Source organism: Anomalospiza imberbis, chromosome 1 (genome assembly GCF_031753505.1).
Source record: "Anomalospiza imberbis isolate Cuckoo-Finch-1a 21T00152 chromosome 1, ASM3175350v1, whole genome shotgun sequence".
Lineage (NCBI taxonomy): Eukaryota > Metazoa > Chordata > Aves > Passeriformes > Viduidae > Anomalospiza > Anomalospiza imberbis.
Window position 1 is genome coordinate 66,602,092 of NC_089681.1, and position 144,179 is coordinate 66,746,270.

General features: G+C 39.2%; 1 protein-coding gene and 1 long non-coding RNA gene across 4 annotated transcripts in view; both read left to right on the forward strand.

The window, feature by feature from the left end:
- Positions 1 to 14,711: 14,711 nt before the first annotated feature.
- Positions 14,712 to 101,608, forward strand: GALNT1 (polypeptide N-acetylgalactosaminyltransferase 1). Of its 3 annotated transcripts, none has more exons than XM_068195631.1 (13): positions 14,712 to 14,854; positions 39,997 to 40,166; positions 57,257 to 57,485; positions 64,858 to 65,032; positions 78,273 to 78,439; positions 84,176 to 84,383; positions 85,907 to 86,077; positions 87,537 to 87,654; positions 88,615 to 88,795; positions 95,757 to 95,896; positions 96,889 to 96,987; positions 97,776 to 97,910; positions 100,249 to 101,608. In XM_068195631.1, the coding sequence occupies exons 3-13, from the start codon at positions 57,347 to 57,349 to the stop codon at positions 100,393 to 100,395; spliced, it is 1,680 nt and encodes a 559-aa protein (XP_068051732.1). In that variant the 5' UTR covers positions 14,712 to 14,854; positions 39,997 to 40,166; positions 57,257 to 57,346; the 3' UTR covers positions 100,396 to 101,608. The 3 variants fall into 3 exon arrangements, with proteins under 3 accessions (XP_068051732.1, XP_068051713.1, XP_068051723.1); XM_068195612.1 differs by having other exon boundaries at positions 14,715 to 14,854; positions 39,992 to 40,166; XM_068195622.1 differs by lacking the exon at positions 14,712 to 14,854 and having other exon boundaries at positions 39,816 to 40,166.
- A 35,231-nt stretch (positions 101,609 to 136,839) lies between these two features.
- LOC137479473 (uncharacterized) overlaps positions 136,840 to 144,179 on the forward strand; it is an 8,091-nt gene continuing 751 nt past the window's right edge. Inside the window, exon 1 of the long non-coding RNA XR_011002280.1 lies at positions 136,840 to 137,196. This is a non-coding gene — a long non-coding RNA (uncharacterized lncRNA). The remainder of the gene's footprint in view (positions 137,197 to 144,179) is intronic.

Genomic DNA, 144,179 nt, shown 5'->3' on the forward strand with positions numbered 1-144,179 from the left:
ATTGAAAATTTATGGTATTTTCTTTATGTTTCTTAGAGAAAAGTGTCTACTTCAATTAATTTTTTTCCCCTTTCCACTCTTGCCTTAATTTTTGAATGAGCTATTCGTTTATTTTATTTTTTTAATGTTGGTGTTAGCTAATGCCAATAAGCCACTTCTTTTTACTAACTTAAGAAGACTGGCTTTTGATTAAATGAGAGCAATATAGGATGTGATTTTACTGATGAAGCAATGATGACTTTGTAGGCAGGTAGGCAGTTTTAAATCTCCTGATTAAAAAGATACAAGTTCATTGTATTTCAGGAAAGTTTGCATAAATCTCAAATTTGTGTTCAAACAAGCAAGATACCCAACCTGGTAAGAGCTTAGTATGAATACCAGAAACTAGTTTGAACAGCCTGGCAAGATGTAAGGTTTTTCCTGCAGATCATAGTCCCTTGTAGTTTTAAGGTTTAAATTCTTACATTTTGCCAGAATGTTAACCTGCCTAGTCCCAAAGCAGTGGTCAATATCCACTTTCCCACTTTCATAAGATTCTGATTGTTTAAAATTGTACATGAAGTTAAAAAGAGGGATTTTTTTTCTACATCTGAAACAATACATAGAAGAAATAAACTTGGTTGGTGGGGTTTGGGTTTTGTGTTGTTTGAAGTTTTCTTCCTTTATTGGTGATCATGAAATATCTACTGCTTTAAAATATGTAACTCCTGCATCAGAAGGGACACCATAGCCTTGTCTGTGTGATTTCTGTTTGGGTGGAGCAAGGCCTGGTCTGATTCCTCTTGGAAGCAGAGGAAAACTCTCCATTGACCATAGCAGGAGCTAGAATTCCTGCAGAAAGAGGAGTTACTTCATGTAGTTAATGAGATGATATTTCTGTAAAACTGGAAGTAGGAACTCTGAGAATGAAGTTGCAACCTGTATGAAAGACTTTGTTTCTAACTGCCCCCCTTGCTTTCTTAGCTTACGAATTCTTAATACGCTGTATGCCATACAGCAGTGATAGACTGGAGTTTTATAAATAAATAAATATAAATATAGAGAGACTTCAATATTATGTGACATCACATACCCAGACACAATTATATATTTAAAAAAAGATAAAACATCTATATATACAAATATGTGGAGGTATGAGTGAGTGCGAATAAGAAGACAACAGAGGGATCTCCTATTATCATTAAAGCTTTGCTATAGAGTACAGTAAGTGAGTGCATGCCTCCTGTTATGCATAATTATTCTCCAGTCTCAAGGGGAAATTTTGTATCTTATGTCTGCAATATGAAACTGATCTCACAAATACTCAGCCCAGAAGTGTTCATTTAATCTTGGAAGTAATCCCACTGAATTTAATGAGCCCTTAGATGGTAAATTCTTTGGGGCTCTTACTTTTCTTTCTGCCTTATTCAATGGCAGGAACAATCTCCATTAGCTTTTACATTAGCTTCTACTGTTACTTCACAGCAAAATGCTTTTAGGTTTTGGCTTAAAAATGTTAATTGAAACACATAGGCACAAAAACTCTGAGGCAAAACACAACAATTAAATTAGAATTATTCCAAAATCACATTTAAGGAATTTGAGTTGGCTTTCTGAAATTTCAAAAGCTGTGTTTTTGAGTGCTGCTCCAGGACTCATCTCATTTTGCCTTCTCTGTGGCTTTTAAGAGAAGAAGGATTGTAGACCTTAGATGGTAAGATTCCAACCTACTGATAAATGTTGATAGTCAAGGTAACTTTGGCTTCTCTTCAGCTGGGTGTAAGTGTAGAAGGTCCCAGCTTTTGTTAACTCTGATGCTAGCAGCCAAAGATATCTGCTTTTACCCATCAGAGTCCTTTGAAGTCCATTCCAGCTAACAACATTCTTCCAAGTGACTGCACCAGCCCTGGATGAGCCTTCTTCTCTTCATGCTTCCCAAATCACATACATAAAATAAGTTTTCTGCAGGCTGGGTTGGCTCAGTAGAATTGCTGTGGTCTGACAAAATATTTATTAATAAGCTGTATGTAAAGCACAAACTCATTCTGGATAATTGACACCTCATTTTTTTTTCTTCCCAGATGGTTTCAATCTTTGCTTTCAGAGCAGGGGGTAATTTAACTTTGCCAGCAGAGAATTTCCAAAACTTTGCAAGTTTATAAACTTTGTAAGCTTTTTCATGCAGTTAGAGCAGCATTTCTATTCTAGCAGTGTAAAACTATGTCCCACACTGACCAGAGCTCAGTTATGAGACTGCAGTGCATGAAAATATTCCTTTAGGACCATGCTTTGAAAGAATTAATGGGAAGTTGTGCATGGTTTCTTAGGTATTTTTATCTTGAGGGTTACTCTGCTAGCATCTGTTCTCTTCTGAGAAAAAGGAGTGGAGTAGGAAATGGGAGGAAGACGGAGCAGTAATAAATACAAATATAGGCTATAAAGCCATTATGTTATGAGAAAATTAGGTGAGCTTATTTGGTTTGTGTATTGGTTTTTACTTTAAATCTGTATTTGAAAGGCACATTATTTACTGCATTGATTTTCATGTTAAAAAATGGTATTCTGGCTCAGCAGTACTGTCAAGAAGTACAATATGTCCCACCTCATTAAGTACTATATTTTTTTCCTCTCCATCTGTCTACAACAGCAGGAAAACTTGTTTTCAAATAGAAAAATAATCAGTTATGTCCATTTCCATTCTTTACCTCTGTATCTGTGTATGTCCAAAAATTTGTTTGAATTTGAATAGGGAAATGTCTCTAGCACAACAATCCTAATAAAGGCACTATTCAGAAGATAAGGGCATGTTGTTTGGTAGCAAGGTCGTCAACTATGAGAGCACAAAGAAAAAAAAAATAGAGTCACAGATTGGTTTGGGTTCGAAGGGACCTTAAAGATCAGCTAGTTCCAGCCCCTGTGCCGTGGGCAGAGACACCTTCCACTAGAGCAGGTTGCTTTTACTGGATACATGAGGGAAGGCAAATCTGCCCATTTAATAAAAATAAAAACTCTGGTTGACTGAAAGCATAGGGGAAAGAAATTTAGAAAGGGAGGTATTTCCTGGTCTGTTTGAATATGTGACCAGGAGTTTATCACTGTTTGGATATTAGAAGCAGCACAGCGCTTGTGACTAAAAATCCTGTTTTACGTGGAAGCAAATAACTGTGCCATATACAGGAGAATGCCCTGGAGGTTTTTTGAATCATTACAGACAGTACTGTTCAGATTAAGAGCCTGATCCACCATAACAAAAGGGTAATACTTGCCACTTGGTTAGCTGATAGACAACAGCAAGCTGCAGGGCTGGCTTTACTAAGAGAGAAATAGCTCCAAAAAGCCATGAAGAAAAGGCAATAGCAAAAATATCAAAACACTGCCTATGTTTTCAGGTAATTGCTTTCATCACCATTCAGCTTTTGGGAATTCCAGTGTTCTTCAGGTTAAAGTGATTTTCCTCATGGGACTCTTATCTGTGCCATCTCCTTATTCTTTGCAGCAGCCACTCAGAGGTCCTGCAAGAAATCAATTTTAAGCCTGTATTGTCTTTCTGAAGAATACTTCCAAAGACTGAATGAGGGGCTCTGATTAAACCTTTTGCTTTCAGAGGCCTCAGATCACCCTGATAATGTTCAGCTAGTTGGAGTAGTGATACTGAATGAACAAAACTGTTAACTTCAAAAGGTCACTCCTTTGCAAAATCAGGGAGAGTAGCCATGGGCAGAAGTTGGCTGCAGATGAGGCTGAAGTCCTACATCAGAGGTTGGGTAGAAAATAGTATTTTGCATCTGAGGCAATACCAGAGGATGTGTAACTGTGTGAAAGAGTATTGTTTGCAAGAAAAAAAGTCATTTTTAAGAAGTAAATAAATACAGGTTTAGAAAATGGCAAATAGGCTAGAATAATTCATTCTCTCAATCCTAAAATATTTACATCCTTTGTTATGTTGTAAACACAAAAGGTAAGAGACCCCAGTGAGTTAACAAAAGAAATAAGCATGCAAATCTATTTCAGACAAGAGACAGCAGTTACAAATTTGCCACTGGGTGATGTTTAACAATCTGAGAGTAATGAAAGGAATTTTCAGGAAGAATAATTTACGTGTTCTGGGCTATGCATGTGCTGAGGATGATGTCATACCCTGAAAGAATAACTATGCAGACCATAAATAGTCTTTCAGCTAGAGATTTAACGCTTACATTTCAAGATGGGAGTGTGTTTTGGAAGAAAATGCTTTTCTCTTTGTCCCAATAAGGATACTTAAAATCATAAAATAAGTTTTATTGTTAAAACTCTGCTACACAGTGATACATTGTAACGAAAAGTGACATGCATATAATAAAATAGAAGCATGACTTAATAATGGAGCCGAGGAATGGGAGGCAGGGTGAGACCTTGAATCCTTTTGGCACTATGTCATTGACTTGCTTTGCAGCCTGAGGCAAGAGCCCATTTTGCCTCCCAAAAAGCAGGGAGGGAGGTCACAGGGTTGCACCCTGCATTACAGGGTCACGTGCAGTGTACTTAGGATTCAGTGTGGTGTCTTCTGGCCTTGGTGCAAGTGTAGCTGTCTGTCTAAAAGGAATGAGACTGAGGCAGTTGTATCTGCAAAGGCTGTGAGAGCCTCAGGTTAAAAGCATGGGAGATGTGCATGTTCACTCACCTAGCGCCTGCACTGACCAGTGCCAATGCTTCAATATTTAATAAAACTCAGATCTTGTGTGCACTCAGATGAGTAGGAAAAAGCTAGACTTTGTTTAGATGCAAAGATGCAACTTTAAAACCGTACTTTAGAAATTCTAAAATTGTGCTTACTCCTGGCTCTGATAGTTAGCCCCAGAATTAGTACAAGACAATTGGAATGCAGTTAATAACCCTGAGCAGGTACTATTTTACCTTCCATGGCCACAGCTGATGCTGCATCATTCTGTTGACTGCATCAGACTGACAATTCACACAAAGGCTGTTGGATTTTGAAACGGTTCAAAAAGGTCATATTCCTGCACTGTCTTTGACTTTCTTCCATTGTCTCTTTTCCATAGCAAGCTTCACTATCCCACTGGGACTTGTGATATTTGGGCATTGTATTAAGCACTTTGTCTAAGCTCTCTGGAAATACCTACTTACTAAGCTGTACTCACACACATCTGCTACTTGCTTATTATACTGGAAAGCTCATAGACTTTTCCCTCTTGCATTATGGGAAGCTCTCTCAGAAATGGCACTCTGGAGAGTTAAACCTTTTTCTGGAAAAGACTGGAGGAAAAGAAAGCTATGAAAATAGATTCATATAGAATTAAATACATTAATGCTGCTCTGTTGGTTCTAGACTATATGCTCAATTTTTTCCTCACCATTTCCTAAAAGTATAGCTCATTGCTTGCACAGTTTGTTGTAACATGTTTGATACATTTGAGGAAAGGATCTTTCTTACTGTCTCCCTCTAGGATTTCTGATATATAATTTTAATGTACGAGATATGTAATTATTTCATATATAACTTCTGAAAATAATGTGGTTTATTTTTAAGTTAGCATAATATTTACCTGGGGGGGAATATAGGAGAGGTTTCTGTGGCCGTATGGTGTAATAGGGATGAAAACATAGTCTTTCTCTTGGATCCACAAGTTTATTCTCCAGGTAGAACTGTTTGCATCATGTAAAGGATGAGTTAAAAATGCAGGCAAGCCACCAGGTTTGCCTGCCTTCCTTTCTTCCACAAGGGAAGAAGCACATCAGGCAAACCTCCCTTATTTTGTCTGTGCCAAGCACTGCTGTTTTGGCTGTAGCAGCTGCTGTAGCTCTAAGGCTGAAACAGCAGCTGCCAAGTACTGCCTTGAGGTGTTGGATTTTTTCTTTTTCTCTAATCCCTCCATCCTGGGTTTGTGCTCAGCCACAGTGCACTCTGTTCCTGTACAGGATTTAAGAATTGGGCAGTAAGCATTAAAATAGCTCCAGGTGGAGGGATTTTCATCCACCTTGTCTAAAATCAGTGCAAGCCTGGAAGGGAGGCAGTGAATGTACTAAGATCAAAGATCATTGCTACACAGCAAGACAGAAAGAAACATGTTAGAATGCCCTTATCACTTAAATGTATCCTGAGCCAAATATTTTATACTTGTATATACCTTGATATTGTGGGTTAGGAGGATTTAATAATAAGAATGGAGCAGTAAAAAATTAGACATATTCCTAATTCTTGAAAATCGATAACAAGGAAATCTGAGTGATGAGCTATTTCTCAGTTATACAGAAAAACATCTTTATACTTTGGATAAATTATTTGACCCACATTGATATCACCCACTGTTTCCAGAAATCAAACCCCTAGGGAAGGTATGTGAATTCCCATGGTCTGGGAATTATCATAATGGAGAAACTGAATTAAGTCATGGTGGTGATATTTGCCTTTTGCTTTTGCCAGCAGCTTCCTTGTCTACAAAGCTCACCTGCAGCAGTTGCATATTGTTAGTGCATTTCAATTAGGCATGTACTTCAGGAGAGACCTAACTAAGGATCGTCTTCAGGGTTATTGCCTCTGCAGACTCCTACAAGTTGTAGAAAACAAGTGAACAGCAAATCACCTTTGTGTTGAAAAGAGGAAGGAAACCCAAGTTCAGCTGGAAGCTGGGGAGGTGCCACCACTTGTTTGTAGTGGCCTTAATCTTTTCCAGGGTACTCATTTTGAGAGATGTCAGAGATGATACAAAGGTAGACACACCTTTGGTCTGTCCCAAACCATCCATTTGTGCAGATGTTGCTCACTTGCAATGCCATTTAGGTAAATGGTAAATGTAATGAAATGATTGAATTGCTGTGGGTATTAATCATTTTTAAAACCCAGTTGAGACATCAAACTGGAATCTAGATTAGGGGTGGAGTACTTTACTGAAAATAACATGTTAGAATGCTACTCAATGTACACTTTAGGAATACCAGACTAATGGAAAACTTAAATACATCTTAAGTGCTTATTCTACCTGAAAAGTGAGTGGTAGGTGTAGTAAGCACATTTCTCTCTCTCTCAGGATTTTTATAAAGGTGTACAGAGAGAAGTGAAAGAGAAAACAATTTCTATTTCTGATCTTTGTTTTTCTCTTGTGGAATGTGTTTGGAGATTGTTTACCTAGAGCAAATGCTTGGTTGGATCACGGTGGATTGTTTGGGCCTGATGGCCAATCGGATCCACCTGTGTCTGGACTCTGGAGAACAGGGTCACGAGTTGTGAGTTGGTTAGATATGATAGAGAGAGTAGCATGTAGTTTTTAGTATCCTCTTTTATATAGTATATTAATGTATCATAGCATAATTATAATAAAGAATTCATTCAGCCTTCTGAACTAAGTCAGACGTCATCATTCTTCCCTTTGGGTTCGCCAACATCTACAACAGGTAAGTAGTGTATTTTTATCACATCAGTCCAGTTCCTTTATCTGCCAGTAATTTCTTTTGATGCTTGTAACAACAACAACAAAAAGTTCCTGCTTTCTTCTGCTGTTTGTGCTTAACAAGCCATATATATAACAAATAGTGTTTTTCTAACACAACTGTTTATTAAGTTCCAATCACTGCCTTCGCTAGAAATCTGCTGAAGGCAAATGGACTATTCAGTTGTCACCAAAGGCATAGTTTAATGATGCAGTGTATCTCTACACTGATGAATTCAGCCTTTTTATTCTGCTTAATCTATGATGTGTGAAGCAGACGGTAACTTCGCCTTGCAGACCTGTCTGTGGGAAGCCCATTTCCTCTCCTTTGCTCTTCTGTATGTGATAAACAGAGCCTGTTTATTAAAGGAGCCATCAAGGTACAAAGTTGAAGCCTCGGGTGCCGCTTTTACAGTCCCTTTTCGAAGGTACCTTGTCCCTCAAGCAATTGGTTTCCAAGTGGCCTCAAGCATTCCCTACAAAATTGCCTTGTTTCACTTTTGGCAAAAAAAATTGTACTGCTGACCTGCTGTATGAACAGCAATGGTAAATAGTGAAGGATAGATGGAAGCATTTGGGTGAGAAATCTGTGACAGGCTTTTATGTGAAAACATTTAGTATCTGCTCTCACTTTAATCGCTTATTATTTATAAGTCAGTGACAAAAACATCCTGCTGAAGTAGGAACACTGGGATCCCATCTGCAGGGAGAGCTGGTGGTGTTAGACAGACCTTACTATCCTCCGGATGAGACAGTGTATCAGGCAAACTTATTAGTTGCTAGTTTTACTGTTTTTTAAGGCTGCTCCTGAAAAGCTTTAGCCAGGCTTATGAACTTCCAAATGGCTGCATAAAATTATATCTTGTCTTTGTTTATCCATAACATAAAGTTATTGTGGTAAAAAATAAAATAGAGACTTCATCTTTTAGAAGTTTACTATACCTTTATGTTGCCCTCAGGCTGCCTTTATTTTTCTTGGGAGAAAGCACATTCATATTTCTTCTAGAATGGGACCGCTTTTTATAGGCTGGAGCTGTTTGTGATAAATCTTCAGTCCTTTTGGTCGCATGTGTACTTTAATGAAATCTAATAGGTTTTTGGGGTTTTTTTTTTGTCTTATGAACATCCACATTTTGTAGCAGTGGATCAACTGTCTTGTAATATATTGAAACATTGCTGTGACAGAAATGTCCTAGAAAAACAGGACTCACCTTTTTTTCCTGTTACAGAACTTAAAAATATGTATCAAAACAACTTATCACATATGGAATAACAACAGGCTGTGTAAGAGTGATGAATATATTCCAGGTTTAATACAGATGGAAATGAAAGCACTTTCATACCTGCCAAGACCTTTTAATAATGTTTTGAAAACTGGTATTTACATTCTTTGAATTGTTTGTATCTAGAAGCAACCTCCTACTTTGGCAAACTTGCTTTGAATCCTCTTGGACTTCTGACAACCAAACTGATATGCTCTGATGTTATCTTACCTGAAAGCTCATTTTCATCACAGAATGGGTTTTCTGGAAGGGATCACAGTAAGTCATCTGGTTTAACCTCCCTGCTTAAGCAGGGTCATTCTAGAGCACACGACATGGGATTGTGTCCAGATAGTTCTTGAATATCTCCAGAAAGGAAGACTCCACAACCTCTATGGGCAACTTGTTCAATAAGAGAGTTTAAAAAAATGATTTAAGGACTGGGATGTGAGAAACTATCCTCCAGTGAGGAACTAACAGTCTGAAGATGTTATCCTCTGGTGGTTTCCTCCAGTAGGCCCAATAGGAAACATATAGTATCAGTCAAGATGAGTTTTAGGAATATTGAAAAAAATTGCAATGCTCTTTTATCAAAACCTTTCCTTAATGATTCATGGTCTCCTGCAACTCCTGACCCTTCTGTGGTACAATATTGTCACATAGATGTCAGGAACGCCGTGTGGCTGCTATCCAGCTTGCACACGATGCCAAATGATTTAATAATTATTAGGCTGTCAATCCCACATGATATCTTTAGGGCTAGGCTTACTCAGTCCAGTTTTGCAGGTCCAGTCTCACTGTTTTTCTCTCCTTAATTTTCTCCTCACTTGCAGGACAGTATCCTAATTCCAGTCCAATATAGGGGAAGGAATTCTGTGAAGGAGACCTGTTCTCTCTCTAGTCCTTCCCAGCAAAGCAGACAAGGGCTGTGCACTCATGGGCTCAGGGAGCATTCATGGGAAGAAAGAGTGCTGGGACCTTTGTACTCCTCACCTTGGAAGGTGAGACAATGTTCTTACCTGTGGCCACAGCTCTGTTCAGAGAGCAGCGGGCACAACTTTCCTAGGCATTGTGCTGGGAAAAACTGTGAGAAGATCAGATAAAAGAATGATAAACAATTCTTATTTTCACTTGCTGCACCTGTTGCTGTGCACATGTGGAATGTGTTATGGAGATTTGTTTACCAGAGGGTGATTTCTTAGTTGGCCACTGGTGATGGTGTTTGGATTCAATTGACCAATCTGGTAAAAGCTGTATCGGACTGTCGGCAAGGGCGATGGGTTTCTTAGGTAGTATAGTATAGTATAGTATAGTATAGTATAGTATAGTATAGTATAGTATAATAAAGTGATTGATCAGGCTTCTGGAATCATGGAGTCAATGCTAATTATTACCCAGCAGGTACCCATGCTATGATACTTACCCTCCTTCTGTGTGTCAGCACAGATCCCAGCTGCTTCCTCCTTCCATCCTTAAAAGTTGAGTGAGATCAGATCTGGTTGGGAGGTAGGACTGGGTTCATGAAAGACAAGTTTTTGTAGTGCTCTTTCTTTCTTTTTGCCATTTGCCCCAAAGGATGTTTTAATTGATATCAAGAAAAGTCCACTCAGTACAGCCACAGTTCTTTTGGAGCAAATCAATGATCTGAGAGAGGAGTACAGAGATTACCTCCTTCTGTTGTTTGGTTTTGAGCAAAGGAGATTTACCCACCTTTATTCACTGCTTGTCATGGGAACAAATGGAGGCATAAATCACTTTGTTCTTGCTCAGGCTCAAGGAAAAAAAAAAGAAAAAAAAGAGGTTACATTTAGAAGACAGAAACCTGTGATTCTAGAATATAAGCTGTGTATGACTGCCTCTCAGATGGTGCTCCATTTCAGGAAAAGTGGTGAAATGACATCTGTTGGCAAATTGCCTTTTTTGGGTTATTGAAAGCAGCAAGTTGAAAAACAGAAAAGATGAGGATGTGTGGGATCCCAACTGACCATAAGAAATCAGATTGCACTCTTTAAAAGAAAACTGATTACCAGACATATTAAACTTTAATCTTATTTGCAGTTAGTAGCCCCAAAGAGAATGCTTTGTTGGAGACCTTCCAAGAAAAGCTATTTCAGACAGCTTGTAAAGCAAAGACGATGCAATAGAAATAATGCAAATAAAGTTCAACTTTTGCTATAATAAAGTTAGTTTATGACACCCTTTGTAACAACCTCAACAATAAATGCCAATGTCCTCATTGGTAATTAGCTCTGGTGAGACAAACGCTTCCCCAGATTTGATGGGAAGACAGTATTTACATATTTCTTCCTTTTGACAAAGCAGACTGTATCTGGCACATAAGTTTTATTTCTAAGGTTTCTAAGCACCATCTAAATACTGAATGAGTGCAAAATGACCTCCACTAAGGTACTGCCTGTTTACATTCAGTTCAAATGGGATGCTGCCTCAGATGCAGCAAACTGCCAAACCCTGGCACTGTAACCTCCTTCAGCTAGGGAGTATTTTAATCCCAGTTCTGTGAGGATTCTTTGGCAAGGCTACTCCTGGCTCTTGTCCTCAGGACACTAAGTCATGCTGCTGATGTGAATTATAGTTACATGTGCCTTGCCTGTGGGGTCTGGTCACTGATGCTTCCCTTTACCTTGTAGATAGCCAGAACATCAGCTCCTCGTCTGGCAGCTTTGGCATTTGTCATGGTCAGTTCTCCCCCCTGCAGCTGTAGGTGGGCTGCAGACACAGGATGGAGACCTGTGCAGGGAACTGTGCGCCTTAGTGCCTGATGTAGTACAAATTACACGGGGCGGGGAGGGCCTCCTCTCCTCTACTGTTTTCCTTAGACCTGGTATTTTGTGGGGTTCTGGACACATCAGAGGAGTGGCGCAGTTTGGGTAAACATGTAACCAAAGTAAGAAAAAATACTCGAAGTTTTTTCTTGCTTCCTTCCAGGCAATTCTGCAGTATGTATGTTAGAGGAGTTTGAGAGTCTCATGAAATCATTTATTATAATTCCAAACTATCACAAAGATTTTTTAAAAAGTATTTATTCATTCTCATGACTTAAAGATGTACATGTTGTAAAAGATCCCTCCAATAGTAATTTTACAAAGTTGACTTAGTAGTGCTCCACAATCCATAAACCTGAATGTCAGTATAATTCTCTAAATACAACTGCCATAAACATAGCCCTTAAGTTATAGATTACATTTTTGAATGTTCACTTACTCCAAAATCACATCTTTTTATTTACAGAGTTTAGTGAATTAATGCCTCTTCTTAAAGTGTCCCTGGCTGTATCTAGACATCTCACATTGACTTTTTCTTTTCATGAAATTAATAGCATTTTTGCTAAGTGACTTTTCTGGACTTGGCTGCAATGCAATAGAATAAATAATTGAGGTGTCATAAAGACATTCCACCAGAGGAACTTGAGATACATCCTATGGCATCATCAATCATAACAGAACAAGTGTAAATCTGCTTGCATACAATAGATCATAAAAAATAGTGTAAATTTTAAACACTTTTTTAAAAATAGGAAAACCTGACACTTCTTGTATTATCTGTCTATGTATAAGCACACACATATTTAGTGCCTAGCTTATAAATGCTAAATGAAGGTAGCTGCTCAGCCCTGTGTGTGTTACCTCTCACAGGGAAGCTACCTGTCAGCGCACACACTCCCTGGTGGATGTATCAGCTGAGCAATACAGCAAAGCTCAAACATTTAAGTTGTTTAAGCAACACAAGGAATCCCATTCAGCTCATGGAAGGTGAACATATGTGAGAGCCCTGGACTGGGCAAAGAATGCCTCCTTGTCCTACTGTTTATGCATTGCCTACCTTGGTATTTTCACAGGAATGTTTACTCTGTTACTTGACTACACCTTCAGGCATTTTCCAAAATGTTTTTTTTTTATTCAAACTGTTTCAGTCAATACTAGTCAAATCCTCTTTTAGTCGAATTGTCAGTGCACCCTGGCCTTCTCAGGAATCCATCCTGCACTTTTGACTCTTCCCTAGTGAGGGGAGAAAAGGCAGATGGACTTCAAATGCAACCACCGTGCTGCTGCCTGCACTCTACTGCCTAAAGAGACTGGGCCTGAAATAGCTTCAAAATATATGGAGAAACAGAGTCCTGTATGCTACCTCCCAAACGAAATGCTCATCCTCAATAGATCTGTGTGGGTACATGAGGATTCTGAACTCACTGGTTTTGTCTTAAGAAAAAGCAACCCAAAAGAATGGAAAACCTGAGTGCCTTTAAAGAGGTCTAAGTTGCTTTGGAGGGCAACAAGAGCTAGTAGCACAATAAAAATTAACTCTTAGGGTTAAATAAAATGAAAATACCACAACTTCAAGTGTGTTGTGGATAAAGAGCTAGAACCAGTCAGTGACTGAACTGAAAGGTCTTTAAAGAGAGAAATAAATGGAAGCACCAGCAATATCCCCCTAAAAATGATGAGGCATCAGTATGACGCATTCAGCATTCACCTAACTTTGTCCGCACACTTTTTTTTCCTTTCCCTGTTTAAGTTCTATTTCGAATATAGGGTTTCCGCCAAGAAATGATGAGCACAGCATGGATTATTGGATTGTGTAAACAAATACTTCTTTAAAGTTATATATCATTTTAGAGACTTAAGAGTCACTCATCAAGGAAACCCAACGTTTTCTTCGCTGAAACTTTGTGAGTTAGACTTTCTAAAGGGGACATACAAACTTTGATCTATAAACTTTAAAAAGCTGAATTTAAGATTAAGGAGAACATAAAACACTTCACCTAATTCAGGTGTCAGAATATATTTTGTTGTGTGTGTGTGTGAAGTAATTTTCTAAGTGTGTGGAATAATCTTAGAACACAAACGTGGTCCTAGGGCACATATGTAACATTTTAAAACTTCCTTGCCCAGGGGCCGCTGCTAAGAAGAGGCTTGTTGCAGCCTAATGATCCATTGCAACATTTGTTTCAGCTATTCGTCCCAGCATCGCTGCTGGGGCACCACGTTGAGGGCGCACAAACTATGCCAAAGCCGTGGCCCGGCAAGGAGCTGGGAGCTGCTGCTGACCCCCATCACAAGGCATAGGAAAGACGAGCCGGTGCCACGCGGCTCCCGCTGGTCCTCGCCGGCCAGACCTACTTTAAAAGCACACGGTAAGCGCGGGTGCAGCAGGGATGACACAGGGGAACACCCCACCGCTCCCCGGCTACAAAGCCTGCACGCCACGGAGAGCAGCCACCGGCTGGCAGCCACGCACCCGCAGCCCGCAGGGCCGCGCTCGAAGCGCCGCACGGCCCCCTCTGCCAGGGACGCCCGGGTCGATACGTGTTGCACTAGAACCCGCCACAGCCGGCAGCCGCCCTCGCCCGGGGCAGGCGGGAACCGAGGACACCGGCGTCCACCGGCATTGTTGCACCGGGCTGGGCGGCGGTTCCCGCCCGCGCAGGGGACCCGCACGCCCGCCACAGTGACCCCCGCCCCGGGTACCGACATCCCCGCCACGGCGACCCCCGCACATCCGGGGCAGCGGCGGGGCGGAGCGGGGCCGCGCGGGGCGGTCGCCGCCCCTTCCCTGATCCCGCCTCTCCGCGCCGCCGCCGCCGCTGCCGCCGGCGATGGAGACGCGGCGCTGAGCGGGGCTCAGGCGGCAGCGGTGGTGCGCGGGAGAGCGGGCGGGGGCGCCGCCGCCGGCGGCAGCAGCGGGAGCGGCGGAGCGTGGGGCATGCGGAGCGGGCGCCGCCGGGGGGCTGCAGCTGCGGGCTCCGAGGCGCCAAGGGAGGCGGCGGCTCCTCCGCGGGGCTCCGTGTGACCGCGCTGCTGCGCCCGGAGCGCGGCTCCCGGCAGCCGCAGGAAGAGGGGGGCCGAGGCGGCGGCGGTGCAGTGCTGCTTCCCCGGCCGCGGAGCGAGGCGGCGAGCGGAGGCGCCGGCTCTCCGGGGCCGTAGCGGCGGCCGCCGGCAGCCCGGCAGCGCAGCGGCAGCGGCGGCCGCGCCTCAACTTGGTGCGAGGCAGCGGCCGCCGCGACGAGCGGGCGGAGCGCGGCTCGTCCCCGTCCCCGCCGCCGCCCGGAGGATTTACCCTGCGGGACTCTTCTATTCGGGCGCCCGGTGACCGGGGCGGCAGCGGCGGGGCTGGCGGCGCCCCTCGCCTCGCCCCGACGTCTGCCCGGCAGCGACGGAGAGGAGGGCCGAGGTGAGTGTGGGCTCCGGGCGCCTCGGGTTCCGCTTCCCCCCACCCCACTCCCGCCCGCGCTGGGGCTCGGGGGAAGGGAAGCTCCAAGTTCAGGCGGCGCCGGGCTTCTTCCCTCTCCGGCCGCCTGCGGGAGAGCCGCCGCCTCGGCCGGCCGCCGCTTCCTCCGAGCGGGGTGACCCCGCCGCGGTGCCCGCTCGGAGGCAGCCGGCGCGGGGGACGGGCACACACAGCCTGCGGCTGCCTTCCGGCGGCTCTGCGAGCTGCTCTTGCCGCGGAGAGGGTCGTGGGGCTGGGAACGTCCTGTTGCTGCTTCCAGGGGTCGGGAGCTGCTGTGTGCCAGCAGCCTCCGGCAGCGTGGCTGTTTGTGCGTGTGTATGTGAAGGAGGGGAGTACCAGGGCACCATCGTCGGCTCTACCTCTTCACCGCTGTCACATCAAGTTCGTTCAGTTGATGTGTATTATGTAACATGTGACTAATATTTTAGAGTTTCTCTTATCTGCTGGGCTCCGGATCAGCCTTATTTTATTGCATTTTAATTCCTAACGCTGAAGAGGGTCGGGGAAGAGCCATTCTAATTGGTTGCCTAATGGAACTTGGTTTTCATGTGACTTTGGCCGCGTTAACAGAGGGCTACTACCTCCTTCCACTTTTCCTGGGAAAGCAGAAGTGCGTGTCTTCTGCCCCCTCTACCTCCGCCCCCCCCTTTATATCGTTAGCCATGGGCAAGTTTCTTCAGGTCCCTCTTGTTTTTAGTAGATTCTGGAACCTGCCACTTCGTGAACTTGGAGCGTGAGATACTGAAATAGAAACTGATTTTTGTGCAGCAGCTGCTAATAGAAATAACTTTTATGGGGATGAACGGGAGTGAAACAGCCTCCTCGGTTTATATAAATGATGTTGGCACTACATGAACTGTAAACGAACATAGCCAACAGCTGTGCAAACCAAAACTATGTAACTAACCATGTATTATTATATATTCCCGCTCTCAACTTCATTCCTTTGCAAAGACATTGAAGATCATGCTACCCTGAACACTTGGGACACCACAGAACTCGTTTTTCTTGTAAATACAAAGAATTACTTATCTTGAAGATAGCACTTTGCTTTCTAGTGTCAGCTTCATCATTTTCTGTGACTTGGAATTGTGTCTGTGTCCTCCTGTGATGCTGGCCTTTTTTAAAGTGGTATTGCTAGCACTTTGAATTTGTTTGCTGCATTTTCTCAGGCTTACTTGTGAAACAAGAATGTAAACCTGAGACAATTACTGTCAGTAGGGAAATTGTGGCAGCATGGTCATCCACAGAAAAATGATGCAAACCTTACCTGGCAAGGACACCACACACGAGTCACCCTTGAGATCAAGGTGAGAAGGACAGCACAGGAACTATTACTGGATGATGTCTGTCTGCTCAGAATTGTTAGCTGCATGAATGGATGTACCTTATCCCTCATGTACCTTGAGGAATAGGGCAATTCACAGACGCTAATGAAAGTTGTGAAAATGCTTTGAAAACGTCATGTGACAGTCGTTTCTTAGCCTAGTGGTGAGGTGGTACTTTTTCACTTTTATACAAAGATTTGTTCCTCCCCACTCATCATCTCAAAGTGAATTTGTTCAAATGAGTTCAGGAATAAGCTGAATAGAAAAAAAAATTGAGGTAATTTAGAATAAATTTTAATACCAAATTGCTACTTTAGGAAAATATCCTGCTGTCCTTTCATTGTTGCATATATGTTGATAACTCATATGTTAGCTGTAAACTTTAAAAATATTTTTCTTTATTCTTTCACAAAAGGAGTGTAATCTTTGTCTTTGGTCTGAGAACAAAAAGTAGCTCCGGGAACACTCATCTAAAAACAAAGTACTTCCAAATACAAATTCTTTGAATGCAATTTGCATAGTTTTGTTCAAGAGACAAGAGATTCTTGACAGATTTTACATTTTATATTTCTAGTGGTTTTTTTTTTGTTTGTTTGTTTTTTTTTTTTTTGGTTTTTTTTTTTTTTTTTTTTTTCATTTTAGGGCATATGGTGTCAGACTGTCCACATAGCACAAAAGTTTGAATCACAGGATCAAAATGGTATGGTCTTTGGCTCTGCAGTTTTCCTCAGCCTGTGTCTTTAGATATCTTCTCATGGAAGTGCAGGGACTATCTCTAGATTCAAGCTGAGCTGTCATTGCTTATAAAGAAGAGAAATAGCCTACAAATTCAAATAAAATTATTTTTTGTGTGTAAGGTGCATTAAAATATCTTTTAGTAGTTGTAGTGGTGCTGTTTAAAATGGTACTGTTTTGTGGTTAACCAATCACTTAATTAAGAGTTTTGGAGTACTTTTATCTGTATTAATTGTAACCAAAATCTGAAAGTATGTGGTGCTGTCCTTCAGGCCAAGTTATAGTGCATCATTTGCATTCCATTGTTGCGCTTTGATTTTTAAAGTTTGTTTGGAAGGAGGTGGTTTTAGTTTTGTCCCCCAACTCTGAAGGATCGACATGCTAATTTTAGTATTGAAATTGTGACACTGGAGTTTATCTGGAGTTCATCTGGATGAATAACTCATGACAGATGCAAAAATTGTTAAAGAAGACAAATGTTGAATATTCCTGTCGTGCCATATGTCTTGCACCAATACTTACTAGAGGTAGGCTTGGATCATTACATGGGATGTTCTTCATCCCAGTCAATTTTTTCTGTCGTCCTTTGAATATTGACACATTCTTTATTATAAATATGCACTAGACATAAGTGAATATTCAATTATGCATTGCATCAAAAAATAGTATCTCTGGACTGTGTACTTCCTGCTTTCACTGAGCAGCATCTTAATTTTTGAGGTGTAAATTTTTTCCCTTCTGTTTACATTTAGTCTTCTCATAACTGTGTTTTTTCATGCTTTGCCTTGTGTACCTTTCTGTTGGATTTCTAATTCTCTACCCAGTCTAATGCTGCAGCAACCTTTTTCAGGTCATCATTAAGAATGAAGCACTAGTTTTATATAAAGGCAGTTTTGCTAGTGTTTGCCACTGCTGCTTTTGAATCTTGATACTTTTAATTATCAGCAGCAATGTTCTCATATTGAGCAGAGATCTTCCCTGAGTTCCACAGGGATGCTTGTAATCCTCTTGTTTGTACTAGGCGTACTTAATTTAGAAGGTTGCTGACCATACTAGTAATTATTTAACTTTCAGTGACACTTCTTCTGCATTTATTAACATTGACTTTTATCTGCCAGTGTATTACCTGTACATCATGGTTGATTAGCTTCCAGTTGGTTACATTTTTAGACTTATATACTTGACTAACCTATGTAACTATTACATTTTCTACTTTCTTTTTCAGCTCATTAATTAGTGCCTTTAAATGTTGCTAACTTTATGGATCCTTGAAGCATCCTGCTGTTAACCTTTTGCCATATTGAAGTTTGATTAGATATTCCTAGTTCAAACTTGCTGTTTCTTAGCTAGGAATAAAACACTTAAAGGAAAATATAACTGAAATATTGAAAATATACCTGCAGTGTTGAAATCATGGCTTTTACTCAACTGTTAGCACCAGGTCTATTCTTGACAGAAGTACTCTAAATTTAGCATCCCCAAATAAAATGTTTTAACTGCATGCTTGTCATAAAAGCACTTTGACACCATCTTCCACTAATTCTGGCAAAGCATTTTTCCCCTTTACAGTCTTTCTAGAGAGCTTAATCCATTATGTGAAATCAGCCCATCGTAAAAATCAATGGAATTGATATACTTTTAGCTAATGTATTAAAGAGCTGGCTAACTGCTCTATTATTCACTTTTTGATTACTTAAATACAGTTTTGCAGTGTGAAATATGAAGGTTCTTTAGGGGCATTTACTTTCGGCTAAATTGGAAGCTTGTGACTTTGAGCACTGCATAAATTATCTCATACACATGCTGTTGTAGGAATTCTCAACTCATGGAGGCATTCTTACCATTGGGTTCACATAAAGGTCTTTTTATAACCCACAAAAGAGAATTAGCTTGAATTCTAAAGCCCTTCACTATGCATGTTACTGAGTGCTGGTTTGTAGTCCCTTGCAGGAAAAGCGATTTTGATTCCTCCTGTCTTTGGCCAATGGAACTGAACAGTCAGCATGGAAAAGGTGTGTTTAGCTCATAACCTCAGTTGTCACTGAAAGCAAATGTGCTTGGAGACTTGGTTAGTTGAGAAAAGGTACCCTTGGCAAGTTAGTCTTCCTAAACTGGCTTTTGATACCATTTGCCAACCTTGTTTTTGTGATCCAGAGCTTTATTTTCAATTATTAAAAAACTCTGCCACAACGTGTTTTTGTTTTGTTGTTATTTTTTTTCTTTCTCGTCTCTTTAAGCGGTGAACTGTGGTATGGAAACTGACTATGAATAGACTTCAAAACAGTTTTTTTTTTTTTTTGTTTTTCCCAAAGTATTTCATTTTGGCATTGGAGAGGTCAGTTTCATTTTTTTTGGAATTAAAAAGTTATCCTCGAGAGTAAGAGCTTTCTAATGGTGCCTTTTCATTGGAATCCGTGTTTAATGACCACAGCAACTCTCATTGATAGTTTCAGATCTATTGTCAGACTACCATTTAAGAGAAATATACAGGTAGAAATTTGAGCACTGCTTGTATTGTGTGGCTGTTCTGTGTAATCGGAGGGTCCTCAAGACATTTGTGTTGTTCTCCTGTGAGGAGGTCCTGCTAGAGAAGAACAATGTAAAGCAGCAGCAGTTTGCTCTGTGGACGTTCAGACTCTGGGACTGGCTCATGTAAAGCTGCTGTGAAATTCGTTCTTAGTTAAGGAGGGAAATGTTTTCATAGTTTTTTTTTTTTTTCTCTTGTGCCATGCTGTTATCAACTTTTAGAAACTTTGATCTTTTAGAAAACTTATCCAAAAGATAATCCAGTTCAGTACTATGCTGTCTAGCTGAAAGAACGTTAGCATCCTTTGGAGGCAGAATGTGTGAACTGCTCTTTTGTTCCTTAATTCTCATCTTGCTTTATAAGACTTTGTCCTGTAAATTGCAAGCCAGTGTTATATTGTAAATTTTTTGGAAAATTTTACTCTGTTTTTGCTAGTACTAATATTGGTTAAATATGTGAACTGCTCTTTTGTTCCTTAATTCTCATCTTGCTTTATAAGACTTTGTCCTGTAAATTGCAAGCCAGTGTTATATTGTAAATTTTTTGGAAAATTTTACTCTGTTTTTGCTAGTACTAATATTGGTTAAATATTGGTAGAGTATCTAGGAATTATATTTTTTTAATGGGATTTCTTACTGTAGATGAACTCTTAGTATTTTTTGTACAAATATTTCTTTGTAATGGGATGCAGTACTATTTTCATGTTGAGTTTCACTATATCTTCCTGTAACAGGATTCTTGATGTGTAAATGAAGTCATACAACAAAATTTGTCATCCTGGTTATGTGGAACAATTGAGTCAGAATGATATTCAACATCTAAGTTGCTTGTGAAAACTTGTTACAGGCAAGCAGGAGGGTATGTCATGTTCCTTGACTTTTTATTTTTACAGTGCATTAGAATAGACTCCAGAATTTTAGCTGGTGCTTCCTATCAGCCACAGGAATGATGAAAATAACAGAGCGCATACATATATCTCAATAAGTAGTTTGAGAGGAGGCAGGAATACTGGTCTGATTTAACAGGCACCACATGACAAAGGCCAACAGAACCTGAAGAACTTGAATCCCAATCTGTTTACTTTTCCATAGCCACAGGTCATTGTTATCTTTTCTCTTTTTCATGCATTTTAAACCTGCACTGAGTATGCTAGCAGCGCTTTAGTACAAATTGTGAATGATAACCAGAATTATGCTGACAATTAAAGGGAAAGTGATAATGCCAGGACTCTTCCAGGGAGAAGGAAACTAATTTTGGGGTTGGTATTTTGAGTTTGCTTTTTTTTAAGGGGTTTTTTTTTTGTTTCGGGGTTTTTTATTTGTTTTTCAGATGTCTGTGAGGAACAAACCAGGGAAAGATGGGAATACTGGTAACAGGTTGGAATCAATTTTCAGTATATATAGAAAGACTTGAAAATTCTTATTACATACCTGAATGGTGAAGCTGACTGAAAAACAGAATGAAAAATTGATCAAATGACCATGTACATCTATAAAGACAAAGAGGTATTTAGTACTGGTCTGAATTACAGGATACACTGAGTTGGAAGGGACCCAAAAGATCTTCGAGTCCCACTCCTGTCCCTCCACAGGACCATCCCCAAGAGTCACACCATGTGCCTGAGAGCATTGTCCAAACACTTCTAGAACCTTGGGCTGGTTGACCACTCCTCTGGGGAGCCCAGGCACTTCCAGTGCCTGACCACTGTGTGAAGAACCTTTTCCTCCTGTCCAACCCAGACCTCCCCAGACAGAGCTGCAGTCCACTCCATCAGGTCCTGTCACTGTCACCAGGAGAAGAGATTAATGCCTGCCCCTCCTCTTCCCCTCATGAGGAATTTGTAACCCTGATGAGGTCTCTCCTCAGTCTCCTCCAGGTTGAACAGACCGAGTGACTTCAGCTGCTTCTTATTCAGCTTCCCTCACAGCCTTCACCATCTTTGCTCCTTTGGACATTCTCTAATAGTTCTATGTCTTTCTTGTATTGCAGTGCCCAAAACTGAACACAGTGTTCGAGGTGAGGCTGTCCAAGAGCAGGACAATCCCCTTCCTTGACCAGATGTCTCCACAACCGTGTTCAAAAATGAGTTTAACTACCATGGCCAGGGTGAGCAAGGACTAAGATGAAACATAAAGCTGCCTCTCACCCCAGCCTAAAGTGGGTAGCAAGTAGATGTAATTTCATGAGACCAGTTCTTAACTTTGCTAGGCATTACTTTTTTTAAAAGCAGAGTAAACAAACCCCATGTACAATAGGTTTCCAAATCTTCTGATGGCCCAAATGCTTATTAGCTGTGGACAAAAAATTAAGATTGATCAGAGTTGTCTTTTCACTCAGTGACATTCATCAGTTTGATTACCACTATGAATAATTTAGCATTAAGAACAGCCCAGGCTCTTATGTGCATATCCTGTTCATTATGTTTCGTCGTTAAATACATTCAATTGAGAACATACACTGATGGAGCACTTTTAAAGTATCTTTAAGGACTCATTTAGGTTAAAATTAAACTAATGGATTTATTTAATTTTCAGTTCATTACATACTCAGGGTAATTTGGATTGATACACTTTTCAAACACAGAAGCTGAAACCTAATTTTAGGTGCAAAACCCAGCTTTAACTAGTGTTTCCAGACAATACTTCTGTTAGGAATTATTTCCGTTTCTCCTGATTGGAATATTAATTTGGATGTCCAGTTTGTGAGTTTGCCATAAAGAAATTAAGTATGCTTTTTCACAGAACTTGTTATTTTTTTAGATGACTTTGTGGTTTTAAAGGCTACTGTCTGTTGTGTCATGTGAATGAATCTGCTATCTTTATCTTTGAAAAACGGTTGAAGATGGCACACCAGAGCAGTCCCAAAGAGATACTTGAATAACAGCTCTACTTAGAATAGCAAAGAAAACCCCCACCCCTGCGAGCAGTGTGTGACTTTGTTCACCCCTTTTCCAATATACTCTTGCAATTTTTTCTTCAGGGCTTGCTGATGAGAAGTTTTAGAAAGCTGGAAACTTAAATTAGTAATAATTTAGTAAACTTGTGTTCTTTTCAAATTCTGAAGATAGTGTGGATGTATACACATCATACAACAAATATTAAGTTTCCTATGGTGCAGTAGAGGTGCTATGCTTTAAATACATTTATTTGAAATACATATTTCAAGAAAAAAGAAAGTCATCCCTTAAGGCCCTCTGTCTGCAAAGAATAGTTATAAAGTTGAAGAACTTTTTCAGGCTGATGTTTCTAAATATTTAATTTTGAGATTTATTTTTGTGAACTGAAAGTCTCAGAAATGGCATGAAAAAGATGAAGTTGTTCAATAACTTTAGGGAGTTGGAAAGCACAGTACCTTCTCCATGAGCCCTAATGCAGATCAAAAATACACTCTTTGTACCTTCTTAGAGTATTTGAAAGGCCTTTAAATTCTTACTGGGACTTGTTCCTTGCTCTAGTGCTGTGTGTGTATATGCAGGGTTACAGATAGGAAAGTCCAGTAAGTTAGATATACATTTGCTTCAGACTTAGCTTTAATCTAATTATCTGTCCTCTTAGAAGAACAGCCTGGCAACCTTTTGGAAATGTGGTCTGAGATAGCTGTGAGAAAACAACTCCAAGCTGCTCAGTGGTCCCTTTCCTGCAACTTCTGCTATGGTTTGATTGCACACTGAAGTGAACAGGGAGAACAATGTGACATGAAGGATGCTCAGGAATGTCAAGTTCCCTGCTAAAACAGAACAGAGTGGGGCAGCTGCTGCTATGTTAGATGGCATACTCATCAAAAATGTTTTAGTTGGTTGTTTTTTGGGTTTTTTACAGCATCAAATTGGTTTTATGTATGGTATCACAGGTTTTATAGACACTGAAATAAAATTATTTAAAGTTGTATAGATCAACATCATCCTTAAAGACAGCTTAGGCTACACAGAGTTCCAGAACTAAATGGCTGATAATCTAGCCTTCAAAGCAACTGAGGTTATGAGGGCTTAAAATTATTCTTAGTATAGCTTTAGAAAAAATCAGTGTTCATTATAAGTTTTTGCGTGCTCTAAAATTTGTATTTCATGTTTCGCTGGGAATAGATTCATTGAACTGCTGGGAGCTGCATTAATATTTTATCAAGTCTAAAGTTGTGTGTTGATATTTAAAATACTACTTGTATTTTAACTTTGTTGTACAAAATGTTAAAGAAGAGAAAAGCATTGGTACCATGACTGTCCAATGACACTAACGGACTCCTGCAGAAAATATTAAGCAATCCATCAACTCTTGCAAAAGTGCAGTTGGAAGTTACTTAAATGTGGTACATCAGAGCATCTGAAGAAAATCTTAACTTGGATATTTGAAAGATGTGTTATGTGGTACAGCACAAATTCAAATGCTGTTTCATAATATTATTCACATTATTCCGCTATGCTGTCATGTCATCAAATGAAAAAGAGTGTTTAGAAACCATGAAGAATTCGAGGAGTCTAGTGAGCAACCAGAGCTGGTTAAAACATTTTAAAGCAATTAATACATTATGTATGCAGATTCAGCACAAAACTTTTTTTTCTCTAGCAAATGATACTTGCCAGATTCTGTATCTAATTTTGTGCTGCAGTTCTAAATCATAAAATCTTTATACCTGCAGTAGTTAATTAAAAAAAAATTACGGAAACCAATGCCCACAGGAAACAAAGTAATCTTGTGTATTGAATTTATTAAATCTTTAAAAAAAGAAACCCTATAAAAATGATTAAACCAACCCCCTTGTTACTAGACATTATTTATTTTCTATCCTTTCCTCCTCATCTTTCTTTCTTTTAGTTGCTTTTGGATCTTGCAGAGCTGTCAAATCGCATCTTTTATTCTGTCTTTCCATGTCCAGGAAAACTAATCACTCTTCTGCAAGCAGTTAGTGCTTGAAATCTGCTGTGTGCAAGAAACCAATTGACCCAATCTCAGCTGGGATCTGATTCATGAAAGTACAACAATATGTAATTTTCTTGCTTTGGATCATATCAAAGCTTTCTTATGCAGTTTTAGACTATTATGAGTATTCATTCTTCCCCCGCTAATTGTGCTTTCCCAAACACAGTAGGAGCTTCTAAGAGCTTGAAACAATGGTTTCTCTATATTTTGTGAGTATTATGTATATTTAAGAGGCATCTAAGAACTCCTTTTTTAACCACGCTTTCCTCTGTATGGAAAACTTCGTAAAACATCTTGCCTTCTGCCAGGAAAACAATGCCTTTTATTTTTTTTTATTTTTTTTTTAATAGCATACCTCATGTTATTTGCAGTAGAGTTGAATAGCAGTGAGTTGTGGTCACTAGTTTGCAGTGATCTGCTAGTTTGGATGATGAGCATTTTTAATCAAAGAATCAACAATGTAATTATTTTTAAGGTGAATAGACTTTCTTTATGACCACTTGTGTGCAGAAGAGTTAAATACCATACACATCAGGCACTTATTTCCAAATCAAATGTTTGACCTTGCAATCTTCATAGCTGAATTGTCAACTCTGCGGCTGTAAAAATATTTGAGACCAACTTTCTTACGACCAAACCATCTTTTACTGCAGAGGCAAATGAAATTATGATTCACTACCGCTTCCATCGGCAGGGATGAGCTGTGTGGTATATTTCTATGGAGCAAACCTAAGAGGAATTTCTCATTATTCTAAGAGACTGTTTGCTTCTTTATCTGTCACTTGTAAAATGCTGGCTAATTGTTAGTTTAAAACAACTTATATCAATTATTGTTGTAGCACACCACCTTAGGTTTCCATGATTTGTGATTTCTCTATTTCTTCCATTTGTCTGGGTATGTGATGAGTGGTTGTGTGAATCATTAATTTTATTCAGAAGAATGTGGTAATGATTCAAGAATGAGAGTGGAGAAATGTATCCAAAGGAAGTCAAAATGATAGAGTAATTTGGGGGTTTTGATACATGGTTTCACATTTCTTAGAGATCTGGCTGTCTGAAAGTGAAGCTCAGTGTTTTCCAGAAAATCATCACTTTTAGTGTAACTCAAGTATTTAAATTAAAAAAAAAAAGGAAATTACCTCAAAGTCAGCTAACTGAAAATGTTCGTTTTACTGTACTGGTGCTTGGAGAGTATCCAGAAAAGATGTAAGATCTTTTATTTTCCTTCGTATGTGAGTTATTGACATAATTGAATTTACTAAAGATATTTCAATGTAGTTTGAATAGCTTAATGAGTTTCGTTATGTTTTAACAATTTATTAAACTGTTACATAAAAGGTAAAACTAGGATATGTCAGGGTAGAGAGACAAGGCTTTAAGAGCAAAAGGAAGACTGGTGTATTTGAAGTAGATTGAAGTCTAGTTATGGTCAGGCTTATTGAAGAGGAAATAATCACAATGGCCCAACTGGCAAACATTATGTTTAAAATTTCCATTTCCAAGTCTTAGGTTTTAAGGAAAGGAGTTTAGCTCTTTTGGTGGTGGCTGGAACTGGCGAAGTTTAGCCAGTCTTACGCATACTTGTTGAAGAATTATCTTCCTTTTCCAGAAGGCATTTGCTTCAGATGGATGGGTAAAAAGCCAAAAAAAATTTGTAAAAGCTTGAATGTTTATGGAGGAACATAAATGAAAAGCCTCCAAGCTTATGAAGTCAACTGTGTGTAGACTAGGGAAATTTTAAAGCACTTCCCTGTTAAAACTCTGTATATGTCTGAAAATCTTTCTGTCCACTGTAAATGAAGGTTTATGGAGGAAATACTGTTTTCTGTTCAGCTTCAAAAAGAAAGCTTAAGATGTATAAACATTTTTTTTTCTTTAAATTGCTCTTTCAAGAGAGAGGAAGGTTAAGGATGAAACTTTTATACACAAAAAGTGAATACACAAAACTTGAAAACTTTTGTTTTTGCCTGCAATATGGATGGATCAAATGTCCAGACTTAAGTGATGGGAGGGGCACTTCCCTGGGTGTACCACCACTGGCTGGGATTCTGTTCCCTGCCCACAGTGTGTCTGCCTGTTTTCTGATCATGTGTCAAGTGTGGTGACATTGACATGTCATAGTCCTTTTTGTAACAAGCTAATAGTGTTTTTACTTCAAGATTGCCCCAGTCAGGCAACAAAAATCATTTTGGCAGGAGAGGTAGAGTTGCCTTTTCAAGACAGTTTGATCTCCTGCTCTGTTCACCCTCAGCCCTCCCTCATTCTTACCCTCTGCCCCCGTCACCCTCCTGCTCTAATTTGTAGATGGTTATTAGTAATACCTGATGGGTAAAAATCCCCAAAATATTAAATTAACACAATTTTGGAGGAAATTGAAAAAAGGCAACTCAACAGTCACCTGTTAACTAGCCTGCCAGTTCAGCAGCGGGTTTTGCTTTTGACTGGCCAGATGGGATACCTGAACCTTGGAACAAACCCTAGCATCTGATACCCACTGACAGTTTGGTAATTAAGAGGCATAGGGAAGATGTCTTGGTATTGTGAGGGGAATGGACATTTTGCAGGTGGAGGAATAAAGGAGAGCTTGAGGCAGCAGCAGCTAGATGCTGAGGTTAGTGTTTTCTGTGGGAGAAAAAACCCAAAAGTTCTGCTTTCCACAAGGCAGGATAAATTGTTTTAACAAGATCTGTTTGCAGATACACTACAATTTATTTCTAAGCATCAACATTCTGCCAGTTTTTTTTTTTTTTTTTTTTTTTTTTCCAGTATGCTGGGGCTGGTACTGCAGCTGGTCCTTTTAAATTATAAAAAAAGTATCCAGCTGCTGCTACAGGGCAGTTTATTAGAAGAGCATAGTGGTAAAATTAAACTGCTCTACTTATATTAATGAATGGCCGATCATATTTCTTCTCCCTGAAACAAAATTTCCACAGTTTGCCTAGGAACTGTTTGGTCTGAATTTATGGAAAGAGTTATTTTTGTATCTTTTATTCTTAATGGGAATAGTTGAAAGCTGCTGGTAGAATAGACAATTAGCTGATAAAGTGACTATTTTGTAAGTATGACATCTCCTGTTCCTGTTAGAACACCAAAGAGGAGCACAGGAGAGAAGACTATAGATTAGATGAGAAGATTAATGTATTCTTCATACATATAAAGCATGTAAGCTGATGTAATTAAGGAGAGTGATAACCTAGGTTATTTGCTTTCTGAATTGCATGAGGAAAAGGAAGGAAAGAATCTTACTTTACTGTCTTTTTGCTAATATTTCCTGCACTAAAATTAAACTGGGTACCTTACTCTTATTGGGAAAACTGAGATTACTTTCTTAACTGTGACAGCTACTTGCACAGAAGAGTGGTATGAGAGCATTAATAAGACAACTTTCTGAAGTTCAAAAATTTAATAAAGGAACTTTCAAATTCAATTGTTGAATGTTTAGTTATGACATTGTTTCTTTGGTGGACATGTTTTCTACGCTGTAGTGTCATAGCAACTATTAGGAAAGACTTCTTATATTGCAAATAATATAAAAAATATTCTTGATTTTTCTGAATGAATGCTAGGAGCTGATATGATGTTAAAGACTTGACTGATACTAAAGTGAAATTTTAGTGTAAGAATAAACATTTTTAACATTGCTGTCATCTATACTTTCATTGCAGTTTTTACATGTTATCTGCTTTTTGTACATGTAATATATAATAACAACTTCCTTGGCACAAACCAGTGTAATCATGGAAGGAGTTGGTTACTTCAAGCCTTGAAATAACTAAATCCTAAGGAAAAGCATAGGTTGTCTTAAGGTGTATTGTAACTATTTTTTGGTCTCTTGGTAATGGTATCTGAATTATACATTTATCTTGGCCTTTCTAACAGGGATTACTCTGCACGTTAACAAAAGAATTCCAAATTGCATGTAATATAAAACATCCTGCTGCACTCAAATTTCCTGCCATTCTGGTGATGTTCATGGGTCACTGACATACTTTTCAAAGCATTATAAGTAAATCACTGGGTCACAATATTGAAAAACTCTACTGGAATTATTTCAGTAAGTACATACCTTGTAAATGGTTAAAGGCTAGGCTTCTGCTTAAAAAAAAAAACCAAACCAAAAAAAACCAACCAAAAAACCCTAAAAAAATCTGATAATGAGACATTGCTTTGTGGAGAACTATCACAGAAGTAGATTGTCTCAAAGAGCAAATATTTGAGATTGAGGAGAATTGGGATTGGACAGCATAAGTGATGCTACCAAGCATCTTTTAGCAGATAAAAGTAGTTTGCATTGTGTCAGAATTAGAGGCTTTGGCAGGTGTTCATCAGAAGCTCAAAATAAAGGCAGATAGGTACTGGACAACATAAAACCTGTAGGAAAAGGAAACAGAAAAGTTGGCAAGGGAGAATAAAACGTGTTGCTCTAAAAGATAACAAAATATTTCAATGGCTAAATAATATTTCACTATTTCTTCTGTCAATTAGTGACATTACAGAGGTATAGCAAGGTAATTAGTAAAAGAGATGGCAAATCCAGAACTGTGAAGGGAATGTGGAAGTGTTGACTGGGGACAATTTACCTATTGACAGGTAAAAGTTCTGACTAGCATGGTTTGCCTGTCCAGGCAATTTCACCTAGGAAAAAATCAGTTTGACCTTCTTCTTTCCTGCCCCTCTGGACTCTGACAAGGGCCAAATTTACTCTTGACATAGGATTTAGTTTCCAGGAAAATACCTGTGGGGTCTTTGCAAGATCTGGGGTGGGTTTATATGTCCCAGTAAAATATAGGATAGTCACATTCTCTGCTTTCATTTACAGCATGGAGCACACCTATATAGTCCTGGGGTGTGTTGGAATAATTGTTGGGAGGTGGGAAAGACAGTATATGTATTTGGGTAAGACATGATGTCTCTTGAGCAAAAAGTTACATGGTATTTCAAACCTTGGATCATATATAAGAAGTTAGATGTACATGTTCTTTAAATACTTGTAATTTTCTTTAGCATTCATGTGCTGAAGATAACATTGAACTATAAGTCTTTTACAAAATTTTTGCCATATTCATTCTTGATGAATTAGCAGAATGTCATTATGGTTTGGAAATTCAAATTTAATTTTCCATTCTGTATGTAATTTTCCCATTAATATGGAAGACTGATAAGGCTTTTGCTGAAATGATCGAATTTAAGTCATCATATTTTTATTTAGAGTTTATTTAGAACTTGCTTTCTGGAAGTGTGCAACACTTTTTGCTACAAATCTAAAAGCAATGCTGACAAATCACTGGTATGAGCATTCTTGGTCTCTAGAACACTTCAGCTTGCAAAGCAAATACCCATTCTCAGCATTTACTGTTCTTTTGAAGCTGATGAAACCCTTGAACTACTACTTATAAGTTGATTCTTAATTTTACATCAAAGCATTTTGAAGCTAAATGTTCGTCTATCATCATGGAAACCGAGCTCAGTTATTTTGACAAATGGATCTGCTGTTTTGGTGGGAGCCTCACGGGGAGGAATTTGCAAGCCTGAGGTTTTCAGTTGCAGAGAAAGGTTTTAGAACTGCTGTTTTAGCTGGCACTGCTTTCTCTAGTTTAGTTACTAGTGATGAGTTGAATTGGAGTCTTTAACTAGCATAGTAGATTTCCTAACCTATACAAAAAAGTTAGTTGATACTTTCCACCTGAGCCAATGTTGAGGAGTCATTTGCAAAGCATATAACTTTGTCAAACAGTTGAGCTGAGAGCTGAATGAGTTGGGAGGCTTTGTTTTAGTCTGTCATGAGGTTGGCAGAAGTATTGAGAGTTCCCTGCTTGCTTTGCTGCATGACAAGTTAAACATTTTGGGATAATTGGTTTAAGACAGTATAGTGCTTCCAAAATTTTTTCCCATGTGTCCAAAGGAATTCAGTGTTGACTGAGCAAAAGTAGTACAAAAATTTTTTTATTGCTTTTCATTTAATTGTATTTTTAAATGGTACCTTCTTTCATTTTGATGCATGCTGAAATGTCCTATAGCATAGCAGACCCACTCATAAAATAAAAAGTTCTGATTTTATTCTTCTGTAAGTCATAGTTCTCAATATCCTGACTCTCCTTCAGCATAGTGGGAGCCTAGCCTGCTTATTGCACTATTTTATCTTAAGTAATTTTGGCTTTAGGGGCTGATTAGAAACTTCAACATTCTGCTTGTTTTCATATTGCTGTCTAGATTTTGATGTACACTAGGATGAGCCTCTGTGTAGAAGATGGCTGTTTCATCTCTTTCTGGAATATTCAAGCAAGAGTTATTCTTCAACCCTGAATCAATCAGGTGTTAAGGGAAACAACTCATGTCTTTCCAGTTATTGAAAATGCTAAATGGTCAAATTCATATCTGAATAACTGGTGGAGATTTCCAGTAATGAAAGTTTCTCATTCCCTGAAGCATTCTGCCAAATATCAGATTAATAATCCTTTCCTCATGATGCTATTATGTAATTAACAATGCTTGTGGTCCAGCTGCTAAGGAGCTGGTAAAATTGAGGAGTAAAGCTGATAAAGAGTGACTGAAAAACACTACAGAATTGGACAAAATCGAAGATATAATTACCACATAATAGGCACGTTTTGAGATTTAATGTAAGAACAGTGGCAACTCTCAAAATTTAAAAATTATTTTGTTAGCTTCATGTGTTTGCTCCTGCTGCTGAAGTAAAGTCTTTTCCTGGACATTATTTCCCTTCCTTAGGCAAGTATTGTGAAATAGATTGCAAACATTTCTCTATTGCAGTTTATTTCTGTGCTGAATTAGCTCTGAATCTGTGACTGTGTTATTGTCAGAATGTGGGGATAGAGCAAATGCTTAGGGACTAGGGGTGTTTTATGCAGTCCTTGAGCTGCAGTGCTGATTTTCAGCATTCTTGACTTTTTTTTCCACTTATTTTAAGCATGATGTATATGTAAACTGCATACCTTGCTTCTTGCATACTGAAGTATCTTTTGGGTTTGTGCTTATAAAAAGAAAGATGCTGCAAGCAGCTAACTGACTCAGCAATTAGTAAATCAAATGAAATGGGATATTTCTAGGAAGAAACCTGAAGGTTTGCAGCATGATTTGGGAAACTGTGGGCTGGATTGCTGCATTGCCAAAGGCTGCATTAAAACAGCAGAGCTTTTTTTAGAAAAGCTAATTCATTGGGTTATTGTCGCAGTTTCCTCATCCTTGTTTTGACAGTGTTAATGGCTCTCAGAATTCTGTTTCAACTACCTGAAAGTAGTTACTGACTACAAAAAAGGGACAAGAAAAAAATCGGCATCTGTATTACTAACTGAATCCATTGTTTTGGAAACTTGATAGCATAATGTTTCCTGTGTTCCTCCCTGGTAAACAAAACTTCCTGAATTAGGGACCTTTATCTCACCTGAAGCCAGAAAAAGTTTGCCTTCTTTATTTTCTTTAGAAGAATGGAATATTTTGTGGCTGCTGTTGTTTAAAGTGATCTTGCTGCTCTTGCAAGTGAGAAATGATAGTCATTTGTCAGCTCAGCCAAAATTCAGATACTGTTGCAAGCGGCAGAGCTTTGCCTGGAGGCAGATGCATATATCCGAAACTAGAATTTCTGTGGGAGGGTTAGTATTTGTGCATGAAGACATATGCTCAGCCAAGCAGTGTGTTGGTTTGAGTATGTTTTCTCCTGTTGACACTGACAGACAGTCTTACTGAAAAGCTTTAAATCTGGCAGAAGGCAGAAAAACATTCCCTCTTCACTATTTATTTCCCTCACCACAAAATTTTGTTTTTAAATAGAATATTAATATTTTCAAAGGACTGAGTCCCTAGGCCAGATTTTCTAGGTTCCCTAGAGAAGGTTGTCTCTATTACTTCTGTGCCCTAGGGTAATTTTTTCTAAAGGTTTACTTTTGTGTGCTGTAAACTTATCTGTTCCCTGAGTTGAAGTCCTCCTAATAAGCAATGCGTTATTTTGAACTTTGGAGTTATGATATGCTTGTTCACCTCTTAAACAGCTGTCTCTACGATTTCCATTACTTACTGGGGGCTAATATTGTAATGTGTGATGACATAAGACTTAGTAAAAGCTTGTGGACATGAATACAATGTTCTCATTTTCCTCTTTGATTAACAACTGCTAATTACACAGTGCAAGAAATTACTTCCTGTTAGATTTGTGAGGGGTTTTTTATAGTTTCATTTGGTTCCTCAGTTGGTAAATATATAAACAGCCTTTTTAGCTTTGTATACAGCCACAAATGATTTAATTTAGAACTCCAATATTTATATTTCTTTTGCAATGAAGATATAGAGCTAAATCGACAGTGGTCTGTCTCATGCCAGGCTACTGCAAGAATTGATTTCTCAGTGTCCAAAGAGACATAATTAGATGTGTGGAGCAGTGGTTTTACTTTGGGGATTTTCTACCACTTAGCACTTTATTTATTATCTTTGTGAGAAAATATTAATATCATTGATGCCCTTTGTAAATGTTGAGAAGCATTGTGTAAATGTGACATTTGCTTTTGCAAATTTACTGGTTGATTTATTTCAAGTACTGCCTCTTGTGAATGGCAAATCTTAGGATTTTGCTTAGTTAACTCCCCCTCCCACTTTTCTCACTCTAAGTAATGTGCTATCATTCCTGCTATAATACTCTGTGTGTGTGAACTCAAAAAAATCTAAGCCTTTGATCAGAAGTAGAGCAATTCAGTTCTCTTTCTCTACATATAACATAGAGTTGCTGTAACTTTATTATCCTGCAGTTGTTAACACTTGAAAACTGATTTCTTGGCCCATGGAAGGCAGAGGTTGTGGTCTTTTAAGCACCATTAAGACTGTATATTTGAATGTCTGTAATTTTGGATCCCTCTGATCATCTCTGAGGTAATGGGAAATATTTGTAGTTATTTCTATTTGTAGTTCCATTAGTAATTATCAATGGAAATTAATAAAATTACTCATATACATTTTTTTCCCCTAAACCCAGTTCTTCCGTGCCATCCACACCTGTAAGTTTTACTACCGTCTGGGTGTTTGCATCAGATCAGAGGTAACAGAATATTCATTTGAATATTAAACCTAGAATAAAGCAGGCAGCTCTCCTAGAGCCCTCTGCCTGCTGTTGAAAAAAACACTGATCATAGGGCATGCAATTTTACAGAATGTAAAATTTATGAGGGCAGCTGTCATTGATTTTAATGTAGTTATGTATTTAGCTATTTTGCATTCATTATTCAATAGGATGTTTTTACTCAGTAGGTCTAGAAACATTTAGTCTTTTCTCGTGAGTTAGGGAAGACTAGAAAATGCTAAAGCCCCATGTTTCTCCGCTGAAGGGGCCCTCGTTAATATAATGGACACTTTTTCTAGCAAAGAGCAGTATTCTGAAAATGGAAACTGAGCTACATTTATGAGAACTAAGTGAAGCAATTCACACTGTGTCCATGGCTATGCACACACATATGTGTAGCTGGGGTTACTGCTGCTTTGTACCCTGGAGGGGCTGGTGGTCCTGCCTGGTTGCTGCTGCCTGGTCTGAGGCTGCTGCCATACTCGTGTTTTTTGAGGAAGATGACTTGATCAGTTAGAGTGAGTGATAACCATCTGATGTCTCCTGAGCTTGTGACTTGTGGTAAAGAGTTGCGTGTGAGGTCCAAAGTCAGTGCCCTTTACACAGGAAATGTGTTGGCTGCAGTGTCAGGGATGTGCATCTGCTGCTGGTCCCACCTGAGCTCTTCCCAGCAAGGGGTGAGAAGATGAGACTGCAGTTGAAATTGTATAGGAAAGTGGAATTTCTGGAGCGAAGTACAGCTCAGTCTTTGTTTTCATACCCTATTGCAGTGGAAACATTACTGGAAAACTACACTACCCACTCTTTATAAACAGACAATGCAAACAAAAAACTTTTGTTGACACAAACATTTATTATATTTTTGGCTTCTGTATTCCTTCATAGTGAATGTTTTGTCAGTTGAAGGAGCTGAGAGGTGTCTAATGCATTTTTCACTGTGGCTCACATCCTCCATACACACCAGTGCTGGTTGCTTTGCATACTTGTGAAACAATGAGGGTAGTGTTTCCTGGTGGCTGAAGAGAAGGTGCAGAGGGTGTCTGCCAGCTCGCAGCAGTCAACACACAACTCTTTGTTGATAGTCCCACTGGAGGCAAACATGTCTGGATTGATGCTCTGTGCTCCTACTTAAAGGTGATGTAAGTTAATGCTAGCAAAATAAACTGGTTTTGCTGATTGCCTTACTAATGTTTTTGAATCATCATAGTTAAGAAAGATTTCTATCATCTTTACAAACCTGCAGCTCTTCTCATGATTTTTGAATAAATTGGGGTTTTGTCTTTCTGGAGAGCAGTTGTCAGGTTATGAAAGATAGCTTTTCTCTCTCTCTTTTTTTTTTTTTTTTTTTTTTGGAGGGGGGGGGTGAGTTGAACAATTCTGTGTAGGTAGTTTAAATTATGAAAAAGCTATTTCCTACAGTCCAAAGGGATTTAGTAATGATGCTGAACGTGACAAGTAGACATTTCACTGGTGAGAACAGTAGTCTGTCTCGTATCTTTGGGTTTTTTTTCTGGTTCTTTCCAGCAGAGTAGTACTCTCAAGCAACATGAAAATGGGCTTTTCAGTAGTCTTGATTTGAGGGTACAAGCTGGGGTGCATTTTACAGTGGTCTTCTAAAGATCATACTGACTTCAAAATACCTCTGTGGGTCCAATCACTCTTGGTGCTGCTTTGAGTCCCTGTCTCCAGGGGCAGCAGGAGGCCTGTGAGAAGAAGGAACCGCTGCTGCATTATTTGCATGGCTGTGTGTGCCAGAATCATTGCTTGGTTGGTGAACAACCTGTTAGTGAAGGCCAAGAAAAGCAATGACATGCATTTTAGATGTCAGTCTGATCAAAGCAACTGTTACCTTGACAGCTTTTTCCTAAGTTTTGGTGAGATAATGTGATAGCAGTGTGTACTTAAGAGCTGTTAAACATAATACCTGTCTTTATAGTTTTGCTGCTTCTTTTATAAATGATGCCTATGATTTTCTTTTTTTTTTTTTGAGACAAAGTGCATGCAGGAAAAAAAATCTTTGGATTGTCTCCCTTAAGAAAGATTTGCTCAAATGATTTTTTTCTCCCTTGCTGTCTTTCTGTTTAAGATAAAGCCATGGAGACATATGGAACAAAACTGTGGTTGTTTTGTTGTACACTCTGGGTTTTTTATGTATTTTTGGTTACTTCAGGAATAACAGGAAGACAATGTGGTTTTCTCAGTGTTACAAATTTGTTTTCTTCAGAGTTTAATGGCACCCTAATAATTTAATGCTTTTCTGTTCAGTCTCTTGCACTGTTTTTTCTGAACTTGTGCAGGGTCATACCACTGTAATGTGTCAGTAGAAAAAAAGTTGATGCAATGGAGTTGGCTCCATATTTTATGACACGGGCATGATTTTGTATGTGTGGGGAGGTTTTTCACTTAATACAAAAGAAATTGCACAGATGAGAAAGGTGGCTAAAAAATCATACAGTCAGTCCATGTTATATTTTGGAAGAGGTGAAAGTGCTAAGTGGAGTGTGACAAGTAGGGATAGCTTTTTCATTGGGCATAGATAGCTCTGCATGATTGTTGCTGTTTTAAACATTAAATGTATCAGAAGAAAGTTTTCTGTATAATAGGAATGCAAATATTGAGACAATTCAGTTTAGCCACTTGCTTGAATGTGAGACAGTTATATTTTGCACTCTACAAACATTGTAGCTGTGAATCTGGTCAGCATTTTAGATTGACTGGCTAAAATTTGTTTAGGTTTAAATAAGTTTCAAATAAACCTTTCTTCATTTTTAAGTGATGTCCTGGTTTTGGCTGTGATAGAACTAATTTTCTTCTTAGTAGCTGGTACAGAGTTGTGTTTTGGAATCAGTATGAGAATTATATTGATAACACACTGATGTTTTAGTTGTTGCTAAGTAGCACTTACTCCAAGGCAAGGAATTTTTAGTGCCTCATGCTCTTGACGGTGAGGGGGTGTGCAAAAAGCTGGGAGGGAGCATGGCCGGTTCAGCTGACCCAAACTGGCCAAAGGGATATTCCATACCACAGAACATCATGCCCTGTGTATAAGCAGGAGGTGGGGGGGATGGGGAATTGGCCTGGGATACAAATACAGGTAGGGTGGGGATTGGTTTTGTTAGTGGATGAGAAGCTCAACATGACCTAGCAATGTGCGCTCACAGCCCATCAGAAGGATGAGCATGCCCCGGGCTGCATCCAAAGCAGCGTGGGCAGCAGGGCAAGGGGGTGGGGGATTCTGTCCCTCTGCTCTGCTCTGGTGACACCCCTCCTGCAGTGCAGTGTCCAGCTCTAGGCCTCCAGCAAAGAAACCATGTGCACCTGCTGGAGCGAGTCTAGAAGAGGAACACCAAGATGATCAGAGGCCTGGAGCATGTCTCCTGTGCAGACAGGCTGAGAGATTTGGGGCTGTTCTGCCTGGAGAAGAGAGGGCTCCAGGGAGACCTTAGACCTTCTGGTACCTAAAGGGAGCTAAAAGAGAGCTGAGGAGGGATTTTTTACAAGGACAGATATAGGACAATGGGTAATGGCTTTAAACCGAAAGAGGGCAGATACAGATTAGATATAAAAAGAACTTTATTATGGGGGTGGTGAGGTATGAGAACAGGTTGCCCAGAGATGTTATGGATGCCCAGTCCCTGGAAGTATTCAAGGCCAGATTGTTGGAGCTTCAGCGACCTTTTCTGGTGGAAAATGGTAGGGGGTTGGAACTGGATGGTCTTTAAGGTTCCTTCCAACCCAAACCATTCTATGTTTCTGTGATGATTAGAAATGCATAATCAAGGCAATGTAATATCCTCTCTAACAGGAAGCTTGTGGACTGGAGAAAGCCACATGTGATACTGTTACAGAGCAAACTAAGGAAATACGACCTAAATAAAAAAAGCTATTTTAGGATGTGTGTAAACTCATTAGGTTAACAGTAGCCAGAGGTTTTTCAGTAGTTCTCTTTCAGCAAGGAAAGCATATTGTATGGGATTTTGTAAAATTGCTTCAGTTAACTCTTCTTGTTCATACTGGCTAATTGGCATATGGTTATGAAATCTAAAGACATATTTGGGAATAAATGCAGTTATACAAAGGTTGGATGGTAATTCAGAAAAATCTTAAATGTTGGAAAGGTGGTCTGGGAGAATAGGATTTGATTTAGAAGAATAAGTTGAATGCTTTATATTTAGATCAAAATAAAATATGGAGAACATCTATTAAGTTTCTCCTGCCACCCCATTCCTCACCATGGATTATAAAATAAGAGCTGACACTGCAGTATTGTTGACAAAGAAGAGGTGTGCGTATGTATTGGCATGACTAATTGGTGGTATAACCTGGAGGATGTGGAGGTGAATCTTTTGCTTTGTTCTGTATTGTGAAATTCAAGTACTCTATCTGTTTTGGCCATTGCACTTCAAGAAAGATGTAGGCACACTTAGTTTGCCTCAGGAGCGTAATGACTGATGATTTAGAAAAGGTGCTATGTGCAGAAGGAATGATCGAATTAGCATTTTTGTAACCCAAAGAAAAGATCAAGGGAAATAGTTAGCTTTTAAGTGTGTGGAAGCTCACTACAAATAAGTGAACATCTGCCCTTGATAGCTGTGCCTTGCTTACTAAAGGTAACATGGGCCATTCCCTGTGTGTCCTCCTCTCACTGTTTGGCTTTTGGTTTTCTGTTTTATAAGGACTATTTCTAGTCAGTGTCTGGACAGTACTGAACAAAGGGCCTGAATCTTAGGGTCCTTTGAAAAAATATATAAATTAGCAAAATCACTACAGTAAAGATCTTCATCTAACCAGACAGATGTAGAAAGAGATACTTTAGTTTAAACTTTAGAGCAGATAGAAGAAAATTTGCTCCCAGACTTGCTAGCCACCTGGCCAGTAACAGACCTGTTTCCCCATGGGCAAAAATGATCGTGTTCTCCACCCACCTCTGTAAGGCACCTGAGTTTCAGTGAAGAAAGTGCTAGATGAAAGGCTAATTTAACATAACCAACACTCATATTTGTGTGTGTGTGTGTGTATTGCATGTTACAGTGCAGTGTGTGGAGCCTAGTCAGATATATAATGGAAATCTGTTTAACCTCTTGAAGGCAACAGCTAATTGGCTTTGCTAAAGAAGGTTGGGTCTCTTCAGAATGATGTCATGAGCTCCTATATTAACATGTTCAGAAAAGAAACAATATGATTTATGTTAGGTTTCCTGCTGAATATGTCTCGGATCATATTTTTCTGGTCCTTTGAAACTTCCCTATTTTCTATAGATTTGATAAAAATTGGTATCATTTCAAGGAGATCTTTAGCAAGTTCTATTAATAATCAGACTTTAAGCCAAGGCATTTTCCCCTTCTACTTTGGTATGCAAAAAACAGGGAAACTGCCAAGTATTACACTAATTTTATCTGCTTCACTATTGGGGTAATAATTAATAATTAGGTGGCTGACAAACACCTTTTCTATCACTGCCAATCTTAGCCTTCCTTACCATATGCTTTCTCCATACTGTTGTGTTACGACTGTACCAGCAACTTTTTTTTTTTCTCCTTTTTACAAAGTTTTTTACCTGGACAGATACCTAGAGGTAACAGTTTAAACAGGCTAAGCAAGAAATTTGACTAGCTTAGTAGGTTCAGATATAATATGGCAAGTGCAAGATACAAGCTTGAGTAATATATGGTAAATATTACCTAAGTGTAGGCAAATTTCAATTACATTAAAAATTGAACAAATCTCTCTTGAATGTTAAGACACATTCTTCAGTGTTCAGCTGTTTAGAATTTCCTTCAGACATTGCTGTGTTAACTGGGCAGAGGCAGAGATTTGAAGGAATTCATTCAGTATTGCTACAGTTTTAATGGATAAGACTTGGAAAGGCTCAGGCATCATTTTTCAGGTGTCACTTTTTTTTTTCTAGAAGTGAAAAAATGTTGCTTCTTAAGCGTCAAGTCTGTGCTACTGTAATAACACCTTTTTTTCCAAAAGCTGTCATTATAAATGCTAATGTTTGACTTGTGGGCGAGAGATGAAAGAATGTAAAAACCCCTACATCTATAAACTAGAATATGTATAGGAAGATTTAGTCCAAAAGAGTGATCATCTGGGGAGCTGCTCATGTGAATGTGTGCTGTTTTTTGAGGAGGCTGTTTTCTTGCCTTACTGAGAACAATTCATAGTTTGTTGTGCTAAGTATTCATGATTGGATAGAGAACGACATATATAGAACTCAAAAATAGATAACAGCTTATTTGGGAGGACAGGCAGTCCTCCCACTTAAATCATATCATCTGGAAGGCTAAAAAATGTTGATGACTTGTTCCACCTCTCCACTCTTCCCTGCATATGTTGTTTTCCTTACAAGCACAGTTCACTGCCTCTTTTTAGAAACAGTCTTTGACTCCTTCTCCCTTGCATGGGATTTTAGATTTTTGAAATCTCAAATGGGAAACTTTCCTCCCCTTGCACCTCAAGCTCTGCCAGAACTGAGCTAGGAACTTATCTGAATTTCTGTTTTTCCTCTAGGACAGCCTTAAGACCTTTCTGGTGGAATACCTCTTTTGCTTCCACGTTCATGTTGGAATGGCCTAGTCCAGTCTGCTGCTGTATGGTTCCTGCCACAGGTGCTCTGCAGCAATGTGTCAGGATTTTGCCACCAGTGCTTTTGGACCATCCAGATGTATGTAAACCTGCAGAGGAGGTGAGTACAAAATGTGTTCCAGGAATTTTTGATGCTTTGGTCAGGTCTGTCTGCTTTGGGTGTGTTTCAGAGCAAATGCCCGCATGTGTGCTTTGTCAGTGGATTGCACTGGGTTTGTGTGGCAAGGATTTGGTAGTGACTGTCTTAGAGGCATCTTCTCTGAGAAGCTACTAGAAGCTTCCCCTGTGTCCAATGGAACGAATGCCAGCCATCTCCCAGAGAGACCTGCCACTGGCCAAGGCTGAGCCCATCACTTACAGTGGTAGAGTCTCTGGGGTACTGTTTAGGAAACCCATGCTAGACCAGTGTGTTCCTGAAGGACTGCACCGTATGGAAGGGAGCCATGCTGGAGCAGTTCATGAAGAACTGCAGCTCATGGGAAGGACTCAGGTTGGAGGAGTTTGTCAAGGGCTTCCTCCTGTGGGAGCATGGGAGAAGTATGAGTAATCCTCCCTCTGTGGAGGAAGAAGAGGCAGAGCCAGGATGTGATGAACTGACTTTAACCCTCATTCCCTGTTCCCTTGTGCTGTTAGGGGGAGGAGAAGGTTGAGAAAACTAGGAGAGAAGTTGAGCCTGGGAAGATGGGAGGGGCACGAGGAAAGTTTTTTTAAAGATTTGGTTTTATTTCTCATCCTACTCTGATTTGATTGGTAATAAACTGAACTGGTTTCCTCATCTTGAGTCTGTTTTGCCTATGATAGTGAGAGATTTCTCCCTGCCTTTACCTTGACTCACAAACCCTTTGTTATATTTTCTTTCCCTTGTCCAGCTGAGGAGGGATGGGACAGTGACTTTGGTGGACACCTGGAATCCAGCCAGGGTCAATAGTCTGCATGCATATTTCCATATTTTACTGTTCCTTCAGCATCCTGTTGGACCAGTTCAGTTGTTTGCAGCTATTAAACAAGTTTCCATAAGAATCCCATTAGATATTAGTGCAGACCTAATTAAACTGTTACTGTGGTTCTCTCTGAGTATTGGGAAGCATAGTGTCCAAGTGAATAAATGACATCATTATTCGTTTTCCTAAATTCACCTTTACCCTCTCAGTAGATCTTGAAAAGAGTTACTTAGTTCAGTGAACTGGAATTCAGATCAACTTTCCATCCAGATGACCTAAGAAAGCCTGAGTTTTATTTTCTGTGTTTCTGCAACAAACACAGTACCCTTAAAGCATCCCTGTCAGACAAAGGATGATGTATTAAACTAGCACTGTGTAGTCATTGGCTGTGCAGTGAGGTGTTTAACAACTGAGTATTCGTGAAGCCTCCTCTCTGTGTGCGTCTCCTATCCTTTTTTTAAGCTTGATTGAAGCAAGATGGAGAACCAAAGTTTAATGGGATGGACAGGCAAAGATGCGGTATGACAGGTGCATTTCCTTTGGCAGAAAAGTGCAGTTGTATTTAGTGTGTTAAATGGTGTCCTGCACTTGGAATCATTGGTATTGACATTTTTTGCTAATTTTTCATCCTGATTTTTTTTTTCTTTCCTGTAACCTATTAGCAGTTTTCATGGATTAGTTTTCACAGACTGAGTTCTGGAGAACTCTTTGGGTCCAATTCTGAAGTTCAGGTTCAGCGTGGTAAAATGAGAAAAGTGTGTTTCATGTTTGAGTGGATCCTTTTCTAGTCAACTTCAAAAGATCTAACATGTAATCTTAAATTCAGTCCTTCAAAGGTATAACTGGAACAAGTATCAGTTTAGAGGAGAGGAAAAAGTATATTCAAAACTACTACCTAATACTCTTTAGTAGTAGAGGCTGATAAGAAAAAAAAAATCTAGGGTAAAAAAAAAGAATTTCTTTTTCTTTTGGGTTTACTTCTTTTGGCCACTCAAGTGGTATCTTCACTGATTTTTTTTTTTTTTTTTTTTTTTTTTTTTCATGGTAGCCCAATCACCTCTTCTGTGGTTGCTGACTAATGTTGAGTTTAATGAGATCACAGACTTGAAGAGAAATAACTTCTTTTGGGGAGAATACCTGATTGGTCTGAGTCTGCACTGGGAGACTGATGTGGCTGAATAAACACATTTGTTCTTGGTTATTTTTCAGTTGTGTCAGTTCTCTGATTAAGTTTCTTCATTGCTGTGTAGATTTTTGCTGTCAGAGTAGAAGGCTGGCATGTTGGAGCAGCAGCTACTTACACAGTAATAGTGTGCTGATAAATCTTTAACCATGGCCTGGCTTCTAAGGCATGTCTACTCTCTCTCTCGTTGTAAAGATTCTAGAGCTTTCAGAGAAGGTGAAAATCTTCCAGAAAAGGCATTGAAGAGTAATTTTAAATGTCTGGGAGAACAGAATTGTAGAAGATGTTTTAAAAAATATCTGATCTCTGATTTAATTAAATTTCAGCAGTGATTTTATTTCTCAAATTCCATGATTTTCAGTTAATATATACTTGAATTTCCAAAACAGTTCCATCACATTCCTTTCTTTAATATTGTCTGACAGATTGACCTTTTTTATGGTGACCTGTTTGTCTCTTGGCTTCTAGTCGGGAATTAATTTTGAATTGTAAAACAGCTCAAGTTGCTGCAAGCTTCATACCTTCAAAAATAATTTGATGTCAAATTAAATACACTAGCTGTTTTTTCATGAAGTGCCTGATAGTTTCTGGGGGGGTGGGGGGGAAACAAAGTAATAAGCACCAAAGTATTTGAAGAAATTTAAGTACTTCACTGAAGTCTGATGTATACCTGCCTTCCTGAATGTTCTGCTGATTGTTTTCCCTATGCAACTGTGCAGAAAATTGTTATCATCATACTTATAGGTAACCGGGGAAACAAGTGAACTCTTCCACAAAATAATCTTCCTGCCTCAAATTGCATATCCCACTCTTCAGATTTCTTTGGACTGCTGTACAGCACAACAAATAAAAAAAAAAAAAGTTTTATTTACTTTTTTACCTTACTTATGCATTTTCTATATCGTGATATGGCTGTTTTATTTAAATTTGTCAAACTAGGATGAAAATTTACAAGTTAGGCCAGATGAAAAACATGTTTTGGAATCACTAAGAATATAGTCTTGAAATTTAATGTCTGAGAGAATCTGCCAATTTTTTTCCTAAGAAATATTTAAGAAACAAAAAGAAATATTAAAGAAATAAAATGCAGCAATGTTTGAAAAGTATTTATTACAGAATAATGAAAACGCAGCATTTTCTTTTGAAAATGACCTTGTTTAAATAATTTTACATGGCCTAAGTGAAAACTATTTTTTATGTTTTATTGATTTTTGCTTTTCTAGCATTTTCTCCCATAAATGAATGCAAAGCATGATCAATTTGTTCTTTTTTTTTTAAGTGCAGATTTTTGAGGCCATTAATAAAATAGGACTTTTATTTCTGTGGAACTCAATTTATCTTTGCCGTAGTGCTGCTTTTGACCAAATGTAAACTTGAATGTAAAGTTATATTTATTTTTCAATGAAGTTGAAAGCTGGGAAGAAGTATGTGCATGATCAATTAAAATCTCTCTGATTTGGCCCATATTTATCCACTTTTACAGTTACAGATACATATTTATTGGATGGGTGGATACTGTGTGCCCCAGACTTTTTGAATCATATGGGCTGCTTTATATTTCTTAGATAGGTGAGTTCTTCTGTCATTTTCTCCTCCTCTTCTTTTACAGTGTTGAGTCCAGCAGTAGCAGATAATTTCCCATCCCGTCTCTACATCACCCGTTATCTTAATTTTTGTTGGTATGGTAGCAAACTAGGAGATGCAGGTGTTAGAGCAATGGGGTGGGGAGGGCGTCTGCATGCAGGGACCTGACTTGGTCATAGCTGCTCTGTGTCAGACTTGGGGATAATTAGCTTGCTTGAACAGCAAAGGGAAAAAGGCACTGAAAAGGAAAGGGAAAGTAGAACTCTGTGGTGAGAATGTCTCAGTGTGAAACCAGTCTTTGCTCAAAATGGGCAGTACTGATACCTCTGTGAATTCTCTTGTGATGTCAGGTGTAGCAGCCTGGACTGCCACAAGTAAAGTCCAGGGTAAAGAAGCAGAAAGGGCCTTTGCATGGTATCCTCAGATGTTTAATTCGGCCATGCGGTGAGCTGTTCAGAGTTCCCCCAGCACACACGTCTCAGCTCTAACTACCCCGTCCGGAGGGGTCAGCGGGTGAACCTGGTCTTGGGACAGTACAAAGATGAGGGCAAATCTGGGAATGGGGAGGAAGTGGCTCAGGGACATAGGAACAGACATAGGAACAGGGAAAGGAGCAAATGGGGTCTAACAGCTTTTTGAGGAAAGCTTCTTGTGTCTCCCTAAACCAGGGAAATGCACCCCAGAGTCTCTATAGTCAGGCATCACAGGTCAGCATATAAACCTCTGTGGCTAACCTGAAATCTGAATTCTAGAGTTTAGGCTCAGTTCCTGTGGAGATACCAGTGCCAGTGCTTAAGACCAAGATTCCACATGGACAAAGATCCAGGACTCTAGTCATGAAGAAAAGCCATTGCAATATCAGTCTGCTTGAAAACTATTCTAAAAACTTCTCCCTATCAGTTTCTTCTTGCCTTGTCCAGTCTTGAAAATGTTCTCAAGTTCTAAAGGATTTCTAGAACTCTGCATTTATTATTCTGAATTTTTTGGTTTTTATCTGATCTTTTCTTCTTGTTCACCTCTTCAATGTAGAACCCAAAATATGGATCTTGCCTACTTTAGAAATAAACTTTACATGGAAAAATTGATGAGTCTCATGGTTGAAGAAAATCTCATGTTTGTTCTTTTTGTACCATGTGTACATTTGCATGGATTAACAGTTGAAACAAAGAACTTAAAGTGTGGTATTTCTCAAATTTGTGTTGTCAGTGATCTCTGGAAAGACAGAATTAAGAAAAACTCCATCTAAAACAAGTGAGTCTAAGGGAGAAAGGGAAGGATGGATGTGAAGAATCTTCTCTTCAGTGCAATACTGTGTGTGTTAATTAAGAACAAAACAGTTGTTAGCAGCAGAAGTTACCTGCTGAGCACACAGCTTTGTGTTGTGAGAACAGGCTTATCTGGGATTGTATGCTTAAAAGCTACATTGCCTTTCTCTATAAATACAGCCTTATTGCTCTCTAGGTAGACTTTTTTTTCTTTGCCTATGGATATAAAGCAAAGTAAGCACAAGTTTTTGGGAGAAACATTGAAAAAATTTCTGAAAATTTGACAATGCTAGCTTTTTTTTTTCTCCATATATGATCAGTCTTTTCTTTCTAGAGAAAGAGAAACATGCACATGTTCTGATTTTCTTTGGGTTTTTTTTGCTTGTTTTTTTTTTTTTTTTGTTGCTAGACTTTTGTGGATAGAAATCTGATGTCTTCTCTGTATTTCAAAAAGTGTTTAGCCCTGCAAAACTGCTGACTTATTTTGGTTAGAATTTGGGTGTTTTCCTAGACATGAGGAGGTGTGGTACTTTTCAATTTTTATTTTAAACTATCTGCAGTGGCAGTTTTAAAGGAATGGGAAGTAAAACTTGTTAGCTTATTTGAAATTTTTGCCATTCTTCATTCTACTTGAAATATCATTGTTCATTTTACTTGTGGTGGTGGAACCTACTGTGTGTTAAGTGATTGTCACCTGTATGCTTTCAAATTATATATCCTAATTCATCAAGTCTTCATGATTAATCACACGTGTTATCCTTTCAGCAGTTTTTAACTTGATATCTGCCTATATTTGATTTTTCAGCAAGTTCTGCTGTTACTCTAGGCAGAATTCAGCCAGCTTCTCTATGATAAACGCTCTATAGCCCCAGCTTGCACGACAATTTTTCTTTACCTCTGCTTTTTTCAAAGGTTTTCTTCTAAAACACTATTTTGAATATTTTTCACATATGCTGAAGGCAGAGAAAAAGTGTTCTTCAAAGTTATTTGGTACTTTTTCAATTTCCTCGGCTGGATTTTTAATCTACAGTAGAAAGTTTTCAGGATTAGAGGTTTCTGCACTTACAAAAGGATGATTGAATCTATTGACTGCAATTTACTCAATGTTTCCAGAAGTCTCCTCTATAGTATTTTTTTCTCTAATTAGCTTATTCTGCTTTTCTTTAAATCAAGTTCTTGCCCATTAGTGATTCATCCTTAATGATGGCTATTTTCCTATGTAATTTTCTGCCATCTTTAAACATGTTTGAAGAATTAATGAACAATTTTATTCCACTCTAGCTTGTGGCTTTGATACATACCTAAAAAATAATCAGAAGCTTTGTGGAGATTTGATATTTTTCAACATTTAAGACTTAGCTGGAAAGATTTAATAATTTATTAAAACATACAAGGAAGGTGTTACAGATGTCTTGTATAAGATTTATTAATTTGATTGTTCAGAGCCTGCACAAGTTTTTGTCTATGAAAAATATGTAGCTGGTTTTGTGATGGTGAATTTGCCTGACCTTCAAGCAGTGAAAGATTTCTCCTTGAAGTTTTTAATTCTTTCATGTTGTCACCTGAGTTTCTAGTTTTCTTCTCTTCTAACTTAATAGCAGAATAGAGAGTAAATTTGAAATCCTTTTTTCTGTGTTCGTCGCTCTTTTCAATAAGAATTTGCTTATTTCCTCAAAATACTTCAGAAGCAAATGGTGCCTGACATTTTTGAATGTTGACATGTGCAGACTGAAGAAAGTATAATCTGCAGAAAATTCTATTATTTGACACGTTTGTTTGAAGAGCGACCTATTCATAAGGATACTATCCATTTTAGTTCTGTCTCAGCTGGTAAATTGTGAGTTTGCTGTTGGACATTTTAATGTAGAACTTTTAAAACATTTTGGAAGTCAATTTGATTTTCTGAACCATGCAGAAACATTGTAAAGGAAGACGGAAAATATGAGCATTGAGAATATGAAACAGCTTACTGTGGTTTTACTTCCACATAGTCTAATCTAGTGCTTATGATTTCTTAAAGAAGCTTGCTCACAATACTAAATTTAATTTTTTTCAGAAAGAATTTTAACTTTAAAAAAAGTCCTATCAGGTAGCCTATTCTACTTACGGCTCAACTGGCACTTGCCAAGTTATTTAAAATAATTTTTGGAAATGTATGAATTCTTGATTATTAGAAATCCTTGACTGCTTGCATGCTTTGTTTCTTAGGGAACCTATGCCTTGTAAGGCCAGGTGATGCTACTTTTGGCTAGAAGCCTTCACACCATGTTACAACCTGTCACAAGACTGAGAGCCTAAAACATGTGGAGGTGTTTACAGCTTTTCCTTGCAGACACCTAATATTGTACTAATAGCCTAATCTCTGCTGCTGTGACACTACTCCACTGCAATATAAATTTTGGGTAGTTCAGCTTTTAATTTCTTAAAAGACCATTTAGATCCCATAGGGAGCCTAAAATTACTTCATATTAAGCTGTTTCTTCTGAGTAATGGTAAACTTGCACAGTCTGTACCTTACATGACAGATTGTTTTTCTTGAGGAAATGGAGATCCTCACCTAGAACACCTGTGTTGTTGTGACCTCAATTTTTCTCTAAAAGTCCTGTAGTGTTGGGGTTGAAAGACCAGCTAACATAGCTCTTCAGGGAGTTATTAAAAACTGGAGTCAATTTATATGATGCTGACTGGCAGGAGTGTTGCTGTGCTGAAAAAGCTGAGTGCTGGGTCACCATCTGTGAATCTTCCAAAAAGAAAAACTATTCCAGTGGTTCTAGTCCACTTCAGCCTTCTAGGCTGCTGTGAAGGGTAGCAGAAGGCTCAAATAGGACTTACTGATGCATCTTCAGCCATTAATTATTGCATGTCAAGGGTTTATGAGCTTAGTGTTTAAATCATCTCTTGCTGCTGTTAAAAACAAAAGCTTTTCACTCCTGAATTGCTCATTGTCTTTGTGCTGCCTCTGATACTCAGTGATGAAAATACTGCCTGTTATTCTCAAGCTGGCTGTTTCTCCTAGTCAAGCACCCTCAGTAGCCCTCCCAGAGTGTGCATGCAGAGTAGCTGTGGCTTGGAAGATAAATGCTTGTTCTCTGTCAGCATCTGAGGTGTCAGTAACCCAATTTAAGACTGCAGTTGTTTCAGGAAAAAAAAATAACTGTCCTTCGGCTTATAAATCTGCTTTCCAAAAAGGATTGCCTATTCTGCACCTGTCACGAGAGGCAGTTCTGCTGTTCAATCTAAGAGGGAAAAGATTTGAATAGTAGTGATTTGAATTACCTGCCAGGACTGTAACAGCCAATAACTTAATGCCCCCTTCAAACACCTACTTCTCTTTGCTTCAGCATGTTATCTATCTGTGTATTCATTTTCTTATGTGTTGCAGTTAACCTGGGCTAATGATGTTCTCCAAATATTTGAAGCAGTTCTGTAAAAGGATGTATAGTTGCTTTTTGGTTATTGGATTGGCAATATTAAGTAATGTATTTTGATTTCTCACTGGACAAAATAGAAGTATGTTTTAAATTTTAGAGCAGTTGAGAAAATGGGAATGTGTGAAGAATCCCTGAATGAGATGTCTGGTTTTAGATAATTTTTATGCAACCTGTAGAACAACAGAGAAATGAAGTTGTTGCCTCAGACATTTGAAATCTACTTCAAAGTCACAGAAGACATCTAGTGAATCTCAGCTGGGTATATGACAGCAGTAGTCTTTGTACTTTTATTGTGCTCTTAATTTCCAAGTTTTAGCTATCCTCTTGAGCTCTTGCAATATTTACAGTGATATTCTAATAGGGAATATTTAATCACCCTCCTGGATCAATTTATTCCTTTTCTTGCATAGCAAAAATTGCTGTGAAAAAGAGAATGTAAATTCAGAATCTGTGCATTGAATTGGTTTGAACTTTTATTATTTGATTAAAATATTGTTCTTCTGGTCCTTTGAAACCTTGCCCACTGCAGTTTCTTCCTGCAAGCAAGAAAGGACTTTCTTGAAGTCAATCTAAAGAGGTCTGACTAACTGGGAAAGAGTGTAATTTAAGTGATTTCGAAGGTTTTTATTTGAGCAGTTGTGTAAATAATTTTTTTTCCATTCTCAAAAATGCTGTATTGCGTGAATTTGGTGTTTTTTCTAACTCATTTGAGAAACCATTAAACACTGATTTGCAAAATAATAAACTGTTTTCAGAAGTTCAATGACTATAGTTTTTTCTGAAAACTATAGCTACCAAAATAGCATTGTATTTTCAATTAACTTTCTTGCATTAACTGAAAGATCTTGTTTTAAAAGCCAAACTTTTTAAAAGCCATTTTTTTCAATTCAGAAATGTTATTTCCTTACTATGTAGAAGTATTTAGAGCTAATCTTAAAAGTTTAGAGGTTAAGTAAAGACTATTTGGGTAAGAAGGTCCCTTCCAACCTGAAGTATTCTACGATTCTGTGATTCTGGATAGGGAAAATCAGAAGTTCAAGTACACAGTCACATAGTTCCATACAGTTGTAAGCAGTTTGACAAAGTTGTAGTTGGAGTGCATAACTGTTGTTCCATTTTTGGTATTGCTTTTCTATGTGATGAGAGATTTTAACTTTACAAGAGCTTCTACTTTTGTGAGTATAATGCATTCTGTTAATTTGTAGGAAAGGAGGTATGAACCAATAGATTCTGTCTTTGTGCATGAAGTTCATGCTTGTTTTTCAGCTGTAGTCAGCCACTTCTATGTTTGTTATTCTGCCTTTATTTCAAGGCCTACCATTTTTAGAAAAATAATTGATATTTTTTTCAAATGGCCAATTTAAAAATTGACTTATTAATTTTAAAATTGCTTCTGATGAATTAAAAGTGTAGTCTTCCTACTCAGAGCGAGAAGAATAGAAATTTATTGTACTGACCTACATTTCTCAGATTTTTCTGAAGTGCAGGTTTGCTTTTAATGAATTGTTTTCATACTGTTCAGACTAGTATGATCTGATTTCTCTCATCACCTCCTCAGAACTTACTTGCTGAATTGTACTGAACAGATGAATAATAAAACCTTTCAAAATCCATGAAATGAGCATAGCCCCATGATATATTCTTCTCTTATATTAACTTCCGAGAAGAAAACTACTGGCATCCTAAAACTCTTTAGTATTATTTTTGCCTGTTGAAATTTACTGGATGCATTTGTGTTACTGTGAAAAAGATGAAGAATAATCTATTTTCCACAGGTGATGGGCTAACCTAATTTAAATGGCTTTTTATCACTTGCTTTCACAGCATTGAAAGGTGGTGCTTTGTTTATCCTCAAACCAACCTGATGTTCTAATGGTTATGAGCTCTCTGTAAACAAGCACTAGAACCAATTCAGAGCATGGGCTAGTAAAAAAGAAAAAAGAACAAGACAAAACACATCAGCCTAGAAGCAAAAGTAGTTCTGGAACCTGACTGTAGTGTTGGCATCACTTCTGTTTTCAAATATGGATGTAATCAATGGGATTGGTCTCACTAATAGTTCAGAGGTACAGAGTTGTAGACAATGCTCACAACAATTTTTTAGAAATTTGCTCAAAAATCCATACACATCCCTAGTATGTTACCTTACAGTATGCCAGTTCTTCTCCCCCATTACTAAGTGGACTGAGAAGCTGAAAATTCAGTTTTGTGTAAGCCATCAATCTTTCCTTAGATGCTGTTCAGTTAATCATTTTCCATTTGGTTTAAATTGATATTAATAGCTTAAACATAACAAATGTTGTGTCAGAATTTTCATGAGCCCTTATTTTGTGCCAGCTTTTCTTTGTTCATATCTGAATTTCTGGAAAACAAACTTTACATCAGCTTTGTCTGGTTACGTGCTGCAACCAGTGTAGAATCCTGATTTAGCTGAATGACAGCAATGAAGTCCTTTGTCAAGTCTGCTACAAAGTCGTATTGAAGACTGATCACTGGTATAAACAGAGATAAAGTTGATCCAAAGATAAAAATTACTGAGTATTTGTGTGCTATACTGAAAAAGAGTAAGTTTTCTTTCCCATGCCAACTGTGTTTGTAAAAGAGGTTGTTCAGTGAAACAATGCTCTTTATATGAGCAGTAATTTTAAAGATGACCTTTTCCTGTAGTGTCAAATGTATCATGGATTTTGTCATGGGGAAGAAAAATTCACTTGACCTTCAGAAATAAGAAGACTTGAATGTACCCATTTTTCCTCTTTTCACTTTATTCTTGATAAAGTACAACCTTTGTTCCTACCTTTTCGATGGTGTTTTTAATACTCCTCTTTCTTCCATAGTATAAGGGTTTTGTACTCCAGAATCCAGTATTTTGAAGGGATGAAAAATACTTAGTTTTGCAAAAATCTTCAGTTCTATTACATTACTCTTTAGATAAATGCAATTATTAAGCCTATGCATTTGGGTGTGGCAAGCACATTTCTCTCTTTCTCAGGATTTTTCATAGAGGAGCACAGAGAGAAAGAAAGAGAAAACAATTTCTATTTCTGCTCCTTGCTTTTCCCATGTGGAATGTGCTTGGAGAATTGTTTACCTGGGGTGATTGCTCGATTGGATTCTGGTGAGGATTGTTTGAGCCTGATGGCCAACCCGATCCACCTGTGTCTGGACTCTTGCGAACAGGGTCACAAGTTGTGAGATATGGTAGTTGAACAAGTAGGTTTGTAGTTTTAGTATCTTCCTTTATATAGTATATTAATGTATTATAGCATAGTTATAATAAAGAAATCATTCAGCCTTCTGAACTGGAGTTGGACATCATCATTTCTTCCCACTGGGTTCACCTGCATTTTACAATATTTGGGGATTATTTCTGTGTTTTCTAGGCTGGTTTGTAGATGCAGTTGACTTTCTTTGCCATAAGAACACACTGCTGATTCATTTTGAATTTGCTTTCGGGCTCCAAATGTTTCTTCCTGCAGAGCAGCTTCCTAGCATGATAGTACCCAGCCTATATAGATAATACTCGTAGAATCATAAAATGGTTTGGGTTGGAAGGAACTTCAAAGGTCATATTCTAGTTCCAAGCCCCTGGTAAAGGCAAGGATGCCACTAGCTAGATCAAGTTGGCCTCATCCAACTTGGCCTTTAAGAACAGGGATTTGTACTTTTTAGTTACTGAATATTTGAGGTTTTAACCTGCCTGTTTTTCTAGCCTTTGAATGTCCCTTGAATTGGCCACCCAGATCCATTCCTGCGTGTTGTTTCAGGGTATTGTCTGCATGCTCCAGCCCAGTTGGGTGTCACCAGCAACCTTGCTGAGCATGCTTTCAGTCCTATACCTCAGCTTCTCAGTAAAGACGCTAACAAGTGTCAGCTCCAGTTTTGGCCTCAGAGAGCTGTCACCAGTGGTTGTCTGTCAGCTGAACTTTGTATGGCTGGTCAGAACCCATAAAGCATTGTGGTCCAGCTAGCAGTCCACCCCCCACCCCCCCATAGCTCACTTCTTTAGATTAAATCTCACTAAGTTCTGAAAAAGTACTCTGGAAGACTGTCACAGTCCCCATTAAAGTTAACACAAACACCATTCACTGCTCTTCCCTTGTTCACCAAACCAATGCTCTCCTTGAAGTGAGTTGCCAAATTGTTCAAGTATGGTATGGCTTTGGTGTATTTGTACTGCCTGTTCCCCTTTTGGTTTTTGTGTCGTGATGGTCTGGTTGGGATTGTGTTTGCTTTATTTTGTTGTTTGTTTTTTCGTTTGGGGTTTTATGTGCTTGTATGTAAGATTTCTTACATAATCTTTGCAAGGACTGAAGTGAGACTGACTTAGCAGATGGTTCTCCAGATTCTTCCTTCCTACTTGATCATAACTTTTTTCCTGATCTTGAGGATTGTGAAACTCTGGATCACCATTTCATAACTTTCACAGATGATAAAGAATGGCCCTGCAGTAAGATCAGCCTGTTCTTTCAGCACCCTCTGATGCCACCTTTCTGATGCCATGGAGTTGCATATGTCCAAGTGGTTTAAGAGATCCCTGACCCAGTCTGTGTCCTGCATGTGAAGTTTCACTCTTGCAGCCTCTCCCTCTAGGCTCCAATAACAAAGGAGCTGAAAAAGGCATTGAATAGCTTAGCCTTTGACATGCTGAGCACTGGATCTGCATTATTCTCAGCCTTATTTTTTTTCCCCCTATCCTTAAAGTGCTGTTCTTGTTGCTGCTTTTGCTTTGTTCCAGCTTGTTCTCCTGGATTATCTGAGAACCTCCTGTCATGCTCAGGAAATGTAACTCAGCCATATTCATCAGTCTTTCAACAGCATCCCAGGCAGTATAATTGTTGTGGAATGGCACATCTGCCAGCTTTCCTTCTGTTCCCACAGTTTCCTGGTTTTGTCTCTCTCAGCCTCCATTTTGGGAGTTTCCATCCACTTATCCTTTGAGTGCAATGCTTAGCTGTCTCTTCTTTTTTTGCATCATGGGACACAGACTCGTGGCACTTCAGTGTCTCTGTGGAGGTGCATCCACCTGCTGTTCATCCTTGCTCACTTTGCTCCACAGCCTGTTCCACTGAAGAAGCAGCACTCGGGTAGAGCGTTCCTCCGGTGGTTGAGGCCACCACCACCTCTCCAGCAGCAGAGGGAGGAACCAAATATACAACCCAAGCGCTGGATGGCAGAGCCCTCTTCCCAGAGCTTTGGGTCAAGGCTCTACTATGCTAAGAACAGTTGCCTCATCAGAGTTTCTGGGCCCCTCTGCTTCATTGCTCTGCTGGGGAATCAGACAGGGGAAGTGCTGTCATAAAAGCAGTGGTAAAAATGCAGCGTAATTCATGAGATGATAGACTGCCCAAGGGAATGAGAGCCTTCATCTAAAGGTACAGGGAAGGGCCTTATTGATGGAAAACTGTGTGTTGAGCTTTCGCATTGCTGTCTTTTCATCACGTCCCTAAACCCTCAAAGGGTTCACAAAGTGTCTTTTTGACATTTCACTGAACTGACAAAGGAATTTTCTTTTGTTAAAGGCAGATATACCACCAGGCTATGCATTCTAAAGCACTTTATATAGTTGATAGTTTTATGGATGGGAAGTCTAGATTGTGGTTCTCCTGGTGTCTTGCTAATTTGAGGACTCCAAAGCACTGTGCTCCTGTGTGTTTTACACTGTTTTACAGCCTAATGTCTCACAAGTCTGAACTTCAAGAAGTGTGAAATTAAACAAATTGGTAGAGTTTTGTTTCAAAGCATGTATTTTATTAGCATTTGTGTTCTTTAAGTACAAGCAGGGTGGTGGTGTGACTTGATTCTTTGCCAAATCATTTCTATGGTGTCTGAGTTTGGAACAGAAGAAACTTATTATAGGAAGAGTTTAAGGGCAGTCATGCACTATGTCAGACAAATTTTGTCTGTATACAGTATTTGTTTCTGCCAGCGGTTGATATGCATATCTAGGGCAGAGAATAGGGGAAACTGGAATGATACTTCCTCGCGGTACTTTCCTGGATTGCAGTGACTTGAAGTTCACAGTCAGGGACTGCCTGATGTAGGGGTGAGGACTTGGTATTTAATAGCTGATAGCACTTGCAGTGCTGGCAGGGGATGGTGGCAGGCAGCTCCCCTGGATGACTACACATTGTAGGGAATACATTCCTTTTCTGGATTTTTACCTCTTGTGCTAAATTCACTTGATTTCTGCCAATATAAGAAAAAGAGTAACAGGCAACAGTCCATCTCTATTTGCCCTCTCCTTACAGCTTTTGATTTTATAGACCTGCCACTTGATTTAGGTTACATCTTTTCCAGCCAGAAAAAATGCTACTTTCGTCTTACAATAAAGCTGCTCTTTGTTGTATTCATCCTTCTGCACTTCTCACTTGTTCCTTTTAATCCTTCTATATCCTTTTTGAAATTATAAGACTGGATGTTCACACAGCACTCAAGATGAGAGAACAAATACTGTGTAGAGGCGTAGTGAGGGTTTGGTTTCTGCTTTCTAGATAGTGGTCTGTAACAAATTTATTTTTCTTTCACTGCTGCTGATGGTTTTACAGAATTTCCTAGTACAGCTCCCAGGATCCAGAGTTCAGGTCTATCCTCCTATCTATTAAAAAAAATAGACTGGAAAATCCAACCAAAAAACCTCCAACCAAACAACCCCTGGGATTTTTTCATAATGTATGTCACTTAATGATTCATTGTGGTAATTTCCTCTGTTACTTTATCATCAGGTTGTTAGTTACAGATATTTCTGCAGTTCCTAGTTTTGTACAGTCATCCGTGTACACCAAAACTATATAGATGCAAGCTGAGATCCCAAACAAAATTAAGTCTTGTTATTTGATGTACACCTATGCAGGAAGCAGAGGGTTGTACACCTTTCTAGCTTTGTACAAGTGGAAGGCCACAGGCTCCTGTGTTGCTGTGCCATCCAAAGAAGAAATAAGCTGTATTTAGAAATGGGATGTCATGGTATTTTCCCTTAAGGGGGGGTGGGGGGGGGGAGGCAGAGGTCAAATTATGGCAATGAAATACTAAAGGAAGTGCAGTCTTAACGATGCAGGCTTTTAATGAGGTTTTTGCATAGTCACAACTGATGTACTTTAACCCCAGCTGGCATCCAAGTCCCATGCAGCAGCCACTCACTCATTCCCCACCACCCCAGTGGGATGGAGGAGGGAATGGGAGGAATCCAAATGAAAAACGAGTTAAAACAAAAACTGCACAAACAAGTAAAACAAAACAAGAAGTTCATTCACCATTTCCCATGGACAAGCAGATGTTCAGCCATCCCCAGGAAAGCAGGGCTCCATCACATGCAACGATTTCTTGGGAAGACAAAAACCATCACTCCAAACATCCCCTCCTTTGTTTTTCTTGCCCCAGCTTTATATGCTGAGCTTTATATGATTCCATATAGTATGGAATATTTTGATTCAGTTGAGGTCAGCTGTCCTTGCTGGGTTCCCTTCTGCCTCCCCAAGCCTCCTCACTGGTGGGGTGGGGTGAAAAGCAGAAAAGGCCTCAACAGTGTGTAAGCATTGATCAGCACTGACACAAACATCCCTGAATTATCAATGCTGTTTCCAGCACAAATCCAAAATGTGGCCTCTACTGGTCGCATTAAAGGAAATTAACTCTGCACTAGTCCAAACCAGCACAAAGGCTTGTGATTAAAGTTCTCTTTTCAATAAATTCTTCAGTTTTCACTGAAAGCATGTAAGAAAAAACTTAGTGTATGTAATTTATGAAATCCTAGCATGTCTTTAAAGTCTCCTTATTTTATTCCCTTCATTTTCTATGTGAAGAGTGTCTACAATTCTGGTTTTAACTGGTATGCTGTTCCCACTGGTAACATTTCAGGAGTACTCTGAGTTGAAATATGTCAGTAGTGGTTAAAAAAAATAAAAATTAAACCCTTCATATTTTAGTGTAAGGAAGCTCAAAGCTATTCTTGATTCTGCCCTACTAGTCACAGAAATATGCAGTCTTTGTTACAAAATCTGTAATTTGAGAGGGGCAAAAGAGAGTTTCAAAGGCTGGCATTCTATAATTGTAATGCATACACACTGAAAAATGTATAGTGGTTTGCTCTATAATCAAACATTAAGCTAATAAAGGCAGTTCAAGTGTCAAAATTGCTGACTTTAGCTTTGAATACCTAGTAAATGATCATGGTGGCTTATGGGTACTTTGCTAACCTTGCCTACTGTTTTATTTTACCAAAAGGGATGTTTGTTTTTGGCTTGCTGAAAGTAAAGCATTTGTCTTTGTGATGCTTGTGGAATAGGCAATTAGACCCTGTGTAAAATCCTGGCATTTGTAAGCCAGCATTCCTAGTGATGGATCCAGAATGTCAGTGTGTGCTACATGGGAGAAGCGTGAGGAGTATTAGCCATGGGATTCACACAGTAGAGAGTGATACCCTACTTCCCGAGATGTTCCTGGTTTTCATTCATTTAGGTTGTCCTGGTTTGCAGAGGATCCAGAGAGTTTCTTCTAATGTCATTAGATTGTGCCTGCCTTCTTTTCCAGTGGCTCAGCAGAGGACTCTGTTTTGGTCACTCATTTTGATGTTTCAGGTGATGAATGTCAGCATAATAAAGGACTGGAATAATGCTGTTTTAATTGACCCCATTCCCTTATCTCACTGAAATGCATAAGACATTAATTATTTTTGCATGCATCATAAGGTAACTAAATTGTTACCTTTAAAATGGAGTTAAAATTTCTGATTTTAGCATCTGTCCTCAGGTAAATTTTTGTGACATTCTTTTTTTTTTTTTTTCCAGATATAGAACGTGGTCTCTCAAACTGGATTAAAAAAACCTGTTGATATTTTTATTTATACTTTTTTATTTTTGTATTTGACTTAAAGTGCCATGAAAAAATTTGCATATTGCAAGGTGGTCCTTGCCACCTCTTTGGTTTGGGTCCTTCTGGATATGTTTCTATTGCTGTACTTCAGTGAATGCAATAAATGTGATGAGAAAAAGGAAAGAGGCCTGCCAGCTGGAGATGGTAAGTTTTCTGCCTAAGTACTCTTTAAATTATGCTCCTTTAAAATTGCACTCTTTTTAAAGATTTGGGGTTTTTTTTCCTCAACAATGTAGCATTGTGTCAGCATTTAGGAGTCACAGAATATTCTGTTTCTTTGAATGACTAGAGAATAACCGTATTGCCTGAGACGTATGTTGCAGACTTAAAATTCTTAAGATGTAGAATTTTAAGCACTAATGTATATGAAATAACCCTAAAAAACTATGTAACAAAAGGTGCAGAAATCTAAGCCATGTTAATGCAGTCTAAAGCATATTTTAAATTTCCATGAGTGAGGAAGCAAAGGCACTATTAACTTCATTAGACCTGCTAATAAAATAAATCAAACCAACAACCAAGCTCACTTGTCAGCCTGCCCCTGCAAAAAAAGACTTCAACCATCCAAATTGAAAAACACCCCCTGCCCCACAACTCTCCTAACCCAATAGGTAGCAATAAGGCACAGTAAATATGGTAATGAAAAGGTTTATGATAATACAATGAACTTGGATGTAAAAGTGACAAATATGAGTACATGCTTATCTAGATAACTTTTAAGTGAGAGCTAGCTGTATTATTCAATACTAAAGGTTTTCAGATAAGCTTTCAGTTTTGTTATTGCCATCTTAAGTTTTTGAGTACCAATTAGATGAACTGAGTGTGGGGTTGTTGTGTTTGGGTTTTTTTGACAGCACTACTACTGATGTTGCCAACTTTATTTTTAGGAAGTTAGCATAGTTGATCACATGGGAGAAAGGATTGGTGCAGGGAGATTTCTCATCCCTGCAATGTCTCAGTGTATGCATTTAGAACTGCAGGCAGCTGCCACCTCCACTTTGTTTGTGAAGCATCTAATTTTGTAGTTTGGTGTCTCTCCCACTGAAAAGGCTGTGTCTGTGTTACACTGCTGATGTTGGAAACCTCTTCAGTGATGCTAATTGTTAAGTCCAATCAGTTAATTGCACTTAAGGTTATTGCTTTCCATCACAAAAAATCTTTTTCACCTGTTGACATCTGGTATGGATCTTGATCTTCCTGGGAAATTTTCAGAAGTATTTTAAGAAGAATGTTGCTCTATTACAGAATAACACTGGGGAGATATTTAAGAAGTGTCAGATTTGGTTTACTTGTTTTCTTTCCCTGTGATGAAAACAAGCCAATAAATCTCCACAGAATGCACTGTATAGAATGTAGAATTTCTGTGCTCAGCACCTCTGGACCCCTGTTTTCATGACTGCATGTGAACATTTTAAAGGGGTTCTAATCCACTTGAATTTTGCAGAATTAACTTAAATTTTCATTACTGGCATTGCATTTTTTGAGTTTCTTTTTCAGTAAGAGGAAAGCAAAGTGGCAAGAAAATTAATTAGGCTCATTTAGAAAGTATGTCTTCTACAGAAACTCAGACTTTTTTTGTCATTTTTTTTCCTTTTTTATTTTTTTCTCCAGAAGTTTGGAAATCTTTTGTGGTAATATAATGACTGATGTGTTGTTATGTAGGAATGGATCCACTTTTTGTCTTCCCATAAAGCAGATAACTTATGGCAGAAAACAGCCGGTGAAGTCATTATCTATCAAATTTGTGATATATTGATAATGTTGAAATTTCAGATGACATATGAGGTCATTGGCAGAACCTTCAGGTGAGGGAAGGTCTTCAGTTTTGGCAGATTAGTATTATGACTTTCCCTATGCAACACTAATTTTACTTAGTTGAGTACAGTCTTTATTCTGACCTTTACCCAAACCTGTGTGTGTTAAAATTCTTGATATGTTTATAATATCTTATAGTTGGCTGGTAAACAAACAAATGAAAATCCACCCAAACAAAACCTTATATGTAGTTTTGTACATTTTCTTGTTTGGTGGGTGGTTTTTTTTGTTTGTTTGGGTTTTTTTTGTTTTTGTTTTTTTTTAAACAGCTGATTTGTAGTAAGGTATGTGCAGGAATAGGTCTGCTAGAAACCTTGGTTGACCCTGTGACATTTCCTTTTAACCAAGCAGCATGCCTGATCATAGATATTTTTACTTGTTCCAGTAGTTTACTGATTTGGAATCTGTAGTGGGTTTACTCCTGCTCAGAGTGCCTGGAGTCTTCTAAGATAACATTGAGGCTATTTTGTCTGTGAAGCTTTTATCAAAATCTGCTTTTTCACTTCACTTTTTCCTCTGCTTTTAATTTCCATAATTGAATTAGTTTCCTTGATTCAGCATAAATTACGCTAGTGTTCTGAATTTAATATCCTCTTGTCCATGTCACTCTGCCATATAGCTTCTCTTTGCAATTCATGGAAGAATTCCATGGCATTTAATGAACTTACTCAACATAGGAGTAAGTTTTTCTGAAGAGTTTATGTTTATTTTAGGTTGTGCTTGTCTAGTAGGAAAAATCAGTCTTTAGCTATTTCAGCAGGAGCAAAGGATTTTGAGGACAACTTTGGACAGTTTGGGCTTTCATGAAGTTAGAAGGATGTTTTCCATAGGTCTTTAATACAGAAAATGGAAGGATTTTCTTTTTATAGAATTAGGCAAAAGCCATAGCCAAAATTGTCTTTGGGCTCTTTCTCATTGGTATTGATGGCATAAGATACCACCATCTTAAATCAGGAACTTCAGGTTATGTGTCTAATATTGGATTTTAGGTTATCCTGCTGTAATGTTTTTGAAATTGCTGAAAATAAGGAATAGTAAGGAGTGTGCAACCAGTGTATGTGGTTATGGGGAACTGTAAGGTGAGTGAGGTGAAAGCTTTGGTGTCTGCTCTGACAGAGATTAAAGGCCGGGAGTTGAAATGACACAGGTGTGGAGTTGAGGAGACAAAAGGTGAGGTAGAAAAGGGACAGGCCACTAGCCAGGTAGGAAGGCAGCTGAGGTGGAGATGCTTTGGGAAAAGGGGGCCTGGCATGGGGTCTGGAGAGTACAGGATTGAGTAACTCAGATTATACCAGAGGGAGGGATGGTTGGAATCTAGTGGCTGTAGTTGTGTGGGATGATTTGTCTGTGGACTTAAGCTTTTGCCCACCCCCTCCACCATGGCAGAAGACATCTGCAGTGGCTTCACCAGGTAACCTGGGGAGCTGGGATCAGAACGCCCAGCAGCGTTGTTTCCAGCAACAGTCCATGAGCTGTGAGAAGCCTGTGTTTGTGCTGACTGATATTGTTCCTCTTTCTTCTCCCTGCCATGACCAGAGGGGTTGGGAAAAACTGGGGGAAGCTCTCTCCCAGTGCTCTCTCTGAGGTTGGCTCACCTCCTCTGATGTGGATGGTGCACATCAAAACACCACACATGTTCTTGCTATTGCCACATCTTCTGGGTGGTGGCTCCCTTTTTGTAATTCCTGGTGATTAATCAGCAAAATTTACAAACAGTAATTAATTGTTGTCTATGGCTGTTGCTGTAAGTTTAAATATTGCTATGAATTGGAAAGAAAATCACTTAACCGTAGTAAGTTAGCATCATCCATGTTATGGTTTATTTCCCAAATCTAAAATTCATAGGAAAGTTACTTGAGCATTATTGTTTTCCTATTGAGATTGGCATTACAATTTAGACTGCACAGCCTGGAATAGAGCTTATTTAATAAATGTAAACAAGTTCCAGACTTAAAGAGAGGGTTCAAGATGTTCTCTAACAGCTTAGGGACCATTAAGGGACCATTCTTGTAAACAAAATATACCTAGGTAGTACTGTGATTTTACTAATAATAAAGATTTTTTTTTTTTTGTGCAGCTCTCTAAGAGCCCTGTATGTCATCCCTCAGGTCTTGACTTAAATGAAGATGAAATGAGTCATTCCTTACCCCCAGTTATAGGCTTCCTAAAGGTCTGATTGAAAAAAAAAAACCTTCCAGCTTTGGCACTTGATGTGGTTTCTAAATAAACTTTCAGAGTCATCCTCTTTCCTTTTGTTTTTTTCTACCTCAAGGTACATTCCCCTTGTGTAATGATTAGGGGCACTGGATAATCTTTTAGAATTAGGAGTGGTGAATTGCAAGAGTCATGTAATCTCAGTTCCTTGCTATTTACACTCCTTTCCTGGAGCAATGACAAAGTTAAACTAGGACCCAGCCATTTTTGTCAATGGCTAATCAAGACCTTGCATTCTGAATTTTGAGCTCTGGTAAAGATGGAATCTCTAAATTGTGTCTTGGTTCTGAATAACCTCATCTGCATGAAAAAATCCTAAGAAGAAAAGTGAGCAATTTCAAGATTTAATTATTGAAAATGTGAACCATTTGTCATAAATCAGTCTTGTTCTGTTAAGGTTGAGGTGTATGTAAGAGGCAGAACTGCTCTGAAGTTTTACCCGTCCAAACAGCTTCTTGTAATTATGGGGATGCCTCCAAAGGTGACTGGACTTTGCATTGGTCAGTTTACATGGGCTCTAAAGGCATCTCACCAGAAGAATCCACTTCTTTTTCCTGGCTTTAGATAGTCTTAGATTTGGAATTATCTGGTTTTCATCAGGCATATTGCCTGGTAAAAAGAAAATTGTAGTCCACAGACATAAAGAGTTCCTGATTTTTTAATGAAGATCTGGAAGAGATCAAGCCTTCTTTGAAACTAATGGCTTACTGATACAAATAAGAAATATCTGGAAATACATTACTAGATTTCTTATTTAATCAGGTGGTGATTCAGTCATTCATTTAGTTTTGAAACCTATAGCTATAAATTTAACTTCTATTTGTTAGAAGAATACCACCAAGTACATGGAGTCCTTCAATGGAATTTTTTTCTGTATTTAACTGACAAAAGAGGACTGTGGTTTGAATTCTTAACAATGCATTTATTAGTAATTTTGGGAGAACATTGTTGCTTATTGTTTGTGTGAAACCTACGTGCTTCTGTGGGGAAACAGATAACCATAAAAAAACCCAAGAGAAGATGGTTCTCAGAAATTTGAAAGAACATCTGATGGTTAACTTTTCTTGGAAAGTCTTTGCCCTGCCTGTGCCTCAGCTTGACTCTCTGCGTTTAGTGAGTTGCACAAAATATCTGAATCTAGTTAGTTGTTGCTGGAATTTTCTGCAAGGAGAATGAGGTACTGAGGTAAAATGTGTAATCAAGCAGTATGTATTTACTAATGAAATTTAAAAATTCCACTGATGAATTTGTGGAATTTGTACACCAGTATCCAAGCGGCTGATGTGCTAAACTCTCATCTTAACAGGAGGATCTGCAAATGTGAGAGATGAGCTTTTGGCTGATTTAACTATTCAGTTTGACTGGTTTAGTGAAATTTAAGAAAGAACTGGAAGTGTAAATGAAACAGGAAATTATTTTTTTCTTCTAAATAGGTCATTAGGTAGGGTAAGATACTCTTCAGTACTCTGAAAAACATGCTGCATACAACTATATCTGATAGGGTTTTCTAATTGTTTTAGGTATGTGGAACACCCATTGTTAAATCATTTTCTGTCTAAGTGAACCTATGTACTCATTGCTATACGCTTAGGAAAAATTGCTGTGATAGCCCAGATAATAATACCACGCTGAATGTATAAAATTAAGCCCAAATAATTACTTTATTGTATATCATAATTTTAAATTAATTACCCCCTGGAAGGCAAAAATTCTAATTTAAAAGGTTATGCACTTGCAAGTCAGCAAGTTCTGATGCAGGTTCCAACCATACCTTCTGAAGAGGCAAAGACGCAAAGCAAACTGCTTGCTCAGCTTAGCCCATGGCTGGAACGAGCACCTCAGCCCATCTGTTCAGGATTTGCTCAAACACACTTACTCCATCGATTTTCAGTGGATGAATGGCTGGCTGGCAACTTCTAGGGTTTTATAGCTCAACAGGCCATCAAGGAGAGTTTGGTTAAAAGAAAATACCCTGGCATGGGAGGTTTTTCTGTGCTAAATGCTCATGTGTGAATGCAGCTAGTGCAATCGCTTCAGGTACTTGAAAATGAAAGTTTCTCAAGGAGCACGTTGTGCTTGTTACCAGTTGGCACTAAATGCAGACCAGCAAAAAGCCTCATGTATTGGTAATATATAATTAAGTCTTAGTGCTTCAGCAAGGATGGAAGGCTCAGGCCTTTTTTTTTTTATTTTCTTTTTATTCTTTAAGTGGCTGTTTACTCTCTGCCTAAGGTTTAATTACACTGTGCTATCCTAGATGCAAATTAAAGATAATTGGAAGCTAGGCTTGTTTCTTGGGGATTTGGTGTCTTTATTTTAAAATACTTACTGTTCCTCTGTTTAGATCTTAAATTGCTATTTTTTAAATTAAAACTCTTGCTGAATTTGTAAAGCAGTAATATAGTTCAAATTCAGTAATTGAGCATTTCTGTTCAGGAGAAAAGTGAATGGTACTTGTAAAGAGAAGTGTAACTTTGTAAAAATTGTTCTGATTTTTTTACATATTTGGTTTAAAACCCTAAATAATTCAAGAGTCTGAATTCCTGTTCTCCCATTCTTCCTCTTCAGTTTGATCAGATATTTGATATTTAAATTTCTTTTAGTTTAAGATGTGTAGTGTTACTAGTTTGATAATGTTCTGTTACTAATATTAGCCTTCAAAATATAATTTTGTTGCATAAAAATAACATTAGCACAAACAAGAGAAATTGTTTCTAAACTGTTGCTGCCAATGTCATTCTGACAAAATAAAAATGTGGAAATAAATGTAAAGCTACACTTTAATCGAACCTTTACTGTTCTGGAACATCATTTATCACAGTGTCACAGAATAAGCTGAGTTGGAAGGGCCCCATCAGGGTAAGTGAGTCCACCTCCTGGCCCTGTATAGGATTCCCCAAGAGTCCCACCATGTGCTTGCCAGTGTTGTTCAAAGACTTCTTGAACTCTGTCAGGCTGGTGCTGTGGCTATTTTCCTGGGGAGCCTGTTCCAGTGCCCAAACACCCTCTGGGTAGAAAACCTTTTCTAATATCCAGTCTAAACCTCCCCAAACTCAGCTTCAGGCCATTCCCTTGGGTCCTATCACTGTCACCACACAGAAGACATCAGTGTCTGCCCCTCCTCTTCCCCTCGTGAAGAAGTTGCAGACTGCAATGAGGTCTCCCCTCATTTATATCCCAGATTTTTTTTTGCGCATGCAGGCTTTCCTGGAAAAGTTGAATTTTTCTTTACAGGAAGTTTATAAAGTCAATTATGATGTAATGGTGGATAGAAATAAATCCTTATTGGTTTTTTACATGAATCGTGGTGTGTAAGAGAAACACTTAAATATTTCTGTTAAACTCCCAAATGTGAAGATTGGTTTTCACTTTCAAAACCTGGTGGGTTTAGGACTGTCCTAAATGTGAGCACTCCTACAGTGTAAATTAATGTATAAACAAACAAAACAAGCTTAAAAGGAGTTGGTAACATTTTATTTTTTTGAAGTTCCAGAACCCATACAAAAACCACATGAAGGACCTGGAGAGATGGGGAAGCCTGTGGTCATTCCAAAAGAGGAGCAAGAGAAAATGAAAGAAATGTTTAAAATAAATCAGTTTAATTTAATGGCAAGTGAAATGATTGCACTCAACAGATCTTTACCTGATGTCAGGTTAGAAGGGTAAGTACTTTATGTTGTGTTAAAAATGTACTCCTTTAAATGAAGAATGTGCAAAGACCAATCCAAAACAACAGTACAGGTCCCTAAGATATTACCGTTCCAGCAAATAGTTGGAGAATTTCCTGTATATAAGATACTTATTAGTAAAATAGAAAAAATATCTGTATATAAGATGGACCAGCAGAAATCATTTTTCTTCATTGTATTTAACTTTGATTATAAGTATGAAGCGTGTTCATGGAATAGAAATTAATTTGGCTGAAGGAAAGTTAACTTAAGCATCGGCATTTCAGGAAAAAAATCACTTGTTTGAAAAATTCATGTATTGTAATGAGGCAGACGAAAATTCTGCATTATATAAAATAAAAGCGATTGGGTGATGAGAGAAATACTTCAAAAATTTTCTTACCTAATGAAATGTGCAAAGCTTCATTTAGATTTCATTATAATGTTTTCTAATATCCATCTGGTTTGGTTTTGATCTTGCCTCTGGAATATTGATCCTTTCAGAGCTATTTGAATCATAAGTAATTAAAAAGAAAATTGTTAACTTGTTTTAACAAAAAATAAGATTGCTTTACTCTTCTGGGACTATGACAGGATAGATGATGACTCCCCCCACCTCAACCCTCATCTTTATGAAAGAGGCATTCAGATTGAATAAAACTTAGGAAACAAAATTTTCCTCATTATCTACATTTATCTTGCAAGAATAATTTCTTTAGAAGCTCTGCTTTGCTGCTGTATATACAAGGCCTAGCTCCTGAACAAATTTGTTTTCATCTCCTACCTCAGAAGATAATATTAGCAGAGTGAGATGAAGCTCTTTCTGCTTTTCATTTTTAATGAGTGATAAAGAACTGGTTTGTAATGATCTGTGTTTCATCTGTTGTGATGAAAGTGATTCTGTGAGTTCCTGGTAGGGCTGGTGTTCTTGACGCATTGCTGGTGTTCTTAATAATGGAGGCATATTTTTCAAAATATGATTTCACAAATAATGTAGGTTTTAATCAATTTTCAAATATGAAATGTACATTTGAGGCTCTAAAAAGTTGACTTAATCATGACCTTTGAGAGGTCTAGACTTTGAATTAGACAAAAATGGAAAAAGAAATTGTTATAAACTATTAAAAAATTATTACTTAGGCATCACTCAAGTTTGCAGGCACTTGAAATTGCTATTTCAAAATCCAGTTTAGCTAAATAGAAATTTTTGTCTTTCACAACTCCACAGTTACTGTGTTTCACAGTGAGACATGTTCTATAAGTTTTGTAATGTTGCATTTGCTTCTCTTTTCCATTTTTTCTGGATACAATGCTCTCACTATACTTGGTGTGTGAAAGTGGAATCTTTGTATAAAATTTTAGGTGTAGTCTCAGGAGAGAGTTGGATTTTTCTGTTCTTGTAAATTCCTGCCAAAATTTTAACATTTATGTGTGTATGCATTTTTAGTCGTTTTTGAGAGAAAAACACTTCCCAAAAATCTCTTCCATTTGTTGTCTTTTCAAAGTGTGCTTTATAAGGTCATGATAATTAAGAAGTCATGGAGAATGTTAACATTTCTTTGGCAAATTTGAGAACAATACTATGTTTACAATGCGAGGGTGTCTTAATCTGTATGTGCAGATCAGTATTACTCTTCAAGAACACTGTAACCATGTTCAGAATTGTGAACACTATGAATGTACTCTGGTGTTGTGTGTATGTCTGATGAAACTATTTATCTGATTAGTCAAAATACTACAAAGTCAGAAACACTCTGTGCTGCGTTAGTGTTACTTCTGTTAAAATTTGTTCTATCTATGTCCCTGGTAATATGGAAATAGTTTGTGGAGAAGGGGAATGGGTAATTTTTAATCATTCCTTACCACACTTATATGCCTACAGCACAGCTGCCAGTAGCACTTTCAATCAAGATTTTGAAAAAGCAGGATATGTTCAAAGGCACGCTTAGCTGTTCAACCATGTAATTATGTTCTTCACAAGTTTTGTGGGTTGCTTCCTTTAATGTGGTGTGGCGGGAAGAAGAGATTATTTCAAGTCCTCTAATTCTCCAGCATGTCAGTTTTTCTGAAGTACAGAAGCCTGCAGAGGTTTTGCCTAGCGGTTAATCATTGGAAAGCTGGTGGAATTAAAAGTGCCAGGACCAATTTGCCACATGTATTTAATGGGAATGGCATGACGTGTCAGCTGGAGAGGAGTTTTTGAAGTAGACTGCTCCATCCTTCAATTAATTTCTAGTTCTGCCAAACCCCTATCACCTGTGCAAAAACAAGTGTGTTGGTCCTGGAGTGATCATAGGTTAATCTCTGCAGATGATCCACTCTGTACACCCTGATTCTGTTTTGGCCAAGAAATTTTGTGTTCCCTTACTAGAAGAACAGAAATGTGATCTTCTTTAATAACTTCTAGGCACTTCTCCAGCTAAGGGAACTCCTCAGCACAAGACATCTACAGAAGCTGGCATCTCTGTTCTGCCAAGTGTGCCCCAGTTGTATTTTTAGGTTTATATATATTTTTATTATTTTGGCACAAAATTACTGATGCACACAGACACCTATAAAAGCATTGATACGTGCCTAAATTGCTGGTGACTTTGTGTCTGTAAGCGGGAACATTGCTCTACTTCTCTTTGTCCCAGCTGAGTGTGATTTACTCAACAGAAAAAGCTAAACCAGAAGAAATTTTTTTTAGCCTGGATACTTCCCTGAATCTGGACTGGGACATGTTAGTATAACAAACTAATATGATGGACAAGGCTACAACCTCTGGAGGAAAGCTGTTGCAGGAGAAGAAGCAGCTGTGCATACCAGATTGATTTTAAGTTGTTAATAGAATTATTCTTGCAAGCATGTCTTATTCTAGCCTGTGAATCAATCATCAAAGTGGGAGTTGATTCACAGTTGCCAGGAAAATATGCAGCTGTGGGCTTGACATGACAGCAAAGAGTAAAAGATGGATGATCAGGAACGCTGGAGTCTTGCCTTGATTTTGCTGAAGATGAAGGAGGCAATGAATAAAATAGGCACTAGTGAGTAAAGTACATGTTCAGCTGTGCCTGTGTGCCTTAGATTGGTGTTCAGCCTGGAAAGTAGAGGGGTTGAAGGCATGAAATTTGCACGTGTTGTATGGCTGGGTTTGGCTCTCAGTGCCATTGGAGGTGATTTCAGAAACTGCTTTGCAAAATGAAGAATGAGTATTGTGTTCTAAGGCTGAGCTTTCCAGCCTGAGCTCATTAGTTAACAATTTATGGAATATATAAAACTTTTAAGTAGACATTTTTTTCTCTGTTGTGAGAATTTAAAACAAATTCTGAGCCTTTTTTTCACTTGAAAAGAGCTGCTTAAAACACTTTTTTTTTTTCAGGCACAGGCAATCTAGGCTTCAAGCAATGAAGGCATAGGTGCTACAGAATGATTTTGTGTTCATGTGGGCTCTGGTCCCCACTGGAGCTTGTGATGCAGTGCTAGCAGGGTGTCATATTGCAGGTTGATATTTCTTGGAATGGTGATGGGCTTCCCCAGGCAGACCTGTAGCAAGCAGGAGTATCCATGCTCTTTGCTGATCCCTCAACAAACCTTTTTCCAAGGCTACAGGTTCTATACAATTTGGCATAAAAGATCTTCCTTTTCCTTTTTTCCAGTTGGTATAATTTTGCCAGAATTAAGGGTATCAGGCATCTTATTATATCTCAGTTAGTTCTGCATAGAGTCTGGGATTTTTTAACTATCATTTTCTCAAACTGTCTGTACTCAGGAAGGTAGGTGTGCTGGTATTTTGAGTGCTATAAATCATGTGAAGGTGTAATGAGAGTTTTCAGCCAGATGACCCTACATATTTTGAGTCAACTGTGTTTAAATCCATAGAAATTACAACTTCAGCCACTTCATGGAAAAAGGAAAGGTTCATATCTCTGAGATCTTTGTGTTTAACCTGCACATTAATGTTGTCAGATTGTTATTATTGAAGGGTGTTTTTCTGGATCAAACTACCCTGCTTAGTTCTTGCTGCCAAGCTTACTTCCACAATTGGGAGGAAGTAGACAATTTTCCAAGTTAAAAGCCATTATTCTATATTACATGTATGTCATGGAGTTTATGGCAATTATGCTGGTCTTCTTTCTGAGTAAATCTAGTAAAATAGTAATTTTGACTGATTCTGTCATATCTTTGGTTAGAAATAACAGAATTTAGATTTCAGCACTGTTAATTAGATGATAAAATATAATTATTTTCAGTTACCACAATCTGGTTTTCATATCTGTGCTTTAAAAATGTAATGTTGATTTTAAGTATGATGTATGCATGTGAGTACATACTGGAACTCAGAATTATATCTTCTCAAAGCAAATTTATTTGTTCTATACTTTAGGATACTATAGTTGAATCAAAATATAACACATCCATAAAATTAACACAATCTCAATGTGAGGAAAATAGCTTGAGTAGAACTATTCATAGTAAAACAAATGAAGGCACACATGCAAGAGTGTCGTCTTGGGACTCAAGTGTGATATTTCATGGGTTTTTTAAAAGACAGCACTCAAGGGATTTGCTTATATATGTGGCTTGTGAAAGTGTGCTCTCTACTTAGTTATTTAATTTAAAATAATAGCTAAGGGGTAGATTTATACTGCATATAATTTGGTATAAATGTGGACTGCAGATGAAAGAAGTTTTTTCATCACTTCTGTTGATACTAACCTGATGGTTGTGTGGCCTGGATGTTCACTGACTGGATGGACACCAAAAAGTAGAAAAAAAGTATCGTTTGTTGATTCAGCAAACTGAAGCAACACACACAGCAGCCATGTGACTACCAGATCTGGTGGAAAGAAGGGTATGAGACTAAACTGTAATGGCAAAAGGTGGGTTTATTGCTTTTGGCAGCAGCCCACAGTTGCACTGGATTATGCGGAAAGTGGTGGGGAGAAAAGCTTTCTTCTAGAACCTGAGCATTAAAATCCCCATAAGGCCATGGGGATTTAAATAGCTCCATAAGTTGTGATATACTTTGTGAACTTTGGGTAATCATTTAGCTCAGGTCATAGTAATCTAAAAACAATAATAAAAGAGCAAAGTTTTCAACATAAGTGGTGGAAGACTCAGGAGCTTTTGACTCAAGCTAGAAATCCAGACTGTTAATTAACCTGGCAACTGTAAAGAAATCTGCTGACCTCATCACCAGCAATGTAACTTTCAGCAATGTCATGGAAGTCAGAAAACCTGTGAGGTATTGGAGACTTTACTGTTCTTTCAAGCAGGAATGTTTTTTCATCTGGCTTTTGTGGTGCCTATAGCTTCTACTGGCCTGTTGCAGAATCAATGTTTGGAATTGTTCTTGTTCACATTGATTTAGTGAGTTAGCTGAAAGAAATTCTCTATAAACCTTTTCCCTAGAGAAAGCTTAGAGGGGAAAAAATAGCATTAAAAATCAGCTTACTTCCTGTGAACTCTTTTCTTTTTTTTTTTTGGCGGTGGGAAGGGGTTACACTATACACACACACACATATATATATATATATATATATATATACACACATATATATATATTGCAATCTTCTTATTCATGCTCATCTATTTTGGATGAGCTACCATATCCTGATATTTATTCAGATTGTTAGGTCAGGTATGGAAAATAATTGGTCTAGAGATCTAGGTTCAATTTCAGACTCTGAGGACAGAATTGGTTTTACTTCTGTCAAGAGATGCTTTTCTGTGATCGCTTTCAGGATAAGGAAAATAGTCAATTGCAGCTACTATTATTTTTGTGAAGTTCTGCTTGAATTCTGTAACCACAATGGTTTTAAGAACCATTTTGGATTTTGTTTTCAGGGTTTAAGAAGATTTCTACTTGACTCATGAGATAATGCGACCTTTCTTATATCCAAATCTTTGAGATCAGAAGAAAGGAAAATTTCAAACTCTTGATGTCAGGTAAATTATGTAATACTATTGAAGGCAGATATTAAGCAGGCTGCATTGAAATGTTTAAATAAGGATAAGGGATTTGCCTGCATCCAAGGCACCTGTTCAGAAAGAATAATTGAAGTTGTGATATGAATTACAGAAAAGAATTCTGAATTATAGAAAAGAATTCTCTTCCTAAAATGAATTGTTCTGATTTGCTTGGAAGAACCAGATTCAGGGTAGGGTGAAGTTTTGTTGCTACATTATCTGCAGTGCTTTCTCTTTGTTCAGTTGCAAGTTAAAGCTGTGGTGGTATGCAAAATCTAAGTAGTGAAATGTGGTTTGGCATGTTACAACAGCTAGTGATCCCATATCTCTCAGAAGAATTGCTTTTAGTCCTTTTAACTGTATTACTTCTATATGAAAATCAGATCTTTATCCAGCTTGATTGTCTTCAGTTTAGGAGCTTGGAGTGTTCTTAAAATTTATGTAAAAAGCAGATTCATTAGCACCCCCTCTTAAATGATATTATGAGGCTACTGCTTATACTCAATGATCTTTGTGGGTCCCTTCCAGCTCAGCACATTCTGTGATTCTGTGATCCAGGAAAGACTAAGTCGGTGTTTACCAGAAAAACACAGCGTGACTTGAGGCCTGGTGGTTCTTGATGTAGTGTTTTGACATTTTCTCTGACACCCTGCTACAGGGCGTTCTCCCTTGATGGAAATGTAGGTCAGTCTCAGGGTGACTCTGGGTCTTATTTCAAAATTTGTTTTCACCTGAATTTAAGTAGAGAGGATGTTTCTTGTTGGGCATAGCTGTGCTTCAGCTCTGTAACATTAACTTTATTGCAGGCTATAACTTAAAGCATATGAACAGGTAAGCAATGGAATACTGACATTTTATAGTGCTGCAGTGATATTCATCAGATATCAGTAATTAAACCTGAGGTTTCATGAGGGGAGTTCAGATTTTCTGATTTTGTTTTCTATCGATCTGGAATTAACTTTTATAACCTCAAAGGAAAATAAATGTGTGTTTTCAAGTCAAAGGATACTGATGCTTACTTTCCAGAGACTCTCAATGTATTTTAATACTGAAATGTGAGTTGTTTATACTACATCAGTAATATTAAACAAATTTATTACAGAGGCTGTGCTGTGTAGTATTTTGTCAATACTTCAGCTCTAACCTGATTTTCAGCAAGACTTGGATTATTCCTATGTGTCATTGTCAAATTTAAGTCCTGAGATGCAGTTTATTTATAACTGCAGTTTTTATTTATAACTGTTGTTTGTAGTATCCACGATGAAAGATTGTATTAAATTTGTAAGATGACTAAACGAGCTTCCCTTCCTTCCCCAATCTGTTGCTAGTTCAGCTTTCAAAAGTGCATTGGCACTGTGTTATCATACTGCACGTACGAGCACCAATCTGAGCTCCAATGGGATTTCCCAACTGAGCTGCTTAGTGCACAGGAGACACTTTTACTTGTGTTCCATCTCTGTCCTTTATCAGAATGCTCTGGGCTGTGTGCACTGGGCTAGAAAACAAGGATTGCATACAAGTTTTACTGCTGTTAATGTTTTTGAGCCATTGTAAATTATTGCTCATGGCTTGTTCCTTTGAAAGGCTGGTGGAATATGGGAATAGAAGTGGAAACAAGTAGAGCAAATCATAGCTCAGGTAGTGTCTGACTCTGTTAATTTTCATGATTAGGTAGGTATCAGTGGCCTTGTTTTGAACAATCCATATTAAAAAACAAGTTCCAATGTGTATCTTGTTCTCTCATTTCTCCTCTGCAGAGAGCAACATGTTGGCAGCATCAGAAGGGGTAGAAACCTGCCCTGTAGTACTTTAGAAATTTAGCATTTATTTCTAATGCAGACTATAATTATGCCCTCATCTTTCTAGAAAATGACCTAAAATTTATTTCATATTTTGCCTCAGTGAATGAGGTTTTCCTCATTGTGTCTCACTGCATGAGCATTATGGTAGTGTATAACTGATTTCCTACATGACCTCTTCCCTGCTTGTAGCTTTGTTTGGGATGTGATTTTTTTAGTCTATGAAAAGGTATTTAAGAGCTATCCAAATAGTAAATCCTTGTTTTTCACTTCCAGAAATGATTTAGTATGTCTTTGAAGGGTGTGCAGAGATCACTACTAACATTGTAAATATGTCTTTCAAGATTTGCCAACATTACATATGTAGCACTCAATCTTGGGTTTCAGGAATAATTTCTAAGTGAATTGATCCATGAATGCAATTTTATAATATTGATAAAATGCCAAGTGCTATTCTGTAATAAGATGGCTGCACAGTTGCAGGGTTTTTCTAATGTTATATTTGGAATGTTTGTCAAAGACCCAACAATAAACAGAGAGAGGCAGCATGAGGACAGCACAGCTGTTGTCCCAAGTTTCTTGAGTCTCTGCATGCCTGGCTGTGGCCAGAGTGGGTAGCTTTTTTATCTTTGAATTAGACTCTGAGGAGATCAGATGGGTATCAGAAGAATTTCACCTTCTGATGAATTCAATTGAAGCATCTTGTAGGATCATCTGGTAGATTTCTTCTGCCCTTGCAGTGGCAAAGTACATTTGTTCCCTTATTCCCTCACTGGTACGAGAGAAGAGAGTTCTCTTAGATGTGAAGAAGGACTGAGTGTGTATGGTTGTGATGTTGTAGAAAGTGCAAAATGAAAAGTTGTCTTCTTTGCCTGCAAGTTTGTGCTGAAGCAACAATTAAGCTCTGAGATTTAATGGCTTAATTTTATTTGGACATAATTGCCTTACTTGTTGTCTCTTCTGGTTATTTTTGTAATGTCTCCTGTGGACTGTTTGTACTCTGGGTTGAAAGAGAATGTAGGAAAGTAGTTTACTCAGAGGCTCTTCAGATGCATTTGAAGTAGCATCAGGTAGTTTTCAAGTGATTATACCTAGTCTGTTGAATAAAATTCTCTCAGGTTTTTTTTTTCTGAACATCTTCCCATGTAAAACCTGCAGACCTTCTATGAAAGATTCAACTTATACCTTCACAAAGAGTCGCAATAATGGACAAGCAAAACAAAACTCATAGTAGCTTTTAGCCTTTCATTTAAAAAGCTTTTGTAATGGACTTAAAACTTTGGATTCTGGCTACAGGTTGTCAGGTACAACAACATGTGCTTATTTTGCTGTTATTGTTCTTCTTTAGCAGTGTTACAGATAAATGCTAGGATCTGTCCACCTTTCTTTGCTTTTAGTCCATTAAATTTGTATTCAAGTTATAAAGTATTCCGGCTTCTAACACTGCCCTGTGTTCTTGGGGAGATGTGAACTATGTAGTTATAATGAACTGGGCCAAACTATTCTCATGGAATCAGAGAATCACAGAATGATGAAATGATTTGGTTTGGGTTGGAAGGAACCTTAAAGATCACCTAGTTCCAACCCCTCTGCTGTGGACAGGGACACTTTCTTCTAGACCTGGTTGCTGAAAGTCCCATCCAGCCTGGCTGTGAACACTTCCCAGGGTCATCCACAACCTGGGCAACCTGTTCCAGTGTCTCATCAGCCTCACAATAAAGGATTTATTCCTATTATCTAATTTAAACTGACCCTATTTCAGCTTAAAGCCATTCTGCCTTGTCATGTCATTACAGACTCTTGTAAGAAGTCCCTCTCCAGTTCATGTATACCCCCTTTAGGTCCTGAAAGGTGCTATAAGGTCTCTCCAGAGCCTTCTCTTCTCCAGGCTGAACAACCCCAGCTCTCTCAGCCTGTCTGCATAGGAGAGGTGCCCTTGGACATCTTTGTGACTTTCCTCTGGACTTGCTTCAACAAGTGCATGTCCTTCTTATGTTGAAGGCCCCAGACCAGAATGCAGTACTCAATATTCTGAATATATGATGCAAGATTGCAAAAAGATGAAATTCTGTGAAGAGTAATGTGAGCATCTTACAAAGGTCAGAGCAGAGTCATGTCTTTATAGTCATGTGTTTGTAAAACAGCTTTAAAAAGCCTAGATACTAAACGTAAATATTTTTTCTCACATCTGATTTTGATGAGGCATTAAAAATCCTTCATAATTTTAATTCTATTTCCTATGTAATTTTCCTCTCTATTTCTGTTGTGGTTTGACCCCAGCTGTCAACTAAGGCCCATGCAGCCACTTGCCACTTGCTCACAGTGGGCTGAGGGAGAGAATCAGAAGGGTAGAAGTGACAAAAACTTATGGGTTGAAATATTCAGTTTAATCAGGAAAGCAAAAGCCACACATGCAAGGAATTCATGCACCACTGCCCATGGGCAGGCAGCTGTTCAGCCATCTCCAGGAAAGCAGGGCTCCATCACCTGTAACAGTGACTTGGGAAGACAAATATCATTACTCTGTATTTTAACAATCTGGCCTGGTTTTCTTCTGTGTCTTTAGGACACAAGTCTCTGTTTGTATTTGAAATATATTATGTTTTTGGGGAGTTTCCACAGTCTAAATAATATATAGAGTCACATTAGCTGAGAGTTTGCATAATCTACAGTGAATGCTGTAGATTAAGGAAAGGATGATGCATTCCAGAAGGAGTAGACGTTCTCAGCTGTTGTTTGGAGTCTTCATTAAATTACTGGAGATGGTATGCCTTCCTAATGTTATGCACTCAATTTTAAAACAGTTTGAGGCATGATCCAACAAAAGGAACATAATGTATTAGTAGCTCATTAAAATTCAAATTGTCCTTAATTCATAGCCTGTGTGTCATACCCCTCATGGTTTTATTTTGCTTCTAATGTTGCATAACTTGGTTGAAGCTAATGCTTTATTTTAAATTCTATAGTACTCCTTTCTGGGGTAATTTGTTTTCAAATGAAAGACAAAAGAATTCTTAATTTAAATGTTTGTTAATAGAATAAAGCATGAGGCTTCCTTAGAAGGCTAATGTTTAATCATGGGCATCAAGTGTTCTATTTTATTTGTCTTATGTTCTGCAGCAATATATTCCTGGGGCAGAAGGAGGTACCAGGGTTTTCAAAATTCAAAACAAGAGGTCTTATTTGTATGTATTCATAGCAATTTGTACAGATATAGCTAAAAGGTGTATATATAGAAGGGCAGGTAAAAGGAAAATTAAAAAACAGGTCTCATACTGTCAACCCTTTCATTTGTCTTGTCTGCATCAATGAATTTCATACCAAACACTTAATTAACAATAGCATTCAAAAATACCCAGCCAGTTTTGTTATGAAACCACCCCTGTGTTTCTCCTGGCAGCCTTTTACATGTCAGTAAACAAGTGTCATGGGTTAAACCTAGCCAGCAGCCAAGTGCCAGTGTAGGGTCACTCCTAAACTGTTACCCCAGGAAGGACTGGCCTCTGGGGGTGAGAATAGACGTGTTTCATTTTGGCAAGGTGGAGCTTCACCTTCTGCAGGACAGTGCAGGAGGAATGCTTTGCAGTGGGGAGGAGGGTCCTCAAAAAATTCCTGTAAGCCTTCCTGTAAGTGCTAAAAAGTTCCTCCTCAATGACAGCTCTCAAATGTTTTAATATATTTGTACTTCAGACAGTGCAATGCTGTATAAACATTGTAGGTCCTGTTCACTTGGCTGACGTTTATACCAGTTCATTGATTTGAGCTCAGTAAAATAAAATCTTCTGTAAAACCGTGATAAAAGGTAAGGTTGAATATGAGAGATTTCATACTACAATAGAAGATCCTGTGGCTATCCAAGCATGATATTCCTGGTGAATGGCACATTGCTACTGCTTTTCGTAGTGAACTGCTAACAGGCTTCTCTCAACTTTTTTACAAATATTCTTCCAAAAAGTAGAGGGGCAATTGGTGGATTTGTATTACTATTGTAACTGAAGGTGTACAATCAGAAACTTATTTTCTGGCCTAGGGAGCAGTGCAGCAGAAGGAATAAAACATTTTGGGTTTAAAGTAGCAAAGTAGACTGAACAAATAGCAAATATGGGGATAAAATTATTTGGGTTATGACTGAATTTTTCATCCGAAATTCATAGTGTTTTTGTGAAAAGCTAGTTTATTTTTCAAGGGATACCAAAGAAGTTTTTTCAGTTGGCATGCTTTGCAAGTTTTTTTTTAATATGTGAAATAAATCAGGATAACATAGCGATATATGGAAGCTTTCCATAAAGTTTTTATAATGTTCAGTTCAGTGTGATGAATAATTAAATTTGGCATAGTTGTATAATAAGTAGGCATAATATCGAAGGCAGATAGTGCCTGATTTGACAGCTTCAATTCTCAGAAATGATTTCACAGAAGCCCTTCCAGGTATTTCTTCATTTGCACCTGGACTTACTGATCCTTCTGAAATGTCTGTGCATGCTTGGCTTTTGTCACCACGTCAGAGCTTAAATGCTGGTTTGCTGTGAGATCTGCTCTGAGAAGTGCTCTGGCTAAATGAGTTATCCAGCTAATAAAATATTGATGTTGGGAGCCTAGTTCTGGCTGACATTCCTTGTGTCACTGTTTGGCATGGTATTGGATGCTGACACTGTGATCCTGTTGTATTGGCAGGCTGCTCCTTAAGCACTGCCTGTGGATATTTAGGGTAGAGGATATGCACTCCGTGCTTTTCAAGCCCTTGGACAGTGCTGCTGTTAGGATGATAGTCTACTTGTTAATGTTTTGTAGCATTTAGATCAGGTTACATTAAAGTGAACTGACTCAACAATTTGGGATCTAATAAAAGCTTTTCTGTTGGAATGGAGCTCCGTTGAATATATTTCTTTTTCCACCTTGGTGTTTTCCTTTTGTTTGATATCTGCATATATCTCTTTAATTTGGATTCTTAAAGGATTAATAACATCAAATCTTACATAAGTAACAGTGTCATTTTTAAATGTGCAGGAGGAGCAGATCTGTGCAGAGAACACTTACATTTGTGTGGTTAATTTTTAGAGCAGAATTGGAATTTTTTCAGAATTGTAATCAGCACTTTGGGTACAGTGTATTGATTTTTCTAAAAGATAATGAAAACATCATTCATTTTAAAATAGCATTGCAGAATGTAAAATTTTTGGCTGCATGTGGGGTTACTTGAAGTGTATGTCATAGTTCACATAAATTCCCTATATATGCTGTTAGGAGAGCTAAACCTATTATTTTCCATGCTAACTTTGGAAAGTGAATATAATTCTCTTTTAATTTGGCAAACTTTATAGCACTTTGAGCATATAAAATATGCATTGTGTGCTCCTTTGTCACATTGCATAAAATTGACATATCCAGGATGTTAGTAGCAGTCCTCAAGAGAGAAACCTCAGAATTGCAGCTCTAACTGATGCCTTGACCTTTACAAATACCTGCTTTAATTTGGTTTACAGGTGTAAAACGAAGGTGTATGCAGACAACCTTCCCACGACAAGCGTTGTCATTGTGTTCCACAACGAGGCCTGGAGCACGCTGCTGCGGACCGTGCACAGCGTGATAAACCGCTCCCCGCGGCACATGCTGGAAGAGATCGTCCTCGTCGACGATGCCAGCGAGAGAGGTAAGGAGAGCCTCGGTGCCTAACATGCTGCTCGTTATATTTCGAAAACTGAAGCTGAATTGATGTGGGTTTAGCCCTCTTTAGCAAAACACAGCACCTGGGGCAGGGAAGGCAGAGGGGCCAATGCCCGTTTTGAAATACAGATGGAGCATTCTGCTCTGAAAGCTGGTGTAACTTCATCTGTCCAGTTACTTTTCTGTTGGCAGCATGGACTTTGTGTTTTGCTACAGTTTTAGTGTTTTCCATTTAGAATTTTAGCACATTCATACAGCCTGAGGGTGTTTAATACTTGAATCACCTAGTGAATAATAGCAAAGGCAACTCTGTTTGTTGCACACGTTTAAATTTACTGTCACTGCCACTGTTAGGCTTGGCGTTCAGAGGGATCAATTTTGATTGTTCAGTTCATGGGAAGTTAAAATTCAGTTTCTGTGCTTCAGGAGGTTCCATTTCTTAATAAATAGTGCTCCAGATGAAAACTCGATGCTACAGAATGACACTTGCTATGTGTAATAAGCAAAACTTGAAGCTGATTTTTTTGTGAAATATAGTAATATTATTTAGATTTTAATCTTCATAGTATTTTTAATTGCAGTATATTAGAAATAAAAATAATATTCTATATAATACTTAACATTTAATTTTGGTTAATAGTTGATATTTGGCTTGTTCTTTACTTAATATTTCTTGATGGTATGGGTTATGAAGTACTTCTTTTCCTTATGTTTGCAAATGGAGGTGAGAGGGTATGGTTTACTAAATAAAACATATCTATGTTTTTATATTGATCCACCTTTTTTTCCCTTCTGTTTCTATTTTGAATGTTTTCTACCGGAACCAATGTTGTAGGCCACTAGAGAAAAAGTCTTGACAGTCACCAGCTGTAGGTTGTTGCCTATATCAGAAGGAATTCCCATGTGTAAGACATAGAAAGAGTTTTACAGCATGCTGACCTCCCAGCCCGTTGCTTCTCATTCTAGTGATGCAAAATTCACGTTTTGCTGCCTATGGTAATTCCAGCTTCAGAGCAAGATGTCTTGATTGTTGTCCAGGTGCCAACAAGATCTGCCCAAGATCTGTGTGTACGAAGAGAGGCGCTGGATTTGCCCCAAGTAGCTCTATGATACACGGGTTATAGTGTAACAGGAGGTTTTAGGATAGTTAGGAATTTACTGTGGTTAATGGGAGCTTTTGTAGCTGAAGAGCATTAGAAGTGGATTTTTGCTCTACTGCTAAGGTGGTAGCAAACATACCGAGTTGCCCCTTCACGTTATGCGTGTGTACGTGTTGGCTGGGTAGGTGTGGGGCACAGCTGCCTGTGGAGCATGGACAGATCCCATCAGCCAGCTGAGCTCCCACCGCTCTGCTTTCCTGAGGAAGCACAGCACACGCACTCGGGCTGTGTTTGCATTTGTCTCTGCTCCTTTCCTCTCTTGGGCACCCTCACTTGCTTTTGCTTTTCCTTTTTACCCAACTCTAAATGTTCCAATGCAATTTGGAAGAAAGAACAGAAGCATTAAATACAATTACATTCCGGCAGCAGAGGAGAAATGCCTATGCAAAATGCCACAGAAATGTGTTCCAGATTAAATGAGAGGCATGATCAACTTTTGCTTTTACAAAGGCACGACATCCAATTTTTGCTTTTTGCATTTGTGGATAATTTGTAATTATACTCCTTGATTTGTTGTAGTTTTTAACCTTTATGTAAAAATTCTAAATTTTATTTATCAAAACAGTTCTTGGCACTAATTCAAATCAGTGCTAATTATTATTTGTGACAGGTCAGCTTTCAGTATGACCTAGAAATAAAGAGCAAGCTAATATTAGAATATGTAGACATCATATTACTTATGTTTTGCCTCTTCAGTTTCTGTTTTAGAAAAAATCAATTTGAACGTAGCAATAAGATGTCCTCACTATGAATCATAGAATTTTAGTCCACTTAAAAAAGCATGTGGCTTTCTCTAGATAAATTTTCTGTTTCTGTGTTTGGTAATAAAAACATATTAACTTAATTCCAGGCTGAAAGATAGAGCATGTCATACTTTCTTTGGTGCTGTTACTGAACCTGTTCCAGCATTTCTTTTTGAAGCCTGTGATCTTCATTTCAGATCACTTAGGCATCTTTTATTTGTTGTTATTTTCAACAATTACTGAGAGGGGTTATTTTTGTTCTGTTTTCCAAGAACTTGTTATGGTTCCATCAAGCATGCTTTTACATTAAACAAAATAGAAGGGTACGATGCCTGAAGATGTGAAGGGTTTGTGTTTGCTACTTAAGCATTCTGTTTGTGTTGAATTAAAACTGTGTACTTTTCCAGAAAAATACAGTGTTCAGCCTGGGTATTGTATATTGAATTCTAACATCAGAGTTATTTTAATTGAAATAAAGTAAGCATTCAGTCTGCCTGAAGCACACTTTGTACCTGCTAGTGTCATGCTCTTAGAAGAATGAATTTGCATAATAGCATGCATTTATTTATACCCAAAAGAAAAGCGTTGGAGAAACAAGACATATCTGTAAAAATTGTTCTCTAGTTACTGATCAGAACTGCAACTTTTGTTTTGAAGTATTGATCTTTGGTAACTGGTTTGAAACAGTTAACAGGAGAAATCACAATTAGCTGGTACCTCAGACTAGGTCAGCACCCAGTAGCCAATTGTGGTAGGCAGATTGCATCAGGAAAGACCACATCCACAGAACTTAGCTACAGAGATACAGGTCAAAGCAACGTGACTGCAACTAAATCCTGCCAACAATACTTACAAAAATATTCATACTTCTTAAGAAAATGTTTGCATGCTCATAAAACTGATAAACCTACGTTTTATTGAAGTTTAATAAAAAAAGTATTGAAACCTAATTTTTCATTTATATTCATATCAGTGTGACTTGGTAATAGAATTGGTGAGGTATTTTTCAACTAATGCACTTAGTTGACTCGAACTGAATATATTTGCTCTTTTGTCTTCCTCAGTTCTGCTACTTCCACAGAAGATGCTCAGTCCTAGGTAAAACTATGCACCCTTTTGACAGCGAAAAGGCTTGAAAAGAATATCCACCACAAAGTGTTATAGTTATACCTATGAAACAACATGAATTCTTAATGTTCCAAATTAGGAGCATTGTGGAAATGTTTGTTTTTTTAAAATATTATCAAACCTCACTCTTGGAAGTATATGAAGCAATGCTAAAAAATTAGTCAGCTCTAATCCTGGGTCATTTATAAGCAGCTGACTCTGTAATGCATAAAGCTTCTCATCTCAGTGTTCAGTTTAGAATTTAGTATGACCAATAGCTTTGTATAAAAGTCATCTCCATGCCTTTATCCTGATGTTTCTTGTAGGCCAAAGTGTATTACATTCATTAAAAGATTATTCAACTACTTGGATATTTTTTGAAAAAATACAGTCTTGAAAATATCAAGTCTTACGTTATAAGAAACTATTACTAGTTTCTGGATGCATGACTAATCAAAAAAAGCTACTTTCCTGCTACTTGAACAAATGGAGCAATTTGTAAGGGATGTGTATTGCTCTTAGAGAGGGTGTTCTTGAGGGAAAATAGCTGCTTAGATTTGAGCATTTTACCCTAAGTGCTGGTAGCAGAGGAACTTCGGAAATCTTGATGCTTGAATTATTTACTATAATTTTATAGGGATGAGAGATCAAGCTTTATCATTTCTGCATATTTTGCTGGAGCTCTAGTGATATTTTAAGGACGCAGTTACTGGAGGTCTGTCACGATGTTTTGTTTCTGGGAATAGTCCCTTCTGCAGTTTTGAACAAGGTGATAGTTCTTAAGAATGTTCTTATGGACATGGTTAAACATGACAGAAGGACTATTCTTAACCTTTTTCCCTCTGTAGTGAAAACACTGCACATATCTCTGATTCTTTCTTAGAAAAAAAAGAAGTTAAAAGTCCTTGATAAATTGAAATTTTAAACATTTTACCGAGAAAATACAGGTAGGACTTAAGATTTTCATGTGCAATACATTGAGCATGACTTTCTGTAATGCAAGTTTGTGTTTTATGCAAATTCTCGACTGGCTGCAGTTGTATTATTGCAATCTTTCTCTCTTCCCTCTGCCAGAATTTTACCATTCTGTTAATGTAACTACATTCAAGAACCAATGTCACACGCCATATTAATTAATTTAAGTTTAAAAGTGTATGGAACTACTTTAAAAGCTTATCAGTATTACATCTGAGATGTGCAGAGAAATATATTGATTTGTGTGACTTGCTCATCAGATGGTGAGCATAGAGAGAAATGCTGCATGGTCTCTCTGTGTACATCATCTGTACATTAAAGCGATAAACATTGCCATGATACTAGTTCTTTTAAATTAGAGGCTTTGGAAAGCTACACTGTAAAGAGATGAGACTATATTTGCTACAGACTCAGTTGTGATCTCTGTGCTCAACCCACCCCAAAAGTCTTGCAAAATGTTCAGACATGTACACTTGGTTTGTACTAAGAAACATGTATTAATTTGAGTCTCTGTTCGTATGCAAAATAAGAATTAAGTTGCTTTGAGTTTCTCTGGAGACAAATATTTAGATGTATCAAACTCTTATGTACTTTTAGCACAGTTTAGCTTTCAAGACACATTAGAACTTATTTCTGTGGGTTTTAGTGGCAGTCCAATAATGCACAGAAAAAAATGAGAATACAATTAGAACTCATTCATCTGGAGAAGTGGTGAGGAATGGTAATCACCTTCCAGTCAACCCTCTGTCTTGAGGTTTACAAGAGTCACTAAGAGCTCATGCTGAGCTTTCCCCCCCACCCCTCCAGTGTCACACTTATTTTTGTATAAGGTACTTTCTACCTTATGTGAATCCTACTACAGGCCATGCACTGTTGTGGTACAACTTTCAACTCCCATGTGCCTTGAGTGTACAATCTAATATTCCATAGCTGAGCAATAAGATTATTTTGCCTTTTTTACACATTTTGAAACTGCGAGTTATTGCAGAAGTCTGTTTCTGTGACTGTCCATTGCATTCTCCCTCACTTCCTTGTTCTTCCTTGGCATCAGTCATCACAACCCAATAGCTCTTTTGGAGTGCAAGTAATTTTGAGTCTCTGGTGTATGGTAACTGACTGTTGTATTTTGAATAACTTGTTTTTCATAATTCATGCTACGTTGAGATTTGTTGGTGTTACAGATTCTCATTCATGTATAGTTTATTTTTTTAGGTGTTATGGTGGTAATCTAATATAAAACATATTAGCCAGAAAACTCTAGAGAAAGCACAATTGAAAAATCAGTTTGATTGTGTTTTAAACTTCTCACAAAGAAATTATCTGTAACTTGCACTACTGTAGGAGGTAATTCATTATATTCAGCTAGTCAAACCATTTCTGTATTTCCTTGGTAGAGAAGTCCAAGAGCACTTATGCCTGTTTTTGAAAATAAGTGTCACATCTTCTCTGCCATAAAAACTTGTGAATCCCATCTGGGTTTTGTGTAAGCGTTCAACCCTCTCTTCCTTTTTGCGTTTTCCATAATGAAGAAATAAAGATGAGGAAGAACTTTCTGTGCTATCAAATGAAACACTTGGGAGATGTGGAAAGGAGTATTGTGAAGCATAGAGGAAACTAGCAGAGAAAGTAGAAAAAGGATAGACAAGAACAGGGGAAATGTATCTTAATTCAAGGCTCTTCATTAAAAAAAAGAAGAAGCTGAACTACACAACTAACAGTTTTGATCATTCTTCACAGACTTCTTGAAAAGACCACTGGAGAGTTATGTGAAAAAATTAAAAGTACCTGTTCATGTGATTCGAATGGAACAGCGTTCTGGATTGATTAGAGCAAGATTAAAGGGAGCTGCTGCTTCTAAAGGCCAGGTCATCACCTTCTTAGATGCTCATTGTGAATGTACAGTAGGCTGGCTTGAACCTCTGCTGGCAAGGATCAAAGCTGACAGGTAATTATCCATCTATTCGCCCATCTTGGGTTTTCTCACTTATTAAGAAATTTTCCAAGTATTACAAAATATTCTACAAGCAGATATCTACTTTCTGAATAAATTGTCGTTGGTTAAGGATAAAAGGCTAATTTAGTTAAACTTTTAAAAGTAAAACTGTGTTTCAAATGAAGTCTACATTGGGATGCATGGAATAATGTGTTAAATAAGCGGGAGCAATGAATGAAATTGAGGAATTAGGAGAAATTGAGGGCTTCAGTTTGCAGCTTGGGTAGATATTCTTGAGGAAGGAATCAAGTCCTGGTTTCATGTAGCACCAACATTGTGAACAGGAACTGTTTTCCAGCTCTCATTATGATTTCTTTAGTACATAATGGTTTTGATTGTGGAAATGTGGGCTGTGTCTTGATCTTCTGGAATATGTTTTCTAAAGTTAGAATAATTACTGGAATCATGCTGATCTACACTTATATACATGACGGAAATTGTATTGGGGATGAAGGTGAGAGAATTGTCTGCTGGATATTTTATAAATATCCATGTTTTAAAAACATCTGAACAGTAGCTGTACTTGTGCACTAGTCTGTTACTAGATTACATATTAAATAGAATAAAACATGGTAATAAAGATTCCTAGTTTTTTATTGTTATATTGTTATATATTGTTATTGTTTGTTATAGATAAAAATCTCACTTAAAATTTGTTGTTACAAAATATAGTGTTACATCATGAAAAAGCTACAAACAATGAAGAATCTTTATTCAGCACTGTGGAAAGACAAAGTAAACTTTGTTGTCCTTAATTAGGTTATGTGACACTACAATACATACATTGTTACAATTGGTGCAAATATCTCAAGTCCTTTGAGTTCAGTTGCAAGCAGCCTCTGAATCTTTTTACTGAGCTTCCCATGACAGGAAGCCTGCTTTGAGCATGGTTACTTAAATGTCTTTAAGATGATTAGAATTGGTTTCTGTGAGTATATATATTAATAATGTCAGGACAGTGGACAACGAGGCCACTTCCTGTTGACTGTGATGCAGTAGTTGTACATTGTTAACAATTACTATCATCTCTTAGTCCTGAGGATGTATAAAAATACTTACTCAGAGTTAATATCCAAGTTTTAATTTCAAAACAAGCAAGTCACTTTAACCACTCAACTAGAAACAAGAACTCCTTGTTTTCTATCTAATCACTATGTAGCAATGAGAAAGTTGGGATCGTTATTTCTGTCTGTGGAGGGATGAATATTTATTACTGATAATAATGCAAATATGATTTAAAAAAGATCTATCATTGCCAAAATTGTATCAGATTTACAATTAGCAAGACAGAATTTTAGTATGCTTCCTGTTAATAATTTATTGAATAATGTTGTTAAGAGATGGTATTATAAAAAATTTCAACTGTATGTGTAAAAACAATAATTTAAAAAAAAACCCAAACATACTCTTTACCCTTCTGACTAATAGATTTTATTAGCTTAAATTTAATAATTTTGCTTTTTTCCTTTTCCTAGGAGGACAGTAGTGTGTCCCATCATTGATGTAATCAGTGATGACACCTTCGAATATATGGCAGGTTCTGACATGACCTATGGTGGATTCAACTGGAAGTTGAATTTTCGTTGGTACCCTGTTCCTCAGAGAGAAATGGATCGACGGAAAGGAGACCGAACCCTCCCTGTTAGGTAATGAGAAATTATTAAATTGCTTAAAATCTTTGTCTGATATTTGCTTTTTATGATAAACTCAAAAGTAATATTTAAGGTTGTTAAGTACTTAGTCAAATGTTGTAGCATCTTTTTTGTCCGATTGAAGGAACAACATAATAGTTCTTGCATGGATTGCTTGTCCGTAACTTTTGGTAACAATAAAGGCATCAATCACTTCGTCACTTTGGAAATATTTTTCAGTTCTATGTTTACTACTGCAGAATTACAAGTTTTCAGATAGCACCTTTAATGTTGCACATGTTTTTAACCAAGCTTTATTTTCTTTTTTTTAATTGAACCTTGTTTTTGTCTTTTATTATGACAAAATAAACTGTATTTTGTAAACATGCATTGATTTTTGGTATATGCATGTGTATATATATATTTGTTCATGTACATTTATGCAAACTTTAAGTCTTAAAAGGTGGGATGGGAGGTGAACTTAGATTTGGATGTCATGTAGGTTTATGAGGAAGGTAATAAGGAAGATTGTGTGTAATGTGTACCTTTTAACAATTGCAAACTTATATTTTCTGTCCTTACTTTTTTGAAAACTTGGCATTATTTACTTACAGTAAAGCTCAGGATCTGGCCTTTGCTGGTTTTTGTTTGTCTTTAGTTTAAGAAATTAAAAGGTCTTTTCAGGATATTGCTAATTGTAATCCTCTCTTCCCTCTCTTTCCTTTTAGCAGGGGAAAAGACATATAAGTTTTTAGTTAGCTTGTGACTTAGCTTGTATTTAATGTGTCATTCAGAAAAAGCCCTAAACATTTCAGAAAAATAGCTAGTGATATAAAATAATTTATGCTAAAAGTGTAAATAATTGAAATACAAAGTTTTGTCATTGGCATAACATGTAATTTATATATTATGTATTTGTTGTCTGAAAAAGTTGAAATTTGGGACATGTTTCTAAAGCTCTGAGAAACTGCTAGCAGATTTTTATATTTTTGTACCAGTAAGGAATCTGTAAGGAAAATCTGGATGCAACCTTGACTGTACAATTTTCTTGTATGAAGCAATAAAAGTGAAAGCAATCAGGCTGCCTAATGGCCTCCCAGAACTGTTTCAAGACCAGCAGCCTGAAGTATAATTTTTCTGTGTGAAACTGATTTCCTTTTTATGAGTTACCAGCATTGAAGGCAGAAGTATTTCTTGGGAATGACAGCAGCTTTCTAGGGACTGTTTCTCTCTCCAGACACCAGTTAGAAGTGAGAAGATAAGGAGAACTGCCACTATGACTCTACCTAATTCCATGTCTGGAAAAAATTGAGCTAGCAAGTACACCAACAGTAAGAGAGTTTGAAGGGAAGTTTACTGAGAAGGAATATGCTAGGAACTTGGGATATAAACAGCTGTTTTGTCAGTGTAAGTGTGAAATGTATCTAAGTATGTTTTTACAGTGACCAATGTGATTTTTGTTTTCTCCTCCCAGGACACCAACAATGGCAGGAGGCCTTTTTTCAATAGACAGAGATTACTTTCAGGAAATTGGAACATATGATGCTGGAATGGATATTTGGGGTGGAGAAAACTTAGAAATTTCCTTCAGGGTAGGTAAAACTGTGCAGTGCTTTATTAATCATTAATTTATTTAATCAGGACAGTGCATCTGGAGTTCTGTAAAACACAGATCTGCCACCTGCACCAGTGTCCTCTTCTGTTGCAGCTGGCACTTCCCTTCCCTGCTAAGTTCCACCAGCAGAGACACAAAGACTGTATCTATCAGTAAAAAGTGCATGATGAATTGTTGGTATAGCTTTGTGATTAAAAGATTAAGATGGTTATTCTGAAGAATGAGTGTTTGTGTGTTGAAAGGAATTAAGGTAGAAAAGCTGTTGTGAGAGCATCAGTTAAGGGAGATGTTGTCAGTGCATCATTTAATGTGCCAATGACATGTGAGCACCTCTATTACAACCCCTCTCTTTTTGCTCTTTGCTGGCTAAATGATTTCATGTGTTCATTTGGTTGTGGACCTAACCAGTGGTATTCTCATTTTTGTTCCTACCAAATGGCACGATTTCCTTTTATTTTACTTGTCAGCAGAAAGTACATAGGTGGGGATTTTTCTGAAGTACTTCAGCTTTCTGAATCTGGTATTTATCAAGATCCAAGATAAAACTGAAAGTATTTTCAGAGACTTGGGAAGTGTGTGGGTTCTTTTACGTGGAGATTCTGTTTTATAATGAACTATTTTAGACACCTGTTAGTTCCTGTGATTCATGTGAGCCTTTTCCTTCCTTTGTGGTCAGCTTGCCCCGTTCTTTAAAGTAATCTCTGGCTGATGCGGTATTGCTCCAAGGGCTGAAGTACTTTCATATGCTGCCTTGCTTGGGCTTGTGAGCATCTTTAGCTGTTGAGCAGGAAAAAACATGCAGCTCTCTTTCATGCAGTATGCATTCTAGACCTCAGCTAATATTGTTTCCCCACCTTGAACAGAAGCAAGTGGTTAATGTTTTGGAACTTTTTTTTAACAATTTGTAACTATGCAATAATTGTTCTATCTCTTCCAGATCTGGCAGTGTGGTGGAACTTTGGAAATTGTAACTTGTTCACATGTTGGGCATGTGTTCAGAAAAGCAACACCGTACACTTTCCCAGGCGGTACAGGGCAGATAATCAACAAAAATAACAGGCGGCTCGCAGAAGTCTGGATGGATGAATTCAAAAACTTTTTCTACATTATTTCCCCAGGTGAGCAGGTCTTTGGTTATGAGAAATACTTCTTAAGAATTAAAATGTTGCTACTACTGGGAAATAACATGAGTATTTATATAAGAATGTTATTGCTTTGAAGTTTGTTAAGACAGAACTCACTTAAGGTGTACAAAAAGTAAGGTCTTAATTGAAAAAATAATTTTGTTAGCCAGAGACATGCCCTGAAGGGGTTTTTCTTTGTTTGCTTTTTAACATGAACATGATTTATGAATGAGCTTCCTGTGCAATAGAATTGAAGCTCAGTGGAACATCAAAGAGCTCAGTTGTAGTGCTGAAAATTAGCCATCCAGAGTCATATCACAATGTGCTGAATTTTGGGCTCTGGCTCCCATGTTGTAGACATTCCACGTTGAATACATCACAAGTGATTTAAGTGAAACCCAAAATGTGGAGTGGCAAAAGTGACTATCTTCTGTCTTGACAGAATTTGTATTTCACTATCTAAAGTATAGGGGCAAGCTGCCAATATAATTGACTTGTGATGATATTTATTATTGTTTCTTTATGGTGGATGTTAACAAAACAAGATGATGTAAAATATGAGAGATAATTTCCCATGAACTCAGATTTTCTGCCAAAAATTCAGGAGAAGAAAGGATGCCTGGGAAATACTGAATTATTGCTTTCAACTAGAGGTTATTTTTATTGTTATATAAAAAGACAAACTTCAGGTAGCAACAGCCAACCTTTCTAAACACTTGAGACATTAGACTTTGTGTATTAAGTGGTAGTTTTATATGCTGCTTCTGCTTCCCAAAGAAATTTCTTTAAAACTAGTATTTCCTTTTGACCTGCTTATTAAACCTACATTACTATTGACATTTAAAAGCTATAATACAATGTAGTATGAGTCTGAGCAGTGTCAAATTTTAGATTATGAGTTTTACAGATGCATCTGAAAGCAACTGACAGTGCGGATTTACGGTGGTTTTGTCTTAAAAGAATGCTTTACTCAAATGAGACTGTGTAAGACTTTTAATTAAGAAAAAGTCTTGCTACTATTCAAAGCTTTTTAGGTGAAATCAGAAGCTAACAGCTTATTGTTATTGCCCTATTGTGTAATTAATACAGCATTATGAATTTGAGCATGTAGAAATATTCAGAAAAGTTGTCTATAAATAGGTGCAGTCTTTTGTGGTAAAGATTGCTCTTATGTATCCATGTCAAGCTAGATTTTAAAAGTTGCAGGAAGACCCAATTATAAAAAAGAACCAAATTCTTTTAAAAATGTAAATTACTGATAAGCCATGATAAGGCTCTGTTACTTTATATGTCACCTCTGTACGCCTTCCATTTTGCGTGGTAAGCGTAAGCTACAAAAGGAGTTATACTCTGAATTTTGTAGAATTGGGGTTTTTTTATGGGATTTTCCTAGCATTGCAGTACTGTGCAATATGCATGCATTGTCCAAAGACAGTAAAAATTCTGAAATTGTGGAAGTTAGTTAAGCAATTATCTGTAACTGCACTGTATATTTTCTTTCCTTTCAAAAGATGCATGTCTGCATAATTTGTATGCTTATGGCCCGAGTGATTGTTGGATAGGGATGTGCTCTGGCCAAGCTGCTCCTAGAGCATCTGCACCTGCTGCCTGTAACACGCTCTCGTTTGTGTCCCCGTGACCGTATTGACCATGCACTGAAGTTCGATGCCAGAATTTTCAAGTGTCTCGAGAATAGGATAATATTGTATCTGAATAAGTTGGGTTATTCTGAAATTGATTTCTTGCGTGGGGCTGTGAGGAGAATGCCCAGTACTGTGGGTCATTCTTCAGCTCTGATGAATACCTGTTGTTCAGAGAATGAACACACAAATGTACTCAGAGCCATTCATGCCTGTCACCCTCCCAATTCCACGTAAGTTGTGAGAGCCAGTAGATATTAACTAACAAGGATTGCTATTTTGGGAACTTCACAAACAGCTTATTCTTGTAATTCTGGTATCTCCAATCTTAGCTGAGTGTTGCAGACTGACTGATTTTGCCCACTGACAGCAAATAACATCAGTACAAGTTTCAGTAAGTCCCTTGTGGGCATTAGTTGTTTAGGAAATCAGTGAATCTCTGCTAGCGTGGCTCACTTAGCTTTTCCAGATATCCTTCTAATATAACAATTATAATGTATAGTTCTTACAGAATGCTGGTGTAGTAATCCTCAGGCAGAACACAGTGTGCAGCCTGTGAAACTGTTTGCTAGTACAAATGTGTACTTTCAGTATTACTGTGACAGTGTCACAAGCCCTTGCAAGGCGCAAGGTGAGGATTCTTAGGCTGATGCTGGTTTGCAAGCCTTGGGTGCAGATGAAAGAGGAAAACAAGCAATCCTCTGTGCACCCAGGATTTTTCTCACTAGTTGATATGGATGCAAAAAATTGGATTTTGTAGGAGATAATATACTGACAAGCATCACTGAGCCTAGCTAACAAGGCACTTGTTTCCTCCTTTATACTTTCTTTTCTGTTCCCCTAAGATAGTGAATCACAGAAGGATTCATCCAGGAAAGCAAATGTAAGATTCTCAGGTAGCTTTCCCACTTCATGTAATCTGTGTTGTTTGGGAAAAAAAGTCTTGCTGCTTGAATGATAGGAACTCAAGAGACTTTCTACTATTGATGTAATGTAGTTAAATGGAAAGCTGCCCTCTTGAAAAGTAAGCCTGTAATTCTCTCCTTCTTTTATAAGTATAACCCAGTAGAAACAGCTACTTGTCTGTATTAAGCCTGTGTGCATTTTAGAAGCCATCCCTCTGCTTCGGAGTGGTTAGGTACAGATGGAGGTTGGGCAGGAACTTGTTGCAGCTGCTGCTCAGCCAGAATCCAGCCTGTCTCTTTGCAGGCAGCAGCTCTTCTCCCCAGCAGTACAGGCACTGGCTGCAGGCCTTTCTCATTAGCTGGTAGCTTTCCTCGCAGTCATGTGTTACACCAGGGCCCTGTTTCCCAGACCATTTTCTCTTCAGCTTTCAGAAAACAAATCCAGCATGTGAACAATCTGTTTCCTGGCTCCAGTCATTCTTTCTGTGGACTCTGCCACTTCTTTATTTCGAGTGCTGGTCATTCATCACTTTCTCTAGACTAAAAGATTCGGACTGTATTGTCCAGGATGAGGAGGCTTCACGAGATGGTGATGCCTGTCTCGCAGCTTGCTTTGCTTTTCACGGCAGGTGTGCTTGTAGGGAAGGTAATGGGGCTTCACCTCCCCTCACTTGCTGATCCTTCATCTGCATCACCTGCTCCCATGACTTTCTGGATTTGTCAGGGTTATTTCTCCTGTGGGCTGGCTCCCTGGTGTTAAGTTAGAATCTGTGTCAGCACAGGAGGTACAGCAGGAATCTGAAGGTGAGCAAGGGAAAGCTGCCCCTTTGGCAGCAGCAGCTGCAAAGCGCTAAGCTGATCAGCTTTGCCCCAAAGGGTATTTTCTGAGATATATTTTGGGATGTACCCAGAAGGTGTATTGTCCTTGGGACTAAGTGGGCTGGCAGAAAGCCTGAAAAGACAGCACTGTGGAATTACCTAAGCTGGAGTCACCTAGATAGAGACAGGGGTGCATCATCCTGCAAATTGGACCTGTAGGCCTCCTATCTCATCACTGCATGCCTGGGCTCTAGCCAGGCACAGCAGGTCAAGGTTCAGTATGTAGAGACTGGGAAAACATTATTTATGGTTGATAGTGATGACAGAGGAAGGACTGAGTCCACATCTTGCAGTGTAGCTAAGCCTGTGTTCAAAGTACATACTAAATGTTTCCATGTGGTTTTGTGTTCAGCTACTAGTCCCTATTAGCATTAATTGAGAATGCAAAGAATGTAGCTATTCAAATTGGTTTTAAATTATTGCTTATAGAGTTTCATAATACTAAATAAAAACAAGTTATATTATTTTTATCAGAAGGCTAGATTTAGATGAAATAGTTTTCATACTCTGCTTCTGCAAATGACTGAGCAATTTATAATCATGATGATAACAACGTGCTATTTTTTTTCTAAAGAGTTCAGCGTAAGTATATTGCCACACAATGAACTTGGGCAAGGAAATCTTCAGCTCCTGAAAACTTGAGGATGGTACAACTGTTGCAACATGGCTGGTGCTGGTGTGGCTGGATGATTTGAAGGAGATGTTTTTTGCATTACCAATATTTATGAGTATATCTTTAAGCAAGTGTGTGGGAAAAAGAGCATGTGATTGTCCCACAGCTAACAGCAAGTTGTGTGAGAAATAGAATCACCAGAGAGGCCCAAACTTTTAAATGTAATTAGGGTTAGGGGCAGGGAGGTTGAGGAAAAATATAGTTATGGTCAAATAAGGACAGCAATAGTAAGGTTTCTTATGTACTATTTCTGATTTGTGTGATGTGGATACCCCATCCCTGAAAATGTTCAAGCTCAGGTTAGATGCGTCTTTCAGCAGCCTGGTGTAGAGGAAGGTGTCCCTGCCCTTGCCAGAGGGGTTGGAATGAGATGATCCTGAAGTCCCTTACAACCCAAACTATTCTGTGGTTATATGATTCTTTCCTAATTTTTTTTTAATGGACAAAAGGTTTGAAAAAACAAGTGCACATGACTGTCTTCCTCATGATTCCTTTGGAATCTGGCATAATTGTCTCCTCAGAGGAAGTCGGATCTAATTTACATTTTGCAGCCTTTGAACAAATGTCCAAAACCCCTAGAAGCTTATATGTCACTGTTGTAGGTATACATATAAATTTTACTTGTCTGTGGAGGAAATAATGATTTAAACCTGTACCTAATTTTGGTATACTTTATACTTGCATTCTTTTTTCCCCAAAAGAAATTCCCCATAAGTAACTGGCACTGCACAGGAGAGAAATACTCAAGCTGGTTTAGAGTAATATTGATAAGGTACCAAAACCTTGGAAAAAGAATCATTCAGCCTTACTAGAGGACACCTCAAGGGCAACTCTAACTGTTCTGCTCTTCAGTCTCTCTGCCAACCTGCTGCTAACTGTAGTCTTTGTGAATGGTTTGGTGCAGACCTGACTTCAGAGAGGATTTTTTGAAAACCTTTCTGAATAAAAATGGTTTAATGGAATACAATGAAAGAGAAAAAGCAACTGGCACTTTTTGTGTGTGTGTGGTGACATTTAAAACTACTTTAAGAAACAGCTTGCTTGTATGCTATTAAGTCTTACTTTACATTGAATTATTTAGAGACGTGACTTTAATTCTTTCTGCCATTCAGTGATGTGACAAAGCCTTAACAGTGCTGGTTTTGGGAGGTCAGTGTAGCAACCCAAGTATGTTTTGAGTGTTGTAAGGTTGTTGCGAGAGTGGCATGATAACTATTTCATCCATCAGCTGCTTTTTCATCACTGAAAAATGAAGAATCCAGTACTTAGCTGTGGTCGGAACGTTTCTGTTCTTGCATCAACTTTTGAGAGAGTATTGCTTTCTTGTAGAGCAAATATTTGCTTTCATGAAGATAGAGCAGCATTCTGTGGCTTGTTTGTTTGGTTTTTTTTTCCTTGTTTTTTTTTTTTTTTTAATTTGTCTTGTGTTTCTTGATTCTGGGATTTGTTCTGTGACTTGAAAGCCCAGACAGAAGTTTTCTGGGATTCTATACAAACACGATTTCCTTTGCTTTCGTTCCCTTACCAGTGGAGTTTTCCAATATATTTATTAAAATGAAGTCTTTCATTAAGAAAGAAAAAAAAAGCCTAAAAACCTGACTAACATTTTTTTCTTTCTGGAATGTTGCATTTTTCATTGGCATCTACAGACAGTTAGCTAAAGTTTGATCCAATTATCTGTCTCAATTGAGTATAAAGACACCATCTGCTGGCAAGTCCATTTAATACACAGTATGCCAGCTTAGAAATGTCTCAAACTCTTTCCAAGGTCAAGAATTTTAGAGGTAAATCGCAGTCCTCCAAGCGGAGAGATTTCTGAAAAATGTATGCAGCTGGAGGTCTCTAGTGGGGTGGCCAGCTGAGCCATATTTGTAGTCTGTTAGGGGAATTTAAATTGCTGGGGCCAGTTTTTGTTTGTTTTTTTTTTGGTTTGAGTGTTTTGGTAGTATACTGCATTTGACCGCTGTGATATGGAGTGTGGTGTGGGAGATGGAAAAAAAGAAAGACATGATGCTTGAAAAGTAGAAATTATCCTACTATTATTGATTATTATTATTATTGAATATTAATTACAATAGTGCTGAATTCAGGTGAAGCAAAAGTACCTACTGTTCATGCACACCATCGTCAACCCATCTGCAGATGGGACTTGCATAAATTAATTTTCAGAAGGAATTAAAGCAACCATAAAGGAGTGGGATGATACAGGAAGAAGGAGCACTTTGATAAATGAGGAGCAAAGGAATAAAAAGGCAAGCAAACTACCACAAAAAATGGTAACAGTCATAATGGTGAACATACTTCCTGCAAACGCTGTGGTTATATTGAACAAATGCTGAATTATTTAAGGTTTAGTGCTCTGTATGAAGGCTGATTTCTGCCTGCTTCTTTGTGCAGTTAGATGATGAAGAGTCCAGCAGGTGGTACCTAGCTTACAGAAATAAATTAAATTGGAATTCTGCTTGCTCCACGGAAGGAGACTACTGTGTTTTGCTGCATAGATACGCACTCCACTTACCACTGGGGATAGAATGGCTTTAGTTACTAAAAAGGTTTCAGCCTTTCTCCTCTATTAACTTAGTAAGCAACTACACTCAAATTGTTCCACAAATCACAGGTAAGAAATTGTCACGCACAGCCCCGATGTAGAGATCCTATCTGTTGTGGAAACAGAAGTCACGGGTCTTGACAGATATGTTCATAGTGCTATATTAAGCAAAACCCCTTTGTACAGAGATTACTTTTTAAAAAGAAAGTCTTTCATGGAAGTAGTAAATTATACTGATGGGTTTTCTTATGAAGCAGAATTAAATGGTATTTCTTGGCAGCCAATGAATAGAACTTCCTTTCTTTTTCAGGAGTTACTAAAGTTGATTATGGGGACATATCGTCACGACTTGGGCTAAGGCGCAAGCTCCAGTGCAAGCCTTTCTCCTGGTACCTGGAGAATGTTTATCCTGATTCCCAAATTCCACGCCATTACTTTTCTCTGGGAGAGGTAAGGTTTCATCTTTCATATTCGTCTTCCCTATGTAAAGTACATTGTGCAGTTAGTTGTGTTTTGAACTGAGTAGTGCATGCAAGTTGTCTCCAGCAAAGTTCAAATATCTTGCAACTGTGTTTCTGTCCCATGTAGAATGACAAATCTGGCTTCTCAGTGGGGCAGACAACTGAACTTTGGCATACAGTACTGTAACTTGAATGTTTTCCTTTTTTTCTACTACAGTACAAAATGTCATATAAATGGCTTTAGAAATATTCCTTCAGAAATGTAGTTGTGTATGACTTTCTGTATAACATTCTGTACATAGAGTATGAGTTAAGTTTTGCTTGAAAGCTATACTAGGTCAAGCAAGGTCTTTGCCTAAAAGCTGTTCTGAACTTGACCCCCAGAACCCTCACCAGTGACCAGCAAAATCTAGTGACCCCTAAGCCTTGCTGAGCATTTCTCTTTTTTCTTTAACCTTTTTAACTCTAGAAATAGTACAGATGATGCTGTCCTAAATAAGTAGGCACCTTCTCTTCTACGAGTCATGTTGAACTAAATATCAAGTTTTCTGTAGAGTGATTTTGTACTGTTGATTTTAAAAGAAACACTATTAGCAGAGCGTGCTTCTTCATGACTATCAAGAGACTTGATTTCATGCCTGCTCACTATATAGTGGTATAGAGATTAATACTTTTGAAGGTTGCTGGCTGCAGACTCAATTGCATCCATTCTGTTGTAGCTGAATCTTTGAGCAAAAATTGCCCCCAAGGTGGAAGGATCCCCTAAAGAAAGCAAAGAAACAATCATGGTTCTGTAACCTGGTAGCTTGAGTGTTTGCTTGAGAGTTTGAGTCTTGGACAATGATGCCTCATTGCTAATATGGATCATTTATTTCACATAACCTCTGGTGCATGGAGAACTGGTGCCACTGTTGTTTGATAAGGACCTAATTCTCTTCTAAAAATATCAGCCTTTGGTGATGTGCTCTTTTTCCCTCCTAGATAAGAAATGTGGAGACAAATCAATGTCTAGATAACATGGCAAGAAAAGAAAATGAGAAAGTTGGAATCTTTAACTGCCATGGAATGGGTGGCAATCAGGTGACAATTTTTCAAAAGGAACTTTATTAATGTATTAAATTATTTAAGACAGTACTGCTCATTGGGACAATTCTTGGATGTTTTCAGTAGTTATCTTCAAAATATACTTAGGAAACCCTCATTAAAGAAAGTGCCTGTAAGGGGAAATGCATGAGAAGATTTGGTGGTGGTTTCTGCTTGTATATTGTTCAGGCCTGATTGCAATACATTTTAGATCAACTTTCAAGTCAAAAACAAAATCATGGGAGGAAAATACTGCTATGAGTTAGACTTTGCCACCTGTAGGTTCTTTGGAAATGCATTCTAGATACATTCTAGTTAGAACTCCTGATTGGCATTGTTACTTAAAAAAAAAAACAAAACCAAAACCAAACATGGCTGTGCCTAAAATATATTTTAATGTATCTTTTTCTGGGTGTCAGTTGTGGGATTTATGTTTCATCTGTTTTTTCGTTCTACTTTCTTAATGATTCTTGATGAATTGTTTTCACATAAACAGAGATTATCTCTGTTGGGGGATGCTCCTGTTCCTTCACAGCAAGCAATCTTCAATTCAAAAAAGTCTGTTTTGACTGAACAGCTTGTGATTGTGTTTATACTAGTTTCCCCAAAAAAGAAATTTAAAAATCTTTCCATGCCTCGCTATTATGAAGGGAACAGGAAGCAAAAGAAAAAGAAATAGTGGGAATAAATGAAGTAATGCACAAATGTTTCCCTTTCCCCCCACTCGAGGAATCTTTTGGTTGAAGCAGTTCTTCTTCAGTTCCTCTCATTCTTTTCCTGTCTAGGTTTTCTCATACACTGCCAACAAAGAAATTCGAACAGATGATTTGTGTTTAGATGTATCCAAACTTAATGGCCCAGTAACGATGCTCAAGTGCCACCATCTAAAAGGAAATCAGCTTTGGGAATATGATCCAGTGGTAAGTCTTCTAATGATTTTTGACTGTAAAATGAGGCAACTTTGGCTTTTACATGAGCCTGCAGAGCAACATATTCCAGTGTGGACCACTATTGGACAGACAAAACAGGAAATAAAGTTAGGATTATGTTCCCTCTGTTACTAATTCACTATGTAGTCACTCAGTGGACATCTGTGTTGATTTAATTACCTGGTGAGTTTTGGGGGAGCTCTAGGAAGAACGTTTTGTATGTGCTTTGGGACCCTCTGGAGAAATATTATCTGACAGTGTAGTGTTGTGTTAGAATCAGATCAAATATGGAGAAGTATTCCAGGTGTCTACTGGAGCAAGAAAAAATAAGAGTAATGATGTGGTGACAAATGTAGCACTTGGTAACTTGTCTTGCACAAAGTTAAAAGGAAATACTTGTCTAATTAAAAAATGAGCGTTGAAAACTGATGATGATTTTACATTTCTAATAATGTTATGTCTAAGATATAGATGCTTAAACCACCTTTATTTAAATCATACTCTCTCTTCTACATAATGTTCGAATTTATTTTGAAGTTCATATGTTGAACTGCCAGATCTAGAAATCATTGTCCATTGATCAATTCATCATTGGTTTTATTTGCAAGTTCTAGAAATGAGTTTGTGATTGAGTAATGCAGTCAAGAACTCTGACTTCATGGATAGTTAGAAAAAAGCAGTTATTGAGCTTGTTAATTTAAAATCAGTTATTACAAAAGACAGTTGTGAGACAATTTGTGGATGAAGAACCTTGCCAGTATCTGCAGTGACTATTTTTAAAAAGAATTTTCAGATATTTAGCTACTACAAAGTAATTTCACAAATTAAAAAGCAAGGTGGGGGTTTATTTCTGACTAAATACACTTGCTATAGACTTCAGTAGCTGAGGTGTTAACAAAGCCTGCAGTCTTTTAGACCAAGAACAAATATGATGATTTTGTGATTAGGATGGCAGTTAATGTGGAAGACAATGGATCTCTGCTAGGATTTCTGCACATTGCTGGCAATTGTTGACAGGACACTGAAGAAAGCTGAAGGCTTGCAGGATTAAGTTAGTCTTGGGAACCATTCATTCTTGGTTTTAATGTAGTTAGTTTACCTGACTTAAGCAGATAATATAAATAATACTACCACCTACAGTGATTTACCAAAGGGCAAGTGCTTTTCATTAGGTTTCTATCTTATCAGTGATAATAAAAATGCATCTTTAGACACTTAAATGCAATAATCTGTCTTGCAGTGATTGTCACAGACTTCCCCTATGTTGATCCTCAGCCATAAATTTGGTTATATGTGTTTTTTCTCTTTAATTTGTCAGTAGAAAATGCAGGCATAATCTTCAGAACATCACTGAAAGCTGACTAATAAAGCACAAAAAAAAGTTATAGGGCACTTAAAAAGAGCTCCTGCCCACATAGCTAAGTGATGTCTTCCCTGTGGTTTTTTTTTCTTTCTTCCTCTGTTCAGCTCCCTCCTTCATTCTTCAGCACTTCTATAAGTGCAGGAGATTGATGTGCTCAGGTTTTTGAATTTGATTTTTTCTATTACCCTTTGCTACTTGTGTACATAAGGCCATGGCTTTTCAATCATCCCATTGCCCTGGCTGAGCTGCTGAATGAGAGAGGAAAGACAGGTAGTAATGCTTGTGGTACCATAGGCAAGTTGGTACACTGAGGAATATCTGTAGAACAGTGGCAGGAAATGCAGCCTCTGAGGATCTCTTCTCCATGAGGATAGTGCTGAGGTGTAGATAGAGTGGTTTACCAAAAATTCCATAAGAAGGATTAGTAGGTACTGCAAAAGATACACACTTCTATGAATTTGCACATTCTTTTCATAAAAGAACGTACTTTTGAAAAAGAGCCCAAAAAGTGCTGAAAGAACATAGTGTAAGGTCAGTATTATGTCCCTAGCTGAGGAAAAAAAAAGTAGTTTTGAAAACATATCCAATGTGTTCATTCTGATCTGATAAAAGCTACTATTATAACTAATAGCTGAAGTTGTATAATCTTACCAAGCTGTAATTGCTAACTCTTCAAAGATCCCTAGCTGTATAGCCCTATTTAAAGAATGGTGGATGTTGCTTGACAAAGAGCATCATTTACAAGTTAAGACTGTTTTGGTTTTCATATAGCACTGCTTTTAGTGTCTACAATGTCATATAGCATATTTAAGTGTTTTTTAGGATTGGGATCTGCAGTCAGTAACCACAGGTCTTGTCTAGTTCCTACTTGCCTATGGAAAAGTTTTGATGCCAACTAGGAATTTTTTGGTTACCTTATGCCTGGTGATTTTTATAAAGCTAATTTCTTTTTATTTTCTCTTCAAGAAATTAACCCTGTTGCATGTGAACAGTAACCAGTGCCTGGACAAAGCCACAGAAGAGGACAGCCAGGTACCCAGCATCAGAGACTGCACCGGCAGCCGCTCCCAGCAGTGGCTGCTCCGCAATGTCACCCTTCCAGAAATATTCTGAGAGGTTCTAAAGAAAAGCAAGGATTGACTGGGCTACCTCGGCTGATACTTTGGCTACGCTGTTAAGTAGCAACAGAAGAAACTTCAGTTTCTGAATCCACAGTTCCTCAGCTGTTAGAACTCCTGCAGCTTCTCAGTATCTGTGAACCAGCCTTCCTGTATAAGGATGTGAAACTACCACACATAGCAGTGAAACTGTGCCCACTGATGTTTACAAGATCGAAAGAGTTTCTTCCAGCAAATAATTTAGAGAACCTTTGGACAGTGGAAGCATAATCAATGAAATAGTGTCTCTGAAGAGCTACATATCATTTTAGTTTGCTTGCACATCAGTAACCTCTGCTGAAAGTGCTGTTGTAATGAAGAAAGTTTCAAGAATTCTTTTTTTCCTGGTTAGCAGTGGTAACCAGACTACTAAATATAGATCCACAAAAAAATGAAAGAGAGAGCTGCAAACCAGATTCAGTATCATGACATAAGAATTCTGTGGTTTAAAAGCAAAAAGTAAACAGGGTTTAATGAAACTAAATCAGAACTATGAAAAGTACAATTTGTTATAGTGAAGTATCAAATTTATATGTAGATTTTATACCTCAGTGGGGGAAAATAACCAAGTCAAAAGGCAATTGTTTCTCTTTTTCAATTGTGTGATAGTCCATAAATAATTTTTTTGTCCTGGTGAGTCTAAAATTATTTTGGGCGCAAATGAAATGAGTATAAGAATAAATTGAGCTCTTGAATGTCAGATCCACTTTTCCTTTTAATTTTAATTTCTTGGCTGTTGGAATTGTATCTTTTTATTACTGTCTGAAAACTGGAGGTTAACATGCAGTCTAACTTTTTTTTTCCAGACCTGCCATTTCAATTTATACTTGGGTCAGTCAGCTTATGGACTTTCATGGCCAAACAAAAGATTTAAGTACACTTTGAGATTAAGTTAACTTCAGTATGCTTTAGCGCCCAAGACTTCTACTACTGTACTACAGTTTTGTTTTCATAGCAATAAATCTTTTGTTCCTTGTTTGATTTCAGTCATCAGAAAGCCAGAAGAAAAGATACATGATTTGCGTAGAAGATTGGCAAAACTGAAGGTTTTCTGGAATCCTTTTTCACTTCATATTCAGATGTGCTTCATTGTCAAGTGCATATTTAGATTAGACTCTGAATTGTAATGTTGATCTGCTGCTTTTTTCTAATAAAACCTAAAGAAAAATTGTGAAATTGGCATGGTTTTTAAAGTTAACATAGCCAAAAGCAATATGACTATGTCATTACATTGGTCTGCATTTTTTAACTGAATTGCTTTGTTTTGTTAAGAAAAATTTATGTGGGCTGATCTTGAAAATGAGCCACTGACTGCTCAGAGTATAAATTGAATTTTCTTTTGGAAAGGAAAATGAGATTTGCTTAATGGAGAGGATATTTTTATGATAAATGTCATTGTTTGGCCAACTGTCCTGTAAAGCAAATTAAACCTAGACTCATGCAAAAGTTGTGTGAAATTCTATTTGGCTCTTAAGGCCATTTTAGATTTACTATCCCAAGTTGCTGTTGTCAGTGTTACCTCCATTATTTCTGCAGCAGTACACGAGAGTTTTCATACAGAAAACAGGGGAAAGGTTAAAAAATTGTACTATTACATCGCTACTTTAAAAATACATAGGATGAGACAATGTGGGTTTAATATTAGATAAAACATCCAAATATCTAACTATCTTTTATTGACCCCTTTGTTTGGATAGCCCTGCAAATCTTATGAGATTGAAGTGGATTTATGAAAGTAATTTATAAGAAATATATTGAACTGTGCCAAGAGGACTTAAAAAAAAAAAAAAGGGAAGAAGTCCATCTTAATGGTTATGGTTATGTGAGAAATGTGAGAAGACTTATTCCTTTCTTATGGTCAATGAAGAGGACAAGGTGGGTGACAGTGCCATCTTTTTTTTTTTTTTATCTTAGCAAACTAGCAATTTTTAGGGCATGTGTGTGTGGTGGTGCCTAAGAATGTGGTATCTTTTACTTCAGAAACAATTTCCCAAACACAAAACATTCTTTTAAAAACATTTCCAGCAAAGAGGCTCTAAATCAGAGTTGGGTAAGCTTTCATGGAATGAGAAGCAGGAGCATCAGAAATGCCATGCGAAAGTCATGTAAGTTTTAAAAATTCCTTCATTTGTTTCAGATTTCATATGCACACAGCACATCACTGAACACACACAACAAAATATTCACTTTGTGTTTTCAACTCTTATGATCCCTGCTGTGATATCCTGTTAACAAAACTGAAGTGCCATGGCTTGGGAGGTAACTAAACTTGTAGGCAGGCCTCAGTGTTACTGTGATTCTACCCTTCTTAGTTCAACAAGTCATTTTACATGTTGGTCACATAAAACTGCAGTACACATAATTGCAGAACTTAAAAGGCATGTATCAAGTTGTCAGCAAGCTGAAAGAGCAGTCAGATTTCCAGCCTATACGTTGCCAGTTCTTACCTGCTGAGTATGGGTAGGGGAAGCAGCAGTCCCAAGAGTGGCTGCAGCCCTGAGATGTTTGGCTCCAAACCTCTCAGCTCAGCCAGTCCCATGGTGGGTAACTGGGGCTGTTTAGGGGCAGTGGGCTGTGCTTAGCCTGTCTCTATGGCCCGTGCCCAGCAGCTGTGCTATGTTGGTGACAACACAGGACTTCTGCAAAAAATCCCTGCACCAATGTGCATTTCAAATGTTCTGTCATATTAAGCACTTTTCAAACATGGCCACAGAACACACAGAGTTACCTTAGAGCCTCTCTTGCCACAGAAGCTCGTGTCACCAGAGCTCCCTGCTGGAAGTGACCTTATAACTCTGCTCAGCTGTAGTTACCCAGCAGTGGTCCTCCACTTACAGGCATAGTGCTTCTATATACCAGCTTTGAGCAGGAATATTAGTTGGCTCTATCAGTTACAGACATACTTAATTCCTTTTTACCTATCTTGTACTTGAGTTTTCAGACAGAATTTTAAGAACCTCTGTAAGTATTTTTATTTAACCCATTCTGAAAAACAAACAAAGCATTGCCTTTTCCTTATTGTGTGACACACGTGTGTTACGAGATGTATGAATGGTTTCCAGTAAAAATCTCACTTTAGTTCTTCAGCATTTATTGCTGTTCAGATCAGATGAAGGAGGGAAAAAAAAGCCCCACTGCTGAGAGGTTTTTAACCTTGATAGCAAATAGTTGCATGGTAGTGAAAAAAATCAGTAGCTATATTTTGAAGAGAATTGGTAAGCTCTCCTGTTGTCCTTTGTCTGTCCTGTGCTCAGTGTATTCAGCATAAATTTCCTATGCACACTCTAAAGGCAGTGTTCTGTTCTCCATCTCTTTTCATTTGCTTGTCTGAAGATATTTATTGAGAAATACTAGTGCCTTTTAACCGAGTTGAAGTAAATTACACATTGTTATACAAACTTTAGATAACTACACTGTGCCAGGTCTGATTAGGTCATCTTGAGTCTCTTCAGATATGGAAAGTCACAAAAGTTATCTGTGTGTACATATGACTGTGAGTGTTGTCTCAAACTTTCAGTTTGTTTTATCAGTATTAAGTTGTATTTTAATAGTGTTATTTTTATGGTTGTTCTATTCGAAGGGGCTTGGCAGTCCCTTTTCATTTTAGCATAGCAATGGTTCTCATCTGAGATATGTACTGTAAGCAAAAGACAGAATCTGTGTTAGAAACAAAATTAGGATTATCCTTTTTAATTCTTTCTTGTATTAGTTCAAGTAATGTAGCACATTCAGAGAGATGAGCAAAACACTGGCGGATTTATTCTGCTATATTTCTCCTTCAAGGTAAGTAAGGAGATGCAAATGTGCTTCAGAAGATTAACTAAGAAATAGTAACTCAAAGCTTTCCTTCACTACTTAACTGTTCCTTCATGCTTTCAAATGAAGAAATGTAGGAAAACAAGTTCTACAGAATAAATTTTGGTAGCTTTAGGAGCTTTGTATCTGATTTGAACTAAATTGTCAACAGTAGAGATTTAGGGTAAGAGGAATGTGCAAAATTTAAAACTTGCACAGTGTCAGAGTGCTGTTTGCTCTCAGTTCTATTATAGCATTTCTTATAGTCATTTTAAAGTAAATAGTTCTCAGGTTTGCATCTTACTCTAACCAATGATGATAGAGAATTGTTCAGCTAAGTATAGTTGTGATATGTGAATGTGGTGAGCATGGTGTGTTCAGTATTTTGTACAACAAAATAGTACTTTGATAAGTAAATAGTTATATAGTAAGTTTCTAATGCAGAAAACAAAACTGACACATAACTACTAATAGTTTATCTAAAGACTAGAAATTATGACACTGAGACAAAAACTAATTCACTACATTGTTCATTTATTTTCTTTATGAATCTTGGAGGATGTTTTTGTAGCATTTTGCTTGCATTTTGTGCAGCGTAAGCTGACCCTTACCTTGCCAGGCCATTCAGCTTGGAGATGTTTCTCCATATCAGAATTGAATTCTGAGATGAAAGCAAACTACTACTTCTGACAACAAACCAAGTAATTGTCAGAGCACTGGTTCAGGGCATAGACAGTAACCTGCCTCTGCAACAATCATGACTGGTTTCCTTGCCTCTGGAGTAAATAGTAAGACACATAGAACTTCCTTCAGTTTTAAATGCATCTTATTTTCTTATTTCTTTCTTTCAGCGGATGGATATCATTAGGAGGTCTGATAACTCTGATGTTTTTCATCGTTGTATTCTTTAAAAAAACCTTTTGGCCTCACCTCTTGTTAAGTCCTGTCTCATTTTCATCACCTTTCTCTGAGTTGTCTTTTTTTTTTTTTTTTTTTTTTAATTTTCAAAAGTTGGATTGTGGTTTTTAGGATAGTGATGAGGATGTATATATTGCCTTAGAGATGTGCATTATTTCTGTGTTATTCATAAGGTATTCCAATAGTTCATTAAGTAAATATTTTCAGGAAGTGATCCTCAGTGGCATTTTAGTCTTCTGAATATTTATCTTATTATACAGGACTATAGAAATAATTCTTTGTTCCATTTTGCATTAAGTCGAATTTATAGATTTTTGCTTTCTTTCCATGTATGCTGTTTAGTCACCTAGGGTTATTTTGCTGTCTTAAATAACTTGGGACTTCTTCCTCAGTACTTAATGATACTGATTCATTCACACATTTCTAACGTTCCTACTTTTCCTTTTCTCTTGGGTTGGAACAGACCTTAGCAGGTCATCTGGTCTAAACCTTTGCAAAAGCAGGGGTGACTTCAAAGTTAGATCAAATTGCTCAGGACCTCACCCAGTCAGCTCCTCCATGTCTTGAAGGATACAACCTTCTGGCCAACCTGTCTGTGTCTGACACCTCTCGTGGTGAAGAATCCCCCACCTCCCCACCAGTATCTAGTCAAAATTTCCTTTCCTGCCACTTTTCTGTGCCTTCCACTGTGCATTTCAAAGTTAATTATAGATCTTTACTTTGCAGATATTGTTTGCTCTGTCATTTTCCTGCTTCTGGGACTATAACCAATTGGCTCTGTATAGTTCATATACTGAGAGTGAACTTGCAATAGAACAGAGGTTAAACCAGTGTTTCAAGAGATTTCACCACTACTTCCTTTAAATTCTAGAAATATGTCTTTCTTACAAACTTAACTTTGGCAAAGAGAGCCACCTATCCTGTGAAGTGGTCCAAGAAAAACTGTTGGGTCCATGTCCAGTCCACAGGAAGTGGGAAAGAAGCCCAGCCTTTATTGCTGTGGCGACTTCAGCATTGGAAATATTCAGACCAAAGAACTTCAGAGTAAGTTTTGTAGTTGCCTTGGCTGCCCGATGAGGAGGTCTGGGTTGTTTCAGAACAAAAACCTTGTTTTAAGTTCAGTGAAAATAGGAAGAATTTTCTAGCTGCTATTTTCTCTCCTGGTTTTGACATTCGTGAATTGATTAATTGGGGTATCTGAGTCTCTAGTGGATCTTTTTGGTCTGAAAATGTTTTCAGGTAGCTAACCAGATTAGCAAAATAGCATTTTCAGTCTAGGCCAGTTAGATAGACATGGCTCAAATGACCATTTCTGGTGGTCAGTATGCCAGGGTCTTGGGATATGACAGCTGTCACTGTAGATGATCACTGTAATACGGTAAGTGATGGCTGGTTGAATGGCAATGACCCTTTGCTTGTACTTTCTCCTGTACTCTTTTGAGTCAGGGAAGTGCTGGGAGTGAGAGTGTCATTTCCATTACCCAGAGTAAAGAACCTCTCCCTGTGTGAAATGATGAAAGAAATGTATGCTTGAGGCAGTGAGATCAAGTTGCGCATATAGTTCCATTTAAATGTGGCTGTACTTACATGGTGAATGAACTGGAAACAAATCTCAAACCCCAAAATCCTCTCTCACATTCCCAGATGCTGAAAACCACAGGAACCAACTGTATTACCCATACTTAGGGCATGCTTGAATGTAGTAGTAGCTCTCAGAATTACCCTTTGTAGTCAAAGCCAAACATTATTCTAATCTGGCCTGTTTTTTTTTTTGTGATCTTGAATGTGAATTACTGAATGGAAACAGAGAATTATTCAATTACAGATTGTGCATATGTGCATATTTATCTGAAGTAGTTCAGACAAAGCAAATTAAACTACTTCAATTAGAACTGAAGTTGAACATGGCAGCAGGAGCATGTACACCCAACCTACATCAAGAGGCTATTGTACAAGTTTGTTAAATGTTGAAGGCATGCTTAGCCCTGCCTGTCTTGTTTGGTACAAAAATTGGTCAGTGCCACCTCGACCCTGCTCAGTCAGGTCCCCTGGTGTGAGGAAACACTTAATTGTTCTCATTCCTTTCCATAGCTCTGGGTTGCCATGAGGCATCACGTGCCATTTCCACTTTTCTGCCTTTTACTTTTGCCTTAAAAAATGCATTTCAGCCCTGTGCAACAGTGCTGGAATGTAACTTGGAGGAATTTGTATCTTCTGAGTCATGGCTTTTGTAGAAACCAGATCCATATGGTCTGGATTTTTTCTGGCTATGGACTTGCCAGGGCTGGGTCTCCTGGGTAGAGTGGTAGAATGGGTAGAGATCAGTCTCCTAAGATATGCTTTGTTCTTGGACACTTCAGTCCAATTGGATTTTCCAGCCTTATGCAGGCTTCAGAAGCCATTTAAGTATAATCCATTAACCGTGTTGGTTCCTGAAGTCAGATTTGTTACAAATAAATCTGGAGTGATCTTAAATGATCACTGACATTGTTAAATTGTTTTCTTCAGGTTCCCAAAATTCCCACCCTCACCCCTCAGCACTTGGTCAGCATAAAAGAGGTTTTTTGCCTTTGCCAGGCCAGTAACTGGAGATGACTCTTCAATAATGCTCAGGCGTTGGCATTTTAGAGCTCCTGGTTCACTTCAGTTCAGCACACCTGGTCTGCTCTGCAGATGGTTTTGGAAGCCACCTGCCTGAGAGCACCTCTTTGCCTCTGCCAGTGTGGTGCTGTGACTGTGCAATGTGGACATCTTGGACAGGTCAGATTATTCTGCACAGCAAACAGGCAATGCCTTTGGCATGGTGCAGCTGACAGCACAACCTACCCAGCTGGTGTAATATCCACAACACAGAGAGCCCTTGTATTTTGGTGTAGAAGCAGTTGACCTTTGCTGTCTGGTACTCTGAGCCTCAGGTTTGCTTCTGACCCATTTAGTGCATACTTGGAATATTCTGGTTCATGTCACAGTATCTTATGTGGGAAATATCAGAGGAATACGTAATGGACTTTCTTCCAGACATGGGGTTATTTGAGTCTGCCCATTAATTGTGTGTTTGACTTGGACATCAACAAGACACAATAATTGTTCTCATCCTGTTAGTGATGTGTGGGAAATTAAAAAAGACATCTATTAGATGTGATTCTGGCTGTAGGACTGGAAAGACTGATGTACAAGATTCCTTCATTTTTCAAAGAGATCACAGAGCTAGAGCCATAGTAATGAAGGCAATGTGGTTTGGTGGGAAGTCTGATGATAGTGGGAATGCCTTTATCAGTCGCCCAAAGCTGTTCAGTGCTATTGTCCCTTCTCCCAGACCTCTTTTTGGAGAATGGAGCACTGTGCCAAAGAGTTCTCCAGTGCTTTATCCCAGGCATGGATGTGAGACAACTCTTGGAATCAAACATCTCTTCTGCCCTGCAAAATACTCTCTCAACAGCAGAAACAATTGTACCACCTATAGATATTCATGTTTTTTTAGTGGGTTGCTCTAACAGTCCTTAATATTGCTGGTTAGAGCAGTAGGAACTGGAGGAGGCTGTGGTTTGTCCTGTTTTGCAGACATCATTGATGTGAGGAATTTTGGTTTTGTTTTGTGGGTTTTGGGTTTTTTTTATATTGTCACACTTTGATGTGTTAACATTCCATGATATTACATCTCCATAAGGAAGTTATGTGAGTCTTAAGCATCCTCTGATGGAACTTGTCTTGAGATGTCAAAAGGACAAATTCTACCAGAAACACAGAGGAGGTAATAGCACTTAGAGATAACAACTCCCCTGCCCTGCACCAATTTTCACCCGAGATTTTTTTGAGACATGCAGTGAGGTAGTTGATCATAGATTTTTTTCTGTAGTCATCTGAGGTTCATCCACTCAAATTCTTACATAAAGGTACCTGTTTCTTTTCATTAAACCTCTCACCACAAAAGCTGTACTTCAAAGTATTACCATAGACAGCTTTGCTTTAGTAACAGTGTGAAGCTCTTTAGTTTCATTAGTCCACCTAATGTTGTCTGTAGTATTAGCTGTCAAAGCTAGGGACCAGCCACTTCAGTGTCCTCCACCTTTGTGGACTTCTTAACTGCATATATTATCACTGGGTTTTTACTGAGTACTTCCTGCCCCTTCTCAAGCAGGTGATGTGAGGACGTAGGGCTGACATGTCAGTGACGTGTTTGTGAGTAGCGACCCCTGGCAAGCAGCTGTCGATGTGTTGGGCACTTCACATTAGCACCGTTGGTGGTTCTATATGTATTTCTTTTGAAAATAGAGCAGTTTAAAACCCACAAGTGGAATTAATCCACATTTCTTTGCTCATTTTCATCTCTCCTTTCCCATTCCATGAGAACCCTTACAATTTGTGGCTAAGAAAGAACATAGATGGAGCTAGGCACAATTGTATCCCAAATATGAGGAGAGGAAGAGTTACTTTTCCCACCATGGATTCTTGAAATAAAGAATTGTGGTATTTGTGCAACCAAGATGCAAACTGCAGCTTGAAGAAACCCAGTTAGTGGTAATCTCACTGTATGCAAACTTTAGTATGGTTTTTTTTTTTTTTTAACTGATGAAGTGAGCTTTGACATCTGACTATCTTGATTATTCAGAGCATGAAGCTTATTGAAAGCTAAGCCATTGCAAAAGGCTAATGAAGTGATTGTTCCTGCATCCTGTGGATGTAGCTTGATGACTGTAAAGTTCAGCTTGATTTTTTTAGGACGTGCCTGGACTAGGAATGTTAACTAGCTAAGATAGATTTAATACTGCTGCCTATAATCAAGGAGAGTATAAGTAGAAGCTCATATTCTACCTCGCGGTGTTCAGGTTAAAAGGTAATGGGGTAAATGTGACTTGTTTCTTGCTGGCACATAAAAATGGAAGAAAAGAACAACACAGAAAAGTGGCAGCCCTCCTAGTCGCAATAATATGTTTCAAGTTTTGGCAATTATGGGGATAGTAAAAAAAAAAAAAAACAACTCCTCAATGAACAATTGCTTCTCTGATTTCCTGAAAGATTAATGTCTAATGCTTCCCTACTTACTGAAAGCAGGAATTTTCTCTTATAAAGTCCAAGTTGCTGTATCTTCTTAACCAGTTTTTGCTGTCTCTGCAGCCACTGCAAATGAGAAACACAGCACAGGGGCAAGCTGTGCTTTCCCAGGAGTCATTCTGTTGGTTTAAGTAGCTTACAATAGATACATATAGCTGAGACCTAGGAAAAAACAAGTTATTTTTCTTAAAGTTAGGAGAGCCAAAAAGTGTATCTGATACCTAGTGGGAAAAAAAAGATATCTTCACAAGTTTGAGCCAAACTTAAACCATTGTTTTACAATCCTTTCTCTGAAATAAGTGACTGGGCTCAAGCTCATGTGCTTCTTACGGACAGGTTACTAACGCCTGTCACCACTGTGAGGTACGTGTTCTGTAGTGACATGTTCTATAGAGATGCACAGGAAACTTTTGCTTTGGGCTGCAGAGCACAGCCCAGAGACCTGGGACCCCCAGTTTTGTGGTAGCCACAGAGACAGGCTATTAAGAGACAAGATAAGAGGTCCATTAAAATGTGATGACAACTGGAAACAAATATGAAAAATTGTGAACTGAAGAGGTTCCCTCTGAAGATTTTCTCATCCTGACTTCTTGTCACTCACATGGCATCACTTGTGTCTGCTTCACAGGAAGGATTTCTGAATATCCTGAAAGAGGTAGGCATGCTGAGGCTGGGGCAGTGTATTTCTAAGGGTCAAAGCAGCACCAGATCCAGGACTGGAATTTTGGTGACAGGGCACAACAGTGAAGCACAACAATGGAGATGCTCCATGCCCTGTTCAATATTCATTCACAAAAGGGATAGTCCACAAATTCCATCCTTCTCATCCCATTGAAAAGATTGTTCTCGTCTTCCTGTCCCTTTTCCTGTGCATGTGTAGAATAGGGCTATTTTTAAAGAAAAGGAAGGCTTGCTTAACATTCAAAGGATGATTCAAGATTCCCTTTTCATGAAAAGGGAGGGTGCAGGTATGGGGAAGCAGAAAGTCTTAAGATAATGTGTTTAGACTTAAATGTCTCTGGTGAATTGTGTGGAAAGTCCTGCTAGTCAGGATTCTGCAACTGTCAGCATGAGTATCTAGTTCACAAAAAAAAAAATACAGCAATTTTTAAAGAAAAAAAACAAAAAACACACTAACACTTATGGTGTTAAGATGACTGAGCATTTTGAATTGGCAAAATATTTTGATGATGACAGTTAAATGAGCTCACTTTTGCCCTTTTGGAGGCGGGGGGGTCTATTCTCCTTGTATTTTCACTTGGTTTTTCACCATGTATTTTCACTTAGTTTTTCCCCTTCTCCCTTGTCCTGAAGGCCAAAAAATGTAACTCTGTTGTTCCATCCAAGGTGTAATGCTGGAGCAGAGCAGAAGATAGGCAGGTGTGGTGTCTTGCTGCTCTTGGGTTGCTCTGTGCTTTCCTGGGTTGTAATTTTTCTTGCTATTGTGCCTCCTGCTACTTCCACTGTTATGGTCACTTTGTGTGGTTTTTCCCTCACCAAATCAGAGCAACCACCCACCCTTCTTTTTCTGAACTCAAACCAGGTACAAAAGACTGCATCAAATTTCAGAAGCTTCCCTACACCATGTGTATCTCACTGACTTTATTTCTTCTCTCCTTTCCCCTCCTGTTGCAGAAGTATTTTACATCTAGAGTCTGAGCCCTGACGATCGATACCCATGGCCTCATTTGACTTCCTTTCTGACTGAATCACTGTGGCAGGCACAGCTAAAGCGCGGGCTGCTGTGGCTGCCATTAGCCACTCAGCTCCTGCTCTCCTTGCCACCTTCCTCAATTGGCACACATTGCCTCAGATCACTTGACTGCTCTTGGCATGAATGGGTTTTGTTGCACCTACCTGTAAGGCACAATCCTTTTCAAAGTTGCAGCTTAAAGCCATGGCAAAGGCAAAATTGTTTGGTACCAGGATTGGTTCCATATGGCGTATAAATTCCTCATTGTTTTTTGACAATATTTTAAAGGTGTAAAAACAAAAAACCTAGCAGCTACTTCTTTGGTTTTGTGCTATGAAGGGTTCCAGGGATCTGGACAGAGACTGCCAACCATCAGCGAGGCTTTTGTCAAACTAGAAGTAGCTAAGAAAAGATGACTTAAAATCAGGGAACACTGACCAGCCAAAATTGCATCTCTTTCTATAGCAACCTCCTCACTCTTGAGCTAAATTTTGAGTTTCTCCCAAGATGTTCAGTCTTTTTTTTTTTTTTTTCCTCAGTGTAATGAAAACCTTTCAGAAAAGTTCTGGGCACTGGAAGCAAAATCTTTTGTGTAGCAGCAAGGGATTAGGTCTTAGAGAAAACCATTAAACAATTGTTTTAAACAGATTTTAAGTGTTTGTATTGGACCACTTTTTGGCACCCTCTTTATTTCTTCTTAAAGCCAGGAGCATCAGTTACTATGAGTACAACTGTGCAAGGCCATAGACAGCTGCTAAATCATATGAAAGAAATTAAAACCTCTTTTCTGGGCCTAATACTGCTGTAAATTCTGTGATCTGAAATTTTAGGAACTTGTAGGGTTAGCACTAATAATCATCAGTCCTGTCAAACTTTGTCACAGCTGGCTTAAAATGCAGGGGGAAGCATGGAATTACACCTGTCCAAAGCAGTCTGCTTTGGGGGCTTTCTAAAAGCTGAGGAATACAAAGAATGAGAAAGCAAATCTTGCATGCTTATATCAAACAGCTTTCTAGCCATCACTGAAATATTTGCAGCTGCCCGTGTAAACCCAACCTGCCATTGGCACCATATTTTGATTCAGTGCACAATGGTTAAAATTTTCCGTACATTTATGTGATTTTTATTTAGTTTGTAGATTTTGCTTTGAGAGACACCAAGTGCCTTAATTTAAAGAGCAGAGGTGGCTTCAGCTTTTAATTTGCACTGCTGATAAATGTTCTCTCCTGCGCTTGACTGGGTAAGTAAATTGAAAGTGTCTATGGTAATTCCTCTCCTCTCCTCTCCTCTCCTCTCCTCTCCTCTCCTCTCCTCTCCTCTCCTCTCCTCTCCTCTCCTCTCCTCTCCTCTCCTCTCCTCTCCTCTCCTCTCCTCTCCTCTCCTCTCCTCTCCTCTCCTCTCCTCTCCTCTCCTCTCCTCTCCTCTCCTCTCCTCTCCTCTCCTCTCCTCTCCTCTCCTCTCCTCTCCTCTCCTCTCCTCTCCTCTCCTCTCCTCTCCTCTCCTCTCCTCTCCTCTCCTCTCCTCTCCTCTCCTCTCCTCTCCTCTCCTCTCCTCTCCTCTCCTCTCCTCTCCTCTCCTCTCCTCTCCTCTCCTCTCCTCTCCTCTCCTCTCCTCTCCTCTCCTCTCCTCTCCTCTCCTCTCCTCTCCTCTCCTCTCCTCTCCTCTCCTCTCCTCTCCTCTCCTCTCCTCTCCTCTCCTCTCCTCAGAATTTCCCTGTGATTTAAAAAATAACCTAATCTGCTTCTTTGGTTTTCAGCTTAGCTACATAGGGCTGAACTTCAGTCCTGTAGATCAGGGTGAGTACAGGTATTGTGCTTTAACTCTCAGTCTTGTTTGTTTTAAAACCAAATAAGAAATTTGCAGAATCTTACGTTACTTTTACTCTGATTTTAAGGATGAAAATAATGCTGGTTCCTGGGAATTTTCCTTTCTGTGCTTATAGTTTACTGTGCTTCAAGAACGGGCCTAGAATTGACTTGAACTTTAATATCACTCAGCTGAAGTAGGCAAGTAAGTTTTCAATTATTTCCAATAAACTGAGAATGCTGAAAATAGAGAGGAGACAATTTCAATAAAATACCATGGACTGCTTTTAACTTAGAAGTAACAGTGCTGCTCTGAACCTGTAAGTGAAAATTAAAGAAAAACCTCTGAAAAGGACTTTGGTTTTCTACTATGACACAACAAGACTCATTTCCAGATCCACAGAAAACCTTCTCTGTGTTATAAATGTCATCCCCTGCAACTGTGCCATGTGCTGAAGACTTAAGATGGAGAAAATGTTTCAGATTACAAGTTTGTTTTAAAATTAGATCAGGAATTTGCAGGAAGTTCCTGAGCTGAGTTTGGATCACAGCAGAGTTCAAAACAGAAAAGTGAGGCGGAAGGCGCTGAGCATGTGGCTGTGCCACCAGCCTCTAGTGCATTCAGGTCCATGCAAGTAGCACTTTGTGCTTCCACTTTCTTAACTGTGGACACGTGGATTTAGTGTGTTAGCTATGGTTTAAGTAGGTTGTTTAAACAATTACATTTCAGACACCATTACTCAGTATTTTTTACTCTTGTTCATGTCACGCAATGGTCATCGTCTGTTTGAAATTCAGGCTTTGTATGGAAATAATCCAGAGTGCAATAGTTGTGTTCCTATTTGGATGTGTTTCTGTTATTTTTTATACATCTAGTTCTGTCAAAAAACAAAGAGAGATTACAGTAGTGTTTGGGGTATTTCATTCTCAGAAGCCATCCATAGTATAGCTAATTTCAATGAAAGCCTGACCACCAGCTACCAAATAAACTTGCATTATTGTTCCTCTGGTTAAGCAGCACTTCCAATGGACTTTTCCTTCATTTATCTGCATTGTGCTGATACCAGCAGTTTGCTCCCTGTGAGCCTCCCGAGCTCTGTCAGGCAATGTTTCCATCACACTGCAGATGGTTTTGCATGAGGGGTTTGGCAAGGGAGTATGTCAGTGCTGCCTCCAAGTAGGCAGGATGTATTAGCCAGCTCTTTTCTCCCTCCTTGCCTTATCTCCTGTCTTTTCTTGCAAGGAAGAAAACATTGCACAATATGAAGGGGAAGTGTAAACAAAATTGTTATCTTGGGACTTTGAAGGCTGGGTAGATAGGCTCCTGAGAGAGGTGGTCCCCACAACATATTCATCTTTTCCCAGCTAAACCAAATTTTGCAGGCTGCTATGATACAACATGAGCTCCCAGGATTGCACCTGGTTTTACTATTGGTGTTCACATAATTTGCAAGTTGCTTCAGGTGGCTGCCTGGGCTTGCAACTGAAGCAGCCTTATCTGTTTATTGTAGCACTCTCAAGGCACTTTTTAAATCTGCTTTGGTTGTTGCCAGAGACTTTTGGGGGAGCAGACGCTCTGTCCTCACCCTCTCTTGGCATCCTCCTGCCCTGAAACTGAGGGTGGCTGTTATCTTCCAATGCACACTTCTCTGGGTGGCAAGCTGGTGGGATGACTGCTGTCTGAAATCCCTGGTGTCCCCAGATGATGTAGGCTTGTGTTGCAAAAAGTGGAGGTGGGACCTAGAACAAAAAATTTTGATAGAGCTCTCTATGAAGATTTATCTATCTCTTATATATCCATAAAAAGCCAACTGCTCTGATACCAGCTTTCAGCATCACAGACACCTTCTTCTTGACATCTTTTTTTACCAGAAATCTGTTATACTGTAGTTCTGTTCTAAATTTAGTTCTGTCCTGAACACACTTTAGCCTAACATCCAGTATCAGTTGCTGCTTCATTATTTAATACAGTTCTCATGTTATGAAACTTTCCTTGGTTTGTATTTGTGCTGGCTTTTTTATTTTCCTCTCTGTGCTTCCTTATATTTTAACCAAATGAAGTGTTCATTCTAGAAGGAAAGTGTTTGGATGGTGAAGCTTTGTAAGATGTAATTTTGTATTAACCAGATCCTTCAGGGTTTGTATATTTAAACAGTTGAGATTTTTCTTCCATGCTGCGGCAATGAGAAGGTATTCCCATCCTTTACCCTGTAAAGGCAAGGTACTGTTTTCCTGAGCGCTGGTACAAATATTCTCTTCTTCATTAATATTGATGGTGGTTCAATCATCAGCATCAAGTTTCCTTTCTCCTATTACAGGACAGACTCTTTACAAGTAACCCCAACTCCCTGACAAATTTTCAGAGCTTGGAACTTCTTTTTCCATTCAATACTGTTGTTTCTGGCAACTGACTTGTAACTCTGTGACGGTGTCCAGTTGAAAGTTAATAATCTCATTTGCTTTTCAGAGTGCTTTGCAGCAGGCTATGGACAGATTGTCAATTCCCCTTAGCTAGCAGTGCTTGAGGTGATAATTTCTGTCCACTGTGTGTTTGCCAAAAATGAAGCAATCCGTCGCATGCCTTTCCCCCCTCCCTCCCCTCTATGCAGTAATATTGTCTTGACCTGTGGAGATGAGCACAGCTTGCTTGACTGATTTTGAGCTCAGCATGGCTTCCTGCTGCAGGATTTTGGAGACAGACAGTCCTGACTGCAGCATCAGACCTGTGCTCCAGGTTGTGTGCAATCTTCAGAAACTAAATTGATTTATCCAGGGATAAGTACAGGTCTCTCCTAGGGCTGCTGCTTTGGGCTCCCACTGCAGTATGATTCCTTTTCAGGCACTGGCAGTGTCAAAGAGGCTGGTCAAGATGATCCCTGGATCTGTCACAAACTCAAAACTGCATTGTTTTCTCATGTCATCCCAGACCCTTCTTATTGCCTTCCTCTGCCTGCCTCATCTGGCAGTTGCTAAGGGTACCACGTGCATCACTTTGCCAAGTGACTGAGCTCCTCTTCATTGCTGCTAGCAAGTTTTCACCTCATTTGCTGCTTAAATATTTCCATCCCAGTGGCTCTCCACAAACTCAATACCATACCATTCCACTCCTTTGGTCTTCCAAGTGTGTGTAGACTCAAACTATCCTTTCCATCAGTTCTTCTTAGGGCCTGATGTTTGAGAACTGCACAGGGCAGAAAGTGCTTGGACACATGGCTTTGGTGTCCGGCGAGCTGGTCCCAGGGCACACAAGTGGCTGAAAATGCATTTCTGCCTGATGGACCTCCTTGCTCAAATCAGGCCTCTAGCAGCCAAACCACCTGCTTATGGACTCACCCCTGCCTTCTGGCCACTGTACATGCATGGATTCAGCTGCTGCTCTTTCAGAGTAATATGGTGGAAACAGGATTTATTTTTGCAAGCACCAAAACCATTTTTGTGTGCAATAAAGTGTAACAAGTAGTTACAGCAGAAAATAGCTGTAGAACTCTTTTTTAGTATAAGCCTTTGTGTGCATATTAAATATGCCTGTATACATGTAATAATAGTGACAGTATATTAATATGTGTCTACATGGTACTTTTGGTAGGGTATTATACAGAGGGGTTATGGTCTGTGGATGATATTTTACAGCTAGAAAAAGACAATTAAGTCACTGTCCATACTTACTGATGGGAATTGTATGCTGGCAGGTGAAGTTATTTTTAGGGTTATTGATAAATGGCCTGCAAAATGAATTACATCTAAATAAGCAAACTGATGCATATGGACATGTTGAGGTGCCGTCTTTGTTAGTCCACTTGTGTGTGTTGATGTCATTAAATGGGCACCTTCATGTTCAGTTGCTGTTGCACACACAGGCATAGAAGCAGATTGAGTATAATCTCTTTGTCATTTACTTTGCTAATTGGCTGTTAATGAACGCTCTGTGTGTATTTGGTTCATCTGTGGAGTTTAGCAGTGACATTTTATGTGTTTGGCAGAGCAAGGTGCATTGTTTTGAAGAGCCAGCTGTCCTCTGTGGCTTGTTGGCCCAGCTGTGACCCACACTGGGTGCTGCAGGGTCCAGCTGGGCACCAAGGCAGCAGCCAGGACAGGCAGAAAACAGCCTCTGCTTGGGGGCTGGGATCTTTTGCCCATCAACCTTTGTCTTTCAGCAGCTGAAAATCACCCACCACAGACCTTTTTCTCTAGGAGTGTCTTTATCCACCAAACTTGATAGGGGTTTTTTGTCTGTCCAAGCAGATCTAAGGGGTTTTTTTCAAGAAAATAAGAAATTTATAAATTTTGGGTTATCATACCTGGGGAATACAAGGCAGGGACTTCATTTCTCAAAGTTTGGGTTGGGACAGTGTGATATCAGTGGGGAGCTGTGAATGATAATCACTCTTTGGAGAGGAAAGATGCTCCTGTATTTTGCATATTGACACTGAGGGGAAAAAAAGATGAAGTAGCTTCTTGGGTTCTCTGGGGCTTAGCAACAATAAAGGACTCTCTAGATGAACAGTCTTATTTGCAGCATTGCAGCCCTGTTTGTGTACCCTGAGCTTCACTTCAGATTGTGTGCAACAGTAAAGGAGTTGCCTTACCAAGGGATAAATATGGTCTCTTGGCAATCTCTCTAGGTAGTCCCTGTCAGTAAAGGTTTCAAGGCACCTCCGTGCTCCATAATCCTTCTTTCTGCCTTGCTCTGCTTCTCCACACTCTGGCATTTGCAGCTGCTACCATGCCACTGATTTTTTAGTGGGGTATAAAGAGTCAGGAAGTGGGAATACCCTGAAGTGAGGGCAGAGGGATGGCTTAACATTTTGCTTGTCTTGGGCCTCAGAACGTTTTTTGTTTTCTCTGTTTCTGTAGAAAATAAGGGGAGTCAGGAGTGGTGTTATAACTTTTTCTGGATTACAAATGCTTCTTTAAAAAAATCAGAAAAGCAAAATCCTGGCTTAAATCAGGTTTGTTTTGATATTAGCTTCCCAGTGTTTGTTCTCTTTTTCTGCATGTTTAAAATCAGATGTTTAGTGGTTCAAACTGAAATCACACCTTCCCTTTGCTGCCCTTCTTGGCTGATTACTATGGGCTTGGAAGCCCACTGTGATCCCCCTGCCTTGGCTTAGCTGGGAGGAGCTGGCTGATAGATGAGGAATGGGAGCGATGGATCTAGCCCGGAAAATAAAAAACTTTAATAATGAAAATAACAAACGTGGTGCAGGGTACAGAGGCTAGATTCCAAAGACTCCTTGGGTGGGGCAAACGCAGCCAGGTGTAGGGGCACAAGGTCCAGTCACAAACATAAACTTAGAACATGACCTTATAAGAAAAAGTTCCTGACCAATGGAAAACAAGAACTGGAAATTTGACCAAATATAGGATAGGATATAGGTTCTATTAGCGTGCTACTACTTCCCATGACCCCACTCTTCCCACCATGGTTTGGTCAGATGTCCCCTCCCCTCAGTATCCTGCTTGCCATGGTTTATGGCCAAAGCCCTCTGCAAATGCATCTGAAGCAGGAATCCCAGTTGGATGAGATTCCACAGATTACATCAGTAACACAACCTCAGAAGACACACTGTCTCCTGGAGGGAGGCTCTGGATCTGAATGGTGCTGTCCTCCTTATTGTGCCCTGAAGCCCTGGGGCTGCACTTCCTTCTGGTTATATGCCAGAGGTGAGTGCATGTGTCATACACCACACTGCTCTGATTTGAGGATTGCTGCCAGGGCTCAGCAGAAAGACTTCCAGCTGAAGGAGCAGTTACTGAAGCCCACTGGGGACAAAATTAAAATGAGGAAATCACCTGGTGTCTTCAATACTGTGTGATTGCAGGGATTTGTAAAGAGGAAATAACCTTAATTAAAAGCTTTCAAAAGTCTTAATGAAATCAGGTGTCTAATCCTGGAGGTAGAGCTGCTTTTAACTAGATAAGGCATATTGGCCTCACATGAAGAGAAGAAACTCAGTTGAAATCAGCTCTGGTTTCACACTGTATGAAATTCTCCAGAGATGGAAAGGGGTTTGAATAATAACATCATTCAAAAATAGCCTTAGTTTTTTGGAAGTGCAGGTGTATTATGAAAGCACAGTTTGGATTATATTGACTCTATCAATGCAAGGTCCAGATGTAGAAGTCAAAACCTGTCAGCAGGTGAAGCAGGTGGTTGTCTCAAATGCACATTGTCTGCTTTGTGCAGGGATGGCTGTGCTCATCACTCCACATTTCTGTTTAGCTATTGTGCAGCCCCCACATTTTCTCTCCTTTCCTCCTCCCCAAACAACCTTCATGAATCTGATTCTTGTTCTTTGAATGTTGGCAACGTAAGTTATAGGTGGAAAACCAAAAATAGTAATTTCTTTGTCCATTTTACTCAATGTTCTGCTCTTTCAGACCTTAATCTGCAGTTTACAAATTCTTCACCCTGCCTGGGTGTTCCTTCACTTGGCTGGAAGTGCATATTCATATAACCTGCCAAATATTAGCGTAAGTCCTTTGGAAAGCAAAAGGCATAAAAGGGGAGAGGAAGCTTTGCAAAATGGGGAAAAGTACCTGTAGGACTAGAAAAAAAAAAGGCAGATATACCAGGAGCAGGTATAGTCCCATACTTTTAGTTCAGTTTTGTTTAAACCAGCCAGATTTTAAGTTCATTATTTCTGAACCAGTAATGTGCAGCACACTGGAACTAACATAATATCCATGTATCACACAGATTTCTGCAGCAGCCAATATTGCACTCATGTTTATGGATGACATAAAATTGACAGTTGTCATATATAGATGGAATTAGTCCATAGAGGCGGGTTTTTTTTTCTTTTTTGTTGAAATTGTCCAGAATTTAGTGCGGAGCAATCCCATGTCTCCAGAAGTTGTGGGTGGTGGCAGAGCACAGGAGATCACAGAGAAGCAGTGACACACTGTGCATCCTTCATATCTGTATTGTACTGAGTAGCTGTTATTAAAAACAAACCAAAACAAAAAATCTCCAGAGATCAGGAGCAGTGTTGACTTGAGCATGTGCAAGTCCCTTGCTTTCTGCCTTCATCTTTTTGTGGATCAGAGGAACAGCCTCCCTCTTTCTCCCTTTATGCCCCTGTCTTGTAAGTGGTATCTAATGGGGATGCTTCATCTGTGGAAACACAGGTATCAGGAAGAGCTAGTACCCTGAGCTCATGTGGACAGAATTGCATGAAGAGAATGTCTTACACCTAACTACTCTGGAGTGGTGTGGTAGATAAACAGAAAGTTTCTTAAAGTTTGAAGTTTGCTCATTTTCACAGTAGGAGATGTGCTCCGGAGTTTCAGCTGGGCACCTCCAAGGGCATGAAGGGCATATGGGATCTCTTCTCTCATCCAGAAAGGAGCAAAGGTTAGAAGCAGGCACCAGACATGACTCATATTTTTGTAGATGAAGTGGAGAGGAATAACCAAAAAATCTGGGAGGAGCTGGTATTACAACACAGGCTTCTAAAAGTAGTTGTTAATCATAGCTAATCTCTTTAAGGAAGTAAAATGATGAAAATACCCTTGGCTTGTGGATGGAAAATGTTATCTGTTATCACGGATGTAACTCTCTTTTTAAATTTAGCAATTCACAATTCTTTAAATTGCTACATTCTTTCAATCTTTCAATTCTTAGCAATTCTTTCACCCCACCCCTCACCCCCAACAAAATCCATGGATCAAAGGAGCAGAAAGTTCTGGCTCAGCCTCACTGCTGCTGAGGCTTTGAAAGAGCAAGTGAGCTGTCAGGATCTTACAGTGCACAACCACATCAAAAAGCTGTGATGATATTAACAGATCCTTTCTATCTAGGTTTCTGGGTAAGTATTTTCCAGGGTTTATCTAGGATGGCACTGGGCACCAGCCTGTTTTGACCTGTTTTTTCATTCATCTCCTAAGAATTTCCTCAGAAAGTATCTTGGCTGCTGAGTAAAGGGGAGTTTGTGCAATTCCTTAAAGGGGAATGATGATATTGCTCCCACATAAATGGATCATTGTGGTAAGGAGGTGCACTGGGTTTTAGGTAATCGTTAACTTATGAAAAAAAAAGTTATTGTTGGAAGGGAACAAACAGATTTGGTGGGGCTTGTTTGTGGGATTTTTTTGCTGGTTTTGTGTCTCCTTCTCCCACCTCCACATCCCCCAACCCCCAAAAGTCACAAGTTCATATGCAGTGAAAAGTACCTTTGTCTTGGTGAAAGGTAAGTGTTTCTGGAACTAAGTATCAATACAATTTCATGCGTAGGCAGTACCTGTGATTACTTTTTCAGACAGCTGAGGAGTCACTGTTTTTATCTCTGACTCTCTATACTGAAGTTAATCTATAGGAATCTAAACAGATCTAAAGGTGCAAGACATTAATTGGGACACACCAGTTAATTTAAAAGAATCACAAGGGTGATTACTTGTGTTGCAATGAGTAACAGGCTTTGTAAATGGGTTATGTGTGTAATTCTGGCTCTGACTCTTGAGATTTAATGCTTGTGTGCTTTCTTGCCAGCCTCTCCTCAAAAATCCTTACTGATATATGTTGGTAGCAAATTGTAGGTTGGCATACATAAATTACACTTAGAAAATTTCTGCAACCCTCACAGTCTCTAGGATAGCAAAACCAAAGCCACTAATTTCCAGTTTACCTACATGAATTATAGAAGACTGAGCTGCCTGCCAGGTGTCTGAGAATGAGACACATTAGTGAGCAGAGTGCAATGTAGCCTTACCCTTAGGTATGGAGTTACCAAGAAGTTCTTGGAGGTTTTACCAGCAGTGTTAGTGTCTCAGTGCCAGACATCCTTTCGCCCATCAGTAACCTGGGACTTCTGCTTTCCAGTACTTGCAAGGGTCAACATTTCCCTCATTGTTATCTTTGACGTTATCAGCAGACATAGAGGGCATGGTTTGAGTTCTTTACTGTGACTAGAATTACCCTTCCAACTGAGAACTGGCATAGGAGAGATTTAATAAAGCATTCCAAGTAGCCCTTCCTTTAGTTCTGTTCATTCTCTGTTACAGACTCAATGTAAACCAGATGAACAAATTACCGTGTTGTTTTGCTGGAAGAGTTGAATATGCAGGGATTTTTATTGTAGCCTGGACTTCCTGCTGTTTAAAAATATGTGATATAAAGGTAAGGAGCTTAGAAAATATTTTACAGATACTTATAAGAGGGACCATTGTTCTAGAGAGTGTCTCTATCCTGCTCTCCTAAACAGTTCTCTAAATCAAGAAAACAAAAATCTCAGTTAAACCTTGATATGGCCTAATGAATTGAATCCCAGTTTGTTAATGGTTCTTTCCCAAATGATGTGTTGTTTTTCTTGTCTCTGTCCTAAAATGTGAAGGTCAAGATGCTTTATTTTTAGGATGTTGACAGAAATAAGTGTGGGCCCACATTATTCAATTAGGATGAAATGTACTGTGGAGTGTTAACAGCATATTCCTTGTATTTTGGCAAGCAGCACGTGGTAAAAGTTTGCATTCAGCTTTTTCTCAAGATCTGATGAATTCCACTCCATTGTGCCATGTATGATGGAACTAGATTATCCAGTCAAAATTGCAGAAGTTCTCTGCAGTCTTTGAGGCCTGAGAGTGAACCTCCTTACCAAGCAGATTTTAATCCATCACAGACTTTAGCTACTGCATTACCAACACGCTGTATTCATGATATGTGGGAATTTATGCTGGTCGTGTGGCATAGTGGCCTCATTTGAAGATGATTGCAAAACTCACAGATTTTAATTGTAACAGGAGGGAATATTTAAAGAGACTATATAAGCCCTTCCTCTGGTGTTGGTCCATGCTCTTCGTAGTTCTCCATTCTACAAAATCTCCATTATAAAAATTATGCAGAACACAGCTTTGCCCAGTCCTTTCAGAAATCACTCACATATTGTCTGTGAATTTGTTTAATTACTTTTTTTGCTGGCTGATACTATTGACATCCACAATCTCCTGTGGCAGCAAGTCACAGAAGCTCACTACCTTCTGTGTACGGAATAATCTTTCAGCTTTTTGAAGCTAGTTTCCAGACAGTTTCCTTTAGTGTCATCTAGTTCAGGCAGTATGGGATTTGGTGAGCAATGGTTTGGCAGTCAGCAGGGCCACCAGCTGTCAAATTATGTCATGATATTGATATTGAACTGTATGATATCCCCCAGATTTTCCCTTTGCAAGTTGAAGAGTCCCAGTCTCTTATAATCCCTATTTTTTGGAACCTAAGAGCTGTCAATAATCACCCCAAGATCTCTTTTCTCAGTTGTAACTGCCTTTTCCAAACTTCACATCCTGTAGGCACAGGTAAGGTGTTTTTCTTTAGGTGTATTTCCTTACCTTCCTTGACACCAAATCTGACCTGCCATCTTTCTGCCTGCTCAGCTCTCCTGAGATGATAAAGTTCAGAATGGCATGTGGATCAGAGTCTGTAAATAGCAGAAACTGCCAGTGAAGTGTGTAGATAAAGGAATTGCAAAATGCTAGTTCTGAGTGTTGACAAACATGCCAATTGAGTTTGTGCATCAGCTGTGCTTGAGAAACACTGATGGGTTGGGTAGCACACCTGTGTTTGTCACAGAGGTCAAATATAAATAGCCCTGTCCAGTAGACAGGGAGAGCTGGAATCCAGGGCCAAGCCACATCTAGCTGACAGCCCTAAGATTAACTGGCTTTATAATGTACCTTCTGGAGATTAAAATTATTTTTTAAATAATTGACCTAAATGCACTTGCAGTAAATCTGCAAATCTACCTGCTTCTTAAGCTTGGGGTGTTATGGCCGCACCATTAATTTCAGATCTAGCAGTAAACTAACGAGGTAAATTACCCAGTTGGTCTCATGTGACTGCAGGGACAACCCTGACACAGCGGCCAGCTTTCTTACTTTCCCTAGTGTCTATACAATAGCCAAGCTGAAAGTCTGGCTTTGGTATCTCTGCATTGCACACTGTCTGCAGTGTGGTGTTCCGTGTATTAATGAGTTCTCAGAAAGCTGGTTGTGATTGGGATAAATCAAACAAAATCCAGCTATTGCAAATATGTTAGAAAATATTTACTGTTTAAAGAAAAATGTTTGGTTGATACTGTGGACCAGTGTTGGGGGATTTTGGAGATGTGTACGTGCTGTCTCTACGCATCCTAATGCCGGGTGCTACAATGTGCTAGTATATGAGATTTACTTTAAATTGTGTCTTAATAAATAGCAGGTGATTAGGCAAGACTTGTGATATGTAAAGAAGAACCAAGATTTTGTTTGCAGTTGCTGCAATGCTGAGAATCACAGGCTAGATAGAAGAACATACAGACTCCAAACTCAGATTTGCATTGACAAAACCTAAAACCAGTATCACGGCACATAAAGAGCTCATTTATTTAAAGGCATGCTGAAATCCCCAGTTGTAAACTTCCTTTCTAAATGAAGCTTTAGAGGGCAACCTAGGAACCACAGGGCAGTGAGTCCAACTCCCAGCAGCAGCAAGATGATAGAGCTGATGGTAAGGCATGCGAGCACTGGACAGGTGCCTGTGGGAAGCAGCACAGCTATTTTGAAGGGCAACTCGACCAGTGCAGCCTCCTGGGTCCTACTGCAACCTCCCCGTGGTGGTGTCATTAACTAGGGTCAGTAAGTAGAGCCCAGGAGGGGAGTCATACGTGGATTTTCAAACACCATTAGGCAAGGGTTCACACCAGAGGTTAGTAAAAACCTAAGTTGCTGTGGGACTGAAGCAAAGACTTGGCAATTTTTTTTTTTAATAGACAGAAGGCTGTTTAGAGGATGAGATGCTCTCCATTCAAATTTTGGATGCTTTGAAAATGAAGTAGAGTCTAGTCCAAGGCCACAATGAAAATTCACATTTTAGTTTCCCTGTGAGACAAAACGTTTAATGAATGTTGTGTGGGACAGGCTTTTGGGTGAACAACCACTGTGTGCAATGTCATCAATGGTGAGTCTGTGGCCTGTTCCTTCCAGGACTTTAAGGGCATGTGCAGTCAGAAGGAAACTGATGGCCCATGGACACGCAGAAGCCAAGCACATAAAATGAATGGTTTTAGGCTGTTGGCCCCTCACAGCTGATGCTGATCATGCCACCCAGCCCATCTGTGAAACAGAGGGATGAGACACTGAGACTGAGCTATCAGTTAAAAAGATATAAGGAGAACACTATTTCCTTTCTTTTGTTTCTCCTTCCACTATATCCTAAAAGAAACACCTTCCTGGCCATCATTCAGACTCTCATTCCTCCAAATAGCATTAATAACAATATTTCTGAGGTAGGAAAAGGTGTGTATGAAACTTCAGCCCTGAGGAAAGATGTTATGTGCAGTGGAAATTACTTTTTGCATTGGAAACGTTTGTTCAGCCTTAATGGTATTCACCGATCCCACAAAACAAAGCAGGGAGAAAGAGCAAAGCTGAGTGAATCCAATGCCAGTTTTGCCTATAGGGTTTTTTTTCCTCTTTTATTCGGAGTTGAATTTGATCCATTTTCTTTTATTTGCTGTAGAATAACAATGATCCTCTGCTCCCCCAACAGTAAACATTGCAGCCTGTGAACATCAGGGTTCAGCAAGCAAACTTTGAAAACCCCTTTGCAGGGTAAATGTCAGGCTGTTGTTCAATTAATTATTTTTAAAAGTGAATTCACATGCAGCAGTGACCTTTAGCTGTGCTCCACACACACTGCTGGTTTTTATGATCTCATTTGGTGTTTCATGTCTTGGGCTAATATGAGGGGCTGGTGGTCTGCATAGCAGCAGAAGAGATGCCTGCAATGCTGGGTGGGGGCAGAGATGCTTCCTTCACTCTGCTGGTTTGGGGGATGTGGAAGGGGATCAGCGAGACCCCCAAACTTCAGAGGGAAATCTACTCTGAATCTACTCTCCCTCTCCACCGGAGACATGCTGGTGGGACCGGAGACATGGTGGTGGTCTTGGTCAGAGCCACCTGGGCTTGGGGAAGAGGTGAAATGGCTGATCTCACCTGGTAACTTGTCCCCCTTTTCACTGGTGGTATCTTCTGTCACTAACAAATTATGCACAGCTGGGGTTTGTATACTGAAAGAGACAAAAAATTGATGGGGTTTGCAGTTCTGTAAATGAGACTGGGCTGTCTTGACCTCTCCATCTGGCACGGTTTGTTGCCTCACCTGGTGTCACTTCAACATTTAAATGAGAAAATAACAATTCCTCTTTGCAGGTGGACTGGGAATGCCTTTCTTGACAGGAGGCATACATGTGCATCCCAAGGGAGCAAGCAACCAGCTGGGAGTGAGTGCTTTGGTTTTGCAAATTTTCTCACACAGGTCTGGATTTGCCAGTCCTAAGAAAATGTATACAGAAGCTATAAGAACATTCACCTGAAAAAATTCTGCTTGAATGAAATTAATGTGAAACACCAGTGATGGGGTCTAAAGTAATTCCAGAGAGGTTTAGGGCTCTTACCTGCTCTGCAAGAAAATAATCAATCATCCTCACCTTGCACTACAGCTGCTCTCCTGAACTTAGAAGCTTAAAGAAAATCATACCTCACTGGAAGCTTAAAAATATTTTTTTTTCTTCTAAATTCCTGAAGTTATTGCAGCAGGCGATAATGTTAAAACCATTTTGATATCCTCTCACAGATGCATAGAAGATCACCAGCCATTTTGAGAAGGAGAGAGAATGATGGCAGGAACCTGGATTGCTCTGTTACACAGGTGGGGAAGTGCTGGAGCTCCAAGCTGCTGCCATGCACAGGCTGGAGACCCAGTAGATTTGTGCCTATTTAAGTCCATTGGAATTTTACACAACTGACACCCTTACTTGGCTGTATGAATTTCCCAGATTCTACTAGCTTCATGCTTTGGTTCTCTTTTGCTATGAGGCAGAGATTTTTTTTTGTCTAGGCACGACACTTCAGCAAATAGGGTTTAATGCTATGGAAACCCTCTACCTTTTGTTTTCTGAAGCATTTTTATGTTTTCTAAGACAAGCTCAAATGTGAGGTGAGGTTCTATATCAAAACATTTCTGTTTTGTCTTCCCCTCTTTGCTCTCTATCATTCTCATGCTCTATATTGTTTACATTAGGGAGACAGAGCCTAGTATTTAATGTGCAAGCAAAAAACACAGGAAGCACATCCAGATGCATATATGCCCTTTGATCATATCTAGCCCTAGTGCTCAGCTGTTCCTTGCTTGTGGCATGTATATTCTGATATTCCTTAATTCACTTTAAAAACTCCAACCAAAATAGTGCAAATACTCAAACGTGTAATTGCCCTATTTCTTGTCATTTGCACTGAAGAGAAAAAAGAAAACAAAATGCTAGTAAAAAAAAAGCTAAACTTGCAGAAGGAGAAGAGTTGGAAAAACTCTTCCTGATGATGATGAGCTAGATATTGTATATATGCATATGTATATTCCAGATACAGTAACTATATTTGTGATTTTTGAAGGATCCTCAGTATAGAATGGTTCAATGTTCACTTATAATTTATTCTCTTTTAAGACTAGGGTAATAAAATTCAGATTTGCTGTTGTGTTTAATGACATGCTAAAAGGGCAAATTTTTAATTTATATTATACTTGTGCCTAAATTTGTGTGTGATGGCTCAGGACTTGGGTTTGTCCAAGTGGAGAGGAGACCTGTATATATTAGTGGCATGATCATAATTTTGGCTCCCAAGTCAGGTTCTCTTTAGTAAAACCACTGCTGGTTTTCTGGCAGGTGAATATCATGGAGGTACCAGAGTTCAGCTGGGCTGGATGGGAGCGAAGGACCTCAAAGCAGATGTCTGTGAGAAAACCTCCACCATGTGTGTGCAGTCCTTTCTGACTTACTGAGCCTGATGACAGCATTCCCTCTTCCACTGCTTTTGTGGTCATACAGCATCATCAAGGGGTCAAAGTAACTGTTTTACCAGCTATTAAGGATGATAGTGGAAAAGGTTCATGACCAATACTTCCTCTGAATATTATTTAATTGAAGACCAGAGAAGATCCTTGCAGTAAGAGATACTTAGTATGCAGAGCATCAGTGCCCGGGTCCATTTCCTTCCATTAGCCTTCCTGGGAGCACTTTCTGTGACTAATGTGACCCTTTTATACAGAGTGGGGTCATGCAGTTTGTACCCCCTGGCAGCATCTGGTTTCTGAAGCAGTGCCACAGCAGCTGTTGCCAGCAGGATGAAGGGGGGCTGAGGTGGCAAGGCTCAAGGCATTGGGACTCATCTCCCCAGGGGTCTGGCTAGAGGGGGGAAAAAAGCAGCTCATAGGTAACAACAGCAAGCTGACTAGATTGGGAAAAATGTCCCCAATTTGTATCCTTCTTTGTGGAGACAGGACCCATTTTCTAGAAGGTGGCGCCAAGAGGAAGCCAAAGCATCTCTGCTTCAAAGGGAAGATCTGGATCCCCCCATGCCATCCCTGTTCCCCCAGCTGTCTGGCTGATGAAGTGTGCTAGCAAGAAAAAACAAACTCATATTGTTTGCCACTAATTTAACCTGGAGATCAATACAATACCTTGATTTTCTGTGCTGTCAATGTGACATTCAGAACCTACACTGCCCTCAGAAAAGCATGCAGACCCTGAGCTATGGCTCCAATGCATATTTTCCTGGTGGTTTTGTAGAGCCTCAAACACATAGTACAGTGTATCCTCAGCCTGAATTTTCTCCTGAATTGGACTGGTCCTTGGTCTCCCTTCAGAAATGTCATTAAGGTAATTCATTTAAATGCATTTAAAATTACCATTCTCCCTTTCTGCTTGTTGAAGCTGTCAGAAAAGCATGTCTCTGCTATTGATACATAGGCATGAAAGGCAAAGGTCTTGTCTCAGGGTTACTCCTCTTGGGTGCTACAGGTACAGTGCTGAAGTGCTGCCCTTCAAAGACGTTTTTCAGTCAGTGCCAGGATCAGGTCAGAACACATTTTAAAATTAAAATTCAGCCTCATTAGTTGGTCACCAGGGTTGTGATTGTGCACAAAGACTAACTACTGATGTGGATATGGAAATAAAAAGCCTCTGGACAGATTAAAGCTGGTTGTAGAGCAAAATGAATGTGTAACACAGTGATTTCCTTGTTCTGTGATGTTTTTCTTAAAAACCATCTTCAACAAAGAGGGTCTGAGAATGCCCACTCAGTCGGGAAACAGGGAGGGATATAGGTCTAGGTTAACCATGCAGACTTGGAGAAGACAGACAAGAAGCCAGACATGACATCATGATAAACTGAATGTAACAAGGGTTTCCAGTGGTATTAATATTAGATGATAATGTCAGAGTGCAGCTGGTAATTAGACAGGACAGCTGCCAAGGCCAGTCATTAGCAATGTTGATGTACTCACTTGAAAACCAGAGAAAAGGTATGGCAGATGTTTCTCTGTTACTTTTGTTTTGGCTGCAACAGATACGATAGCTCATTGCAGGTAAAAAAGTTCACCTTCCTGTGTAACAGTCTTGGATTGTTTGAGTTGCCACAGGATGTTCTCATTTCTTACTTGTTGTGTTTGGCCCAGAACTGTAAATCACAAACACTGGGCTGTGTAATTCTGACTTTTATTGCGTTAATGTATTTTAAGAGCAGGAAATCTATAGACTCTTGGCTCAATGCAGCAGAAGCAGAGCATGGTGGGTACTCTGTGGTTAGGAATGTTCTCAGAAATATGCCTCTTGCTGAAAAGGTGACCTTAAGATAATCTTTGCTTGGCTTCTAGGCTGGGGAAGGAAGGACATCTCAACCTCTCAGCACAGGTGTGAGTTGGGAATGGGTTCTGGGTGGAGGAGGACTTTGTTCCCTAAGCATAAGAAGGGAGGAAGGGAAGAGTGAAAAAAAATTATGTTAACTTCAGTGCTGAGACCAGCCTGTGGATGAAGGATTCTCTTTGCAGAGGGTCACTGAAATACTCTTAATTGCATAACACCAACAGTGCAGCTGAGATACCAGTGGAAGTCTCCTGATTCCCCACCCTGGTGCCTTGTCTACTGAGCCCTGGCAGCAGCTTAAGCTCTACCTGCAACCTCTTCAGGAAAACGAATAAATCCCCCGAGTGCACACATTGGTAGCTGACTGAAGTGTTTCCTCAGTCTCTGTCTAGGCATTAAGCCATTTTAAATAAACCTCATGTGTTTTGGGAAGTTCCCCTCCAGCTCCACTGAGTGTCCATTATGTCACAGCATGCAGAAGTGATCTGCATGTTGTCAGAGTCTGGAAAAGGTGATCTGTTTCAAGACGTCGTGGGGGCTTGGAAAAAGTGGCAGCAGGTGGGTCAGGCCTTGCTCTGGTGAGGTGGTGCCCTGCCCCAGACCCCCCAGCCCCACAGTGTCTATCAATCATAGCACACTGGAGGCAGCCCCAGTGTCACCTACCACAGTCCCCAAGAGACTGAAAGACAAGAAATCCCTCCTTGGAAGAAGGCCCAGGATGGGCCAAGGCTTTAAGAAGCCTGTCCACAAGGCAAGCACATAGTCCTTTTACCCTAACTTCATCTCAGAGTTTTACGTTGCTGCAACCCAGGAGCTGGTAGATATGTGTCTGGTTTTTATATCTTTCCTATCTTTCTGTTTTTCTCCCTTTCTTCTTTTAATTCTCTTCTCATGGAAAGTAACATCAAATGGCTTTAAAGGTTTGCTGTGTTCAATGGGCTAAGTCTATGCTGTGATAAATTATGTTATTTTGTGTTTACTTTTCTACCAATATTCATTAATTTTCTATCTATAATAGTTTACCATTAAAAAAACCTTTTTTTGTTTTTTTACCTCCTGAGAATATTTGGTTGGAATTTTCTCCTTTGCATCTACCCAGAGCAAAAGAACCTTGGTTTAGCTCTAGGTTTGAGTCATCAGCATGTAATACATGTGCAGCCAAAAAATACCTTAGACTTGAGGCTGGCTATCACCAAAATCCATATTATATGTGCAAGTGAACTCACTAATGATCATGATCTTCTCCCTGAGCATGTCATTTTCCACTCTGCTTTTGTGCAGCTATTTTAATATGGGGAGAGGGAAATCAGAGAAACCAGACTGATAACCACTAGGTCTGCAGGGCCAGGACTGCTCTATGCATTTAGGGTGGCCTCTGCGTCAGACCTTATACTGCTGTGCCTGGAGAAAAAATTCTTGCCTGTGTGAACAGTCTAACCTGAAAGCACCCTGTCAGTGGTGTTCAACAGGTTGTGTAATATCTGTGAAGTTGCTGGTGAATACAAATATTTGCAGGAGAGAGGTTCAACAAGCATCCATCTTTTCAAAGGCATAAAAAGTGGATTGCTCCTTTATTTTACTGCTTCTGAATATCCTACCCTGAATGTACTGCTTTCCTTCAGCTGTGAAAGTGTGCTGGAGAGTCTTGAACAGAGTCATGTTACAGCTCTTGATTCTTCTCATCCGTGAGTTCCCTGCCTGCTCAGGAATGTCTCAGGTAAGTAGTGCTGGGCTGCTGGGGCAATTATACCACTGGGATACCTTTTAACCTTTCTTTTAGCTATCATGCACTGGGAGAATTGCACTAAACCAGGTCATAATAGAAATGTTGTGAAATGGAACTCGAGATAAGAGAGACGTGCTTCAGTAAAAGTGAAAATAGAGAGGGAGTGATGCGAGGGGAAGATTTGAACCCCATCTCCAGGTTCAGCCTCTGAAGAGGAGAGGTAGTGGAAGCTAATGCAGTGAAATGAGCTGTAACAAAGCTACACCAGGAGTTATTCAGCTGTTCACAAGAATTTTAGAAGAACTGTAATTGGGAAATGATGTGAATATCAAACAAAATGTCACTTGACTGGAAGCCTTGAAAAGAGGGGGGAATAAAAGAAAATGAAGAAAAAACCTGAATTACATGTCACCCTCTTAGACACACTCTGAAAGAGTTCTCTGCTCTCCACTCAGACCTTTTGGCATGCTATTGTGTAGCATTGTTTATTTCCATGTGGGGTGCTTCTCCTTGAAAGAAATTAAAATGATGGAAAAGCTGGCATGTCGTGTTAAATAACATCACATGTTTTTCTGTTGGGGAGGAAAAAAAGGAAGAAGTACTATCCTGAGTTCCAAGAAAATAACTACTGAGGAAATGAGTGCAGCAACCAGCTCGGATCCTGTCCCTGGAAAATAGCAGCCATGCCAGCACAGGGAAACATGGTCTGTATCCTGGCAGGCTTCAGAAGTAGGCTTGAATTTCTTCTGTGTGCTGTTTGCTGGTGACTTGCAGACCAGATTGTCCAGGTCTCTGATCTCTCCCAGCTGCCCATAATAATTTTCAAGTTCTAATGTTACAGGTTTTTTTCTGAAATTCGAAATGTGTGTAAAAATATCAGGATTGTTGACCACCATTTCTGCTCTTGTTAACTAATATTCACTTTTTCCTTCTAAATTCCCTGTCTGCCATTCTTCTCTGGGAATAAGTCATCTTGAAAGCACTTTGGCCCTTTCTTCTTCCTCATTATTCTTCACAAGCAGAGAGGACCACTGGGTTGGGTCCTCTGGGCCCCTTGATGTTCTCCTCAGCACTCACACAAGCATTGTTGTTTGGATAACCTGCAGCTCCTCTTTCTTTAATTTAGTGTGTTTTTTGTCTAGAAACACTAAGAAACCACCTGCTGCATGTAGAAACATAAGGACCCTGTGGGCCATTGAGCCCACTGCATGCCTGGAGAGGGAAAGAGGACTTGCGTAAGATTTGCTTTGAGCTTTACCTGAGTGAAAAAATCCTCTTTTCTCCTGAAAGGAGATGATGACAGTGGTGTGGAGAAATTACCCATCAAGAAGAGCACTCTGATTTTGATTACACAGAATTTCTCAGTGGCTTCACTGAGAAATTCACTTCAGGTGCTCCTTCTCATCTCAGATCTTCTGCAACCAGGAGCTTTAAAAAGAGGTTAATATGGGTTTTGCATGCTTTACTTGCTGGGGCTATATGGAGAAAAAATAAATGATACAAGCACTGTGGTAAGACAGCTGTCTGCTAATAGATACAGTATAATATTATGCACATAATATATACATTAAATGCATTTGTAATAGATACTACATTTTTAGTAATGATGTTATGCATCTGTCATGGTTTGATAGGAAATCCTTCAGGCAAATATTCTTAAGGGCCTGATGAAACAGATATGCTGATTTCTATCTGAAAAATTGTGGTGATTTTGATGGAAATTTCCCAACTTGCTTTTTAAAATAATGCTTCATGTACAGTAAGCATAAGAAAAATCCTGCCTTGGAGCATCACAGGAAAACAAGAAAATGCTAATCCCCGTTGCATTTTTTCCTCACCTTCATGTCTTCACTATAGAGCTAGGAGACACTTGCCAGCTTCAAAAGGAGGAAAAAAAGTAAATTCACTCTTTTGCTATGAATATCAGAAAATAAGGTCTGATTTTAGGTTTCTAGTCAATATCTTCTTATTCTGTCATTGAATGTATATTTTGGTTTTTGGAAGTTTGCTTGGGTTTTTTTTTGGATGCTTTTTTTCTCTGGTGCTGTTTCTAGTCAGTGAAACATCATCTCTAAAGGCACCCCTCCCTGCCCCCCCGCCCCTTCCCCTGTCAGGCTGCGTTGGGGAAGAGTTACAATAAAATATATGTGCAAGCACAGGTCCACAGGCAAGTGAGTGTCTGTATAGCCTTGAGGCAAGGCTGGAAGAGAGCACTTGGTTGAGCCAGAGCAATAGTTACCAGCTGCCATGTCAGAGGGTGGTTGAGCAAGGGTCCCGTGCCCCCCCATGTGCCCCTCAAGCACAGAGGGAGGATGGAGAGGTGACAGGAGACAATTGGGCTGTCATCACTGTGGGCGCTCTATTCCCAAAGAAAGAAGCCCAGTAAGTGGTGCTGAAGAACCATTTTCAGGTTCTCTGGACCTTTTAAACCATAAATTCAGATTAAACGGCCCAGAGCCATAATTTATTTGGGGAAGCTGTTACTGCAAAAAGAAAGCAATAGGGCAGCTCAGCACTAAGAGCTAGCCTCATGCAACCCCTCAGCAGAAGCTTTTAGTATTTGCATGTTTCCCCCTGCTTTCTTTCTCATTCAGAAGGATACATGAAGCAATGAAGATGATTTGTAGCCTATTCTTATTCCTGCTACAGAGAATAAGTGTTGTTTTCAAGTCTGAGCAGGAGCAGGTCTTGTATCTCCCTCAGTTCTACAGCTCTCAATTGTTTTTCTTCCCTCACTTAAGGATCTCACAGAGGCACACCTCAGGTGTACTTGTGCTTTTATCTTTGCTCTCTGTTATTAATGGGTCTAATAGCCAACATTCTTTTGGATGAGACCTTATTAATCAAAGACTGTCTGCTCTAGTAAAGGTCTAATGGTTTTTTTAAAGCTTTTCTTCCAAGGGCAGAGATTTGCCTGTGAATCGTTAACCAAAGGTTTCCCTGGGGCTCCCTAGTGTGTGGTCAAGCACTGCCCCTTCCCCTCGCAGGGATGGCTGCTTTACGGTGGGTCTGAGATGCAAAGGGCAAAATCAAACTAAAATATTAGCTCCGTGTTTAAGTTAAATAACAGTGCTGCTGCTATTCTGAATTCAGTAGCGTTCCCTGAAATAATTTCCTGCAAAAGACTTTGGCAGACTTTACTTTCCGACTCATATAAATATAAGCTGTTCTTGCTGCTTTGGAGTGACTGAATGGAGGAGGCTTGCATGCTGTGGTGTGCTTTTGATTTCCTTTTTTACTTTATTCCTGCAATTTTTTTTCCATTTTAAAAAATATTATAAAACACTACTAATTCACTTGAAAAGCACTGTGCTTTGTTTTTTTTTTTCCTCTGTTATGCTATACAAAGTTATACCATCAAATATTACCCTTCTGTGGGACTCTTTTCTAGCTGGCCGCATGGCAATGCAATTGAGGGCTTGGCAAATACCAGCAAGTAACTCTTGATGTTACCACAATGTTCTGAAAAGCTTGTATGAGGACAAAGTGGTTTTCAGCTATGTTTAACTGCAATGCAAAGTGAAAAAGAAATATTGGAGTGTGACCAAACAGTTCCTGATGGTTTTGTTCTTGTCCATCCTATGTGCTGGGGGCAGAAACTGTTCAGTTTTCACTGTAATGGCTCCCTCCAGTAATGCATTGGGCGTTATTACAAATGGAATGGCAGCACTTGCACTTGTGAATTGAAGCTTTGCACAGCCCTGGTAGCAAATTCAGCTGCTTCATGTTCTTGTTGAAAAGCCCGATAGGGTGGTGGGGCAGCCCAGGTAGCAGATGTCGCCTGCAGAGGAGGGCAAGAAGCCAGTTTTTGGGGAAAGCAGAGGAGGCAGTCTGGGCCCTGGGGGTGGTGGGGAGCAGCAAGGGACTGATGGTAAATGCAACAGGCTGCCTTCGGTCACCTGGGTGGCTTCACTCAGCTGGTACCCTGGAGAAGGAGACCTGAAAATAGGGAGTGGAAGGGTGGATCTTTTAGCAGCTTGTTTCCTATCTTCTGCAGCGGGGCACTTTGCAGGAGAGAAATGGCACTGTAGTTATCTTATGGTGACTCCTCCTTCCCCCCTCCCCGCTCTGCCTGGCAATCTGAAAAGCTGCCACTTCCCAGACCGGTGCAGTTGGACAGCACTCAGCATTGCACCAGACATCTTGCTGTAGGAGACAAAGAGCTGCCTTTGACTGCCCATAGAAAGACACTGAAAATAGCTGGAAGCAGCCCAGGACAGACAGATGAAGTGAATGTGCAGACATGGGGGTAGTATTATAAGAGGATTGACCGTATTTATCCAAGGTATGAAAAGCACTATTATTCCCAAAGAAAGCGGTAACCTGAGGAAGCTGCAGCTGTCAAGGAGGAGCAAATCAAATGCCTTCTCCTCTTCTTTATGCCATGACAAAATGTGCCAGGCTTTGTGAGCAAATAGAAGGTAGGGCCCTGAGGCGAATAGCTAACAGTTTAAGGCTAGACCAAACAGTGTGTGTTTGCAGGTAGCAGTCTGCAGGTTAGGGAAAGGGGAAAGGAGATAATCTACACTCCCTAAGGGATAGCACACAGCCAGATCAAATGGTTCAGGTATCACAATAAATCCATTTGCTGTCTAGCTGGATTATTGTGTGCGTTTTTGGGATGGGTACTGCCTTTGCTTCTGGAGCAGTGTGACCCTCTAACACCCCTGCTTTACAATGTGCTTGGAGGTGGGGCAGCTTGATGTGCTTCTCTCAGCTCTCTGATGAGAAAATACTGTCCTGATGAGAAAATCCCTCAGACTCTGACTCTGAGGGAGCCTGGAGCAGTGCAGAAAATGTTAAGCCTTGAGTATCTGATCTAGATATGCTTTCTATCACCTTATTTTTGGAGTAATATTTGCACTTAAATTTTTTTTTTGACTGGAATGTTTGATCTTGTAGCTGAGACCAATCTTTTGGTGTTTTTTGCTGGGCTCTCAAGTCACCCTTGGAGCTGGGTCATTCAGGCAGATCACAGGTAGAACAATGTTGCCTGTGTTCAGCTAACCTGGTGTAATGATACAAGCTCTAACCTGTAATGCAATGCAATATCCTGCAGCCAAGAGATTTTTATGCTGGTGCAGTTAAATCAATAAACTTGGTAAGTTAGGGTGGTACAGATATTTTTAATTGCACTCCCTACGGACAGCCTCACAGTTCCAATGTCTAATCAGAACTGCAAACTATTCAGAGGAGTTTTCTTTGCAAATAAGGTTATGAGTAATCAATAGCTCAGTGTATGTGTGTCTGCACAAATACTCATTTAGCAATTCTGGCCTGTGAACGCATTAATTAACCTGACTGCCTGATGTTACCCCAGCCTCCCTCCCCTCTTCACAGACAGGAAAAAGGAATGCATTCATTGATTACACTGCTTTAATTTATTTGCCTAGTTCTAATCTCTGCAAAAGATAAGACTGCTGAGAATTGTCAAATTGCATGCTTTGGAGAATTGAAAGGGCCATTTCCTCTCCATGCAAAACATTGGTTAATGGATATAGCTTTTAAGTGTCACTGTTTTTTGCTAGTATGTCCCATCATTTATACACAGAGAAATTAAATAAATAGTTAATACCAATGGAATACAACTGGACTTTGAGTAAACAAACAGAATTACCTACCTATCAGCCCTTGTCTTTGGGAAAGGCTGGTCCCAATTAAATAAAAACAGATTGGTCCTGTTTGATGTATGTCATTTTGATGTTGAAGGTTTATTTAATTACAGTTGTTTCAATTCTGTTTCCTATGAGTTATTGCTGTATTCTTCCCCCCAAGCTCCTTAGTCCAATGTTGCCTATCAGTGACGGATTGCTCTCTGCTTGATGTGCCTGTTGCTTACTCGTGAGAGTAGGAGAAGCTGTGCAGCAAAGCTGCCCTTCAGTGGGTGTTGGAGGTGGTCTTTGTTATCAATGCTACAGGATTGCTGTGAGCAGCTGCTGGCTTTCACGTGAAGCAGGTTCTGTTTTCATTTCAGCAGTGGGAAAGGGAGACAACACTGTTAGTGCAGCAGGTGCACAGCTGTATGTGAGTGTGGATCTAATAACTTGCTGGGCTTCTGTGCTGGAGTGTGGCAGGATGCCCTCTCCAGGAACCATGACACTGACAGGCCAGCCAAAGGCTTACACTGCAGAGGATAAATTACAGGGAAAGAGACAAATTGCAAGAGGGAAAGAGAAGGAGATGAAGTGATGGAAATGTGCAGGTGGAGAGAGGAAGGAGCAGCAGCAAAGACAGCTAGTAGGGAAGAAGAGGTAACTTTCCATGACCTCAATACTCCAAACAACATGGAGTACCCCAGGGCCCCAGTCTTGGTACTACATGGCTCCAGGTACCTGGAGATGAAGGTGTGGAAGCAGTGTTGTGCTCTGTCCTTCCTTGGAGGATGATTTGGCATTCATTTCACTGTGGGGAGCATTGAGGTGTGGCTGGAGAGCTTCTGCCTTCCATGCCTACAGCATGTCGCAGCTATAAATTGTCCATGAGGGCACTGATGTTATGCCTCAGCTTATTCCTGCAAAAACCTTTTCCTGACTTGGCCATGAGCAGGTCCTTTTCCTAACCTTTCCTGGTGCTGGGGTTTTCCTAAAGCCCAAGGGGTCCTAGTCTGAGTCAAGGGGGAAAGGGAGGAGGGCTTAGTGCATGGTGGAGTCATAACAGTGTCCTACAACTTGCCTTTCTCTCTTCCTATGGTAGGTGCCTCTCATCATTCCCCTTGTTTTTGCCCTATATGGATCTGAAATGCAGTTGTGTTTCCTCTCTGGAAATGATGAGGGCTGGCTGTTTCTGAAGTGGTAGAACAGTGCTGCACATTGTGCTGGTGACCTGCCAGCCTTTCTTCAGGTTTGGTCCAACTGGAGAGTTATTGGGAGGTCCTGCTTAACCTTACAACCCAGGGAAGAAACTTTCTGCACTGAATTGGTGAAGAAAACGGTGAGGAAGCTGAATACCGACAGAACCTCTTGCCTTATCCCCCAGGTCACGAACTGCAGGGGGCTCAGACAATAGGGGGCTTCATTTCTGGTTGACCTCAGTGCTCAGATAAGAGTACCTGCATGCAGAGAAGTGCTACACTACTGTGACATGGGAGATTTATTTGTCAAAAGTGTCCTGGGTATTTCTCATTAACTCTAAAGTCACGTCAAGTCCTAAACTTATTTGTGGTTTTTTGGTTTTTTTTTTTTTTCTAAGTGGGGGTAAAATAAAAATCAAAGCAGAAATTATGTCTCCCTGCCAACACTTGCTGTGGCCAGCCCGGGTGCATGATTTTGAATGTATTGATGGTTATGGTATGTGACAAGCCCTCTATCCTCAGAATGGCTGCATGCCCTAGGGAAACACAGCTTCCTCCTGAAGGCCATCAGAAAGGAATGGGGAAAGAGAGGGGGAGTGTTGCAAACACCATTTACATATCTGGTAGATGAGCTCATCCTCTTTTGTGCAAATGGGAATTGAGAGGATCCATGAAAAAAAATAAATTCAATTAGTCTTTTCTGAAAGGTAAAGAAAGCACTGCTTGCCTCTGGTAATGGGCTTTGAGGAGGAAGAAGCTGCATTGCTAATGTGCTGTAAGTGTGTAAACATCTCTCTGGCTTGTAAATGCCATTTTCTTCCTTGAAGCAAAAATTGCAAAATTCCCATATTTCTATGGGAAATAGAAAATAGGGAAACTATGGAAAATAGAAAACTATGGAAATAGTTTCTAACCTCCTGATCAAGGTGTGTGACTTCTGCTCATCAGTTTTCCTCTGCCAGCTGAATGATAGATACCCCCTACATTTGTGAACATGCACCACCCACCACTAGCTAGACACTTACCTAAGGAAGGAAATTGTTTAGTCAATGAAGTAGCTCCTCTAGTTCCCTCTAATTGCAGCAGCTCTGGGTTGGACAGATGGCCAGGTCTCTCTGCACCATGCCAGGGAAGCTCTGCTTATTTGTCTCTGCACCAAACTTTATTACAGCTCTTCCAGACACATTTATTTTAAGTTAACTTCGACCGCTGTGGTGCTGCATCAGAATAAGACACATCTTCACAGCAACACCTCCTGCTTACTCACTCTGTCTGTAAAAACCTTCCTGCTGCTCCTCAAGCAGACTTTGCTTGATGTTTTACTCCCATCTAGTGCTTTTTATTGAAACTGCTGGTGCTGCATTTGTGGCATGGGACTAGTCTGAGCTGATCAAATATCCCCTTATTTCTAACCTAGGTGTTCATCAAATTTCTTTCCATCTGGCTATGAAAATCCACAGCTCTTTGATCCTCCCTGGTGTGCTGGAGGTACAGGAAGGAAGGAGATCCCTGCAGACTTTTGCTTCTGTAAAAGTCTTTTGTGCCTTTCATTTACAAGACACTTCTTTCATGATTGTTTTCTTGTCAGAGGAATTTTGACACTTAAGTCTGTTTGAAGCAGGTTTCTTAAATAAATTCTTGTTGATATTGATGGGAATGGGAAGGCTGCTCTATGAATATGAGTGGTGTACTGGTCTGTATTGGGACCAGTGTTATTTAATATCTTCATTAATGACACAGGCAGAGGGATCAAGTGCACCCTCATTAATTTTGCAGATCACACTAAGCTGAGTGGTGCAGTTGTCACACCTGAAGGATGGGATACCATCCAGAGGGACCTAGATAGGCACAAGAAGCGGGCCCATGGGAATCTCAGGAGGTTTAACAAGACCAAGCTCAAGGTGTTGTACCTGGGTCATGGAAATGCCCAGTACCAGTACAGGCTGGGGATTGAACAGATGGAGAGCAGCTCTGCCCTGAAGGACTTGGGTGTGCTGGTAGATGAGAGGCCAGCTATGTGCATTCAGCCCAGAAAGCTAGACATGTCCTGGGCTGCATCCAAAGCAGGGTGGCCAGCAGGTGAGGGAGGTGACAGATATCCCACATGCCTGCATCACTGCAGGCAGTAGGAGAGCCATGGGCTGAATGAGCTGCTGGGCCCGGAGGAAGCTGTTCTGTCTCTCTCTGCATTCAGTGTGAGACTTATATAAATAAAAAACACTGAACTCTTCCAGGGCGTAGCTGATGACCAAAGATGGGTCACTCTCTTCAGGTCAGTGTGTCAGGGTAGAACCCCCATGTGGGAGGGAGGTGAACATCCAGAGCAGCAAGGTGCTGGCACGGTCCCAGTTGTGTGTTATTTGTGTGCTGTTAGTTCCTTACTGTAACTGTGGTTAGCATGTTAATGAAAACAGCATTAGAAGAGGTGATCATGTGGTGGGGAAACTGGCAATAAAGCCAGTCCCCTCAGGTGGAGGGTGCTGTGCTTTGAAGCAAGGCAGCTTCACGTGGGTTAGTGCTGACCTGGTGGGGATCCTGCACAAATCCCATCTTGGCTGTGCTGCCCGAGTACTGACACCCTTCCAACCTGGATTCCTCTCTACTCTGTTGTCTCCCACTGTTTGTTTTATTCCCCATCAGGGTTTCATGGAACAGGCTGAACATGGAGTAACCTGGTGTCTCCACATTTCCCTGATGTCTCTACTTGTGGCTCCTGATATGTCTGCTGGTCTCCTTGGTCTTGAACTTTCAGTCACACTGAAAATACTGGTTCCTTATTTTGCACCCATTGCTGAATGGCACTGAGAAGTTTTGCTTTTCCTACTGAATTTCTACAGTCTGTTGCTCACTTTCTCTCCCTTGTGCTGCTTGTATCACCAATTGTTCTAGCTTGGATTGATCCAACCTCTGTTTTTTGCTTAGCTAGCAGCTGTTTCTTGCTGAGTGCTTTATTCCCCTCTGGCGCCCTCAAAGACCCCTTCTGCAAGCAAAACTTCAAGCTCACTTCCACCTCTGGGTGCTGCCACTGTGCTGACACTAAATTTTCTCCTCATCTTTCTTTTTCCTTCTCCACATTCCCATTGCATTTGTCTGCCAGCAGAATGCACCCTGCTCTGTTTTCATTCGCCTGTTCTTCCAATGAATATCTAGACAAAGCTGTTTTGCTTTCTACATAGTATGACGTGGTCTGCTCTCTTATTTTTTTACCCTTCCTTCCCTCTCTTCATGGTCAGTTAAACCACATCAATGAAACTTCAATTCTATTCCATCTAGGAGCAGAGACCATATTGCATAAAGCTATAAAGCTCTGTGTTTACTTAGCATAGCAAAGATAATTTTTGTAAGTAGGCGGTGAGACTGCAGAATAAGAGTACTTCCAACAGCAGAAGATGCACAAAGGCAGGAAAAATATTAAGGAATGTTTATAGGCAGATGAATATCAAATACAATGCACTGATTAATATTCCAGTGGGATGGACTTTGATAAACTGGCATGCCATTCTGTAGGTTTTATTTTTAACAGATGGGAGAGAAAAACAACATTTGGTCTAGAGCCTCTGTCTGTCTGAGTGAGGTTTTGCTCATTTTGGGGGCTGAAGCTATTCTAAACAAGGCAACTTGATTTAATTAGCTGACTAGGATCCTGCTTTGTCAGTGTTTTTTGTTATTTTTGCTTTGTTGATTTTTTTTCTTGTTGATTTTTATTTTTTTTGCCTAAGTGCATGTTTGCAAAACTGACAGTATCCAGAGCTCCCAGACTTCTCTGGCCAAGTTCTGTCTGAAATGTGCAAACAGAATAGCTGATGAAATAATATACATGTCCATGCTGGAAACCTCTCTCTTCCCTTTTTTAGGGAAAATTGAATATCTATTGATTCATCGTTTCTACCAGATGGGGAGCACAGCAGTAATTCCTTTGTGTTTTTGAAAGCAGTATCTTTCACAGAGTTTCCTTCAGTTGACAAGTTATTTTCCCTCTGATTTGAGTCTGTCTTTAATGTGTTCTGTTGGGGTATTGACGACATGAAGAGACAAGCTCTGATTACAGCTCTTGCATGGCTGCTGAGGTCCTGCAATGAGCAGAGAGCTGATTTAGTCTGTTCCCCTTGAAAGCTCAAGACTTCCTAAGGATGGAATAAAAAGCTCTAGGTCCATTAAGCAGAGAAGCTGATTGTGATGCCTAGGAGAGATGCAAAGGCATTCAGGCTGGACAATAATGCATGTCCTTTGAGCACATTTAAGTTTGACACCATAAAAGGGCTCGTGCCAAGTCCATCTGAAATGTTTGAGGATGTTCTTATTGAAAATAGTGTGTTGTCCTAAATAGGAGTTCCAATTACAGCACAAATCCAACATTACGGGTCTTCTTTTTCAAGCATATGGTGCTGAGCAAAGCTTATGGGGGAGAAGACAGGGGAAATAACCTGGGCTTACTAATTTTTTTATTGCATTAATGATGCAACATCAAGTTGCAATATCAGCATCTCCCCAGCTATGCGGAGTAGATACCCACATGGAGTGTTGAACCAAAGGAATGGTTTTGGGAACCTGTCTGGCCAGTTCTCCCAAGCCTTGTGTGATACATTTCCCTGAGTGTCTCTGTCCTTTCTGTTCACTGGTTTCAGTCTCATTTGAAAAGAACATCAAAGTCCCCAGATAGCAAAGTCCTGTTGATGGTCTGGGACCAACCAATGAAAAAAAAAAATCAAGAAGGTTTCAGCAGTGCCTCAGTGGGTGTGATTGCTGGCCAACAGGTGTTTTCAAATTGGCTGCCACTGATGTTTCACTTTGTTAGTGCTATCAAAGGCAAATGAGAGCAGGCAGAAGCAGTTACTGCTCATAGAAGGAGAAGAAACTTTATGGGATATGTCACAAATTCATGGGAAAGAAAGTTTGATGATTTCTGCTCTTCACAGATCAGCTAGGATACTTGGTTACTTTTTATCTTTTGTGAAAATTCTGAATTGTTATATTCGTTTGTTTTTTAGTTTTCTGGTTAATTTATTTAAAGTTGTTAGAAAAGTCAAGCAAAGCAGAATTTTTGTCCAGGGATTTCCCCCTCTGCATATTCCAGATAGCCCCCTTCTCCTCTGAAGTGTTCCTAATATAAAAACCAAGACAACAGGTTGCCAGCTGAAGAGCAGGTTTTCTTCAGGGATTGGAGCCATGTGTGTGAACAGTGAGAGATACAACAGTGCTGAGCCTGGGGAGAAGGTCACAGCAGCCCCACAACCATATATTGCTCATTTAGTAGCTTCAGACACAGCCTCCTGCCTACACTGCAGTTTTTCAAT

What these genes read in the sequence shown, in the direction of transcription:
- GALNT1 (XM_068195631.1), top strand. Translation starts at nt 57,347, where the DNA reads ATGAAAAAATTTGCATATTGCAAGGTGGTCCTTGCCACCTCTTTGGTT. An exon ending in GCAAGGATCAAAGCTGACAG is followed by an intron (nt 84,384 to 85,906) that starts GTAATTATCCAT and finishes TCCTTTTCCTAG; the next exon opens with GAGGACAGTAGTGTGTCCCA. An exon ending in ATTACTTTTCTCTGGGAGAG is followed by an intron (nt 95,897 to 96,888) that starts GTAAGGTTTCAT and finishes TTTCCCTCCTAG; the next exon opens with ATAAGAAATGTGGAGACAAA.